Source organism: Ambystoma mexicanum, chromosome 7p (genome assembly GCF_040938575.1).
Source record: "Ambystoma mexicanum isolate Mex_15411 chromosome 7p, UKY_AmexF1_1, whole genome shotgun sequence".
Classification (NCBI taxonomy): domain Eukaryota; kingdom Metazoa; phylum Chordata; class Amphibia; order Caudata; family Ambystomatidae; genus Ambystoma; species Ambystoma mexicanum.
In genome coordinates, this window is record NC_090939.1 from 624,662,320 (window position 1) to 624,806,498 (window position 144,179).

Below are 144,179 nucleotides of genomic sequence, written 5' to 3' on the forward strand. Positions count from 1 at the left end.
ATGGGAGATACATCATGGTTCGGGGAGAGTACATGGGTTCGCACCTCACAATAGCGTCGGTGTATAGCCCAAATGTGGGGCAAGACCAGTTTCTGCGTGGGATGGTGGGAACTCTACAAGACTTTGCAAGAGGACAGATAATATTGATGGGGGACTTGAATCTGGCATGGGATGGAAGGAGGGATCGTTCGCAGCTAAGGGGAGGGGGAGGGGGTGTTGTTGCCTCGCCTAAATTGAAGGAACGGTGGGAGGAAGCGGGATTGCGAGATGTGTGGAGAGTGTTAAGGGGGGAGGAGGAGGGGTTTATGTTTCTCTCGGAAGTTCACAGGTCCCAGTCCAGAATCGACTATATCTGGGTGTCTGCAAGCTTGATTGGGGGGGTTGACTCCATAGAGGTAGGCCCTGTGGGGATAGCGGACCATAAGGTAGTTCAAATGCGGCTACAGTTGGGGGGTAGAAGGCCAGGGCTGTGGAGGTGGAAGTTCCGGAGGCGCTACTGAGAGACGAGACCAGGTGTCGAGTGGGGAGATAGAGGGGAAGATCCGAGAATATTTTGACCAGAACAGTGATCTGGACCCGAGTCTGGAGGTGACATGGGACGCTTTTAAGGCCCCGTTGAGGGGAGATTTAATCGCCCTGCAGGCGGAGAGACACAGGCAGATGCGGAGGCTAGAGGAGCAGTTGGAAAAAGAGGTGGAGGCCGCTAGGGTGCGGGTGGGGGAAAACCCTTCTAAACAATTGTATAAGGAGTATAGGGTGGTCGAGGGTCAACTGGGGATCCTCAGGAATAAAAAGACAGAGGCGGCCATGCTAAGGGTTAGGCAGAAGTATTATGCAAAAGCTAACAGGGCCGACTCGCTCCTGGCGCGCTTACTGAGGGGTGAGAGGGAACATAATGTAATCGGGGCGTTGAGGAGCAGGGAAGGGGTGAGACTCACCAAGACAGAGGAGATTAAAGGGAGGCTAGCAGAATTTTACGAGGATCTATACTCCTCACAGAACCCGTCAGGTGACGCTCAGAGGAAGTTTTTGGAGGGCCTTGCGCTCCCACGGCTCTCTGACGAAGAGGGGGTAGAATTAAGCCGAGCTATATCAGAGGATGAGGTGCGGGCAATCATATCAGCCCACCCCCGAGGTAAGGCCCCTGGCCCGGATGGATACCCAGCAGCCTTTTATAAGCACTTCTCTTACCTCCTCCTTCCACATTTGACACAACTATTCAACTCCTTCAGAGCTAGGGGATGTATCACCCCATCGATGGAGGAGGCTAAGATAACGCTTATACACAAGGCGGGTAAAGACCCCGAGGAGTGTACGTCTTATCGCCCCATTGCCCTCATAAACACTGAGGCAAAAATATATACCAAAATTCTGACGAAGAGGCTGGAGAGGTACCTTTCAATGTTGATTCACCAGGACCAGTCAGGCTTTGTGGTAGGGAGGCAGACGGCTGATAATATTCGGAGGGTGGCCCACATTGTTGAGAAGGCACGGAAGACGACCACTCCAGCGATTCTTTTAGCGCTGGACGCGGAAAAAGCGTTCGATCGGGTGGAGTGGTCGTTCTTATTCCAGGTGATGGAGCGGGTGGGGCTAGGGCCAGGTTTCATTAGCATGGTCGAGGCGAATTACGGGAACCCCAAGTCCTGGATCCTGGTCAATGGGGAAACCTCTAACCCAATTGGGCTTAGAAGAGGTACGAAACAGGGCTGTCCCGCTTGCTCTATGCGATTTACATGGAACCCCTATTATTGGCCATAAGAGAACCCAATCATATCCGGGGCGTACCGTTTGAGGGTGGCCAACATAAAGTGGCAGCTTTTGCAGATGATATGCTGCTCATTTTGACGTGGCCGGAGGAGTCTATTAAGGCATGTGTTGAACTGCTGACCGAATTTGGGGAGGCATCGGGATTGCGCATAAATCTGCAAAAATCCTAATTGATGAATCTATCTTTAGAAGAGAGGGAGGCACAGATACTTAGGGAGGTCTCCCCATTTCGGTGGAGCCCAGGTGGGATTAGGTATTTGGGGATTTGGATTACCCCCTAATTGGCTGGGTAGTATGACGCAAACTATCCCCCTTTGCTTAAAGATATCAAGAGAGATTTACGGCGCTGGGGTGCCCTTAGGATCTCCTGGCTAGGGAGGAGAGAAGCGGTTAAGATGGTGATTCTGCCTCGTATTTTGTATCTTTTTCAAGCGATCCCTTTGGTGATCCCGCCGCGCTTTTTTAGGGAACTTGACCAGGTGGTTAGGGACTTCATATGGGAGGGTAAGAAACTGCGCCTGTCTTGGCGTCTCCTCACGGCGTCCAGGGATCGAGGGGGCCTTGGGCTACCGGATTTCCGGTGGTATCATGATGCTGCACTCCTCCGGGTAATTAGGGAATGGTTCGGAGACACTTATGAAAAGCATTGGGTACAAATGGATAGGGCAGTCGAGCGGCATCACTTGGGGGAAGTTCTATGGCTTCCGCGGAAATTGCGGCCGTCGCACATTTATATGAGTGACATAACAAAGGGAGTGGTGGCCGCTTGGGACAGGGTGGTGGAGAGCCGAGGGGTTTTGTCTTTTCCATCCCCTTTTACCCCCGTTTTTGATAATGGAGACTTCACGCCAGGATTGGAGAGAGGGGCATTTTGAGCGTGGGATGATGGGGGCTGTAAGACCTTGAGGGACATGTTTAGCAATAGCACGGTTAAAACATTCAGGGAATGCAAGCAGGTGTTTGGAGTTGGTGAGGGGGAGAGACATAGATATTTTCAACTAAGACATTGGGTAATGTCGACTGAGATGAGGAAAGGGGCCACGAGGGAGCTCACACATTTTGAATGATTCCTCTTGACCCATGATGGTACCAGGGGCTTGATATCAGATCTGTATAAACTTCTGGAGGGCGTGGGTCCGACGGTCAGGTGGCCGTATATGAAGGTTTGGGAGCAGCAGAGGGGGGTAGGGATGGAGAGAAGAGATTGGGAGAGACTATGGAGGTTAGTCCCTAAATTGATCAGAGCACCCCGATTACAGGAAGCCTGGTATAAGTACATTTTTGATTGGCACTACACTCCAGCCAAACTGCACGCGATGTACCCCACAAACACAAGTGATTGCTGGAGGGGCTGCGGGGAGGTGGGCACGGCGACGCATATCTGGTGGGATTGCCCACTTATTAGACCCTTTTGGCATGAAATTGCAGGTGCTCTAACTACGACTCAAGAGTTAGGGGAGCCTTGGAGCCCCAGAGAGATGCTATTGGGAATGAGTGGGGTAGAGGAGGGGGGAGGAGGGGCGAGAACCCCCAAGGCGCACATTGGTTATGTTTTGGCAGCAATGGTGTTAATCGCGCAGAACTGGAAGAGCCCGAGGATCCCTACGGAGAGTGATTGGCTCAGGAAGATGTGGGACATTGTTTCCTTGGAGTGGGCCACTTATGCGGTTGAGGGGAAGCTGGAGAACTTTGCAGCGGAATGGGGTGAGACTTTGGACTATTTGAAAGACGATTTCAGGGAGCAATGGTGCCCGCAAAGACTAAAACTGTTAGACATCTACAGCTGCTAGGCCAGATTGGCTGATTTGAGTTTGAAGGTTGTTCTTATCTGGGTGCTGCAACCGGGAAAAGGCGGAGGGGCTTGGGGGGGTGTTTAGGTTGTTGATATTTTCTTGTTTTAGTGATCTGCTGGATTGGTGAAAATTAATAAACAGAAATAAAAAAAAAATGAACTGTAGGCAATATTGGCCTTCATCAGTGTATCCCTTGTCATTTTGGAACTGTAGCCTTGGTAGGGGTATGGCTCACCAACAGAGGGTGGGACAATTGTATGTGTGTCAGGATTGTATAGGCTTATTGCAGAAGTGGTGGTAGTGTGGTAGGAGTGTGATGGAGTGGTTTGTGTGGAGGTGTGTTCTGATGAGTCTTCTGGCATGTGTGATGTGTAGAAGTTGTACTTTCCTGGATGCATGTGGATGAACATACATGATATTCCCAGTCTGTTCCTAAGTATGGGGTTGGTTCCTTTTTAAGGGGTGAGGCATATGGAGCAAATAACTGCTTTGGCTGCTTTTAAATCTTTAGTGATATGGCACATCCAAATATTTCCACTTTCTAGGTGCAGGTTGTCATAGGTACATCGCAGGTGACAATTATAGCGACCACATATGTAGGCATCTGCAATGTGAGGTTTGTGGTTCTGGTAATTGTATATGCATCAGTTACTTGAGTATGTGTTTCAAAGCTGCATTTGGGAATGGAGATTTTGACACTGTGTTAATGTGATTTTGTTTGTGCGCACATTAATGCTTGTAGTGTCTATAGTTATGGTGATGATTGTTGGGGGTTGGGTGCTATGTTTGTGTGCTGGGCTTGGTGTGAATTCAGTTTACATCATGGATAGAGATGTGTCTAGGATGTGTTGAGAAAGGTTCCCTTGCCCAAAGTCATCTCCAGGTGGACCTCGCAAATATGAACTAGAAGAAACAGTGTTAATGTTATCCGTTTGTGTTCTTTGTTGTGTGCTTGGTGTTTGGTTTATTAATGTATTAAACGTACAGCTACTGAGTATATCAGGGATAAAACTTCCACTGCAGTACGCTGATTCATAGCAAACTCAATACTAATAGTTGTTTAGTTCTTACTAGCCCTACTTAATTTAGCAATAGTGTTGCTTTTTGCTTACTATAGTTGTTGATTTAATAACCCCTATTTTATTTTAGGGATTTCAGTTTTTTAAGAGCCAGAATTCTATTATTTGTAATGTGTCCTTTGCAGATATTTTTGTATTTCTGTAGTGGGAGGCATTTCATCCGTAGTGGATCATTTATGATGAACATGTGAAGCTATTTCTGTGCATAGATCTATTGACATGCTTAATTGTTAGAGTTATTGAGGTAAATTGCTTGTAGTGGCACACGTTTACTGACATAGGCAATGGGCCTCATTACGAGTAGGGCGGTAAGGGATACATGTGCCGGTAATCCCTTACCGCCCTACTACGAGTTCCCTTAGCGTGTCCCTCCTTTAATGCCTGGTCTGACCAGGCGTTATGGACCGGACCCGCTAAGTGAAATCAGAGCCAATAACGGTACCGCAAATTGCGCTACCATTATTAGCTACTTCCCCATTCCCATTGAGACCTATGGGGGCTCAAATGGGATTGCGGAATGGTTTTTTCAATGGGGACTTACCGGTCCCGCAAAAGTCGGACTACACCGGTAAGTCCCCATTGAACGAGACCGGTGCCGGTACCGATATTGGAGGCAGTCATGGCGCAAATAGCGCCATGACTACCTCCAATCTCGGAATGTGTTTTACTAACATAGTTAAGGTATCCTACTAACACTGGTAAAGTGGCCTGCTGCCCATGTACCTTTACATGTTTAGACTTTCACATTTTCTGGTGCCGGGGAAGTTTGGTAAGCAAGTAAATGGTTTCCTCACTAGAATGATGTCCGTGATATCCTTTGACTTGTGCCTATGGTATTTATGAGGTTTCCTGTTTTCCCGGACTTGTGTTTTTGCTGTGGCCTTTTTGTTTAATTTTTATAATCAATGTCAAAAGTATTATTAGTTGACCACTTTTCGGTGCTCTTTTATTTTCTTCGTGCAATCTCAATTGATGTTCGCATTCTCAGTGACTTCACTTACCACATATTGCAACTTCCATGCCTGTAAAAGTGTTCCTCATAGTTCTGGTGGTTTGGGTCTCTTCTCTTTGGTGTTTGAAACATTTTCTTGGATACTAATGTTCTTGTTTCGCAGTTGTCCGCTTGAGGTGGCATGCTGTGATATTTCATGGCTTATCTCATGCTCCTGGGGTAGCCAGCCTTTCTCTGCAGGAACTATGATGAATTGACACTGTTACTACTTGAATAGTGATGTTATTGTTTGTAATGTTGTATTCGTTGTCCAATATACTCATCACAATATGTGTTTTGTTTCCTAGCAATGTACAGTTATAATGCTGGTAAATTTAGTTCATGTTAGTGATTGAGAAGTTGTTACACTTTTCATTTTATTAGCACTGTTCACTAATTGTGCATATTGTGCTGATTAACCACCATGGGATTTATTTGTAGTAAAGTCTTGAAGTGATTTTCCAACCTTTCCTGAATAAGGACATTGATATTTTGCATGCGACTTTGAGCCTTCTTGTGATGTTTCTCCTTTTCCAGTACCCAGTCTGTCCTTTTCTCTTTTAACATTTAGTTTTTTTACAGTTTCATTAAATGTTGATTCTTATGATGTTATATTTGCAATTGGTAGACAGATCCTATTGCAGTGCAATGTATGGGGGATAAGGGCTTTCACTGTTGGAACAGTGGACTGGGCTGGCCAGTGATTTATTTTCCTGGTCCAACCAGTGGTTTTCATTAGCTGAAGCACTGAAGATGGTGTATCTGTAAATGCATATATTTTAGTTAATACCTGTGTTATAGAGTAGCTGTTTTTCCACTAGCTGGCGCTTATCTATAAGAATTAGCAGTACTGTGATGCTTGTGATGTTGTTTGGTAGTGTGAAGCTGCGATGTATTTTGTGGAACCTTTATAGAAATCCCATAACTTTGTAAAGTGGTGCAAATAAATGTCTAATTTGCATGCTGTTTTTTTAACAGGTGCATGTATGGTATTATGCACGAGTGGTGTGTTGTTTCAGATACTTTGTTGGTGTTGTGTGAACCTAAGATGTGTATCTGTTTTGATGTTTTTTCATTATGTTTTGGAGATTCCCACTGGCTAATGCCCGTGGGAATTGCAAATCAAATTTTACTAAGCAGTGTTGTTTTATGTGGCGTGTGAGTGAGTGCTGAAGAGTGTGATGTTTGTATGTTTCAGGGTCTTTTGTGTTATGTTTAAGCGATGTCCACTGACAAATTGTAAACATTTCAAATCATGTTGGATTAAATAGTGTTGTGTTTGGGTGAGTGGTTATGGGACAGTGGCTATGAGAATTCCATGTAGGTAGGTAACAAGTCGTTTGCTGTTTAGGTTTGAGTTGTGATGCACATAAAAACTGTCAAAACTGTGTGTTTGGAGAGCTGTGTGTGAATTGTAGGGGATTCCTTTGCAGTTATTGAATAATGCTATTTTGTTTTTAATTTGTGCAACTAGGAGTTTCGTGGGGTTTAAGTGAGTGACGTGGAGGCTACCATGATTTCCTGTCATCAGGTAACAAGTCTTGTAATGTTTCAGTGTGATTTTGATGTGCGGTGAAAATGTGACATGTATGTGTGACATTGTGCATGAGGTGAAACATTGTACAGATTGTTTCAGGTCTGTGTACGATGAGAGTTGTTTTTCAGGGGCAATTCGTTAGTGATGGGGATGTATAATGTTGTAGGCCTTATATTAGGGTCAGTGTGCATGCTTCAGTATGGCGGTGAGGCCTTTTGCACAATTGCTTTTTTACATGAGATTCGTTTGTGATGAGTTACGTGCATGTTTTGGAAATCGAATTGTACGGTTTTATATATGTTACAATGTCCATGCATGCTTGGTCTGGTGGTATTCAAAGTGGTATTCGAGAAGTGGCTCGGAAGTGGCTGTTGTGCTGGGGAGTACGCTCCGTGACTTCCAGACTCCTATTTGCAGTTGCTGTGTTCGTGCTGATTTGGCCACGCCCCTTTTCTCCACGAGTCTTTAAAATTCGCCACTCGTGCGCTCTGGCGCGCGCGCTCTGAGAAGTGGCTCGGAAGTGGCTGTTGTGCTGGGGAGAATGCTCTGTGACTTCCAGACTCCTATTTGCAGTTGCTGTGTTCGTGCTGATTTGGCCACGCCCCTTTTCTCCACGAGTCTTTAAAATTCGCCACTCGTGCGCTCCTGCGTGCGCGCTCAGAGAAGTGGCTCGGAAGTGGCTGTTGTGCTGGGGAGAACGCTCCGTGACTTCCAGACTCCTATTTGCAGTTGCTGTGTTCGTGCTGATTTGGCCACGCCCCTTTTCTCCACGAGTCTTTAAAATTCGCCACTCGTGCGCTCCTGCGTGCGCGCTCCGAGAAGTGGCTCGGAAGTGGCTGTTGTGCTGGGGAGAACGCTCCGTGACTTCCAGACTCCTATTTGCAGTTGCTGTGTTCGTGCTGGTATGCACTCTAACATCCACCAAACTTCTTCTGTGGACATATACGCACTATCTAATATAATTATCAGTGCTTACACTGAATTATTGTAGCTAAATATCACTTTTAATTCCACTTTTTTTATTTTTAGATTTGGCCACGCCCCTTTTCTCCACGAGTCTTCAAAATTCGCCACTCGCGTGCTCCTGCACGCGCGCTCCGAGAAGTGGCTCGGAAATGGCTGTTGTGCTGTTTGGCTGCTTTGCAAGCGTGCAAGCGCCACAGCGCTTGCCCTAAGGCTCTGTTATCTCTCCCCCCGTGTTGTTACGGCTATGATTGAACCTCGTTTTATGTTCGTAGCAGCTTTGGGTGAGTCGATTGTGGCTGGAAATCTAATGTTAACAGAATACATTTCATATGTCCTATTGTTTGCATCACTGCCTGTTTTAGTCGTCGTGGTAATCATGAAAGCCTGCTATTTTAGTTTTTTTTTTTTATTACTGTGTCTTGCTGAAGGGACTCAATTTTAATGTACTTTAAGCATTTTGGTCTTTTTGAATACTGTGATTTGTGATTTGATTTGATCTTTGGGCTCTGTGCCCTGAGCTCAGTGTGCTCTGTGTAGTCAGTGTGTCCTGAGATAGGTGTGGTTTTAGCCAGTGACACATATTAACGCTCTGTTTAAGTCGTTTAACCTTGCATCTGCATTGTTTCTCTCTCTCTTTTTCTTGTCCTGTAATTAGATTGATATAGGATTGCATTTGTTCCTGCTAGCTATTGTTGTGCGCCTTACCGATACATAGGAATGGATGATTATGATAATGAAATTGCTATGCACAAAAATGTGCGCAATAGGCGCGTATGTGTTTCGAAAATTATCACACGCCCTAAAAAAGGTGTTGTTCAGGGTAACCCTATTACTGATTATTTTGCAAAAACTCCAACCACTATCCCTACCATAAAGACACAGCATGTGCGCAGTGATAAGGAACTTCGAAATATGGCATCTGTTGATTTAGTGTCTGACCTGACAAGTGACCTTGGATGTGTGAGTGCCAAGCTCCTTTGCGATGTTTTTGGTGCCCACCCGAATACCAATTGTGTGGATCTATCTGAGGCTAAGGGTTGTAACAATAATGCCAATCCTAGTGTCATCCTTAGTCATCTTGACCCTAATGCTGATGATTTTGTGCCTGATATCACCAGCTCTAGCACCATTAACCCTACTATCGCAACGCTTGGGGCCACAAGTATTAGTGGCTTACCTGCCAATGGTAGTACTAACGCTATCGTTCATAGGAAGCATATTAATAATGGTACGAGCACTATTGATATATCCATCTCCGAGCTTGAGGAACTAGATATTGAGTACATGAGCATTGATCCTGAAATTTCTTTAGCTGAGGTCGCTCCTACCCCAATGTTCTATACTCCGCCAACTAAGATGGCATTATCATTGGGACCTGATAATCCTATTGCTCCCAATGGCAATCCCGTATCGAAGAATGATGGCGGCTTTGACGTTGAGATCCCATCTATATTTTGTTTTAACACTATGTCATCACCTAAGGAAAAACACTGCTCTTCTCACAATGTTATTACTATAGTGAAGGTTCACGTGTAAATGATGATGTGAATTCAAGTATGAATTCAGATGAAATGTTTAATGCCCTTGAAAATTTGCTCACGATGTTACTTGAAAAATGTGCACACTTAGAAACTAAAATCGATGTCCAATCCCTACTAATTCACTCCTCATTGAAAGAGCATTGTTGTGAAGTGTGTGCAAGTAAGCGTAGTACTTCTCCCACAAAAACCCTGCCTGAAGTACAAGTTAAGAGAAACTTTAAAGGTCAATGTGCGACTGTAGTGAAAAAGACTACCCTGGTCAAAAGGAAACCTAGTACCGTCCACCAGGCCATTATGTACAGTAAGCGTATTGTTAAAAAGCACAAACACCAAGCCATTGGATTAGCTGATGGATTACCAAATGCCATCCCTGTGATTGGGTCAGAAGTTCCCATTGTAGAAGAAGCAGTGAATATCGGTGACCAAGTAATTGATATCACTCGGGTCAATGAGTTGCCCTCAAATAATATCCAGATTGTTCCAAAATCTAATTGTGTGCTGGTAGAATCCTTGCAGTCTTCTGTAATGGCAATTGAGCCATTAACAAGGCCGTCAAAGGCAACAGGACCTACCAATATGTCCGTGATATCTAATCAATCCACATTACCCGATGCCTGCGTTTTAAAAAACACTGTAGATGCCTCTTTATCCAATGCAAACATTGGCAGTGGTGGGGATGGTACTGGAAGGCTATCAGCTCTTCAAATTACGTTAGTTCATATGGAAAAGTGCCCTTCCCCTCTGAACCGTGCTGCGGTACTGAGCTTATTCAAAACCATTGTTCCATTAAGGGTAATCACCTCCAGTGATATCCGTCTGGTTGATCAACTTGAACTTCCGAATCAATACATTACAAATGTGTGTTTTGAAACTGAAGCTACGCTGAACTATATCATGGGTTTTGAAGTTGAGCTATTGAGTCTTGGCTATGCTATCCATAAAGTATTTATACCTACTGTAAAAACGCGTAATCGCACTGTAGATCAGAGGCCTAACATTACTATCCCATTTGTTCCTATTGCCAACTCACAAGCAAGTGCGGTATATGAGAAACGTCTGCCTATTCAAGGCACTAATACTGTAACAAACAATACTGATGCCATCCCTGAAGGTTATTGGCAATGGTTGCCTCTGAGTTTCAAGCCCCACTTTGCTGAATCTCGCAAATGACCAGATTCATTGCAGTTGCTCTACTCCTGGAATACCGTGGGCACACGCATTTGTTCCAGGACGAGGGCTTGATCGAATGTATGGTACTCTTCAACATCATCGCACTTCAGGAAACATGGTTGACTGTGGAAATACAGATAGATGATAGGAACACCGTTCATCAACTTGCCTCTAAGGGCCCCCTTGGCCGTCCGAAAGGTGGGTTGTTGATATCTGTGCAATCACCAAGGATGATAACGAAACTCACACTATCAACCGAGCATGTATTAGTAGCTAAAATAAGTTGGCTGCCGGTCGCTCTAATTGTCATCAACATATATGATCCTCCTAATATGGCTAATACGGCAAAGAACATTATGACGGTTGATACTGTGTTGAAACTATACAACCATCGCTACCCTTTATGGCTTCTGGGTGATTTGAATGCTAAAATTGGAGATTACTGCCAATCGGACGAGCTGATGAGCGTCTCGTCTAAATCAAAAATTCACCCGGTGTCCAATAGACAAGGCAAAAAATGGTTAAATGTAATGCAGACTCATAATCTTGTGAAACTTAATGGCCTAACTCCCAGTGATGTGCCTATGAACTACACTAGGGTGGAGGGTAGATCTGCAGCCACACTTGATTATATTTTTACCAATCAGTATGGTTTTCACTTCGTTATTGATATGGGTGTTGTTGAGAGAGATGAGAGCGACCACCTACCCCTGTGTTTATTATTTGCTACTCCAGGAAAAGAAGTAGAGAGCCATGACTATGATGAAAATGGGATGCTTAGCATCAATGAAGGTAATAATAGAATTGTCTGGCACAGTCGTAATATTGAGCATGCATCCCAACTTGTATCTACTTTACTACCAGAGTTTATTAAAGAGGGGGTGTCTGGCATGAATGCTGGTAATTTAATCTTGCAAAACTTTACTGAGTTTATGCATAACATACAGAAACAAGTGGGTGACCGTAGAAAATACAAATCATCTGGTGAACGCTCTAATATGGTTATTCCGCGTAGGCCTGGGAATGACAAAAAGATTAATGAAGCAAAAAAGAACCTACGTAAGGAAATTCGCGATGTAGTAAGAAACAATGATTCTCTGTTGACAGAGTTCGCGGTTGCATGCCATATTAAAATTTTATAAAAGAACTATAAAGATTGGCTTAAAATACACAAACGCGAATGTGAAACCAACTTGTGGAAAAAAATTCCATTGGTCGCCCTGTCTAACAACAAACAAGGTATCTGGCACCTGTTCAGGAAACACAAAAAACGTGATTTGACAATCAATTGCATTACTGAAGAAGTATGGGCCCATTATATAAATGGTACACTGGGTAAAGTCGACTTAGATGCTAATATTTCTCTACCACCTGAAGTTATATGGGATTGTCAATCTTCCGAACTCGACATAGTCAAGATTATTGAAAATCTTAAGAATTCCCGGGCAGCTGGACCTGATGGGGTCTGTAATTTAGTTCTGAAAAAGCAGCCTGAGTTGTGGGGTGCTGCACTTATGCTATTATTCAAACAAATAGGGAAGCTTGGTGCAATACCTCCATCATGGAAGACAAGCCACATTCTAACAGTGCACAGAAAAGGGTCATGGGACAACCCAGCAAACTTTAGAATGTTGGTTATGTTAGATGTTTCTTCTAATATCTTTACTAAGGTATTGCTCCAGGAACTTAATGTATGGATTAGTGAACACAATATTCTTCCCTCCAACCAAATTGGCTTCCGTGACAAATCAAGCACCACATACAATCTGCTACTACTCACATTGTCGATTGAGCATGCCTGGAGTACACGCAATCTTAATGTCTATTGCGCATACATCGACTTCTCTGCGGCATTTGATACTATTCTTAGAAATAGACTTAAAACTCAGCTCATGGGGGATCCCACAAGGTCTCCTAAAGATGCTTATGTTACTACATTCAGAGACCTCTGTACGCATAAGACTTAACGCGGCTGGTAAACTTTCTAAACCCATGGCCACTAGTTGTGGTGTGAAGCAAGGCTGTATGATCGCTGCCATCCTGTTCAACCTTTATCTGTCAGATATGATGAAAGCATTTCTTATCCCAGAGGCTAATCCCGTGAGAGTTAACGGTGTGACTATTGGTTGGCTTGCCTATGCTGACGACCTGCTGTTACTGGATTATACTCCGGCGGGTCTTCAACGTATGCTCGACTCCCTGGTCACTTATTCCTCTGAAAATGGATTGACCATTAATATTGACAAGAGTAAGATAATGGTCTTTTCAAATAAACGTAGAACTAAGAAACACTCGTGGAACCTAGCCCTCAAAAAAGTTGAACAGGTAAAATCCTACAAATATTTGGGTGTTATCATTGATGAAAGGTTGAATTGGGATGAACAGTGGTCTACAATCAAAAGCCGTTGCACCGTGGGCGCAAATGCTTTGAGTGTATTCATTGGTAGAAATTGTTGTTTTTCAGCCATTGCAGTTCTTAATATCTACTTGTCAAAAATCAGATCAATGCTCCTCTATGTTGAAATATGGGGTCACAAGTTTGTCAAACGTGGCGTGGTTTTTGAATCCAAACTTTTAAGAAAACTCTTGCGTCTACCCCGAAATGTGAGTGTTGAATACCTATACTTGGAATTTAACATCAGAAGTTATTTGTATGCATATATTTGTCAATGCGTTTTGTCGTATGAGAAAGCTGCAACACTTTCCACTGATACAATTTTTGTTCCATATGTTAAAGCCTACCTTAGTCTTGAAGGTAATGTGCTGATTGGTACAACTGGTACTATCCAAAGGCTCCATCGCATATGGTCTAATGGGTCTGTCCCAGGAACTATGTCTCTACTATCCTTCAAAATGAGACTTAAGAAAAAAGTCCATGATTACTGCCATGAACTTAATACGGTAAATTTAGCATCTAAAAGGTTCAGTGGCTGGTTTTTAGATGAGTATTTGAGTAGAGTTCCGTCTCCTCGATACATTATAGCCTATCCCAACACAGGTACTTTTCGCACTTACCTTATGATGAAATTCAACTCGACTGTTGCACTAGAGGCAAATTGTGTCAAAATGGGGTCTCCACTCACGTCAAAGTATTGTCGTCTATGTGGAGTAAATGTTGTTGAGTCCCTTCACCATCTTATTATGTGTTGTGAAAGCTTAAATGAACTACGAACCACGTGTTTTAAATCCTATAATATAGGCATTGTGTTGACTGATATATCCGATCAATGGATGCTTTTTATGAGAGGAAATGATATTAATCTGATATATTTTATTGTTGTTTTTTATCTGAAGATTGTGGCAATTTTAAAATGTATTGTATAGGATTTATTGGAAATGCAATATGTTTTTAGATTTTGTGTATATATGTTGTCTATTTATGTGTTATACAAAGCCTATTGGCTAGATGTATATCTAATTAATAAATACATTTTATTCAAATATGTTTTTGTGCTTTTAGGTACATGCGTATGGCTTACCAGCCTCATTGTCCGAGTAAGGGAAAAAGGCTTGGAGTGGTAGACATTTTTCTAAATTAACTGTGCTATTGAAGTAAGCCCTTGTTTTTTGTACACTGTGTTATGAACCAGGAATTAGACACAGACACAGAGGACTAGTGATTGCTAAAGACTTTTATTGAAATAATAAAAGGGCTAGCAAATACCTGACTCTCTCTGCTCTAGCAGGTATTTCCCTACCTCAACTAAAACTCAGGGTCTGTGCAGTGTCAAAATGTCCAAAATGAAATTTCCTGTGTCCGAAATCCTATCCCAGTCCTCACACCTCAAAAGTAAATATAAGGTGCTAAGGGTATGGTCTCTGGCCTTGTAAGTGCACACTTGTTTAAGTTTAAAAGACATGGCAATCTCCAACAAAATGTTCCAAATTAACAAGGTTCACAGTTCTAGGGTATAACTCCATTCCCTGGGTTTCTTTCCTAATCGCAAACGGTTTACTTCCTGAGAATGACTCATTTCCCCAGGTTTCTTTCCACAACACAAACAGTTAATTTCCTGGGTATGATTCCCTTTTCCAGGGTTCTTTCCACAACACTAAACAGTTAAAACAAGTCGGAATCTAAGGGTATGCATCTTCCTTATGATTCCCTTTTCCAAAAGAAATGATGCAACTCATATGGCGAGTCCCAGACCCGCAGGATGCCTGGTATGCTCCCCTACCACACTTCTTTCATCCTCAATATTTACTGCACGGTCGCAAGGCCATGGGCCTTCCTTGGTGCTTTCTTTGTGTTCTTCACTTTCACTTGAATGAAGTTATCTTTGGTTGGTATACTCTCCTGCAACAGACTTTTCTTGTATGTGAAATTTGGGTGGGCTGTTATCGAGTTGAGCGAACTACCAATTACTTTCTAGAGTAACACAATGTATAAATTCACTTTGAGGGTACATGCACGGATACTCGCTATAGACTTCAGCCCAAGGTCAACCAAAAAAACACACTAAACTAATTAGTAGTGATCGATGCAAACCTTGGCTCCCACTTGTCATATCATGTATGAATAATTTAATACCAGGTGATTCCAACCACAGTACTCTGCATAAATGCAAATCACATTAATAAAGTAGAATGGAAATAACATTTTAATATCAGATTGATAAACATAGTCAGCCAACATCTAAAAGGTCCTCATCAGGGCTGTAAAAGTCTTGGAACACAAATAGTTTTTTTGTCATGTAAAGGAAAATCAGTTCCTCTCTGCAGTCTATGCGGATTGATTCCCACACAATTGTTCAACATTGGGTCTGTGTTCACACTACTATAGACATCTCCACAAGCACCTTGGCTTGTATTCTCTCCTAAACAGGTCTTGGTAAGTCTTATCCAAAACTAGACTTCTAACTTTCTTCGCTTGTTAGCAGCAATTAAATGATATGAAGGTAGTAGAATATCTCTAGAAAGATGTGATCATTCCTCCTGTTGGATAACCACTTCAGATTTCATTTGAAAGTGTGTTTGTTAAGCACACTCGTTCTGTGATCGGGATCACAAATTCTCCCACAGTGTGTCATTTCTGGAAACATCGTGTGTGCTTGTGGAGATGTACATAGTAGAGCGATCACAGACCCAATGTTGAACAATTGTTTCGGGATCAACCCGCATAGACATCAGAGAGGAACCTGATTTTCCTTTACATGACAAAAATACTATTTGTGTTGCAAGACCTTTGCAGCTCTGATGAGGATCTTTTAGAGGTAGTAAGACATGTTGGCTGGCAAGGCTAGCTTTGTTTATTAATCTGATATTAACATGTTATTTCCATTCTAATGTATCAATGTGATTTGCATTCATGCAGAGCCTTGTGGTTGGGACCACCTGGTATTAAATTCATACATGATATGACAAGTGGGAGCCAAGGTTTGCATGGATCACAGTTAATTAGTTTAGTGTGCTTTTCCTTGTATACTTCACTCTCACACTTGGGAGCATGTATTTGTCTGGCATATTTCCTTGCCAGGCCTGGTTTATAGTTCCCCAAGATTTTGACTTACAGTCTCTTTCAAATACTTGACTTTGCCTACTATACTCTCCTGCCACGACTTATATGCAGCTTTCTTTCTTCTTGCACGCAGAGTAATATTTGCCCAATATTGGTTTGACAACTCTTGTTTAACACAGTTCACTTTGTTTTCTGTACTTCGAATTACTTGGTTTCCTTTTCTTACATAGGGGACCAGTGACCTGTTTGTGGTCTGTTTCAAAGCCCCTTTAAACTATTTATGGGCTTCACTTAATGCTTCTTTTCTTAATATTGTGAAGCGCCATTCACCCTCAGGCAAACTGTTAACCAGTTCCCCTTCCCTGGGCTTGACAGATGTTTTAGTGGTCTCTCACGGTTCTATTTTCTCTAATAGTGCGGTCCATCAGCTGTAGTTCCTTCACCGTGCCTCGCTCTGCGGTACACAGCTCTCGCTGTCTCTCGCTTTCTGGTGGCCTGCCAATTGTCATTGGCTTTTCCCTTACAATGGCAGGGGTTTCTCCAGTCTCACTCTCCATGGCATGCTGGACCACAATGTGCTGACTGTAAAGACTGGAGGGGGGTGTCTGTACTCCTGCTCTTTATATGGCAGAGGAGAGGCACAGAGGACCCCAGCCAGGATTCTCTATTTGGTAAACGTGGGCGAGCAATCAACGACTAGCTCTCAGGAGGTGATGCAGGCTGGTTCTTAAGTACAGTGTAGTCCCCAAACACCCACAAAGGAATGTCCACACACTCTATTAGTGAAAACGCAGTCTTTATATAATTAAGGTTCAAGGTTATATACACAATCACAATAACTCACTTTGTGCTCAGTTTATCTACAATGGCAAATATATATGCAGTTCTAAGTGGTACCACAATTACTATCAGAGTTCATTAAAGTGCACTAATTGTACTTTGATCAAAGTTCACACAAATCAATTAATAAAGGAAATCAACAATAGACATAGGAGGAAAGCCGTTGGCTAGAACAGTTGTTAGAATACTGAGCCCCTACCACTAGGCACAGTTATGTATGAGGATCACCCCCACCTGGGCAACCTGTAAATAAAGATATGATACAAGCCCAGTCCATATATTGTTCAATGAGTCTTATTTCCTTCTAAATAGTTCTACCACCACAATGTACCTGAAATAGAGAGTTCTTCGATGAGGCGTCGAGGGATCCTTCTTGGGTGACCCCCTTTAAGGCAGGAGTCAGAGATCGTCGATAGTCCTCGAAGAAGGTGAACCTTGGCGTCGAGAGTCGTCGATGAAAAAGGTTTGATGGCGTTGAGGCCGGAGCTTCAGTCCTGGCGGTGCTAATCGATGATCGTTTGTGGGTTTCCTGCGAAGACGAGACATGTGGTGCACCTCGACAACAATGGTTCGTAACCGCAAAGAGTCTATGAAGAACTTTGGCCCACCAAGGGCGTCGAGTCATCTGCGTCTCTGTGGTCTTCGGGTAACAGGAAACCCACCAGCGGATTCTCCTCTGCGCTTCGGCAGGCTCAAATTTCTCCAGCAGGGTAAAGCGGTCAGCTCTGCTGGCGAGAGAGTCCTTGGATTTGAATGTCTTAATCAATGAAGGGTTGTGGCTCCGGTCGTCAGTGGCATGGCGTCAATCGGTCCCCACTTCTGGGCAACATGGCTCCGACTGCCCTCCAGCGGTTATAGCAAACCTCTGAGCCCAGGTCGACAACGGTGGACGGAATGTCCACTACTTGTCTTTGTTCTCCTCGGCGGTCCCCGTCTCCGTTCGACAGCCTGTCAAGGGTCTGACTTCCAGGTAGCTTTGGCAGAGGTTAGCAGTGCTTGATGGTCCCTCGTAGTTCGGGAAGAAGTCTCCTAACCAGGTCTTCTCTCATATCAGTCTTTGACAACTCGACAGCTTTTGGATCAGATCAAAGCAAATGCAGCAGCAAGTCTTCTTCTTCTAGCTGGGCTTCAAGGATGAGCATCAAGTATCAACTTCAGCTTCTGACTGATTTCTAGCCATGAGAGTCCCCCAGATATACTGTTTGGACTCTCATTCATTCTGCTGGGTCACACTCAGGCAACCAATCACTCAGAAGGGCATTCAGCAGGCAGGCAGCCAATCAGGCTCACCGGACATTCAGGCCATTCTCCTCTCTCTCAGACACTCACAACAAGGAAAGTGTATTGGAACAAGTATCCAGCCAGTCAGCACTCCACACTGCAGTCATACCAGTTTCAGGCAGGGCTGTCTCAGTCTTTGCATCACATACCGGAAACTAGACACCAATAACAAGAAGTGCATATTGGTCACACACTCCATTCACCCAGGTCCCACCTCAAGGGTGTACCCACAGCATACAGTCACTGGGAAGGCTCCAGTCAGTCTGGCCTGGACTTCCCCACAATACCATATATGGAACTTCCACCCAACAGCCAGTCAGGGGGAAGGTTCCAAGGACTTTGGGAAAAACAAGGTACCAGGCAAAAGAAAGCAACAGGCCACAGGGGCCATCTTGTCTTCTGTCAGGAATCAACTGATTCCAATGGCAGGGCCTGGCTATCCCAAAATGGAGGATACTCAGAGCACCTGTCAAATTCAGCATGGAGCTGCCACCAGCCCATACCCTGCTCTGTGGGCCACAGAGAGGTGCCCAAAAACATACACTACGGATACAGGGTTGTACCCCCACCCGTAGCTGTCATAGGGGTATCCCAAGGGTCTGTACACCAAAACAAAAATAGGAAGAGCTGCACTGCCAGGAGTTACACATGGACTCCTATGCAGAAAATAACACAAAATATACACGAAAAAGGATTACAGAACAGGGACACGGAAGCCCTGTCCCGCCAATATGTTTTCCAGCATCACACTGACCGTCGTCTCTCTATCTTGCATCATCACCCGGCTCTGGCACTTTTCCTTCCCGTTACTGCTCTCCTTCTCCTTCTTATTTGCCTCTGTCAGCTAGGGTGTATTTAAACTTCCTGGCAAGGCGGAGTGCCTTCCAGAGACTAGACTGCTGCATTGGGTTCTTGATCTTAGTCATCCTCATTGTTCCAGTCCTCTTCCTCGTCCCAGTACTCCCATATGTGTGGGATTGAAAATCCGTTCTGTGTATACTACTTTGACAGGTATTATCAGCAAAGTTTATGAGTGAAGGTTGGGAGCTAGCACAATAAGCCATAAAGGCATGAGACATGGAGGGGACCTCCCTAAAAGGTAAAGGAGTGTATGTGTTTTCATCTGACGATGCCATGCTATCCCACTGAGGATCGCCTCCCCCATGTGATTCTCCCTCATATAGTCGCCCCCAGGGTCAGGATCAGGTAGCGGCTGCCGTCCCCTGGACACATAGGGAAAGACCGCCCCAGAAAAGAATTGATGACATCATCAGATTCATCACAACTGTGTGCTTCTTATTGAATGCCATCATTTCTTTAGCATGTTTGGTGTGGACCTTCATGACAATATAGCTTGTTTCATCATGTTTCTAATTGTCCTTTCTTGGTGCTGGCACACTTTGGAGGTGTAAGCCACTATATGTGGCAATTAAAATTGCAACAGACATTGAGAGAGAGAAAAGAGATTTTATAAAACAAAAGGACTAGTTGGCATTGCAACTAACAATGCTAGACATTGTAAGTGGTTTCAACCCAGCACTCCACCTAAGTCAATGCCTAGTATGGGATGCACAATTGAAACCCTTATTTATATATTTTTATGTCAAAAGTTCTTTTATTTCTGGATGACGTACCCTTATATCACGCCCCTCTCTTTGAATCCGCCCGGTATCACTGAACCAAGAAGTAGGTTTGTTTTGCGAATTTAAAAGATTTATTTGATGAATCAAACAATATATATATCACACTTTCATGAATATGAACAATATCTAAATATCACACTATTATGAATATGAGCAATGATCAGCAATGGGTGGTATCACAATAATCAACAATCTCTTTAATCAATTAGGAGTAGGAATAGGAAGAATGATGTAGCAGAGAATAAAACTTTGTGTGGTTCAATGAAATGCAAGGATATGAACTTAATGCAATACAGAAATAAAACTTTATATGAATTCAATCAAAGACAAGGTAATCACTCTTTCCCCCTGTTACTCAATTCCCCCTAATATGCAGTATGAAGAGAGGGAATGAGGGCACACAGGTTTCTGGAATAACAATCAACAATTGCAGTTTCAATTCCGTTTCCCCCCAGCTAGCTTAGAGAGAACAGGAATGATTTTAAACAGGTCAAATGCTTTTGAATGTAATATGAAATGAATGGGAAAAATGCTAATAATTGATTTGAATTTGCTACATAGGATTCAGAACTAGTGGAAGCCACTTTGGATAGGTTCAGGTAAACACTAGCAATGATTGTTGAATGATTGGCAGATAGGAAATTAAATTCAGAGGTTGAATGCAAGAAATAGCTGTTCTTGCATGTGGTGAAATTGAGCCAAATGCGAAATTGCGGAAAACTATTCAGTGCATGAAATAAAATGCGATTACAGAATGCGATTCTTAGTTTGTTTGAAAGCTGAGGATGTTAGCTTTAAAAGGACATTTAAATTTCACTCTTAGCATGTACGGTTCAAATGTTACAGAGGTTTTAGTAAAGGTCGATTTTTCTCAAAAATAGTCAAGATTTTACAAATGGGAGATTGCGCCTTTGAATTACAAACAGGTTCTTTACACTAAGAGTCTATGAAGCCGACAGCTACACGACAGCGCACCCACCAGACCAGTGGCGCCACCAGTCGGTTGGATCTGTCGAGGCGCTTGCCTTTCTTCAAAAATATATGCGCAAAGATGATTTATCATTACAATTATCACAGAAGTATATGGATTAGAGAAGGATTCAGGATAGACAAAAGAGATTCTATAATGCAGTCTGGATTGGTTGCAATGGGTTGGATTGGATTACTTAATACAAAGAGATTTGCTATGGACAGTTCTATGCCAAATACTCACTACTATGGCTTTGGAATGGAATGGGCCCGTCAAAGATCTGGTCAAAGGTTTGGCGGGAATTCGCTCACCACCGTACAGGTCTCAGGTGCTTAGTTCTGCTTTCAGCAAGGCACTCTGGTCTGCACGGCCTCTTGGACTGGATCTGACGGGTGGTTCTGGCTAGAGCTCTGCTGGACTGATCTGGATCTTGGGGTTCTAGCAAGGGTTCTTAGCGAGAAGCAGCCAAAACAGCACAGCCAGGCTGTTGAATGGGTTAGGCCCAGTGGAAGTTTGGGGTTAAATCAAGTTGCAAGATTTTACAGGCCGGCTGAGAAGGGTTCCGCTTTTTGGGTTGGTCCTCTGCTTCAGGGTTCTGGAGTCTGGATCTAGGTTCTGGAGTCTAGATATGGGTTCTTCCTGCAGAGCGCTTCGCCGGTATATCAATGATGGGTGAATGTGTGTGTCTGTCCTCAGCAGTCCCTATTTATGTATTTTCCAAGGGGGTGGGGAGGAAGATTATACTATGCCCAAGAGATTGCCAAAGCTCTGCAGGACCTACAAGGGGAGTTGGCTGCATCCAAACAGGACTATGCCACCTTGTTTGCACAAGTGCGCAGTTTAGCAGCCCAAACGTCACCATTACCAGGTCAACCATCCACCCCAGTACAGGTACATGTGAGTCCGGAATCTTGCATTGTCCCTCTTGCAGGCCAGAGCGGTATGCAGGAGACCCACAAAAGTTTTCTACGTTTGTAACCTAGTGCTGCCTTCACTTTCTAACAAAAGCTGCGGCCTTTCGGTCTGTTCAGTCACGAACAGTCTTCGTCATATCATATATCACGGGGGACGCGGCTGCATGGGCAAACCCCTTAGTCCAAAAGGCTCATGCCATCCTATATGATTGGGATGAGTTTTTGGGAAAATTCAAAACAATATTTAATCGGCGAGCGGCCACCCTTTGCAAGGATCGAGAATTGTTAAGCCTAAAACAAGCAACAATGAATTGGTAACGTATGTCACCCAATTAAATCGGCTGGTAGCCGAGGCCGATTGGCCCCAAGAAAAGAGAATGTCTCTATTCTACCATGGGTTGAGAGACGAGATCAAGGATCTCATTACCAAGGTCGACCCACAGCCATGTGAGTGTTCGGCTATGATTGATCTGGCCTTATGTCTGGACTACCGCATGGCCAAAAGACGGGGCAATAGGTGGAAAGGGGACTCACAAGTTGTACCCCGATTAGATCAATATGAGGGATCCCGGGGCGGGGGTGGCAGACAAATCTGAGGGGGACAAACCGATGCAAATAGGTTCAATCCGAGGTCCCCTAACCAAGGAACAAAAGGAACAAAGGAGGAAGGACGGCGTCTGTATGTATTGTGGTAAAGCTGGCCATTTTGTCCGTGAATGCCCGACAAAGCCGAAAACCCAGGGAAATGCCTCAGCTTGTTGGCAGTGGGGGTCACCAGGTCAAGCCTATCCAGTAGCAGAGCCCCAATTGCAGGCCATTCCAATTTTGCCATGCACGTCACCTTAGACGGTTGTTTAGAATTTTTAACACACCGAAAACAGGTTACTATGTTAGTGGACTCGGGGGCAACGGGAAACTTCATAGATGCCCAGTATGTGGTTACATTAGGCATTCGTATGCAGCAAAAATCAAAGTCAGAACCAGTACGTGCAGTGGACGGTACTCCCCTCTGCTCTGGTACTATAACAAATAGCACCTGTTTGGTGACCTTACAGTGCGAAACTTGGCACAGGGAGGACATTGCCTTTGACATTATTGCGGCTCTGCAATTTGGGCTAATCCCAGGATTACCGTGGTTAAAGAAACATGACCCTCAAATTCAATGGACCACAGGGTTGGTTAGTCTAAACTCACCACAATTTCAAGATCATTGTCGGCAAGGAATTTCACCCTCTTCATGCGCTATTAACGGCGTTCATAACCAACTGGAAGTACATCCTGAAGATCTACCCCAAGAGTATGTCGACTTTGTGGATGTTTTTAACAAAGAAGCTGCAGAATCTTTACCTCCACATCGGCCCTTTGATTGCCGAATAGATCTGGAGCCAGGGGCAACCCTACCATGTAGTCCCATTTATGCCTTGACGGAAGCTGAAAATAATCACCTCCAAGACTATATTACATCTAACTTGCGGAGTGGCTCATTCGGCACTCCAACTCACCAGTGTCGTCACCTTTGTTCTTCGTACCAAAGAAGTCTGGGGAGCTCCGGACTTGCATAGATTACCGCGGGGTGAACCGGATAACTATTGAAAACTGTTATCCACTTCCCCTAATCCCAGTCCTACTTGATCAGGTCAGGGATGCGGCTATCTATACTAAGTTGGATCTTCGAGGCGCATACCATCTAGTACGGGTGCGTGAGGGAGACGAATGGAAAACCACCTTCTGAGCTAAATTTGGATTGTACAAATACCAGGTTATGCCATTCGGTCTTTGTAACGCCCCTGCTGCCCTCCAAAACTTCCTGGATGAGGTTCTTAGAGAATATCTTGACGTATGTGCAGTTGTTTACAAAGACAACATCCTCATTTATTCCCATAACCTCCAGGAACACGTCCAGCATGTACGCCCAGTTTTGCAAAAGCTACGAGAAAATCATCTTTATGCAAAAACCGGAAAAGTGCGAGTTCCACCGTACCACTGTGGAATTTTTAGGCTACTACTTAACCGCAGCTGGCATGCAAATGAATAGCAAAAAGGTGCAGCCAATTCTGTATTGGGCCTCTCCCACCAAAGTGAAAGAGATACAGGGCCTCATTACACGGATGGCGGTGAACCATGGCGCTATTAGCGCCATGGTTCATGCCGGTAAAATACCGGCACCGCCTTGGTGGAAAGGGGAATTACCACCCTATTCCAAGGTTGGCGGGGCGGTAATTCCCCCTTTCACCATTGCCCTTCCCCATTCCCATTTTTGCCCCATAGGGCTCTATGGGAATGGAGAAGGCACTAATTACGGTACCGCAAATTGCAGTACCGTAATTAGCTCCTTGGTCCCTTTACGGGTTGGTTTTTAACGCCTGCAAAAAGCAGGTGTTAAATTCCCCAACCCGCAAAGGGATCTCGTAGTAAGGCGGTAAGGATTTACCGGTACCGGTAAAATACTGGTACCGGTAAACCCTTACCGCCATCCGTGTAAAGAGGCCCACGGTCTTTTCTGGGGTTCACAAACTTCTACAGATGCTTTGTGAAGAATTTCTCAGCATTGGTTACCCCAATCACAAAGCTTCTTCGCAAGGGCTGCCCATTTATGTGTGATACATCGACCAAACAGGGATTCCAACAGCTCAAGAAGGCCTTCACTGGTGCGCCGATACTAAAACATCCAGATTTGTCCAGACCATGTGTGGTACAAACAGATGCGTCAAACTACGCTCTGGGTGCCATCCTGTCCCAACGAGACCCCCAAACAGGCCTGTTACACCCAGTGGCCTACTATTCAAGGAAACTACTCCCTGCTGAAATTAACTACATAATTGCTGATCAGAAATTATTGGCGATAAAGGCAGCCCTCAATGAATGGTGGCATTACTTGATGGGGCACATCATACCATAGCGGTAATAATGGACCACCATAACCTTCAGTTCATAAAAACCGCCAAAACGCTAAGTCTGTGCCAGTTACAATGAGCCCAATATTTCGCGGAATTTGATTTTATAATTACTTATAGACCCGTAGCCAATAACCGAAAGGCTGACATATTGTCACGATATCCTGAGCCAGCAGTACGGGAGGCTGGAGTTACACCCCAACCTATAATTCCCTCAGCCCGTATCATAGGTGCCATCTCTGATTTCTTTGAGACCGTTCAGAAAGGTTTCACTATGCAGGAAATGCATCAATGGTGTAAACAAGACCCTCAGAATATGTTCATTGAAGGACTCCCCTACCATGGACTAGCTTTATACTTACCCATAAGACAACTATGGGAAAATGCTATGGTATGGTGCCATGACTCATCTTTAGCGGGACAACCGGGAAAGTCAAAAACCCTGGAATTGGTAGCCAGATATTTTTGGTGGCCAAAGTGGTGACAAGATGTCCAGCAGTATGTCTTGAAATGTGAGGTCTGTGCGTGGAATAAGGCCAGTCACCAAAAACCTGCTGGGCTCCTCCGGTCTTTACCAACCCCCATGGTACCATGGCATACCATCACCATGGACCTTATTGTAGATCTCCCCGAGGTACAAGATTACACCTCCATACTAGTGGTAGTAGATACCTTCTCAAAAATGGCCCACTTCATCCCCTGCAAGGGAGTCACGACTACCAGCGCAATTGCCGAATTGATTCTACAGAATGTAATCCGCCTTCATGGCTTCCCCTCTCGCGTTGTCACAGATAGAGGCCCACAATTTACCTCACGATTTTGGCAAGAATTCTGTAAAATCTTGGGGATGGAAGTTTGCTTGTCATCCGGCTACCATCCCAAAACTGACGGCCAGACTGAACGCGTAAACAAAGCCTTGAGCAATACTTACTCTGCTTTGCCACAAATAGGGACACAACCTGGGGGTTCAACATACTTGGTTAGCTGAGTTGGCATACAATAATGCCATACACGCATTCCATCAGGAAGTTGCCCTTTTATTGTCTTCATGGGCGACACCCACAAATTCTTCCCATGTCTATCCCATCCTCTGAACCAGAATTGCCTACATTAGTTGGGCAAAGAATTGGTATAGAGCAAGTTTGGAAGGAGGTGCAAGGCAATCTCATGAGGGCAAAAAATACATATAAGCACTATGCTGACAAACGTCATCGAGCTAGTCCACCCTACTGTGTGGGTGACAAGGTATGGCTATCCACTCAAAATATTCGCCTTATTTGGGCCCATTTCCGTTAGCAAAGATCATTAACCCTGTTGCCGTCCAATTGACCTTACCTTCCCAAATGAAAATTCACCCCACCTTCCACGCGTCCCTTCTAAAACCTGCACCACAAGGAGTGGCCACCAAAAAACCACCTCCTGTGTTAGTTCATGGGGAACCTAAGAACGAGGTTCAAGCAATTTCGAATTCCAAACAGAATAAAAATTGCCAGGTCGATTATCTAGTGGATTGGGTGGGGTATGGCCCTGAAGAGCGCTCATGGGAGCCCTCACATCACATTCATGCTCCAAGATTGTTGCACGCTTTTCACAAGAATTACCCCAAAAAACCTGGGACACCTGCCTTCCGTGGGAGGGGGAATTCTGTCAGGGGTATGAGTAGGCAAGGACAAAGACAGGACACACATAAGAGTGTTGTGGGGGCTGTTGTGTCTGGATCTGCTATACAAGTATTTTTTATGAAACTGCAGCCGTATAAAACACTGCTTTGTCCTATGAGCAGGAAAGCAGCACTAAAGAACTACATTGCCCAGCAGCAGGCGTCGTGTAACTACAACTTCCAGCATGCTTTGGGCCAATCCGGCCAATCAGGATCCAGGACGACATGCCGACACGCATGCCCAGAGCCCAAGGCACTGGGCTTGCACTTAAGACTCCACCGTGAGAGGACGTGCGCACCAGAGCTCCTGCAAAGTCACACACGAGGGGCCCAGCCCACCCGAGCAGCAGCCCGGTCCCTCGCTTTTGCAAGATAAGGACCTGCTGTGATGCTGGAAATGCATCAGAAGGACAGGGCCTCGTATCCTTGTCCTTTATCGCTTTTTATCATGTGTTCTGTCGTGTTTTCCGCACAGGAGATCATGTGGGACTCCTGATGGTGCAGCCCTCTACTTTGGTTTTGGTAAACAGACCCATGGGATACCCTTATGGCACCCATGGGTGGGGGTACAACCCTGTGCCCCTAGTGTATGTTTTTGGGCACCTGTGTGTGGCCCACAGAGCAGGGTATGGGCTGGTGGCAGCTCCGTGCTGAATTGTCTGGTGCCCTGAGCGTCCTCCATTTTGGGATGCCCAGGCCCTGTCATTGGAATCGGTAGATTCCTGATGTAGATAAAATGGCCCCCATGGCCCCTTGCCTTCCATCGCCTGTTACCTTGATCTTTCCGAAGTCCTGGGAAGCCCTGACTCTGTCCCTTCCCCCTGACTGGCTGTTGGATTGAAGTTCCATATATGGTAGTGTGGGGAAGTGCTGACCATACTGGCTGGAGCCTTCCCAAAGACCGTATGTTGTGGGTGCGCCTGTGGGTTGGACCTGGGTGAATGGAATGCGTGACGAATAAGCATTCTATGTTGTATATAACCTTGAATATTAATTATATAAAGACTGTGTTTTAACTGATACAGTGTGCAGACATTCCTTTGTGGGTGTTTGGGGACTACACTGTACTTAAGAATCAGCCCGCATCACCTTCCTGAGAAGCTAGGACTTCATTGCTCAATTACGTTACCAATAATAGAGAATCTTGGCTGGGGTCCTCTGTGCCTCTCCTCTACCATATAGAGAGCAGAAGTACAGACACCCACCTCCGGTCCTTTACACCTGCCTATACCAGAACCTAAGGGGACCACAGGGAACGTGAAGGGGGCCATCGCTAGCCCATCCATAGCCCCTGCACCTTTGAGTTAAGATAAGTGGGCGTATCTTTGGCGCCGTAGTGCGCGGCTAGCATTTTAACCTGTTCATCACTCCGTATTACCTTTGGTGTGTGTCCGCCCCCTGAAAGCACAGAAAAAGGCTAATGAGGCGAAAACACCAATGGCAGCATACTTCTAATGCACGTGTGCTTGCGAGGGTCTGCGGACAGACCGCTTGTGCGCAACTAGTGGCCAAAAATGGTCACGCCGACAAGGGGTCAGAAGAAAAGATCGCTTGTGGCTAACTGTGGATCCTAGTGCACTTTGACTTATTTCTGGGGCAATCATCCACGTGCGGTGCCGCACCTTGATGGAAGAACACTGTGTGTAGTGTGATTGTATGCATATGAGTGTGGCATGAGTATGAATGCTTACAAACTCTGAAGGCATACGCTAATATTTGTCCCTTCTTTTAGCTTGGACCATTGGTGTGAACTCCACAGACGTGCCAAAGGACTCGACTACCCTACCACAGACAGGACACTAAAGACCAAGTCTGCATGCCAAGTTGCATTGCTATAATCTGTGTACTGGTATTATGACATAGGGCTAGTCACTGAGGGGCAAACTTATGTGCAATATGGTGCTTATGTAATAGAACAGCTAAGTGGTGCCGAGGACACCTGAGTAAAAGTGTGCAACAATCAACCTTTCCCTAAGTCCCCCGTCCTAACCATAACCTCTACATCACCCTCAATCTGTTTTACCTAACCTCCCTCTACCCATCCAACCTTCGAGACCCTAACCCTCCTTCCCTGCTCTGGTCAAGGAAGTCTGTGTAAGCTTAGACTTGTGGGCTCCGCGACCACGGTGGGGGTGGTTGGCACTGCGTCGCTCCTGCGCCTTGGATCTGGATATCGTGACAATGTTACTGTAGTGATGTGTATGAGTGTGTGTGGGAGTCTGTGCATATCTGGAGTCTGTGTGTGCATTCACTGGCTGTTTAAAACCAACTCTGCTAGTAGAGGGAGGGCAAAGTTGGCTAACCTCTGAGATGGGCTCAGGTGCACCAATGAAGCATTTCTTTTCATTTTACTGCTTGCCATGGCATATTCTTTTGGTTCTGCCACTGGGAAGGACTTTTGCGTGAAGAATTGTGGTGCTGCAGGGAAGTGATTTCCTCTTGCCCTTCTCTTTGGCCCCTAACGACTTCCCAGGCGAGCTTCCAAGATCAGGCGTGCTGTTTACCGCTTGTTCCCCTGTCTTACTCTCAGGCCTTCAGCCGCTGTTTTTCCTCTTGCCCTTGAGATTTATCACTTCTGTAGCACTCGTCATAGCCAGAGAACAGCTGAAGGATGCTCCATGTCTGCAGTGCTTGAGTTTCCAGCAGCTGACTGTTCATCTCCAACATAATCACGAGAGGTTCCATGGTTCGGTGTGTGTACGGGACCCCCCTTCCCAAAGCTAAGGTTTTGTTAGGTATTTGAGTGGCAAATTTGTAGGTCAGATGAGCTCAGCGGGTAGACATTGCTGGCAGGGAAAATGTTCACTTAATGAGCTTTCGCTTTGGTCATATCCATTCTGGTGTAATATTTCTTCTGAATGAGAGGCTTTTTTTTGAGAACTGAGTTAATGCAAAGTTTGATTCCTAGTTCTAATCCCAGAGCGAATCCGGGCTGAACAGGTTAGCAGTGGGATCATTGTGCAAGACAAGTTGTGCAGGTTTGAATGGCCCTCTTCTTTTTAATTCTACGCTGGAAATGGGTGTTTGTGTTTTAGTGCCAGAAGAGGCGGGTGCACAGTATATGGTGGTTTCCCCCTAACTGGTTGTGCATTGTGAGGTGTGTAGCTCAAATTGTGCTGCACTAGCAGGCAACAATGAGTACATACTCTGCCTGGATGGTCGACTCACTGTTCTTTTAAACGGATAAATGCAAGCAATCCCAAAAATACATTATGAAGGATTGCATTCCGGCATTTTATAAGCACACTTCAGTATGCATATTGTGGAGTATTGCGCCCACAATTGCATTAGGGGAATGTCAACCCCCTCCTTGCTCTCTTAGAGTGCATACTCTTGTCTGAAGGGGCACTCTTGCATTGACTGCAAAGGTTTCTTAGTAGGATTTGATATTATTGCACTACGTACCACAGTTTGCCAAAGTCACCAAGCTAAAAGCGCAATATCGTTCCGAATTTCAGGAGGTTGAGAAAATCCAAACATCGGTTCCCAGGGTATGGTTTTCTGCAAGGAGCTTGCAAGCTTTTGTTTACTCACGATGTACCAGGGCTGTTCACGCTATGCATCTCTAATTAATGCTTTTCTGTCCAGCTTAATTTTAATGTCATCCTAACAAGCCCAAATCAATTAGTTTTCTCTATGATGTTAATGTTTTAGTGAGAGAGAAATTGTTTATTTTGGATATAAATTATATCCATAAAACAAACAAACATATAGCGTAAAGACAAATAAAAATAGTACATCACCATAAAATCACATCCTTGCCAATAAAAGCACAAAACATCACCACAAAGCACTTCATAATAATCATATAATAATCAATCAGTATCATAGAACAATCCATCGAGCACAGCTCTTCTTTTCAAGACAGAATGTACAAAAATGTAAAAGCACTAGTGACATATTTGGCTGATAACAGCAGTAAAAAAGCAGGACACCATTGCCTGTAGCACAAGCCCTTCAGAAAATCATAAAGAAAATATTTGTGCAAATCATTGTACAAAGGGCAAAAAATCACTATGTAGGGCAGTGCTTCGACAGCTCTGCAGAAACAGACAGGTAGAAGACATGGCAGCCCATATCCTAGTTACTGCTTTAACATGCACAGCATTAAACCTGGCATGGGTCAATGGTGACCTGTGATGTGGATTCATAACAAAATCAAGGTAACGGGCCATCCTGTCGGGGGGAGAAAGCGGGAGATAAAGTTGTAACGTAGACCCATGAAGACTGTGATCTTGTCTACTATTGGCGCAATGCACCAGGAGCAGTGATTTTAGTGCTGAAATACGAACTGTGTTGATGCTCGGGGCATTATTAAAATTAGAGTTTAAGCCCATGGAGTCTAAGCCCATGGATTTAAGATTCGATATAATATATGCCAGCCACTCGATTCGATATTTGCCAAGAGTGAAAATATGCTTCAGCAGAGTTATTGTTAGTCAATCAGAATCCACACACCTCAGAGAGTACCATAATAAGAATGGTTTTAACCACAGTGAGTCTGCAATAAATGGCTGTCCTGTCTCCAGATGTGTGATATTGGGCACAGTTGTTCTGGGCACCTTCAGAAGACAGGAAAGGAAAGAGTGTTCCTCTGTCTGAAGCCCTGTAAGGTTCCCCATGCAAGGTTACCCATGCCCCACAGTTCACTGCCATGATTGCCCACCCCCAGCCCCTACCCATTATGGGCTTCGAGCAACTGTGACACTAATGAATCATGTAACATTTCCACAAATCTAAAAAGGCATTCTAAACCCTGTTTCATGTTTAATCTCTTTGCATGCATATTATCATTCCATGTGAGCCCACTATTAGAAATTCTCCCCAGATATTCAAAGTCTTTATAGAAAAACAATTTGTGATCCAGCAGATGAACCCTCGGATCATGTTACCCACCATATGAGAAGAGCATAACATAGCATTTTTCTTTGTTCACTTTAAGTCCCAAATGAGTCATACAATTCATGATGCAGCCATCTATTAAAAATCTGCAAAGACTTTAGTGTTCTGTCTATAAGAGCGGCATCGTCCGGATAATTCAGGGCTCGGCACGTTTCTCCCTTCACACTGTGGAACATCAGCGCCCGATTGCTCCAAGCACATTGGAAAATGGTTCACACACAGATTAAAAAGCAGAGGGGCCAATACACATCCCTGAAGGATCCCTTCTTCACTGCTATGCTGTCACCAACCTCACCATCATTCTGGTAGTGTTAAGGATTTCAATCGGGCACACACCCGGGTCTCGCCTAGTATAAACCAGACGTCCACATCGGGTCCCGCGAGGGAACCTCGTAATAATGCGGAATGCGTTTAACGGCGCCGGCACCATTACTGGTGCCGATAAACGCATTCCGGAATTGTCATAATGAGGCCCAATGCCTTGAGTTTGAATGCAATCTTCCCTCCCCAAACAAGAGAGAAAACCGTTTTTGGAAATTGACACTTTTAAAATGACAGGTAAAAATGGCTTTGTGACACAATGCAAAAAGGTGCAAGAATGCTTACATTGAAAATAATTCTTATGAAAGCAACACTAAACAGGTCCTAACACACCTGAGCTATAAGATAAACAGCAGTACACACTTTGGATCAGAATGTGAGTGAAGAAACACTTGGGATGATAAAAAGACACGTGTAGAACTTTTGAAAATGTAAATTTGCGGCAAAATTTCACTATGTGATTTTTGATGAAAATGGGTCAAATACACAATGTGGTTTTTGTTTGTGGGTGTAGCTAAGGGTCTTAGGTCTTAGGCATTTTTTAAAAATAGGTGAAAAAATTAAAACATAAATTTGGTTTTAAAAATGACAGATTGATTTTATTACTCTATATTAATGACTATGAAAAAGAGACTGGCACGCATGAATCTCCACAGTTACTCATGGCTGCTCGTAACTCTTCAAATGTGATACTCTAGTTTCCGTTTTGTATGGGAATTACTTTACTTAATCAAAATCACTAATGGGTTATGGTTTAAAAACACAGATGAGAGAAAAATCAGCGCAAGAATGGTTCTTACAATATTAGGGTTCTGAAGTTAAAGATGGGATGGGTTGAGATTGGGATAAGATAATGCAAATATACTATGGGTCACTGTCCTTCCTATTAATACTTACAGTCCCTTGTAATAAAAATTGGACTGTCAGAGTTCTGGTCATCGGATTGGGTCAGGTCTACCAGCAGCAGGGCACTTCTGGAGGGATCGGTCAGCTGGGCGGTTCTGGTCAATTTGGACGGCACCTCAACTGGATTTGGAATTGATTGGCCTTTCTGGTCACTGGACATGGCAGATAAGCAGGATGCAAGTTTCAGCAGGCAAGCCTTAATGGTAGCAAGCCAGACTGGATCAGAATTAATTCTCTTAAGTTTGGGATGGTTGAATTTGGGCCTAGCAGAAAAGATTTCAGCAAATTCTAAGGCCTGGATTCTTCAAAGAAGTCTGGAGTCAGCTGCACGGTGACGAGTTCTGGAGCAAAGCACTGTGCGGAAATCTGGATGTGTTCAGGAAGCAGTGTCTATGTGTGGTGAAGTTTCTATGTTCATCCTACCAAATGACATCACAAAGTTTATGGTGTGGGCAGAATTTGAAAACATGCCCCCACGGCTGTGAGTGGCCACAGGCCCTTGCCTTGTTCGGGTTGGTAGTCAGAACAGAGCTGTCATCTTTATGAAGCGATTTAGGAACTCCCAAATTGATTTTGACCAAAACTTAACTTTTGCACAAATGTACATTTCTAAAACGATGTCCCCTAATATAATCGGATATATCCATTGCATCTTTGATGAGTTACTTTCACATTCAATCCCCATCTCTGTGAGAGCTGTCTTTGTCATTCTATGGAATTTTATCAATTTGAATTATAACACTCTGGACTAATAATTTCTAATTCAGTACATATCTAGGCGATTATCACTGGAGCATGAATATACAATCTTAGACTTGCAGCATTAATAGTTTGGCTACAATTATAGTTTTCCTGTAACTTTGGTTCCTTAGGTGGTACAGGGTTCATTAATGTCTTCAAGGCAAGGGCCTAAAATTAGGTTAACATCTACCAATTTTTAGATTTATCCTCCTTCAGGTTGCACAGTTAACAGAGTTTCAAATTTAATCACAACTAAGCTTTTAAACTCCAAATAATTCTGGGCAGTTTTTTTTTCTCTTTGTAACTTCCTTTCAACAGACAACAGCTGTCATATTCCCTTTGATCGGGGAGGTGTGTCACCTTCCTTGAGAGGGAAGCTCCCCTGTAGAGATCAATAGGCAGCCTGCCATTGTCCTTGGCTGGCCAGAACCAAATGTCTGTGGCTCACTTTGTTGTCAATATGCGGGAAGGGAGTGTCAATTGAAGTGTAAATTTCCCAGGCTGCGCACTGTCAAGTCAGAATTAACCAGTTGCTCCAAACTGAATTACTTTAAAATTCACTTTAAGGTCCTTCATTTGAAACATATAAAAATAAACACAGTTTATAGGGGATTTGAACCTTTAAAAGAATTAAGCCCTTCACAAACATGCCTTAAATAGGCGAATTCTGCAATTTCTGCAGGAAAAAGAAACACATTTAAACTGGGTTTTTTGCATCTTATTTTCTTGTGTAGCACCCCCGTTCAACTCAGCATTATCCTGTCTTTGAGTGCTGGGAGTTATTTGCAATCTGGCAGTAAATATTCAGCTTATGCTTGGAATTTTCCCTGCACAGCTGAAATTGATATGTTGCCACTTTTATCCACATTTTTCCTGTGTAACTATAAACAAACAGTTGTTGGACTGGTGTTTCATAAAAGACATTTCTCAGCTGCTATCAGCCAGTGAGGCCCGGTTTCTTCTGACTGCACTGGATGATCTGTGGTTTCAGCACACTTTTCCTTTCAATAGTTCACTTGGAAAATGACTGAAATTGGCGCCAAAAGAGCACTTTGAAGTTTGTAATTGATTGGGAAAACTGCATTTTAAAGGCATTTTCGGATTTTAGTCCACTTCTGTGGCCTTGCTTCATGTGACAGGTAACAGCACCCACTGGCATTCTCCTGCAGGGAGTTCTGTTTTCACATCAACTTTGACTGTGTGTGGCAGGGGGTGCAGCCTTTTTGTGATTTATGAACCATGCACAATTTTGCAGATTTGCTGCGCGCAGGGGTTAACGCATCCATTTTTGGCTGTTTTCTTTCCCCCATTGGCAAAGGGGTGCAGTGGGGCGCATTGGCATGGGTAAAAATATCCCACTGTAGCGAATTCAAACTGTGGTGTCAACATGTTTTAGTAAAGTGGTGCCACTCCTGTAAGTTGCACAGAATTCCATGCTTGTGGCCATATAACCCCTTCATCGGGGATCTTTGGCCACAGCAGAATTGTTTGCAGCAGAATTGACTGTAATCAATTTCGCTACAAAACCAATTTTGTCATGGCCAAACTCCACAAATGTATGCCCCCTGGCCCCCAATACATATCCCTCCACTTACCTTTTTCTCATACGCTTCCTTCTGACCCCCCTGCAGCGTCAGTTCCATCCCTCTTACGCAGGTTGGATCTGACGCTGTAGGGTTCCCTTTTTCTCTTTTTCTTTTCTTCCCCCATCTTCAATCCTCAGGAAGCGTGGGACACACCTACTACCCTCCAGGGCCATCAATACCGAACATGGGGATTGGGGGGCAACACCTGCTCCCCCAGTTCAGTAGTGATTACCCAATTTGATCAGTTTTAATCGATCAAATGGTACTGGCCAAATTCGGCCAGATGTACCATTTGATCAATTAAAATCAATCAAATTGGGTAATACCCTTTTCAGATGTCTACATCTGCCATACATCTTAAAGCTAGAACAAAAGGCCAAAGTCATCAACACCGCCCCCCCCCCCCCCCTATGGCAAAACAAAGCCTCCCCTCCCTGTGGGCAAATGTATGCACCACAAAGACTATATTTATTATGATTGTTTTTCACTTATAAATAATGTTGTTGCTTTTTCTATAGGAAATACACTTCATCTGCCCCATGTAGCAAAGATTAATCTGGCCCCTTGCCGTAGTACAAGGGTACCAATACCCCATGGGCACGTACATCCTAAATGATCTTTGTGCAGTTTCAATCAATGGTGCTGAAAGACATCTATACTATTGGCGTTAAAGTCATATACACGAACTGCAGGTAATGCTGTGATTTTAAGCAGTATGAGGGATACTGGGAGGACCCAATTCCTGTGAATATTGAGTAACCAGTGCAAACCAGGAAACTGCAAAGGTAGTGTGGTATGGTTGCTGAGATTTGTGGATGCTTGTTCCATTGGTGTGATGACTTGGCAATCTGGAAATATGGGCACACTATGCTCGCTGTTCTGGTTAAGGCTTTTGCATAAGTACAGTCCCATTTGGCTAAGTGCTGCCGGGTTTTAATTGATCAGGACTTCGGCGTGTGTACATTTATTTGTCTTTTACTTATAGCTTAGAGTAGTTCAGCAGGTGCATTATATTGGCAGCAACAATGTGTGCTTTTCTTAGCCATCAATCTGGGGTGGTTTGACTCTATTTCACTTGCACAGAGCTAGATATTGTTCATGCATATGAGGCATGTTCCTGTTCAGATGCAACCACTGTATTTAAAACTATCAGTCATTGTTGTATTGATTAAAAGCACATTCCTGATAGTTTTATCATTTGTATAGTGCATTCAGTGTTATTGGTTTTTACACACATTGTGTGACCTCCTTTCGTGGTGTCATTGTTTCCTTCTCTTTCTCTGCTTTCTCTGATTGTCCCACATGCTGTCACTTCTCACCTTCCACACCGTCACTCCTCATAAATTACCCCCAATTGTAATATGCAATGAACAGTTACAAATCGCCGGAACTATTGGCTTTGGCAATGCTTGCTATACAGAGGGATCACTGTGAGTATTTGTGTGTGTGTTTGATGGATTTTGTAGATAATTGTGTGCATAGCACGGTATAATCCTTATTTTGTTTTATCGTCAAACTCTATTGCACATACCTTACTGTAGCGGGAGCTGGTTACGGATGTGTGTGTGTTGGGTAGTATATACATCATTGTGTTTGCTGTTCACACCTTCTGCTCTACTACAGATATACCGGAATGTTGATTTGATTAGAATGGGAACATCTCACGATTAGTTGATCCATGTATCATATTTTTGTGCTGTGCACAGCTTCAGCATAAGCCCTAGATGTGTGTCAAACATCTCAAAAATTGAAGCAGACAATTTAGGAACACGGGTGTTGAAAGTATGATTTTCAGCCTCTATCGAATAAAAATGTCAGCAATCCTTTCGGAATGTTGTTAACACTTTGGCAAATTTGATTTGGGTGTTTGGATTGTGCCCGATAAATCACATGCCAAGTCTGGTAAACTTTCGTGGGTGAGAACAACATTTACAGAAGCAAATATTGTTTTCTTTTCCTTTTTAAAGAGTTGTGTAACTTTAAACTGAAACATGGATTCACGTTGCTGATGACATTTACAATAGTTGTCAAATTGCAGGATTGTGAGTGGTTCAACACAATCAAAAGTATGTATTATTATTCATACTTGCTTTAATCTGGAAACAATCAGCCTAATAAGTTTGGGGGTGCAGGAAAAAAGTGTAGGTAATTCTGTTACCTCCATTTTTTCTGAACCACCAAACTACACATTTGGCGGAATTACCACCAGCGGAATTACTGAGTCATAATTCCGCAGATTTTTGGAGGTAAAGTGGAGGATCTGCCTCCACTTTACCTCCAAAAATCAGAGGAATTTCCACACATAATTCCACCAGTGGTAATGCTGCCAAATTTGTAGTTTGGCGGTGGCAGAAAAAGTGAGGTAATGTAAATTCCACCAAAAATCCACAATGGAGTCCATAAAAGGGGATTTACACTCCTCAACACGACTTGTAATCCTGTGGCAAACCCACGGGGCAAACTGGCGGTAATGGTAATTCCATTTGGCGGTATTCTGCAGATTCCGAAAACCGCCAAACTCGCAATGAGGCCCAATATGTTGTGATTTTAGGCCATTCTTGATAGTTGGGTGAAAGAAATGTTTTAAGAAAAATAAAAGTGTAGAGCACTGGCAGAGAGCTTCAAACCAGTTTGCTCCCCTTTCAAAGTTGAGTGTCCAAACCTCTACTTTAATAATGCCCTGGTGAAAAACAGAGCACAACTATGCATGGACTTACAAGCAGAGCACAATGCATCACTATATGCCGGATGCCTTGATGGGCATGGCTCTCCGTGACTAGGATATTAGGCAATCTGACACGCGGGGGGATAGCTGAACAGTTGCATACGGACAGTGTGATTTGTGTCTTGTGCCACACCATAGAGAGAATTATAGTTTGCATTTAGTTTTGTTTTAGGCACATCTACAATAGGAAAACATATGAATGTGCAGCAGGTGACTCACCGGGCTGCAGGGTATTGTATCACAGCAAAGGGAGCATAACATGTCACCCAAGATCGCAAAAGACCATGACAAGTACTGTACGTTGATTCTGTAGGGAGAAATGCCACCGCGAGACACTCAACACCGACCATTTCACAAACATCATTGGCAGATCGCCCACAAGGGTTTCTCAAGATGGTGTTAGTAATGACAGTGGACACCTGGTGCCAACACAACATTGGACTTGCTCCACAGCTAAGTCTACACGTCCAGGATCAAATGTGGAGAAACATTGTGGATATTGTGTAAGTTTTCTCCACAGTATGACCCATCTAAATACAGAAGCTGAGAAATGCTATTTGCAAAGCAGTGGGCATCTGGATGTGGGCTACATGGGCGTGCTGTTACTTGCACAAAACAGCGATGCAGCTGCTAATAAATACCCTTGCCCCCACAGACCTTTCGGCAGGATATGCTCACTCCTAGCTCTGGGCGTTAGAGAAGGCATCTTCTGTTGCCAAAGGGATGTGTAAAAAGTATTTAGTGATTTACATTGGCCAGCTGACTACTTTCTGATTATGAGAGACTCCAAAAGTGAGAGGCCGAAACGAATTTAAGACCTAACTGGGTTAAGTAACACAAGCAAACCTATGCATTCCTCGGACCTGTAAAAACCAATCCAGCTGAACTCAGCTTCCAGTAGTGACCAATATGCCAAGCAATCAATGCATAGTTATAAAAGTCACTAAAATCGCAGCCAAACTACTGACTGTAAAGAAAGGACGTGAAACCTGACCTGTTCATATAACCCCTTCCCCCCTCACATCTGATAGTGGGACCAGGCTGCTAACCCTTTTTCCCGATCCTGTAAAAGGGACCAAGCAGTGACCCTCCAATGCAACCCCTGCTTCAACCTGACTTGCTGCTTGCGCGCCAAGCACCCATCCTACCAAGGGCTTACCAATGGAATACCAAAGGAAACCACCTGGAACAAAACCAGAAGATGGCCTTGCACGGATGTCCATCACACATGGTCCAACCAGTTACTACCAACACGTGTCTACCATCCGAAAGCACCTTGCAGAGGCCATGAAGCAGGCTGTTAAGTGCTCTTTTAGATGCCAGACAAATACAAAATGTCCATCGAGGGAGCAGATTTTGAAATTGACTGGACATTCCACTGCCTCTCCAGTCTTTGGTTGCTGAAATTACACGTTTAGGCCCGAGCAGTGAAATCTATTTAATGGCCACATAGTTGCTTTTCTTAGAAAATATATTTGTTCACGGTTGTTTTTTGCTCTGCAGCTTTATTGGCTTGTTATTAATGGAAGCGTCTGCATGAAAAGAAAAGAAAATAAACAATATGACAAATCTTTTAGGCTCGTGTGTGGTTAATTGCCAGCCTCGGATATATTTTATTCTGCTGCAAGGTGAATTGCTAATAATAATGATCTAAAAACAAATAAGGTAAACACTTGGAAATAACAAATGCTCCCGGGCTGCATTTGAGTTTCCAAAATGCTGTAAATTATTAAGGTACAAAGATTCAATTATGCTGAAAAAATAGAGCAGTGTGAAATAAATGTATTTTTGTAAGTCTAAAACAAATACCTTATAAGCACTTTAAAGCACCGTGTTAGGAGAGATGCCCAGAAGATGCCATTAAAAATTCATATATTTATGGCCGTATTTATTGATAGCCCTGAACACACGGTGCCGGAAGAAAATCGTTGCTCTCGCGTAATTAAATATGGCCTGTTGATAAAGTAAAATCTTAACTTACTTAGCAGACAACTGCACATATTCGAGCTCCATTCGACACTAGTGTCTGTCAGGCCTGGGGATGCTCGCATCATTTTACAGCACACTGCTTAAGAGCCTGGATGGGGGGTTCTTTTTCTCTAGGTTGCCTCTTTTGTGTTCATGAGCTTGGCCTGCCTGCAGGATGCCCAGGGTCAGTCTAGGGCTAGGGTGGCCTGAAGAACCCGTAGCAGGGGAGTTGCTAGGTCTGGAAAAGACCCGGGGCTACGCTGATGTCGGAACTGTTGGGACTGGGGGCTAGCTAGTCTTTTGGCTGTAGCTCCTGAGATTCTATCCGGGGCTACAACCAAAAGATCAGGGGCTTTAGCCCCCTTACCCCCCCTAGCAACGCCCCTGCCCCGTGGAGTGTCCCTGACATTGATGGGAACGTGTCATCTAATGGCTTGGATGGGGATACGATATGCATGCAGTGTAATGCTGCACGTCGGGCGATGCAGGGTGTGCAAGCTCAAGACTATCGCCAGGGTGTTCCAAAACGTATGCCATTCCCACTGTTTATTATTTATTTTATTTATTATTTATTGATTTACAGGAGGAACAATGCTCTTTTGATGACAAAAGAACATGCAGTAGATGAGAAATCAGATTTTGCTGGAAACAGTGAGCTTCTTACGGTGGGGTGAGTTTGAGGGACATTCTGACCAGGTTGTTGAGGGGAGTACATGGAACAGTAACTGTGGACAACACATAAGTGGACATACATAGATCAAGGACGAACAACATTGGACATTTTAAGTGCAGGTAGGAGGTACGGAGCTGTGCGTAGGGTGTGTCCATGATGGGTCACTAAGACTGTCTCCTTCCTGTGTATGTGTGTGACAATCCTGATCTGGTAACATTTAGTGTTCGGTGGCTGGCCACCATATTGACAGTAGAAAACCCTGCATGCAGTGGGTTTCCAAAATGAATTTCAGGCTGCAAGAAGAACAGCCGAGTATTTCACACTGAGCATTTTGATTGTAAGGTCTATGTTGAGGCCTGCCTTACCAGACAATTTAGGCAAAGGAGAGGTGACCTACCTGTGCTTCACCCCAATATATGTGACCACATAACACCATGGGTGGTGCACTGGCTAGAGTATCCCTGAACGTGCAGTGGTGAAAGGGGTCTCTCTCCCTCTCTCTCTCTCTCTCTCTCTTTCTCTTTCTCTCTCTCTCTCTCTCCCTCTCTCTCCCCATTCTCGCTCATTTTACATGTTTTAAGAAGAACGAGCGTGTTCTCATTGCACTGCTTTTTTTGTGTGCCCTGTCATTTCAGATGGGCATCCATCCTTTCACCCCAACCAAAAACCTACAAAGTGGACAGTATTGATGCTACAGGAGAAAGATATGAGCATGGAGGGAAGTGAAAAGGTGCAGTGTAGGCACATGGAAGGGGTTGTGGCATTGCCCGAAAGCAGAACCAAAATTGTCTACTAAAACAAGTCCACCTTTCCCCCTTTCTGATCACATTCCTTACTGTGTATCGGTGTTTTAAAACAATCTGGGTGCAGAGGAGGTAGAACAACCTTGACACGAGGTTGGATATGAAAGGCAACAATAGGGTGTCCAAGAGTATCGGACACTCCCGTCCCCTGCACACCTTGATGTTGAATAAATCAGCCAAAATTAGGTAAACAATTTAGAACTTTCAAAATAAATGAATATCTTTGAACAATATTATACTATAATAGTAATGATACAATTCGAGCTAAATTCAGTGTTCAAATCTTTCTTTATATGCAAGGTCATCAGCACAAAGTGTTTCAGGATATAGACTCCCTTCATCAGGTGCATTTCATTAATCTACATTGTAAATCAGAGACTATCAGTACAGTAAGAGACTGTATTCTGCATGTATATAGTAAGTGCTAAATTTCAACAGTGCGGTAATATATAATTTATAATCATAGGTGCATACACTCGATAGAGAGTACCAACTGCCCAAAAGCCAGGGTCATGTTTTATCTGTATCTTTTATTTGAACTCTCGGGTGATATAGTACCAAGGTAGAGTGAGTGTGTATAAAGATTGTTCCCAACTGGCTAAACTAATTCAGATAGTATCAACATGCAGGACTGGTATCCAAGGACAGAAACACCGTAACCATGATAGAGCCCTGTGTAGTCTATATGGATCGGGATTGAAAGCCTGTGACGGAAATGTTCGAGGGAGAAAAGACTGAAGATTATTCTTCCGAAATAACCTTTGGTCTTTTCTCCCCTGAACATTTCTGACTTGGCCCCCACCCACAGCCACACCCCCAGACCCCTACTTACCTTGCAGCGGCACACTTTGCTGTGTGCCGCCGACTCGCTGTGTCCCTGCGACATCTGTTCCATTACACTTCCGTGATCGGGAACTGGCGTTGCAGGGTCCTTTGGTTTTTTTTGTTTTGGTTTTTTTTGTTGCTTTTTGGGATTGGCTCCGGGGGACACCCCCGCAAGCCCCACTCATAATATAGTAAACAAGGGTGCACAGAACACCCCCACAGCCCCCGCACCTTTAGCACCGAATGGGGGATTTGTTCGAACTTTTCGGCCGTACAGAATTTTCCTACAGCCGAAATTCAGCCAAATCTCCCATTCAGGTTTTTTTTCGCTGCTATTTGAGTGATTCCGTCTATAGAAAGCAAGAGAAGTGAACCCAGCACCTCATAAGTTTGAGACTATTCATGAGTATAGAGCACTACCTAAGAACATCCAAGAAGTATCCCCTCGTAGGTAGAGCCAGTCGTAGGCCTCTAGTTGTGTCAATATGGCTCTAGGATAAGAAGAAAATAGACATAAATGTCACCACGTATGGGAAAAACATAGGCATCGAAAGATGAATGAAAAAATTAGGGCAGAAGTACCTCAATGCTCACACTAATTCAGAAATCTATGAGATGAATGTCAGCCTGCACAAGAAGAAACTTAGATTTATGATTTTGGAAGTGATACACATTGCCTCTACAGGGGAGGATACATATAAGAGACTTATGCAGACACAAATGCACTGTATCCATGTTTTGGATACAGTGCATCAAAAAGGAATAAATGAAGAGTGCAACATACATTGTTTTCTATGAGTTGGTATAGAGTGATTTCATTTTATGAATATATTTTATATTATGCACCAGCTAGCTTACATTTGTGTATCTGAATTTTCGCCTTACTTAGCATTTGTAGACTTTTGTGCTGCATTTGACTCCATTTCCAGGGAATTATTAATGGAGAAATTACACACGGCACACTGTCCAACAACTATAAGTGCTCTCATTGAGTCATTGCATACAAATACTTGGATACAGATAAGATTGACACTAGAGGGTGTCCTTTCTGCGACTATTCCCACATTTCAAGGGCTGAAGCCGGGGTGTATCTTTGCTTCAGCCCTCTTTAATTTTTTCATATCTGATTTTCGAGAATCATTTGAAAAAATCACAACAGACACTCCAAAGAGGGGAGCGAAGCAAATACCAGCATTATTATACGAAGACGATCTTGTTTTGCTATCTAAAACTCCCAGGGGGCTCCAGAGGTTACTTGACGCCCTGGCAGTCTACGTGGAGAAGAAACATCTTTCCGTCAATTTGGACAAAACCAAGGTCATGCACTTCCAAAATCATACTTGCCAAATATGGCAAATCCTCAGGGATACCAACAATAACTTATTATAATCAGAAGGTGATACCTACAATTCTGTATGAAGCCGAGACAAAGAGCTCTATTGGGAAAAGATGGAAGGGACATTTTGGAAGCGTGTTTTAAATCTTCCACAATGCCTTCCAGTGGCCTGCCTCAGATATGAGCTTGGTCTAATCTCCCTGCATCGTACATATCTATGGCACCTATGTGCCCTATACAGCAAGTGCATTTTGGCGCCTCAGTCAGCCATGCTACTTAGTACATCATCAACCTATGTTTTCCTCAGAACACACTTTCATTACTAAGTGGAAGACAACTGTTATAAAAACACTGGTGAATGCAGACATATCCCTAGACCTTTTGTTGAAAAACCTGACCCCCGCCAAGTTGAAATTGTTCCAAACTGACTGGATTGTGACACATGACCAATGCCAAGCCTATAGAGATTTCAGGAACAATCCCTTTGTTGACAAAAAATTTTGCACAATGGGGTTGTACCTGATGAAACATCCATCACCTGCGCATACTTCTGCTGTTCTACATATGAGATTCAATTTGTGGCCCACTAACGACGTCCTAGCGAGACGGAAAATTATCAGTAAAAGGGATAATATTTGTTGATATTGCAAAAATTCCAAACAAACTGAGACCCTTTGGCATTTAATCTTAGAGCGACCCATGTTAAATCAGAAACGTTTTCCTACTTGAATAAGCACTTCCAGCACCTTAGAATTGTCATGCCGGATATTCAGTGGTGGCTCATTTTCTGTACTCTTTATACCTCTTTAAGGATTGCTGTAGTCTGCTTTCTACAAGCCTTACAACTGAACTAAGAGTTGAGGGAACTCACTCAACATGGATTCAGAGATATACATACATGTTGTTCCGAACCATAAATGCAAGAGTTATCTCTGTTAATCACATTTCAGGGACTAAGGCCACTAAATAGATTCATGTTTTGGTGCTTTCAAATCTGTACACCTGTAAGAGTAGTAAGCTGTAGCAGTAGTAAACTGTGATTTAATCCTTGTCAAAACCCAGAAAATGACCCCATGATCATGAAGGGGCATGCTCCCAACAGTAAAACAAAGGCACAATTTAGGCGTGATCCAATGAATAATTGTTTGAGAGATACGCTTATTACAGTGATTCTTGTAGTAGCAACTGCAATTAAAACTGTTATTTTAGTAGGTAACCCGGATTTAAAATTACAAACTCGCTTTTACATTTTGTTTTTATATTCATCATCATGTATTATAATTGGCAAATAATTGTTTTAAAATTCAAATGTAACCTGTACTAGGTAATGTTACTTTTTTTAATGATGTTAGCTTCTATTCCATTGTTTTGTAAATTGCTTGAGAAATGAATTGAAAAGTTGTTTGTATTCAGCTATATCAATAAGAAAAAAAATATGTATATTATTTGCTTGATTGACATTTATTTCTGTTAAGATCTTGGCATCAACGATAGCAAGGTTACATACTGGACTCACAAGTCGGTTTTCTGTATTTTAATAAGTGGAAAACTATTACATACTGATCTCTTCATGTTGTGTGGTCCCAAGACAAAGATACATACTTCACGCACCCTCTGGGTGTCCAGAATACCATATGGCTTCTGTACAGTCTATTTGTCATATTAGTTTCCATTTAATTAATTCATCTGTTTGCATTTTCTATTTTTCACCATCACAGTGAAGGTACCTATATATCCTCCTGCGGGATGTAATGCAAACGCTATGCACAATTCTGATCTTTTTACAAGAAGCGCCACATTTGATTTACATAACAGACTACAATCCCCATCATTTCTGTAGTTCCATTCATGACCTCCTGACGGTGGCCTTTTTCTAACCTCTCCTTCCTAACATCATTCCATTTTTATTTTTGTTTCTCCAGAGTATGCTTGTTACTATTAGTATATTTTTTTTTTATTTTTTTTTATTTATTGTATTTGGTTTATTTAAACCTTTACAAAACAGAACATCAATAAAATCTTAAAACAAACAGAATAAAATAAAACATCAAATTAGCATTTCTAATTCTGACCTTGCACAATTCCAGTAAAACAATACTTAGCATAACATTTGAAGCAAAAACTGCATTAGTATATTTATCATGTGTATCATAGCCATTTGAGTGAATCCGACCTTGTGATTCACGATTGCTCTCCTTAGCTTCTTTAATATCACTACGGACTTGTTTGTGTATTTCTTGATGTCTCTATTTTATTTTATTTTCAAATTTCTTTATTGGAATTTGTGTAATAAAACAGTGCCTCGCTGGATCATACAGTCGCAGTAGTAATAGTCAGGACTACACAAAATAGGCCATTTGTGAATTAACGATTAAACAGAAATAACGAAACAATAACAATGTTAACAACATGAACAAGTCTCCGTGTGGTCGATGATCCAAGCAACAAGGGGGGGTCAAGCAGCAGAAGAGCACAGGTTAGGTACCGTGCTAGTGATCCGTTTCAGGTATCGTGTGTCAACAGGGGTCAGTAGCTCAAGGGGGTTTATCGTCATTGGAGGGGTTGAGTAAGGCCCAAGTAAGAGTTTTCCAGGCAGCGAGTCCCAAGCTCGTGTTTTCAGGGGATGTGGTGAGGCCGTTCTCCCAAGCTGTGGTTTCTGCCCCTATCCATCGCTCCAGTTCGTTGTGCCATACCTGATATTGTGGGCCTCCGGGTCGCTTCCAAGCCATAGCAATGGTCCTTTTGACCAGAATGCATGCCAGGTCCATGAGCTTGACTGAGTGTTTAAACTTGGCCAGTCTGGGGTAAGTTCCAAGAAGGCACTCCTTCGGGGTCCATTCATATCTGGTTATGCCTGCCTCTCTGCATAGGAGTTCCACTCTCGCCCATAGTCGCCGGACCTGGACACATCCCCAGAACATGTGTAAGAGATTTGCTTCATCTCTGCCACACCATGGGCAGTTATGGTGGGGTAGCTTATATATTTTGGCTATTCTGAGTGGTGTCAAGTAAGATCGGTATAACATGTTGAGTTGTATCAGTTTAAATCTAGAATTTCTGGATACCGCATTAGGGAACGCTAGTGCTCTACCCCATTCGGTTTCAGGCAGTTCGTGACCCAGGTCCCTCTCCCATTTGGTTTTGAGGTCCTGACTGCGGGGGTTGGGCCTGTCTATTAGGTGACTATATATGCGGGACACAGGCCTCCATCCATCCGCCAAGCTGTATAGGTGTGTTATGAAGGAGTCGGTTTCGGGCTCCTCGGGCCATGTGTCCCATTTAGTCCTAGCCAATTTGCGGATCCTTATGTACCAAAGGAATTGACCAGCCGGGACGCCAACATCTGATTGCAAGGAGGGGAAATCCCGGAAGGTGCCCTCATTGTATAGATCCCCCCAAGTGTATACTCCCAGCCTTTCCCAGTGTCGGATGGAGGCGAGGTCCACCGAGTTCTGGCATAGGTCGGCTAAGAGCGGTATGTCCGGGTTGTAACTATGTTTCAGGTGGAGAAGGCTCATAACCCTTTGCCATACCTGACGACCCAGGGTAGCTAAGAAAGGAATCCCGTCCATAAGACGTTGAGGGGCCCAAATGAGTTCATTTAACCGGATTGGAGCAATCGGGTGCTGTAAAAGCAGGGTTTCGGGGGTAACATCATCGGCTAGCCATTTAGCCACAAAGCTTAGTTGGGCAGCCAGGTAGTAACGTTCCAGGTCAGGGAGCCGAATGCCTCCTTGTTCGTAGGGGAGGGTCAGCGTGGATAATGCAAATTTGTGCCTACTAGTTCCCCACAGGAAGTCTTTAAGTATCCTCCCTAAGAGACGGAAGAAGGGAGTTCTAATGTAGTAGAAAATATTTTGAAACCCATAGAGAAATCTGGGGAGAACAATCATCTTAATGATGGAAGCCCTACCCATCATGGATAGGGGGAGGCGAGCCCAAAACCCAATTGACTTGCGCAAGGGAGGCAGCGCCGCTAGCGTGTTGTTGGCATGTATGAGTTCAGGCGTATGATAAATATTGATGCCCAGATAGCGGAACGTGGTGGGGCACCAACCTATGCCTAGTGAGGGGAGGTCATCTATGTGTGTATTCCGGAGGGCGCCCAACGGAAACAGACAAGACTTGTGTCTGCTAAAGTGTATGCCTGATACCTTGGCAAAGTTGCCGAGGACCTCCAACATGGTTGGGACATTCTTGATGTCTCTATAGCAACCATCTTTGCTTATGTTAGTCTTTCGTTTGTGTTTCCTACCGTTGCTACTGTTACATAGAAAACTTCAAGCACGCTTCGGGTCCTCTGTTTGTATCAGCCGACCTGTTTCTGTAGAATGTTCCCTCTACTTGCAGGTAGGATTCTTTCAATAGCACGATTACAGCATAGCGATCTATTCACCTAACTATCATGCTCATTTCAATAAGCAGCTTCAGAGACAAAAAGCAAACTACACAGAAGGGTATTCTATCTAGAAGTATTAGAAGCAGCCCTACAGAAATCCAGGGCCTTCAGGAAGATCTCAAGAGGAACGCTACTTAAAAAAACTAAACAAAGAAAACATTGGTCTGACACAGCAAGTAAGCAACGGGGCAAGAAAGTGCGAGTGAAACTCAAGTTTCTTGGATTTGGACTGTTCGATTTGGATCACCTTATAGAGCTTTTCTCAGGCTCGAGCTATAAGGTTTGCCCATGTGCAAATATAAAGGCAGGTGAGTAGGAACTGGGAGCAGTGGTTGGTTTGAAGAGGAATTTTCCTATCCCTACAAAATTCTGATGGGCCTCTACCTGATTTGGCTTTCTCCCTGTATAAAAAATGCATGTGTCGCTAACACTTCCATGGGTACTCCTCTACCTACAAAATATACATGTGGTTCTCCCTGATTTGGAGATCTCCCTCTTTCAACAAGATGCCCATGTTCCAACACTGCCTTGTCCTCCATCTACAAGTTTCATGTGTGGTCCTCTCTGCTTTGGCATTATGCCCACCTACAAACTGCAGAGGTACCTAACACTGCTTTAGCCATCTTCTTACAAAACAACATGCCTAACAATACCTCAGAACTCTAATTAGGAAAGGGAATTTGTGCAATAAGGAGGAAGTTAGAATTAGTTATCCTGTAGGTGAATGTAAACTTGGCAAGGCCTCGAGAAGCAGATAAGGGATTGACAGTGATGTGATGAAATTATTTTTTGGTAGAAGATGAAGAATGTTGTAATTGTGTTAAGCCGGGTTTAAAATAGCCTACTTGTCTATGTGTCAGAAAGCAAGTGTTAATGCCAAGTATCCTAATGTGGTCTTGGGGTGCACTAGTAAAGTCATCCTATCACAGACAAGTGAGTTTTATTCCTCTGGCTAAGAGAATCTATCAGAAGCCTCATTTGACACAGAAGTCATTTGCATGAAGGTGTTACATCATCCAGATAAGCATATATAAGCAGGTTGACTGCAAAATGTTGATGTGTGCTTTTCCAGAAGTGTCTTGTAACTTCTAATAAATACTGCTGTGAGAATCACTCGGGCGCCTGTTCTTTTGTCCCTGACCATGCCTCAAAATGAATTCCCACATGCCAGAAAACTTGATGGGAAGAGATTCCCCTATTCAGATATATGCATAAAGCATTGAGTTATAGGATTATAGAACACTCTGGGTCTATCCAAAATAACTACCAACAACAATGTGCTTGTTGGAGTGTCATGACAGGACAAAGGTGGAATGAGTTTCTTGAAATAGAACATGTCATGAGACAGTGAAGAGGAGAAAAAGAGCTGTTCATTTGAGACGAGACGAAATTTGGAAACATTGTCTCCTGGTCAACGCAAGGCCTCAAACACAAAAAACATAGCTCTTTCAGCAATACCTGCAAGACAAATAAAAAACCCTCCCTCCACCACCAGTACTGAGCTACTGTATAAAATGCCAAGCCCAATTCTGGCACAATCCTGTTGTAAAGTGCCATGCTGCTCTTCAGCTAGGTTCGCGCTAACAGCAATGCATTAAAAATAAAAAGAACATTGAAATAACAATCATTTGTACCTACATTTTTTAACTATATGGGTAGGTACCAATTCTGCTACATAGCTATGAGATTGTGTTGGTTTACCTCAATTGATTGCCGTATCCTCTGAGTCTTACCAAACCAAAGTGTGTACCTGACAGATATCATAGAAAAATAAGCACTCTCCATTTTATTTGCAAAATTCGGCCTTGTCATCTGGACAGAATGCCTAGTGCTGTCACCATGTTCTTTAACAGAATGGTGGCCCCGCCATGTAACACAATACTATCACTGTACATAAATCCTTTTATATACCATGCCCAATAGGGGAAAAGACTGCCTGAAGCAGAGAAGCAGGTGATAAGTCTCTGTTAGCTATGTGTATTGGTTTTGTGCCCTCTGCACTCATAAATGTTATATTCCACAAGTAACATGTGATATCACTTACCTTGCTTTGTACATGTATTTCTTGTAGCTCTGGTTATAACCCATACAGTTCTGAAGAAGCACAATTCATGCTGCTTGAAACATGTTGATGGTTTGGACATTTGGCTGACATTTTGTAATAACAATTGATGCACGGCCTTGCACCCTACTAAAAAGCAGGGAAGAAGTGGGCTTGAATGTGAGAAACAAGCAAACATACATTCATGTATTGTTTTCGTGCTCTATCTAGATAGGAAATGCATCCTTCTCATATAAAGCATAATGAGCCTCATCTAGTGTGGGGTTTGTTGAAAATCCACAGGGCTTCCACCCATGGAACTGTCACAGCCTTGGCTTTACTCCAAAGAATTCACTGTGGGCAAAAATGGTGGAAAATATGCTTCTTCCCATGTATGCCAATGGGGACTGGTGGATTTTCCGACAGATTTCTGCCAGTGGTTTCGGACTAAACCAAGACTGTGCAAATGTTACGTTTCTACCAGTACAAAACCTGTGGAAAACTGGTGGATTTTCAATCTGCTACAGTCTAAGTGCGGCCCCAAAGCAATTACTGTGTTTTGTACATGCATTCATTTTTCAGCTATATTCATGAAGCATGCAATATTGAATATGGAGAATTCATATTTCTTGAGGAACATGTTATTGATTGGATTGTTTGGAAGACAGTGGTGTGGAAGATTGCCCAGAGCACTGCCAAGCAATAAGGTAATTTCAAAACTGTTCACGCGTCACAGGGCAGGACGGTAGGAGTGAGCTGGCCGGGGTTGCCAGGATGTCGCCGGCCTTTGCAGTGGGGGTTTGGTGGGGGGAGGTTGGCAGCAGGAATCAGCGGGCTGCTGGTGTGTCCCTGCATGAGAGATGGGCTAGGGGGTAGAGCGGGCACAGATATGTGTTTTCCCCGCTGCTCCGAATCTGGAGCCGGTGATCTGGTTTTCGGGAAATGTGGCCTGCAGGGAAAACAAATGGATCCACTTGAACAATTGCATTCACTGCAATATACTTCGCAATTCAACGTGTTTTAGTTTAAGAGAAATATGCATACATGGAACTGTGTGGCACTTTGGGATTCGTTGCATGAGTTAATTAGGCCGAAATTGCAACCAGTTACACAAATCATCATCAATTCATATGGGGTTGGGGCGGGCCTCTATGCTTGAAAGGGATTTTAGCTATGAACAATGTGTTTTGATATCCCATAACCTACCACAGTCCTTTTTCATGATAAATATGTGCAACTGTTTTTCAAATCCTACATAGGTGGCAACACAAACGAACAGTTGCCAAAAATAAAATGTTGCCAGCAAGCTGAGAAAGGACATTCTTTCCTCCACTTGCAAAGGGGATGCTGGATTGTGTAACTATATTGCACACAGCGGTGGATAAGAGGAGGTGCCAGAAGTCTTGTTTCCTCTTTCTCATGAAGTGATTTAATTGACTCACGCCAGCACGTCCTCCTCCTGGGCTCGCACATTCATTCCCTCCTTTAGTAAAACCCTGCATGGTGGCAGCCTGTTCACTTTGGGACTCACACTGGAGGAACCGTGAAAGTCCATCTACGAGGGTAGAAGGCAGCTGGCACACAATCTTCTCTGGATGGAGTAGTGAACTTGTTACTTGGAGATAAACTGATTGGATTCCATTCACGTCGTACTTAACCAGGTTTATAACAAATGGGAGTGGTTTATACAAGGATTAAAGACAGATTAATTGTTGCAGGTGATATCCTCCATCTTCCCATCGCTTACACTTTGGCCTCGTCACAAGGCGGCTGATGTATATTTCATTCCTTGTTATAACTTTATTTTGCATTCTCCTCTGCATCTGGATTGTACAGTATGTCATTTCACCTTTACGAAAAGTGCATTGTTTCTTTTAATTCTGACACTTTTATGCCATGCAAAGGCCTGACTACCTCTTAACTCCTGGTGAATGCACACAAAGTGGCGGCTGGAAATCTTATCACCACAGTTGCACATAATGAAGAGGGGTTTAGTATTATCGGTCCTATTTGGGGTAGTGGATGCAATCCTACAGTTAGAAAACATGGGAAAACTGTCTGCACCAATGTGGGCCAGTCTTGCAACGTAATAACACTTACAATTTTTGCTTTACCGTTGATGACCAGTAAAAAGGCCATACTACAGTAAAAAAAAAATATGGCCAAACAGGCTGCACCAATTTGGGCAAGTCTAGACATGTAATAACACTTATCATGTTTGCTTTACCCTTGATGCACAATACACAAATGCCATGCCACAGCTAGAAAACATGGCCAGACTGGCAGTACCCAATTTAGCCAGTCTACCTATATAATACTACTCATGTTGGTTGATTTACCCTTCATACCAGTACAAGAATGTGATGTTGCCTATCAACCCCACAAAAATTAGAAGCCCACTCTCCCCTTCACCCATAAAGGCACACCCACTCACTCATATGGCGCAAACAACTCAAACATACAACATACACTCTCTCATTCACCCATGGATTCCTAGAGCATAAATGCTTTCATTCACCTGTACATTCATGTAGCATTTAGACAACTCCTCCCATGCACGCTGTAAGGGTGCAGAAGGAGGAGACTGACACACATTGCTCAGGCCCTGGCCAGGCCGGACTGAGTCTACCCCGCCCATTGTATCCTCCCTTTCTGACACTGTATCTTGTTGCTCCCCAACTCAACCACATTCTGCACTTATCTCTGTTGCTGTATTCTGTCAATGCAGGGTCGGATTGGCGCCTCGGCCTTTCAGCCCATGGCCAGGCCCAAATCGTCCCTTTGGGAGTGGGGGCCAGTTTCTGGCCATGCCTGGGCCAGTTTTGAAGAAAAAAAAATGTTTTCTCAAAAAGCCTTTAATACTTCTTAGGTCGATAAGTGAGTACCAACACAGGTTGGGTGATATGTTATGCATATTTGTTCTATAAAAAAGAGCTTAAGCTTAAGTGCTATAAAATAACATATTATCATTTGGCCTTGGGCGTCTGCTTGGATTCACAGTAATTTAGTGTACTTAGGAACAATGCTATTTGATGCCACTTCCTGTTTTGTTAAGGGGTGAAAGATCGTGTTTCATCGCTTCCCGGGATGTCACTTTGGGGTGGGGTTAAATGACATCACGTCCGGTGATGTCATCAGAGGTCAAGGGTCGTGATGCGAGAGGTGGGCCACTTTTTTTAGGCGAGGTGTGGGCCTCTTTTTTTTGGGTGACCGGGCCTATTTCTTGTCCCAATCCGACCCTGTGTTTATGTATATGTCTGTGTCCAAAGTTACCTGTATTTCCTGTAAAATTACCTGTATTAACTGTTGATCTTTGTGTTCTAAATTCTGTAACCTCTGTATAAATTTTAAGCGCCCAGTTACCTGTGCGCGGTACAAATAAAGAAACTAAAATAAATGAAACACAGGTGGCATGATTGTTGGCATAAACTTTTTCTCAATCAAATTAAAGATGAAACCTATCTCTCCCTAACTCTAAAAGGGGTCCCCTGCCTCAACTAAGGACCTAAAGATTCTGTCAGAATGTCCAAGTAAATGAAAAGAGTTCACTGTTGTGGGTCAAAATGCCTACTTCTGTCCCTCACACTTGCAACTAAACTAAAGAAGAAGTGGATCTTCTTGGTCCAGAAGGATGGCTCACTTCATCTGGAAAACAGATTATAATTGCAATTATCAGGTGGGAAACTTGCCTGAGAGAATGACTCCCTTCCCCAGATCTCAGTTCCTTTCCAAGATACAAAACACATTTCTGGCTGTTGATGCTGTGAGGTTCTCAGTTCAAACTCAAAACTGAAGGTTTCAACTCAAAAATCATTCCTTATTGCCCATAGTTTGCTTCACTATTGAGTAGGTAAATTGGGGATTACAGTCAATGTAAGCCAGAGTTCTTTTCCAAGGATGGCAACGGGTATTTGTCTCTGTGGGTATCTTTTAACATGGCCATGGACACAGCCAATTCTTTCTTCTCCTATCTTCCTCCACCCCCATGAAAGTAGCTCTGATTTTATTGCAGACTGCTTGCTTCCACTATCTAATTGGGCTCGGATTTTCTTCCTCTGAAGGGTGGCATGGATCAGGTATGTAGTATTATTCCCTGCATATAGAAAAGATTTGGTATTTTTCTTTTTCGTCTGCTTCCCCTTAGTGATATTCGTCCAAGGATTTATGATTATCTTGCTAGACTGAGCACAGAGGATGTTGGCATAGGACATTTCAATTGGGAATTCCCTAATCTCCTTTAGGATTGGTTTCATTGTTATGGTGGAAGAAATTCTCAAATTAAGTGGACAATTTCTGGTTGGGTGACTACCTTCACCACTTTAATAACATAGTTTTCCCTGCAAGATTGGAGGTCCTGCTTGTGCAAATGTGATTAGGGTATCAGATAGTTGGAGAGGAGCCTATGGTCTGTCGGTTTCTTGATGATGGTCCGATCAGAATGGGAAGGGATAGTTGTTGCCTACCCCCTCTTTGGGTTCCCCCAGGAGTGTTACTGATGGTGAGGAAGGGATGTGATTGCCCTCGCTTTCTCCGGTAGTGGTGATACTAAGGGATTCACTACTTTGGGGACATGGGCAGGACCGTTCTTTCAGTCGGTTGGGTGTTCATGAGGGCATTGGTCTTTTCTGCTTCTCCAGGTTCTACAGGGTAGTCGTCTTGGGGAAATTATTTTGAAGCTGGGATTTATAACAAAAATTCTCTTGGTTCCTTCTCCCACTAAGTTGGATCTCTCTGATGGGAATCAATGATGGCTGGGTCGTGTTCTCGCAGTTTTCTCGACCGTTATGAACACTGTAGTTGGGTGGAGAGATCAGAGTTAGGGAACAGTTCCCTTTGTGCTGATCCCATTTCTTTTCGGAATAATCTACAAGTCCTTCAATGGATGTAAACAAGGAAGACACTGAATCACAATCATCATCGCTTTCCCCGATGGGAGTCATACCACTTTTTTCACTATCTTGGGGAGCTGGCTGGGATTTTTCTTCCAGTAGTTCATGGGTTTCAAGTTTTTAAATGTAATTGGAATTGTATTTGCTCATTTATAATGTGCTTAATACCCAGAGGTTTCTAAGCGCGGACCCGGGGATCAATCCTGTGTTGCTTCGCTTTGTCTTGGTTCCAAGGCGAGCGCGTTACCCCTGAGCTATCCTCTCGAGACTTTCATGGGTGAGGCTATATCCTGGCATATTAGGGAACTGGGCAAATCCGTACTCTCCAATGAGAGGTTAGACTCTTTTTCATCATGACCAGAGTTAGAGTTTGATTGACTCTCCCAGTTAGGGCAATTGGAAAGATTTTCTGGGTTTATTTCCCCATTAGGTGGTTCCCCAGGGTTATTTTCACCTCATAGATTTTGGTACCACACCAACTTGCCCCTTTAAATCTAAACAGGACTAGGTAAAAATTCAAGATGATGAATTTGATCTCCTGTCCAGAAGATAGAAGAGGTTTTATATTTACATGCTTTTTATAGAATGACTTCCCAAGAGGTGTCAGATAAATGATAGAATCAATAAAGAAATTTAGATGGAGAGCTACGAAGACTATGATCTTGTCCCTGCCCTGAACCATATATTATCTGGGGGGAAAAGTTGATAACTATTCCCCTCCATGGCTTCTCTCACCAAAAGAATGGCCTGGGTGGTTAATGAATATTTTTCCCATTCTAGGTCTCTGGGTTTGATGGACTAGGCTGGTTCCTGTCATGATATCAATATTCTGGCTACTGGGAATGTCAAACCCTTTTGACTCACTGAAAGTTACAAAGGGTTTGAAGGTTTAGTCACTTAATCTTCTGTACTTTAGGGTCCCCCTGTTTGTGTCAACTAAGTCAGATCCCTTTACTGACAACAAATGTAAAGGTGCAGAAGGGGGGAGACTGATACACAGGTGGCATGATTGTTGCCATAAACCTTGATTTAATCAAAATAAAGAGGAAACATATCTCTCCCTAACTCTAATAGGGTTTCCCTGCCTCAACTAAGGAACTAAATATTCTGTCAGAATGTGCAAGTGAATGAAAAGAGTCTGCCACCTTGTGTCAAAATGCCTACTTTTGTCCTTCACACTTGTAACTAAACTAAAGAAGTAGTGGATCTTCTTGGTCCACAAGAATAGCTCCCTTCTTCTGGACAATTGATCATAGTTCCAGTTGGAAGGTGGGAACTACACCTGAGAGAATGACTCCCATCCCCAGGTCTCAGTTCCTTTCCAAGATACAAAACAAAGTTCTGGCTTGTGATGCTGTAAAGTTCTCAGTTCAAACTCCAAAGGTAAAGTTGCAACTCAAACATCATTCCTTATTGCCCATAGTTTTCTTCACTATTGGGTTCCTGGACAATGCCTCCCTTCTCCAGGTATCTTGATCTCAGTACCTTCACAGTGCCAGGGGACTGACTCCCTTCCCCGGGTCTTCTTTGCATTTGCTTTACGGTGCACAACACCAGGGGCTATGGCTTTCTTCAATCAGAGAATTAGGTGGTGCACTCCTAAATTACAAACATTTATGTTTTTCAATTAAAGATAGAGACATAGCCTTAGTAATGTTTAGGTGCAGGGGAGGGAAAGTGACCCTGGCACAGAGCCAACACAATACAATAGCACGAAGAAAAGAGGAACCTTAAGTGGAACCCTCACGTCCCCTGCACACCTTACAATCCCGTCAAAAGGCAGTTAAATCATTATTCACTGAGAACTGTGGTGATACAAGTTTGTTGAGTCTGTACATTTAGAAAAAGAGAGCTATACATATGACTGTGATATAAAGAAGTATTTAATGGTGTAGTAAGCAAAACAAATAGGCCAAAAAATATATGCAGTTCAATTTAAAAATAGCTGACGCATTTCTAGAAAGACATTCTCTTCTTCCAGAGCCAGATGATAGTTCTGAACTGCAATTTAGAAGTAAAGGAGAGAGACAATAAGGCAATAGCCAATGTAAGTTCAAACAGATGACTATTATCACATGAGTTCAAACACATAACTTATTGTACATTCTTCATATGTTGCTATAAAAAGATCTTTAACACTCAAGGTCTTTATCCGAAGTCATTGATCTCCACGTGTTGACAGTATCCCTACTTAGGGTGCTGTGTGATTCAATTGAGGATTTAACCCAAATTCCAACTCACAAAGTAATGATTTTTGCAAATATCTGGTCTCACACCCATAGTGGTTCTGCATTATAGAGTCTAGATAGAGGCAGTGAATAAAGTGGGAATGGAGCCGGGCACTCACCAATCTAAGATGCAAAAAGTGGACTGAAGCGTATGTCTACTTAAAGTTCCATGAGTCGGTGACTATAATTCTTGGGCAATGCAGCAAAAAGTTGATCCTGAAAAAAATTATGAACTCAGATAAGAAAAACACGGAATGTCTGTGGGGTAGCTGAGATTAATGAAATCACAAAAATGACTCACCAGAGTACAGAATCTAAAGGTACATCTAGGCAGATCTGTAATGTAAATGTGGCACCGTGCGGCGTCATGCGTTTGAATCTCTCGCATGCAGGGTCCTGTTTCTTAGCAGGGTGCTGAAAAAGGCATGCAACCACATTTGAGAATTAGAATGAGTGATAGTAGGGGAAGGAGCAGTATACATCTACCACTAGAATGGCTTACCAAGCCGAATCAGGTCACTGAAGCCAGTGAGTAGTGTAGCAACCGAGCGGATGATGGTCCCAGGAGGATGTATCCCGAGCGGTGGGCTACATGAGAAGTAGCTATTGGCAACTGTTGCCAGAGAGCAGACCTAAGTAACAGGCAGCACGTCCTTTGTATAGAAAGTGAAGAAAGATTACATTGGTGTAGACAGTGAAGACGGACACGTAAGTAATGTCGGTTCCACTTGGAAAGCATACTACAGTGGCAGCCATGTTGGAATGGTGTTGATAGATTTTGAATTGAACCTCAAACCATCAATGAGTGTATCCATCTTAGGTTTGTGTGTCACGGATTCCATGAGACAAATGACTATGTTGCAGCTAGAAAAATGCCAGAGAGAAGAGAATTGCGGGGGCCAACATTTATTGTTGATATATATAAAAAGGGACACATATTAATTTAAACGTGTAAGTCAGTGAGTTTGGATCTACATGAAAGTCATTAATCAAGAACCAGTGTCATTAATCAAGAACCAGTGTGATACCGGAAAGTAAAAATAATGAATTGAGGACATTCCTTGATTGCCTTTAAAGGTATATTTCCCCGGATTGTCACTTTGAGTCCGACCATTGACCGTCCTGAGTCTCCATTCACACAACCAAATATAAAATGTTAGCCCATTGGCACACATCTGTGGGTAACCTATAAACAAGCTAAAGTCTCTCGGAGCCCATCCACCATACCATCATTGATCTCAGGAGGAGGGCCATTACCAATTTTTAGATTACAATCCCCACCTAAACTGACAATGTGTTTGTTTTTCAAGTTATAGTTGCAGGAGTAAGCTATCTAGAAGTGATTTGATCTTTGTTAAGCAACTCGTTACATTTGATTTATGTCAACTATTATAGAAATTAAAGTTCACCAGTTCAACCAGGTGATTTGTTCTAATTTTCACAACTTGCACAAAAGTCAATGGGGCATCTAGTGTCACAATGGCAAATTCAAACCGTGACTTGATAAATATTACTAAGCCACTAAAGTGTGTGCCCCTAGCAGGTTTATGGCCTTTAATTAGATTTATAACATATCCATCCAAGAGCAAATCCTCTGTTGCCAAAGTCTCATGCAAAGGTATCATACCGAACTGTCGGGGTTACCTCAATTAGTCTGTGACTCTGCTATATTCCCAGACTGCATAGAGCTGCCATCTTAATTTGGGCAAGTGTACTTATGTCCTCGTGTGTCTTAAATGGGCAAAAACGTGCTCCAAATTTTAACATTCAGCTTCTTACATTTACCAAATTAGAATACTAATGATGTAGTAATTGGATCGTACGAGATAAACATTACATTTGTTCTATTATGCCACAGTGCTTAATGATAACCAGGTATTTGTCCATTTGTTGCCACTAATTTGTCTTATAGCATAAACAATATTAGAATTGTGTTTAGATACAGAATTATTCGAGTGTAAACTAACTTTTTTAAGTAATAAAAGAAGAAAATTAAGAAGTGCAAGTTATTGATTGGATGCATGAGGCAGATTCAGATTGAATAGACACGTATCACATTAACTTAAAACATATTTGATAAAGAATACAATACGTTAGTCACTCATCTCCGTGTCAAAATTAAGGACTGATTGGCAAGTATCTAATATATTTATCCAAAATGCTTCTTTGCATCTGAGGAGCTTTTCCCTGTTGCTTCCCTTCGGAGGCATGTAGATGCTTTTCAGTCCAAAATATTTGATATTGTCAATTGAGTTCATGCTGTGTTCACTCTGAAATTGGTAGGCCAAGGGATAGTTTAAATCCATGTTCTTTATGGACCTAAAGTGTTCAGAAATTCTTGTATTGTGTGAGCTGATGGTGCTTCCTATATAAATCTTGGAACAGATACACTGTATTCCGTAAATGACGAATTTAGTGTTGCAATTAATGAATTGAGAAATTTGACGAGATGTCCCGTTAGGGAGTTGGATTAGCTTTTTCCCATTGTCTGAATGTTGACACAAATTGCATTACCCGCATTTGTGATGCCGTGGAGAGTTGGTTGATTTCACATTTGTTGGACTTTTGTTTCTGTGGCATAAAATGTGATGGACTTATGAGATTATTTAAGTTCTTTGGCTTTTGAAATGTTAAGCACAGTGTATTGTCAAGGAAAGGTAAACGATCTTGATCAATTTGAGGCTAGACCAGTGTTGTGACATAATTTTTCTTATTTGATTTGTTTCAGAGCAATATGTGGTAATAAGCAAACATGATTTTGGTTTGGTTGCAAGAAGATCTGTTCTTGTTTAAGATGAAGTTTTGTGGAGTGCTTTCCAGAGATGTTGCCTATCATAACCTCGTTCCTCAAATTTACAGATCATTGTTTTTGCATGTTTTTCAAATTTGTTGTTTTGCATACAATTGCATTTGATCCTCAAAAGTTCTCCATATGGGATATTCATAGTGACATGATTAGGATGATTGCTTTTTGCGTGTAATATACTGTTGCCTGATGTTAGTTTACAAATATAATGATTTGAATGGTTTCACTTTCAATATATAGTTCCAAGTCCAGAAAACCTAATCTTGTGGTACTATCTTGTATTGTGAATTTAAGATTGCAGTTGTTATTGTGCAGATAATTGTAATATTGAATAAGAGATTCTTGATTGCCTTTCCATATGATGAGAATGTCCTCGATGAACTACCCCCAGTAAGCTATTTGGTTTGTAATTGTAAATGATGGATATTTCCATACAAATTCTGATTAAAATGCCCCATATAGAGATTAGCATAAGTAGGGTGAATTTTGCGCCCATCGCTGTGCTCTGTTTTTGTCAGTAGATTTGGTTGCCAAAGATGAAAATATTATTGTTCAAAGTGAAATGTAACATTTCTGTTAACATCATGTTTTGTGAATGATATGATATTGACCTGGATTTTAAGAAATAACGAATCGTTTTGATGCCCTTGTCATGAAGGATATGGGTGTAAAGGGAAGTGACATCCAATGTAACTAATCTATACTAATTGGATTCCCAAGTGATGAATCCAAGTTGTTGTATGACATGTTTGGTGTCTTGTATGTAAGATATCAGACCTGAAGCTAATGGTTGCAAATGATGGTCGATATATTGAGAGATGGGTTCAGTCAGAGAGCGTATACCATTGATAATGGGTCTGCAGGTTGGAAATGATTGAAATTGCTTGTGGATTTACGAGAAGAAGTACATAGTAGCCATTATCGAAAATTGGTTGTACATAAAGTTGTGTTCATCCTCTGTTAAGATTCCCAGATTGGTCCAATGGGTACTCATAATGTACCATTCTTCTACTAGTGTTTTCAAGGGATTAGTTTTGAGTTTCTCATAACAATCAGTGTTGTTAAGGTGTTTTAATGCTGATGTGACATAATCCCCTATTTTCATCATTACAATTTTCCCTCCTGTATCCTCCATTTTTGTGATGATTGAAGTGTTTTTGCTTAATACTTGTAATGCTTGACGTTCCTTAAAGGACTATTTGATTTTGGGTGAACTTGGACTTAGGTTTGAGAGGTGATGAACCACCGGATTTAGGTGGGGAAACATGTGTTGAGGGATTACCAATGCATATGAGAAGCAAACAAAAGGAATTATAATAATTTTTGAAGAATTCAAATTAAACACCAAAATTGGCACAAATTACAGGTTCCTCTCTTCTTTTTTATCGTAAGTCCAAAAGTGACCTTTTTTCACCCTGGAATTAAGTGTTGTTACCAGTCAAATTCAGGTCATTCTCATCCCAAGATGCCTGCAATTTGCCAGTGTTACTGTGTGACCCATCAAGGTTTCAGCTATTGTGTGGTGGTCGAAGGTCACTTTGTTGATACATCTGGTAGGGGGAAAGTTTGATCAGATAAAAGAAGCATAATGGAACTATTCAAGGTCGCCCAGAGGCTGGCTGTTTACTCAAGTTAGACTTTATGATATAATTAGATAATCTTGGGTTTGAAAAACTAGCCACTATGCAGTTACATTTTGTAATCATATATATTCCAAGAGCACAAAATAGGAGAGCAGATGCAGTGTCATGCTCTTAATCCATTGCAGCCAGACCAGAAGAATCCATTCAATGATTCCTACTGCCACAACACTTTTTATTTGGCCTCTCACCATTTTCGACCCAAAAACTGAAGGCCTCCTTCCAGGATTCTACCGTACTAAGTGTTTTATGACGTGCTGATGTTGTTCTCATGGATGATCTACTCTTTGTCCATGATAATATATAAGGACTCCCATCTATCCTTCAGTTAACCATCCTATTCGTTTTCACAACTCACGCATTGCAGGTCACAGTCAAATATGTATCTTTTCATCTTGTTGGTTTGTCAATTTCTGGATGACAGTATGCTGGGCAGACACTTGGTGATGGATACAATTTGAATATAGGCATGAATAAAAAAGAAAAAATATATTAAATGATGGCAAGCATACTCTCCTCATGTGTTTTTTCTTCCCAAAGAATTAACCTTGCATAGATGATATTCATTTTAGGGAGAAACACGACTCCATGCCATATCTGACCATGAACAAGAAAAATTGCAGTCAAGAAATCTTCTCCCCTGGGCATGTCTAAAATACACTGCGTATAGTTTAAAATAAATCAGTCACTATGTAACACCTTTGTAGAATCTTCCCTTGCTGTGTACAAGTTTCAAAGGCACTGCCTTATGCGCAATTCCGCATAACATTAACAAAAACATACAACAAAAAACCAGCAGGAATACATAAATGGTCCCTCGCAGTGATATCAGTCTACACTGGTACATGAAACCAAAACAAAAGCATTCTCCACTCCTCACAGGGGAGGCAAGTGAAATGAAGAAAGGAAAGAAAAAATACTTTGTATTCATTTTATTTGTTAGTGTCTGACCAGCTTGTAATAACATTTTACACAAGCCATACAAAAGTAGCACTGTTAATTACATTACATATATATGTTCCAATTTCAATACATTAAATCCCAAAGAAAAAGCAATGAATAAAAAAAGAAAGTTAATTGCCTTCAGAGGAAATGCGAGCACACAGGCATTAACTATGCGTTACCTTTCCAACCACCAAAATGGCTGGTCTGCAATAACATGCTATTCAAGAATTAATCCATAGCAACGTTTGGTGGCGTGGCTTAGCAACACATGTCAAAAAATCTGTGGCATCCTGCCTTACTTGTGCCCAGGTAAAGGTTGAGTGACAAAAAACAGTCAGCTTGTTACAACCAATGGAATCACCAACACGACCCTGACATAGCATTGCCACTGATTTCATCACAGACTTCCCTGCATTAAATTGGGTCACGTTATCCCAACTGTCTATAACATAGCAAAGGTAGTTTTCAGGAGATATATCACCTAAATGGGTTACCAGAGAAATTAATATCAGATTGTGTACTGCAAATCGATCCATTTCTGAACTGTATTCTGCACCATAAGTTCTCATTTCTGAATACCTTTCATAGGATAATGGGAAAATGGAACTGACTAAACAAACACTGGAGCAATACCTATGTTGCTCTTCCAATGGTCTGTAATCTAACTGGTTTGAGCCCTCATCACAACAGAGGTGGCCGATAACAACACTGTGCATTTTGCCACTGATATAAGTCATATTCTACTGTTCCTTTGGGCAACACCCTAATTGTTTGCCAAAGGAACTCAAACATGAAAGCACACCACCCCTCGTGGGTGAATGGGTACAACAGATGCAGAATGCCCATTCCTTATCCAATACAGTTCTGTCCAAAGTCAAGGACAAAAGAAAATGTTGATAAAAAGAAACAATAGAACAGCAGTATCATGGAGTAGACAAAATGTGTCTCCCCTCAAAGAAATGTAAAAAGCCTACAAAAGTTCACACTGCTTGCCTGGTCCAACACCTCTTTCTCTGGGACCTCTGAAAACAAAGCTGTGTCTACCCAAGTTAGTGCCAGGGTATCCCACTACTGTGGTGCCTCAGTATCCGGAGGTACTTAGCAATGCCGGTCCCAATCTCGCTGCAGATGGGCATCCTTGTATTGACTGGACTAACACAGCTGCCTGGGTCCATTAGTTTCCTTTCATACATGCACAGTATGATGTGCCCTGCAGTTGCAAGGCTTACACTTACTTCAACTCCAATTGGAGCATTGAGGGGAAAACAGAGCTGGGAACAGTGTGTCAAACTCTCATTGATTCCTTGAGTCTGACACACTTGAGTCTGCTTCTATCCCATGTGTTGCCACTTGCTTGCCTGTTCCTCCACTGCTTCCCACTTGCTTCTCTGCTCCATCCTGCTAGGATCTGCAAACCGGGGTCTTGTTCTGCTCTTTCTAGTCTGCTCCTTCCTTGACTTCTGACATCTTGCCGACCAATGGCCAATGCCCTGAAGCTTGGTACCCATATCAATTTACAGAGTGATGCCTGCATTACCCTCCCACTCACCAGCTGCCTGCAATATCCTCCTGTTCACCAGCTGGCTGGATTATCCTCTTGCTTGCCAGTCAACAGTGATTACCACTGAGCTTGTCAGCTATCAGTGGTATTTGCACTTTCTCCACATCACGATAATTGTGGATGCCAGTTCCTTTTTGTAGTGGGTAGTCCTCACCATTCCTGGCCCTGGTGTCCTAATTGCCTGATCGGTAGAGTTAGACATCACATGTCCAATTTCATATTATATGGAAATACGCACAGGAATCAAACTGGACCTGCACGAGTGAAGGAGGACCAAGCAATGAGATGCCAAGTGCAGCAGCATAGACACCTAGCTCGTTGTCAAGAGGAGGTTGAAGAAACACCATTTTCTGTAATATAATTTATGCACACATTTGCAATTGTAAAGACTATGGGCCTCATTACGAGTTGGTGGTACAGAAGAAATGGCAGTAAAGGAGTTGCCGCCTCTGTACTGACAGTTTCCAGCACAGAACACATCTGGAAGTAATCCCTCCACGTTACCTCCAACGATTTGAGATTTACCACAGTGGAATTAATGTTGCTGATAAATTTGGGGAAATCCCCCTACAGTCCAATGGACTGCAAAAATAGGGATTAGTACTGTTTGACATCACTCATAATTCTGCGGTAAATCTGCGAGACCGAGCGGCAGTGATGCTAGATCGATTTGCTGGTAATTCCATTGGAATGACCGCCAAACTTTTAATGAGGCCCATTGTGCCAATACCGCTGGTAGTATCACGTTTTTTCACAGTGCTTCATGTTAGATTCTTCTATGCACTGTAACAAACCTTAGAGCATCAGTAATTATGTATGGCTTTCTGGATCTAGACCCATCCACACCCAGGACGAGAAGCGGTGTCTTCAGATTGGAACTCATCATGTCCAATGAGACCGCAGCTATCCTTTTATTCTTGCAATAGACTTTAAGCGCCCAGGCGAGTTTCAGAGGCTGCATCGGCGCTGTCTCGTGGAGCACCTGTGTGTTTTGATATGAGCAATCAGCGAGGCAGAGTTCCCAAACGACCATGGCAGCTGTCCTTAAGTGGCCTCACATTTGAACAGGAAGTGATTACTAATCAAAAGACAGAACGCTATCTGAGACAGATGGAAGAGAGTGGCATTTAAGCGTCCCCAACGTCAAAGCTACGCGCCGCATTGCATGAAATTGTCCTGAAATGTCAGTCTCCCTTCAGGGAAATAATCAGGTTACGGGGAGAGTGCGCTCACGTAATTAGGCGGTCCAGCCAGAAGCGGCGGGAAAAGGAGAGCTCTCTGATTCTCAAGCAGCACTGTTAACATATTAGCCCCCCTTTCTTATACCACTCAGTGCTGGGTGCAAATAAGACAGGTATTTGAGAGACTGTAAGAAGGGTTTAGAATTATAGAAGAATGAGCGCCGTCATACTCCTGCTGAGGGCCTCCACGTGATCTGAGCATTCTTTATTAAATTACATTGGAAAATGTGCATGTGCAAAGCCCAAAGGATCTAGTGGGGAACTCCCCTGGGCAGCTTCCCATTCCATCAGCTTTTAGCCCACATGAACGGTTACAGTCCAAGCACACACACATCATGCTTGAATAAGCCCCCCTCGGGGGCTCTCAAGCCCAAACTGTAAGGCCACTCAGCACTGGAACCCCAGACATCTTTCACCCAGACTGGGACTCTTCAGAGAGGTGCAGCTCCAGTCCCTCCCCACAGCACGGAAGGCACCTATAGCATAGCCCCTGCCACTTAGGGAGACCAACACGAAGTGCAAAGGATGGAAAATGTTTCATTAACCAGAACCACTGGCAATTACTGTGCGCAGCTTTCCACGCCAGGGTTTTTTTTAATTCCTCTGTGAAATTGCAAAATCAGACAAACATCCAAAATATTGTGTAAAGAATACTGGCAGTACCAGGCATACAATACAGCAATTTCTCTCTCTCTCTCTCTCTCTCTCTCTCTCTCTCTGTGTTTCTCTCTCTCAATGGGCGTGATGCTCATTTAAATGTTATTTTCACAACACTCACAACATTTCATGTCTATAATATTGAAGCATAAGTACTGCTTCAGACAGCCTTAGGATTTCAATGTGAGGATAATATGACATCTGTCACTTCATTTGGGGCTATTGAGCAGTCTTGCTTCTTGTTTCTGGAAAATTTTAGATGAGAATTATTAATATTATTACTATTATGTGGGTATTTATTGAGCACAGGCCTAACTTCAGGAAGCAACATTGTGCTTCTCAAGGCAAAGGGGTTAGGACATGGTGAGGTAAGCAGAGATATAAGGCAGGGTGGAGCTAACATTGTGGGAGGGGAAGGGCGGGCAATCTGACAGAAAGGGACCGTCAAGCAGCCAACGGAGGAAGCAGGGGGAGCAGATCAACCAGTCTCAAGTTAGGTGGGAAGTGGAGGATGTGTGGACTCAGATGGTACAGAGGAGCCATTCCTCAAAGAGGATGGTCTTGAGCTCCATCCTCCATCCTGAAATGTAGAAGCAAGGGGGTGAGCCTGATGGTGATGGAGTAGGTTGCAAAGTCAGGGGGCGTAGACAGAGAAGGTCTGTTTTCTTCTTTTTTCCTTCCTGCACTGTTTGAGTAAAAGTCTCCACATGCCCTTGCTCCTGTTGGATCACAGGCCTCCCAAGATGCTGAGTTTCTTAGGGAGGCAGCTTGGGGACTTCAAGGTGACACCCTTGTAGTTGATGTAGCATGATTTGAAGATGATACATGCTTGCAGCAGTAGCCAGTGCAGTTTGATGAGGGTCAGGTGATGTGTTTGAATTTGCAGAGTCCTTTGATGAGTCGTACCGCAGCAAGATACACTCATATCTGGGGTGCCAGAGTAGTCGCTGGAAGGCCTTCCAGACTGGCATTGCCTACATCCAGGTGTGAGAGGTCCAAGTCTTGGACATCAGATATGAATGTGATTTCTGAGCTAAAGGGCTTGATTTTCCCCTGTGAGAAAGTTGGTACCAAGCCATTTGTCTTTTTCTTACTATGTGCTGCTTGAAGGAAAGGTGTCTGTTGATGTCAATCCCACAGGAGTTGGTGTAGGTTGCCCGCTGGCATGTGAAGATCTTGAGGTAGTGTCTTTGGGGTAATTTTCCAAATGCACATAATGCCAAAACAGGTGTTTTGATGATGCTGTTACGTATTATTGCACTCTGGCAGATTCCAACAGTTTTTGAAGGCGGAGTGCAGGCCTGGAATGGAATGACTGTTTCTTCCGGACTTACCCTCTCCATCAGCAAAACAGCGTGGTTTTACAACAGCAAGACATTTTCATGCTGGGCTACAACCTGCAGATTCCTGTGGAATCCATTTTTTTTTGGACCTGGTAAAAACAGTCATATTCCACAGGAATCCATTTAAATGCAGTCAGACATGCATAACTGGCATGTAGCATTTACACTTTTTGCAAAACAGAATGTAACACAAGCTGTGAAGGTGACTGTGGTGCTTTTACAGTACGTCGTGTAAATGTGGCCAGTTGCACGAGAAGCCTCAAGTGTAGAAAAGTGCAAACATTGGCGGTCCCCTCCATACAACTATCACGTTTCGCTCAGTGTGTGGAACAACTGGGGGTCATTATGTGATTAGCAAGATAGACTTACTGCTCATACTATAAACCAATGGTAGCTTGGGTGGTTGCATCATCCATATGAACCATACCGGCAGCACCGTGGTGAGGGTCCTGTAGCTCTAGGTGGCAGGGCAGTGGCATCATGCTGTGGATGAATGAACCAGGATGTGGCATGTATGCATAAGCCAGTCTAGACAGAGAAATGAGTCCTTGCCTATGCAGGCACACCCAGGGAGGCTCCCAGGCATGCTGCAGTGAGCCCTATGATCTAAAATCTCAGGTAGGGTGTGGAGCTGCTCAAACCCAGAGAAAAGTACCCACTTTGAGTGACCCATGTGACCCTGTCTCTGCAAATCAGTGAAAATAAACACCTCCTGCCCTCTCAAAGTGAATCTTAATCTGAAGACAGGACTAATGAGCATAACTCTTAAGTGAGTCAGTGGTTTTCCACTACTGGGTTTCCATTATACCACACTACTGTGCACTATTATACTTTATTTCATAGTTTTCCTGTACATTGATTAAAATCTTCGGGCCTGAGCTGACCCCCATTTTAAACAATCTTTCTGCTGCTGCATATACTGTCAAAGAAATCCAGATTTAACACTTACAAATTCTACAGGGACACCATTTGGGGGTTGACAGGGGTTGCACCTGCGACCCTTAAGGGTCTACCTTGCTACCCCTGTGATCTCCATTGCAACCCCTAAAACGTTTAGTTTTCTTTTAAATGGAAGCTCCTGGGCTGTTGCCAGCGCCATGCGGCTCATTTTTCTGGAGTGGCTGGCTTTCTTGTTCAGGCATCTTAAAAAAAAGTACAGGGTGCTTCACAAGTGCAACACTTTGAGCAGTGACCCTAAATAAGAATGAATAGTAATAACAAATAATGTGTCTTTCTGGAATTCTACACAATAATTGCTAGACTCATTAAAGTTTTATTTCAGGCACGCTTCAGGGAGTGGGTCACTAATTTAGTCTGTTCTTAAACACCTCTAATTCACAATGCAGACAGAAACGTCCAAAAAGCATTTAAAGTCGAATAAGCATCCATTTTGGACGATGTATTTTACCTTTCACAAGTTGCAGTTATATCATGTTTTTTTCTGCCGTTGTCTCTGTTACGATCATCACAAGACATCCTCGGTCACTTGACAAAATCCTTGTGCCTAAAAGCTTGTTTACAGTGTAGAAATGTTTTACCATTGCACATAAAGTGGACCTTGATATCATTTTGCCACAATTAATGCTTTGTTGTGATGTATCTATCTTTCATATCTCCATGGCATGCTGTTCAGGATGTTTGTTTGCATGTATGAGGTAACGAGTGACTAGAATACAGGATAACGTGTGAGTGAGCTGCTTTCCCTGCGCTACTTAATACACAGTTATGAACTTTCCCAATGGTATGTATTTTGCCAACCTCTGAAGCAGGCTTGACATGTGGCCAGCTTTGCACCAGACCTACAGATGAACTGGCCTTCTGTTTAGTTACCAGTTTAATGGTATCCACTTAAGAGTGTAATTTGCTTTCTGACTTTGAGAACATTGAGACATGTAATTGCTCATTTCACTATAGCCGGTAATAAAGCTATAGCCAGTAAGATAGCTCAATGGGTTGCACGCTCGCTGCTGCGAAGTATGTGTGTGTGATCTGAAGGTTGCAGGTTCGAATTGTGGCAAGGCCAACTCAGCCTTTCATACTTCAGAGGTAGATAAATGAGTACCAACACAGGTTGGGTGATACTGTATGTGTATTTGTTCTCTATAAAGTGCTATGCGTAAGTGCTATTTAATAACACATCATTATCATTTGGCCTTGGACGTCTGCTTGCATTCACAGTGATTTGGTAATATGGGCCTATACACACTGATACTCACGATACATATGGTGATTCATTCTTGTATAAAATGTATATCAGTGATATCGTAACCATATTTTTCATAGTTACTTAAGAAAAATGCAATGTGATGCCACTTCCTGTTTTGTCCAGGGGTGAAAGGTCATGCGCGGTTGTTTCTTGTGATGTCACTTCGGGTTGGGGTCAAATGACATCACTTCCTATGATGTCACCAGAGGTCAAGGGTCATGTGATGTCACTTCCTCTGCCTCAGGTATTTTGGTGCAATGATGTTCCTGAACTTCTCTCATGCGGAGTGCTGCTGATTACTGCCCTGGAGAATTTTCACCCAAAGAAATGAACCATGAAGCAGCAAAAAAAACAAGATGTTCACGGGGATTGGGCAAAACGTATATGAAAAATGGCATGTTTGTCTTGGTTTTGGATATTAATTTTAGCTATACTTTTAGATGTCTGTGTGAGATTAATAAATCTTCTGTTGAAGACAATCAACAAATAGTGTCACAGATGCAATTTCTTCGGTCATCACGGCACAGGACTTAGTGGCCAAGGCAGTTACGTATCGTGTTCGGCGAGCTCTTGCTTGGAAGGATCATGCTGTGTTGTATAGTGGGATTTACTGTAATTTGGTTCAAAAAGAATAAAAACATAAAGAGGGATACATTACTTCTCTTTTATTTTATTCTTAGAGCGCCAGCATGCCCAGGAAGTGTTTGAGGCAGAAACAAATGCACAGAATGGGAGGGAGGTAACAAGGGTGTGACAAAACGACATGTTATATGAATGTGTGCTGGTAGTATACAGCTATTGTATGTTTTTGGATGTCTTTTGCCAGGAGCTCTGATGTGAATGATATCGTGCGTGATGCATACGAAGCAGTGAATCGAGACAGAGGGGTACTTCATGGCAATGAAGTTCACTATTTAAACATCCATCCCGCTTTCCGTAGGATAGTATTTTTGAAGAAAATAACTAATTGAAAAAAGGTAGGGTGAAACATCCAGTGAAAATCGACATGTGAGAGGACATATCCAAGCACAGCCCAGAGTTAACAGCCATCATTGAAAGACAAATGGACATGTGTCTTCTGTAAGCAGAACATTGTCTGTTGGGCACTGCTGTCACGTGATATGTTTTGTTCATGGGACACAAGTCACCTAAGAACAATGATGGACCTTGACCCAAAACATTCATCCTCTGCTATTTCCATAGCCAATTACTGAATTGGGTGGTTATTCTGCCAGAGCTCTGGGTATCTTGAGAAGGTCATTCATTTAATGTATTTATTTTGACTTCTTATGAAGAGTGAACCAGGCATAAACAGTTAAAGTGCAGTTACATAGAATTAAACAACAAAAAGGAAAAAAAAGAGTAAAAGCAACAATCCTATTAAACATCTGAATATACTCCGCATCCTAGTTATATTACACCAAAAACGACTTCCACAACCTAGCTTTGCATTATTTACTAAACATTAGTACCCGGGCCGCGCGGCTGAACAGGAATACTGTGTGGTGATTGGCTCATTTGCGAGCCATACCACACGGTATTCCCGCCCACGCCGTGCGTGCCAGCTACTCTGTAACTACAGCCCCGGGGGCATTACCTGGGGCGGTATTGGCCCGCAGTCTCGTGGCTTACTGCCACAGTAGGTAGATTTGAATGGTTAACTAGGAGGGAGGCATATTAGTATATGGGCCTCATTACGACTGGGGCAGTATTCCAGCGGTAAATCTGCCGGAATACCGCCCAATGGAATTACCATCACCACCACTCTGTCTGGCGGATTTAAGTGGTGGTGGCGGTCTTAGTCCCGAATAATTTGGAGTCCATAGGACTCCATTGGGGATTTTGGCAGAATTATCGCTAGTGGAATTCCACCGATTTTGCTGATTCTTCAGCGGAAAGTTAGAGGATTTATGTCCAGTATTATCCCGGAGGTATATGCCCCACCACCATATTAGTAACGAGGCAAGCCAGGGAAAAAAACAAGACTTTAGGTAAGGGACACTGAACTCTTGGCAGCCTGCAGACATAGTAGCTCATGGCCGCAAAGCCCAAGGCCACTCCAAAGTCTAAAGATTTTCACTAATGAAGGCTGGCTGCCCCTCATGTTCTGCCTTATAAGTCAAACATGCATGTTTGAAATGCTTACGCTGCTATAGGGTAAGCCAGTGAAGATCATTTAGCGGCTGGGTCACCTGTTTTAAATTCTTAGCACCAATCACCAGTCTGGCATCCCCATACAGAATAATCTGATGGGGGGCAAGCCTCAGCAAAGCAGGCATGCCAAACAGGACAGAATTCTCCCTTTCCACCCATGAGATTACCCGAACCCGAACCAAAGTCGGAATGTCTCTTGCCAGAAGGTAGCGCATTATAGCCCTGAGCGAATATCGACATGCATTATAAACCTTTGCAAACTACTAAATATGAGAGTAACACCTCACAGACAAGTCAAGCAGAAAGCCAAAAGACTTCAGGAGGAAGGAGGACAGAGATGGAACTACCCATCCACAGCCAGTGTGTACATCCACATCTGCAAAGGCGACTGGCAACTGGCTCAGAGATGAATAGATTTTCTGTCTGGGTGGCATACCGATGTTCTTGGCACAGCTCACAGGGTATTTGAATGGTGTTCACAAATTTAAGAGGAAACCAAAGATGTTGGATACATTAAAATTTTGGGGGAGTGATCCTTACTACAGACCATTGCTTTAGAATAATTGATCATTTCAAAAATGATTGTTTCAGTTGTTGAGAGAGATTATGCTGCAGTCAACTTGTGACCTGTACACTCAAGTTCCATGCTTCCCTATTTTTCTCACTATCAGTGCCGCCCAGAGTTGATCCTAAGACCTGGACCCTCAGAACCGTCATGTCTCTCTCAGTGCAGCCAAATTACCTTGCTGTCTCCCACACCTAGACAGGGTATACGTGTATTGCAACAACTCCAAACATGTTATTTACAGGTACTGTTTTCGAATAAATAGTATATTATGAATAAATAAAATGCATTTAATACAATAGGTTAAATCCAGAAAGTGTTCTGTCAATGGCCATAAAGCTGAAAAGGTTGTTGGCAGAAGTGCTTGTATGTTCCACCAACTTGTTCCAAAAATGGCGACATACTGACTATAAAGCAGAACAAATGTCCGTAGTGGAATTTTTGCATTATTAAAAAACGGATTAAAAATAGCACTGAACATAGAACAAATGCCAGATCCACGCAACATAAGTCTGTTGTTGATTTTTATTATGTCAATAAAAACAAATTCAAAACAAAATGGCGGCAAACATGTAACAAACGCGGGAATCACGCGATTATCATGCCGCAGGGAAATTATTGCTGTCTTACATTGGAGCTAAAATAGGTCTATGTATGTTGTCTAACGCTTAAAGTAGTAAAATGAAAGCAGGAATAGTCAAAAGATAAAATAATTAACTGACAAGGAACTTTACATTATTTGTTTTGTTTGGAAAAATACACATTCATTTGTGGCGATCATGGATATCCGGAAGAGAGTTGTGCAGCCACAACTGAAATTCGAGTAATTGTGTACAATGTTTAAGCAATTAATGGAATAAGGTAGCTCCCATCACAATTCAAGTAATAGACCCACAATAAATATAGCACAATAAAAGTAGCGGGTCATAATAAAAATGATTATGTTGTTCTACAGAATATATTGATAAATGTAATGAGAAATCAGACATTTAACAATGACGACCTGTGCAATTAAATAGTTGTGTCAATTATACAGCCTAGGTGATATAACATGAGTTTGAATCTCTATGGATTTTAAGAAAGGGACCAATGCTCACAATAGGGTGGGGGAAATGATGGCTAACACACCTTTTCTTAATCAAACAATATAGAAATAGGAATAGAAACGAATTAACACACAAGTGGGACATTTCATTATGCCTGGGCACGGGGTTCACTAATTCATAACAAAATAGAGATGTGCAAAGGAACGTGCTTTGATAAAATAGAATTTCTTTAAAATCAACGCGCAATAATACGATTGACAAAGAATGTAGATTTAATTTTTTTCGCAATATCTTTTCTTTTTTTCTCCTTCTTTGTGCATGAACTATGTTGTAACAGGACAACAATCCAAATTTATGTTTTGGTTTTATATATAAAAGATTAAAAGAATAGCGAATATATTAGAAACCGATGATCACTAAATACATGTTGTGAAGAAGCTCACTACAGGTTACCAATATTACTGGTCAGGCCAAAACAGTGAATTGGATATATTAAGTCATATTGGATGGCAGTAAGTCATTTCTAGAGGCGATAAATTATATTTACAATATGTGATAGGTACTTTAGCTATGTTACAAGGAAGATACAACTATCCTTGGATAAGGAATGAAATGTGTGGTCACAAATCTGTATAATGGAATAGTTGATATTATAAGAAGAACACCTTTGATGAATGTAGTCAAGAATTTCTATTTACTACAATTGTAGCGCAGTTCGAAATGCATGCACAAGTGTTGACAAAAAGATGACTACGTCATTTATGGCAACTACGCCTCGCCCGCCTCAGTATCGTAAAGGAGAGAAATGCTATGCAATAGGTCGACCATACCAGCTTTATCTAAGACCGATACAGGAGGAAATTGACCCTATGTAACTAAAGATGGTGAGAATAAGCAAACTCACTGTAAACGGACGCACGCATGTACAATGGACACAAAGCAAATATTCAATCACCACGAAAGATGCAAATATTAGGTCAAACTTGCATTTAGACACAAAGAATATCACTTCCACCATTAAAGACAAAAAGAAAATAACATAAGCAATGTACAAGTCGAAACGCAACATGAAAGATATGAGCACATACTTTACTAATATACAAATGCAAACAGTAAAAGGCCACCATCTTTGTTGAAAGGAAAGTCGCAATATGTATTGAAATAATTAATAGAGGCTTCAAAGCCTCATGAAAACTAAAACTGCTAAATTCACTAAAATATAGATTCGGGCAGGGCGCAGGCAGTGGCTGCACGGCCCATCTCCAAGGTTACTAGACGATTAGGGAGGGTTTGGATGGTTCAGAAGAAGAACAGGAGATAACAATTCCCAAGGCACAAGGCATATTTATCTTAGATTAATTGAAGAACACCCCACCTTCGAATGCCAGGTTCAGACCAATTATAAGTTAAACCTCCACAAGAAACGGATCAACCAAGTCCCTAGTGGTTAGAAAGGTAATAACACTTATGTTCATATTAGCTAAAACTCAATAAAAGCAGGGTGGAATCATTCAGAATGTGATTCTCTTACATGTGATCCATAATTGAAGAACAGTGTCTATTCATTGCCCCACATGCACCTTTCCAGACACAGGGCACCATACAAGCTCAACTACAAAGTGAATCACTCTGGCTAATGGCCTAGAAGAGTAGGGATGGTATTCTCCTTGAAATAAACAAGTGGCTTGTGGACCTTCCTCCCCTACTACCATTTTGGCTCATTGGTTGATGACCTGTCATTTGCTCAAGGTTGGAAAGTAAGATGCCAACCAATAAAAACCTCCAATATAATGCTGCTCTGTATATATTGGACTAACCAATAAGCTACCATAAAGAGGACATGTATTCTCTATCATCAATTTAGAGGTGGTATAAGGTGGAGCATCACAATAACCAATTAGACAGATAATCCATATGCAATGTATGTATAGTCTATTCCTTTAACCAGTCCCTCAACCCCGTAGGTTTTTGTAACCAAGATTGTGATGTGAAGTCAATGATGACATATTTTCTGCTTTTAAAGTATTTTCATGCTCTAGAAGAACTGAGAGCTCACAACCATTTTTCACGTATGCAGAGATAGTCAAGGTAAATGGCAAAACCCTCTCTATTAACAATCCACATACAGCAGGGGTGCTGTATGTGGATTGTTAATAAAGCAGGGTTTTGCCATTTTCCTTGACTATTTCTGTGTTTTAGTCTGGGATTTCCTGGCCTACCAGTTGTGCTTAAACTGGGGTTTCCCAGACCATTATTACATATGGTAGTGGCTCGGATGGTTGGCAAATGCACCCGGACTGTAAAAGTTCCCTGTCGTAGCATGAAGAACTGTGAGGTGGCCTGTGGAGACAAGTATTACGCGTGAACTAAGAAAGGTCCACAAGAGCCCCCTTGGGCAAATCCCTGTCCAATCCCCATGGGGCACCCAGGGTCGGACTGGCCCCTTGGCCTTTCGGCCCGTGGCTGGGCCGAAATCGCCCATGGGGAGTGGGGGCCGGTTTCTGGACATGCCTGGGCCGGTTTAGAAGAAAACAAATGGAAAAAAATATTAGTTTTTTTCCCCCAAATTTTTCTTTTCTTCCCAAAAAGCCTTTCATCCTTCTTAGGCCGATAAATGAATACCATCACATGTTGGGTTATATTGTGTGCATATTTGTTCTATAAAAAAGAGTTTAAGCGTTAAGTGGTATACAATAACATATTATCAATTGGCCTTGGACGTCTGCTTGGATTCCCAGTAATTTAGTCTACTTAGGAACAATGCTATTTGATGCCACTTCCTGTTTTGTCAAGGGGTGAAAGGTCATGTTTCATCACTTCCCGGGATGTCACCTTGGGGTGGGGTCAAATGACATTACTTCTGGTGATGTCATCAGAGGTCAAAGGCCGTGAGGCGAGGGGTGGGCCACTTTTTTGAGGCGAGGGTTGGGCCACTTTCTTTTGGGTGATCGGCCTATTTGTTGTCCCAGTCTGACCCTGGGGGCACCCCACAGGGTGAAGGCGACTGGCTGATTGAGAGAGGTTCGATAACGGACGTCCACAGTTGCAGAAGGCATCGCACTACACCTTGCACAAAGTATTATTGAGTGGTGGGATATCCAGAGACAAGGTCATGGAAGATACCTCAGTAAGATGGGAAGACAGCCGTATTATGTTATGGTATTCATGTGTTTAGTGATTTCTGGGCAGCAGCGGTAGGGTGTAAAGTGGTTTGGTTTTGTGAAAAGATGTTATGTTAAAGGTACTTATATAGCGCACCATCACCAACGGAATTGGTCCCAAAGCGCTCTGGCGGATCTGAAAACGAGAAGGTGGGATGGGTTAGTAAGGTGAAGAGGGAGTAGGATAGTAAGAGGAGTGGTGTACTGTTTGCAGCTTCAACTCGGTAGACACTGGGTGCTGAGCTTTGGTGCAACTATCGGAGTCAGTCCGCGTGTGCTGTAGGTGCGGTGTATGTGTTGTTGCAATGTGGTGAAGTGCATGCGGCTTGTTGTGAGAGAGATGGTTGTGTGAGTTTTTTGAGAGAGATACGTATGCAGAAAGTTTGAGCTTCTGTTGATTAGTGGGTTATCTGACACAAAAGTGAAGTTTTATGTCTATTGATGTAGATAGCAGAGCATGTGAAGTTTTGGTTTGAGCTAAAAGGGCCTGGTCTCAAGCATGGGAAGCATTTGTGGTGCCTGCCCAAGTAGTAGTTGTAATGAAGAAGGTGTTAGGAGGTTGACGTAGAAGCGGTGGAAATAAAGGGATATATTTGTGGAGGGAGAGTGTGAAGGAGGAGTGAATATGTATTGAGCGGAACTAGAACAGAGGTTTGGTAAGTATTGTCAGTCTGAAATTTGATGTGCCATCACGGGAGACACTCCCCTTATGCATTTATGTAAAGCGTTTCCCCGGTATGAGGACAAAATAATTAAATATCATGCCAAGTGGGTTAGGGACACTGCAGGAAAGATGTTCATTCCTTGGCCACAGGAAGGGATCCTTTTGAGATTGGTGCTGCAACACATGACAACATATTTGTATGCCGCACACAAAGGGAAGTAGTTACAAAAAGCGATTAGCCATTCTTGAGCTATGGAAGATGTATGGGAATGAGACGGAAGAGCCACCTGTGAGAGAGTGGATGCTTAATCAGCATGAAGGGGAGGGCATAGTGCCCTTGGCTACTCCTCTGCCGCAAAGCATCAATCTGTCTTCCAAAATACAGGGATTATATCCATTGAAATAATGAAATGGGTAACACCCAATTTTATCAAATAAAACTGTTCGTATGGATGTTTTGCTCAATTTGGCTGCTACCATTTTGGTCGTGGCTGAAAATACCGAACGTGAGGTGTAGGGGTCACAGGGGTGTCCCTCGCTCCCCATGTTTGGTATTTTAGAGGTTCGGGAGTGCAGGGTTGTCCCACGCATCCTTAACATTGGTTGCAGGGTCAAAAATTGATTTGGTCCCCATTTTGAATGAACAGTCAAAACGGAGGCCAGAACAGTAACACTGCGAGCAGTCCACCCGCGAACAAAACATATGCAGGTAGACAACCCAGATCCCTTAAAAGCAGTGACAGGATACACTAACCCCACATATGCGCCTTCGCTTATAGTAGCAAAGATGTTTTAAATGGAGCAAAAATAAAGAGGAGAGCAGGAGAAACAAGAAAGAGAATGAGAACGAAGATACAGGAAGAGAACGAGAAGGAAAGGAAATCGGAGGTAGACAGAGAGAAGCAGAGAAAACGAAAAAAAACAGAGTAAGAAACAAGAGGAGAAGAGGATTAATAACTCTTCTCTTGAAGACAATCAACAAATAGTGTTGCAGCAGAAATCTCTTCAGTCATCACGGCACAGGACTTAGTGGCCGTTACGTATCATGTTCAGAGAGCTCTAGCTTGATAGGATCATTCTGTGTTGTATACTGAGATTTACTGTAATTTGGTTCAAAAAGAATACAAACATAAATAAAGAGTGATAGCATACTGCTCTTTTATTTTATTTGTAGAGCGCCAGCATGCCCAGTAAGTGTTTGAGGCAGAAACAAGTGCACAGAATAGGGGGGAGGTAACAAGGGTGTGACAAAAAGACATGTTATATGTATTTGTTCTGGTGGTATACAGCTATTGTATGTTTTTGGATGTCTTATGCCAGGAGAAATGAGAGAATAAATGAAGAAGAAAATGAACAGGCAAGAAAGCAAAGAGAAAATAGGGAAAGGGAGAAGAGACAGGAAGAAGAAGAAGAGAGGCAACGAGAGTTGGCGAGAGAGAGAGAGAGAGAGGAACATGGAAGAAGAAAGAGATTGAGAAATAGAAAAAGAGATGCAAAAGAGCAGAGAGAGGCAATGAAAAGAAATCAATGAGATTGTTAAGGGGTGCATGCTCCAACAGAAGGTGAGAGACAACGAGCGAAAGCAGAGAGAAAGGGAAAGGAGTTTAGAAAGACTCCAGAAGGAACTGGACTAAATACCCAAAAGGTCTAATTGGTCAGTTGAAGGTGAGGAAGAAGCCATGCAAAGAAGGTTTGGTAATTTGCACAGAAGAAGAAGGGAAAAAGGTGTCTGTGCTGTAGTGTGAATCAGAACAGAAGACAATCTCCACATAGGGGGAAAGGGAGTGCATTGGAAGTTTGTTTGTTTGTTTGTTTGTTTGTTTGTTTATTTGTTAATTTGCGCCAAACCCGTGGGTAGCCGGGCGCAACAGTTTACATGAAGACTTAAGCTTGTTACAATGTTTGGCATGAGTATGTACAATACAATGGCAAAAGAGAGCAAATATATGTGAGACTGTATACAATCATATGCATATAAAACACAGCGGCAAAAGCAGATATATACAAGAATATAGACAAGCATGTACCCAGAAGCAAGGCATGTCTTGGGGTGTCTAGGCGAAGGGTAGGTCGTGGCTAGGTAGGAGGCTGGGTAAAAGTTATGTGTCATTGGCATGCAGCCAATTGATTATCTTGTGCCTGAACTTCGAGTATGGTTGTTCCGTTCTGAGTTCAAGTGGTAGTTTGTTCGAGCAGTGAGCAGCTTTGACAGGAAAGCTGGATCCTCCTGCGGTGGAGCGTTTAAACCTTGGAATCTCTAGTTCGGAGGTGTTAGCCGATCTCGAGGGTCGCGAGGAAATGTTCCTGTTAATTTTTTCCATAAGATACAGGGGGCTAGGTTGTTTAGACATTTAGATGTGAGGGATGCTGTTTTAAGTAGAATTCTGTCCGTTATTTTTAACCAGTTGACCTCTTTCCTGGAGTTAGTGATGTGCTCTCTGTACGGGATATTTAATGCTGCTGTTAAGGCATTTTTCTGTAGTCTTTGAAGTTTATCAGTGATATATTTGTTGGTTCTAGAGTACAGGGCATTACAGTAATCTAACCTAGACATGATAAGGGCATTGGCTAAAGTAATGCAGCTGGCACTAGAGAGGTAAGGTCTAGCTGCACGGATGAGTTTGCAGGTGTAGGTAGTGGAGGAGGCGAGGGAGTTGACCTGCTTCTTGAGAGTAAGGGAGGAGTCCAGATAGAATACAAGGGTTTTTTTTTGCCACCGACATCACCTTGATAGGGTTGTTATCAATGCTGAAGGATGTGTAGTTTGGGCATAGTTTTTGGATGTTGACTTCAGAGCCTAAGATTAGTAGTTCTGTATTATCGTCATTCAGGCAGAGGCCGAGTGCGGCCATCCATGCCTGAATGATGGTGTATATCTTGTTCACCAAGGCTGAGTCTGTCTTGTAGTCGCCCGAAAGGGGTATAAGGATCCGGGTGTCATCTGCGTAGTTCGTGCAGATGACACCCAAACCGTCTAACTTGTCAAACAAAGGCTTGGGGAAGATATTATACATGGTGGGGGAGACACAGGATCCTTGTGGGACACCACAGGTTATTTTGATGGGGTCAGCTGCCTTGGTAGTGGAGAAGACTCGCATGGTGCGATTTGCTAAGTGGACTGTATCGGACGATTCCCCTGAAGAGACTAGAGTTTGAAGATCGGGAAGATGAGGGAAGTGATGGAAGTGGTGATACAATATTTATGGTTGAGGAAAGAGAGGAAGATGGAGAAAAGGAAGAGGGAGAGACTGCACAAGCCCCTTCTACAGGCATAAGGACAGGGGAAGAGAGAACATGGTTAGGTTTGGAAGGATCAGAGAGAATGCCAGAGCCTGTTAATCGTGCCCATCTTCCAAAGGTGCAATCAAGACGTTTAGAAGACAGAACACCTTATGTGAATAGGGTGAGAAATGTACCAGGATGGAAGAACAATAATTTGGCAGGTGTGACACTAAAGACATTGGGTCTGACTTTAGTTGAATAGAATATAAAATGGATGCAATTCTCATTGCTGGAAAAAGGGGAGGACAAACGCATTGTGTTCTGTGGGCACAAATGGACAAGAATAATTTAATCTGTAGACTCCCAATGTTGACATCAGGAGCATGCAAATAGATTTATGAATTAGAAAGAATGACAGCGTTAATGAAATTAGCAGTGGGTGACATAAAAAGCTTGCTTGCTGCCATAATCAGAGATAGAGAAGACGACATTTGGAAATTAGCTGGTTATTCTGTAGTGACGTCACAAAACACCAGTCATGATGGAGCACCCTTTAACAATTGTAAGACCAATTTATGGAAGGCACTCATGTTACAATATCCTGATTTGTCAGACATGATCGCGATTATGACATGCAAATGCATGACGCCAAAGACCCGGTTGCCTATATTCAGGATATTCAAGAAAAATGGGAGCTCGAAACTAGATAAGGGTGCATGCTGCAACAGAAGGTGAGAGACAACGAGCGAAAGCAGAGAGAAAGGGAAAGGAGTTTAGAAAGACTCCAGAAGGAACTGGACTAAATACCCAAAGGTCTAATTGGTCAGGTGAAGGTGAGGAAGAAGCCATGCAAAGAAGGAATGGTAATTTGCACAGAAGTAGAAGGGAAAAAGGTGTCTGTGCTGTAGTGTGAATCAGAACAGAAGACAATCTCCACATAGGGGGAAAGGGAGTGCATTGGAAGTTTGTTTGTTTGTTTGTTTGTTTGTTTATTTGTTAATTCGCGCCAAACCCGTGGGTAGCCGGGCGCAACAGTTTACATGAAGACTTAAGCTTGTTACAATGTTTGGCATGAGTATGTACAATACAATGGCAAAAGAGAGCAAATATATGTGAGACTGTATACAATCATATGCATATAAAACACAGCGGCAAAAGCAGATATATACAAGAATATAGACAAGCATGTACCCAGAAGCAAGGCATGTCTTGGGGTGTCTAGGCGAAGGGTAGGTCGTGGCTAGGTAGGAGGCTGGGTAAAAGTTATGTGTCATTGGCATGCAGCCAATTGATTATCTTGTGCCTGAACTTCGAGTATGGTTGTTCCGTTCTGAGTTCAAGTGGTAGTTTGTTCGAGCAGTGAGCAGCTTTGACAGGAAAGCTGGATCCTCCCGCGGTGGAGCGTTTAAACCTTGGAATCTCTAGTTTGGAGGTGTTAGCCGATCTCGAGGGTCACGAGGAAATTTTCCTGTTCATTTTTTCCATAAGATACAGGGGGCTAGGTTGTTTAGACATTTAGATGTGAGGGATGCTGTTTTAAGTAGAATTCTGTCCGTTATTTTTAACCAGTTGACCTCTTTCCTGGAGTTAGTGATGTGCTCTCTGTACGGGATATTTAATGCTGCTGTTAAGGCATTTTTCTGTAGTCTTTGAAGTTTATCGGTGATATATTTGTTGGTTCTAGAGTACAGGGCATTACAGTAATCTAACCTAGACATGATAAGGGCATTGGCTAAAGTAATGCAGCTGGCACTAGAGAGGTAAGGTCTAGCTGCACGGATGAGTTTGCAGGTGTAGGTAGTGGAGGAGGCGAGGGAGTTGACCTGCTTCTTGAGAGCAAGGGAGGAGTCCAGATAGAATACAAGGGTTTTTGCCACCGACATCACCTTGATAGGGTTGTTATCAATGCTGAAGGATGTGTAGTTTGGGCATAGTTTTTGGATGTTGACTTCAGAGCCTAAGATTAGTAGTTCTGTTTTATCGTCATTCAGGCAGAGGCCGAGTGCGGTCATCCATGCCTGAATGATGGTGTATATCTTGTTCACCAAGGCTGAGTCTGTCTTGTAGTCGCCCGAAAGGGGTATAAGGATCCGGGTGTCATCTGCGTAGTTCGTCCAGATGACACCCAAACCGTCCAACTTGTCAAACAAAGGCTTGGGGAAGATATTATACATGGTGGGGGAGACACAGGATCCTTGTGGGACACCACAGGTTATTTTGATGGGGTCAGCTGCGTTGGCAGTGGACAAGACTTGCATGGTGCGATTTGCTAAGTGGACTGTATAGGACGATTCCCCTGAAGAGACTAGAGTTTGAAGATAGGGAAGATGAGGGAAGTGATGGAAGTGGTGATACAATGTTTATGGTTGAGGAAAGAGAGGAAGATGGAAAAAAGGAAGAGGGAGAGACTGCACAAGCCCCTTCTACAGGCATAAGGACAGGGGAAGAGAGAACATGGTTAGGTTTGGAAGGATCAGAGAGAATGCCAGAGCCTGTTAATCGTGCCCATCTTCCAAAGGTGCAATCAAGACGTTTAGAAGACAGAACACCTTATGTGAATAGGGTGAGAAATGTACCAGGATGGAAGAACAATAATTTGGCAGGTGTGACACCAAAGACATTGGGTCTGACTTTAGTTGAATAGAATATAAAATGGATGCAATTCTCATTGCTGGAAAAAGGGGAGGACAAACGCATTGTGTTCTGTGGGCACAAATGGACAAGAATAATTTAATCTGTAGACTCCCAATGTTGACATCAGGAGCATGCAAATGGATTTATGAATTAGAAAGAATGACAGCGTTAATGAAATTAGCAGTGGGTGACATAAAAAGCTTGCTTGCTGCCATAATCAGAGATAGAGAAGACGACATTTGGAAATTAGCTGGTTATTCTGTAGTGACGTCACAAAACACCAGTCATGATGGAGCACCCTTTAACAATTGTAGGACCAATTTATGGAAGGCACTCAGGTTACAATATCCTGATTTGTCAGATATGATCGCGATTATGACATGCAAATGCATGACGCCAAAGACCCGGTTGCCTATATTCAGGATATTCAAGAAAAATGGGAGCTCGAAACTAGATAAGGGTGCATGCTCCAACAGAAGGTGAGAGACAACGAGCGAAAGCAGAGAGAAAGGGAAAGGAGTTTAGAAAGACTCCAGAAGGAACTGGACTAAATACCCAAAGGTCTAATTGGTCAGGTGAAGGTGAGGAAGAAGCCATGCAAAGAAGGATTGGTAATTTGCACAGAAGTAGAAGGGAAAAAGGTGTCTGTGCTGTAGTGTGAATCAGAACAGAAGACAATCTCCACATAGGGGGGAAGGGAGTGCATTGGAAGTTTGTTTGTTTGTTTGGTTGTTTGTTTGTTTGTTTATTTGTTAATTCGCGCCAAACCCGTGGGTAGCCGGGCGCAACAGTTTACATGAAGACTTAAGCTTGTTACAATGTTTGGCATGAGTATGTACAATACAATGGCAAAAGAGAGCAAATATATGTGAGACTGTATACAATCATATGCATATAAAACACAGCAGCAAAAGCAGATATATACAAGAATATAGACAAGCATGTACCCAGAAGCAAGGCATGTCTTGGGGTGTCTAGGCAAAGGGTAGGTCGTGGTTAGGTAGGAGGCTGGGTAAAAGTTATGTGTCATTGGCATGCAGCCAATTGATTATCTTGTGCCTGAACTTCGAGTATGGTTGTTCCGTTCTGAGTTCAAGTTGTAGTTTGTTCGAGCAGTGAGCAGCTTTGACAGGAAAGCTGGATCCTCCCGCGGTGGAGCGTTTAAACCTGGGAATCTCTAGTTTGGAGGTGTTAGCCGATCTCGAGGGTCGCGAGGAAATGTTCCTGTTAATTTTTTCCATAAGATACAGGGGGCTAGGTTGTTTAGACATTTAGATGTGAGGGATGCTGTTTTAAGTAGAATTCTGTCCGTTATTTTTAACCAGTTGACCTCTTTCCTGGAGTTAGTGATGTGCTCTCTGTACGGGATATTTAATGCTGCTGTTAAGGCATTTTTCTGTAGTCTTTGAAGTTTATCGGTGATATATTTGTTGGTTCTAGAGTACAGGGCATTACAGTAATCTAACCTAGACATGATAAGGGCATTGGCTAAAGTAATGCAGCTGGCACTAGAGAGGTAAGGTCTAGCTGCACGGATGAGTTTGCAGGTGTAGGTAGTGGAGGAGGCGAGGGAGTTGACCTGCTTCTTGAGAGTAAGGGAGGAGTCCAGATAGAATACAAGGGTTTTTGCCACCGACATCACCTTGATAGGGTTGTTATCAATGCTGAAGGATGTGTAGTTTGGGCATAGTTTTTGGATGTTGACTTCAGAGCCTAAGATTAGTAGTTCTGTTTTATTGTCATTCAGGCAGAGGCCGGGTGCGGCCATCCATGCCTGAATGATGGTGTATATCTTGTTCACCAAGGCTGAGTCTGTCTTGTAGTCGCCCGAAAGGGGTATAAGGATCCGGGTGTCATCTGCGTAGTTCGTGCAGATGACACCCAAACCGTCCAACTTGTCAAACAAAGGCTTGGCGAAGATATTATACATGGTGGGGGAGACACAGGATCCTTGTGGGACACCACAGGTTATTTTGATGGGGTCAGCTGCGTTGGTAGTGGAGGAGACTCGCATGGTGCGATTTGCTAAGTGGACTGTATAGGACGATTCCCCTGAAGAGACTAGAGTTTGAAGATAGGGAAGTGATGGAAGTGGTGATACAATGTTTATGGTTGAGGAAAGAGAGGAAGATGGAGAAAAGGAAGAGGGAGAGACTGCACAAGCCCCTTCTACAGGCATAAGGACAGGGGAAGAGAGAACATGGTTAGGTTTGGAAGGATCAGAGAGAATGCCAGAGCCTGTTAAACGTGCCCATCTTCCAAAGGTGCAATCAAGACGTTTAGAAGACAGAACACCTTATGTGAATAGGGTGAGAAATGTACCAGGATGGAAGAACAATAATTTGGCAGGTGTGACACCAAAGACATTGGGTCTGATTTTAGTTGAATAGAATATAAAATGGATGCAATTCTCATTGCTGGAAAAAGGGGAGGACAAACGCATTGTGTTCTGTGGGCACAAATGGACAAGAATAATTTAATCTGTAGACTCCCAATGTTGACATCAGGAGCATGCAAATGGATTTATGAATTAGAAAGAATGACAGCGTTAATGAAATTAGCAGTGGGTGACATAAAAAGCTTGCTTGCTGCCATAATCAGAGATAGAGAAGACGACATTTGGAAATTAGCTGGTTATTCTGTAGTGACGTCACAAAACACCAGTCATGATGGAGCACCCTTTAACAATTGTAGGACCAATTTATGGAAGGCACTCAGGGTACAATGTCCTGATTTGTCAGACATGATCGCGATTATGACATGCAAATGCATGACGCCAAAGACCCGGTTGCCTATATTCAGGATATTCAAGAAAAATGGGAGCTTGAAACTAGATAACTTAGGGGTAAAACCATATCTATTTTTTATGACATATAATGTCAGGGACTGCCTGTAAGGTTTGTGCTCACCTGAGGTTTCCGGTGCGTTGAAGATGAAGGCGAGGTAGTCCTTTGGTGGAACTTGATGGTTTTGATTTCTCGTAGATAAGGGCAAGCTTCTCCTGAAGGCAGTCTGGCAACTGACGTTTAAGTAAAACTGGCAGAAAAACCCCCAGAGCAGTTGCCTGAATAAGGCCGGAAAATCCCTTATTGAAGGGAAAAAACTGCAGGTTTTTCAGTGTGTAGAGCATAGTTCAAAAACAAATAGAACACATGAGGAGTAGATGGAAAACTTCCAGGGTCTTAGTACCAAACAGGATTCCAATTCCAAGTAACCAGTGAATAAAATAAGAATAACAAAGTAGCTTGGCAACAGGAATGTAATCCTAAGGCAAGTAGGTAAGGTTGCAAGCGGCAGTAGAAAGCACTACCGCGAGATAGGAAAAAGCTGCAGAAATCAAATCTGGGGATCCAAGAGAAGTAGGAGAGAGTAAGCCAGTAGAAGACATAAATTATTACTTGAATTAGGGGAGCGCTGATCTAGGTATCACGTACCTAGTCTTGAGACGTGAAGTCTCCATGGTCAGTCCCGATAGAAATATGGCAATACTGGAAGTGAGAGGAGATTCAAAATGGCCATCGAGAAAGACTAGAGCGGCAACAGACATTTGGATATGTCGCAGCAGAGACCATGTTGGGGGATGCAAGGCACTGCAGAAGGCATTGGGACATGCGCCAGGAAGACCACAGGGACCAATGTCTCCAAGAGCCAGAGGGTTCAGATTCCAGCATCCACAAGGAGGAGTATTCAATGGGGTACACCCAGGTTTGGAGGGCATCCTCAGCAGTAATGGAGGTGTGGCAAAATGGGGCACATTTCCCCAGTGTGTCAAAGCAGGGGATGGATGCAGTAGAATTGGCAATTTCAAAGAGGGGGGACAGCATACTCTCCACTGTATAGTTTAGAACCACCTGAATATTATGCCCAAGATCACACGCAGTGTCAGACACAAGCGCCACAAATGCAATCTGCACAACAGGAAAGGCCAATATAAATACATAAAGCACCAATACAAACACAGCAATCCCCCATTCAGACACAGCAAATACTGATACAACCACAAGTACCCATACAACAGAACATAATGACATCAAGGAACGCAAACGTAGGGCCCCAGATGCCTAAACCCAGAATAGGGAGTGTGACCGTGGTGGGAGGAATCATTTCACCGGCACAGGAATTAACTTTTACCCACAACAGGACAGCCCACAGAAAGACTTGATGTGCTCCATCCTATCAGGTACGCCAGAATCTCAAGAGGAACTGAGAGTCGGGGTAACCATAGGTGACAACACATTTTCCATGTCCTTTGTTAGGGAGGGAACATACCCAATGTCAGGTATTGCCATGAATGCACAAGGTTTTTCTGGGGCAACAAGTATGTTTCCTTTCACTGATGACGTACCTATTACCATAGGAAAACATGACCTCTCTATGCCATTATTGTACTCTCACAAGACCCCAGTCAAAATAGTATGGACCGATTTGATGAGCAAACTGAAAATTACAATATCCTTCACTGACCAATGTATAATATGTTCCACTCCAGGGATTAATTATACAAATGCACAAGCATTTGTATCAGCATTTTATAGCCAGAAAGCACAAAGGGGCATGCCATTGGACCCTGAAGTGTTCCTTTATGGAGTATACATATTGTTAGCATGGCTTCCCAGAATAAGGGGCAAAATGTTGCAGCTATCCACAGAGTTTATGTTCACACTAGATGTACCCATTGATGAGGAAGAAGGGCAAGTGATTCCAATGGAGCTAAAAGCAGCAATAGTGAACAAACTTTAGACCCATCCATACCTACTAACTACTGTCCCATTACCACAGTGCCATTTTTACTTCATATTTTTAGATAAAATAGCATATCTCCAAATCCAACATTATCTGGAACAAAACCACCTTTTAGGAGTACGTCAGTCATGCTTCAGACCCCAATACGGAACTGAGACTGCGCTCATAGACCTTAAGGCACAAATAGATGCTCTAAGAGATGAGAGTAAGACTGCATTATTGTTGCTCCTCAATCTCTCAGCAGCATTCAATTTGGTGGACCATAAGATTCTCTGTAACCACTTGGACTCCGCGGCCCATTTCTCGCAAGAGGCAGTAGTCTGGATCCACTCCTTCCTCGACAACAGAACAATGCGTGCCTTCTCCTCTCTAGCAGCCGCTGACCCCATGCCCATTTCTTGTGGCGTGCCCCAGGGCTCCTGTGTATCTCCACTCTGTACAACATTTTTACAAAGCCCCTTTTTGATGATCTAGACGGCCTGGGTATCACCCACACTAATTATGCTGATGATACACAGATCCTCATCCCATTGACGGGAGATTATAGCAAGGATTTGGCCTTTGTGAATGGAGTGTACCTCATCATCCAGGCATGGATGGCATCTCACTGTCTATGCCTGAATGATGACAAAACGGAACTCCTCCTTCTTGGCACCACCTATAACCTTAACAAATTAGGCCAGAACTATTCCATCTTCAAAATTGACAATAATAACATTACTGTGGCTAAGGAGGTCAAAACCCTTGGTTTCTATCTAGACTCCACATTAACCTTCGCAAAACAAGTAAATGCTATGGCTTCCGCTACCTCCTACACTTGCAAATTAATCAGAGCAGCCACGCCCTTCCTCTCATCCAACAACTGTATTACACTAGCGAGAGCCTTGGTCCTGTCAAAGCTGGACTGTTGTAATGCCCTATACGTATTTGCAACAAATACATTACGGACAAGATTCAGATCCTACAAAATAACTCCCTAAGAGCAGCCCTAAATCTTCCAAAGAAAGCCAAAATTTCTGACCACAGAAGATCTGTCAATTGGCTATCTACGAAAGATAACATTTTCCTCAAAGCAGCCTCCTTGACTCATAAATGTCTTCACCAGTCCACCCCACATTACCTTACAGCTAGATTTACAAGACAAACATCCATCTGTCCTTTGAGAAAGGTGAATGCCAACCTCCTACTAGCGCCTAGATTTAAACGCACTAATTCTGGTGGAAGCAGCTTTCCAATCAAAGCAGCACAATACTGGAACTCCCTCCCTCCTACCTTAAGGGAAGATCTACCATACCTACAATTCAGATCCACCCTATCCATTGGATTAAGCAACATGACATCTGACATCATACTACACGCTAACCACTAGACCTTTCCCTATATACATACCGTTCTTACTGCGCCATAACATGACATTTTGTATTTAGTGTGCTTTATAGCGCCTTTGGCTCCATAATGCATAATTTACCCCTCTACTGCTTGCTCTTTGTATATAGTGTTCACCCACTTTTTGTATATTTCTATGGCTATTTTGTTTAATGATGATGATGTGCACAGCACTGTAAATGAAGCTGTACTACAACTTTGCGCTGTAATGTAACTTAAGCTTTACAACCCTCTTGATTCCTTTGCGCCCTGATACCTTTGGGTCTGGTGCACACTAGAAATAATAAAAACAAACAAACAAACAAACAAGACAGGGTGATTCTTCATGGGATTGATGATGAGGGAAAAAGTTGAAGGACACTGATAGCTCTTGACAAGGGACAGAGGCTGACCAATTTGACAGATGAAGACTTGTTTACAGATGATGACTCAGATGATGAGGTAGTGGCTAACATAAGCCTCACCTATCAACTAAACATGGAGAACAGAGAAGTGTCACAGAGAATGTCATTGGTAAAAAAGATAACGTCCTTTCTCCAGCAAGACTTTCACAGGTACCAAGCATATTGTGGACCAATAGTCCATATAACGTTGGCCTATTCAAAGGAGTAGAAGCAGTCAAAATGTAACTGAAACTGTGAGCTATTTTGCCAATAGTGAGACAGTACCCAATGTTAAGAGAAGCAGATGGAGGTATTTATGATACCACTTCTACTCTAGTGCAACAAGGGATACTAGTGCCATCAGAGTGGTGGACCCATAGAATAAATCGACAAGGTGGGTCGTGGAGATTTATTCAGGATGTATGCCCCTAAACAATATTGTTGAACCAGAGTTCTCATTGTTCCCAAAAGCAGCCACAATGTTGTGCAACATCCCATCCAGAGCTCAATATTTCAGTGGCAGTGTAATTGATTTAAAAAATGCATTCTTTTCAATCCCCCTTCATGAGGAGTCTCAAGACTTGACTTTGTTTTCCTATCGCTGGAGCAAGTGGAAACAAACAAGGGTTCCTGAGGGGTACGGTGAGTCCCTCTCAATCTTCAACCGAGTGTTCTAGATGGAAACGTGCACTTTGACAGCATAGTGATACAATACGTATACAACATTTTGGTGTGCAGTGAGACAGAACAGTGCAGAAAAGACTCAATACAGCTGATGGCAGTCTTGGCAGAGAAGGGGTACAAAGTAGACAAGGAGGAATCACAATACTGGCAGAAAGAGGTCTTGTACATAGGAATGTTAAATTCTCAAGAGGAAAGGAAAGTGACCCCTGAGAGAGCCAAAGTGATCATGAAAATAGCCAGACCAAAAACAGCGAAGGAGATGCAACATTTTCTGGGCCTTTGCAATTTCTGCAGGGCATGGGATTTCAATTAAAGTACATATATCAGACCCCTCTTAAAAGGACTCAAGGAAGCTCAGAAGGATGACAGTGACATAGCCTGGACAGGTGAATTGACAGAATCCTTTGAGTTAAAAGTGGCAAGATGTGCAGCATCCGTGTTAGGGATCCCTCATTACAGTGCAGAATTCTTTTTGGTTTCCCATTCAAATGGAGTAGTAATAACAGCAGTCCTCACGCAAAAAAACTACACTCGACACAAATCACTAGCATTTTATTGCAGGATCTTAAATCCAGTTAAGAGCGTCTATTATCCTTGTACAAAAACATCTTTAGCAGGAGCAGGCTTTGCAATCGAGTAGTCTGACAACATTACAATGGGCTGTACAATAATGTTATATGTAGAGTATGCCCTGTTTGCTATCCTTGAAAAACCGAAAAAGCACATGAACCACACAAAGAGCCTCTAGTTATAAGGTAATTATATCAAATCCGACAATGTGAATCCAGCAACATTCACAGTAGATGAAGTAGACTACATTCATGATTGCACTTAATATACTGAGTATCATGATGGGATATCACATGTTAAATAAAATGCCCTAGGAGGGGGGGAGTCCTCTTCATTGACAGTTCCCCGTCTATTGATCAAAACTCGGGAGAAAGGCACACGGGAACCGCAGTGGTAAAAAAAACTGAATGGCAACTTTGAAACAGTGGCAAGTGCGAGATTGCCTTTGCATTTCTCAACACAAGCAGCAAAGTTGGTAGCGCTCATTTTGGCACTTGGGCCGCACAAAGTGGCGCTCACAGTATTTTCTGAATCCACCTACGTGACGTCAACAGTAACCCTCAGGGCTGTGCCATTTGAAAAGGCGTGGCTTCTTACACGCAGACGGACATCAGTTCTAGTGATGTGCTAGAAGTTTTTTCCATCAAAACTAGGAAAAGGGGAAGATTTACATTTAACAAGGAGCAGCGTTTTACAATAATTTGTGTTCCTTTGTGTAACCTCTAGTAGACGACTGTTCAGAGTGATGAACTCATATTTGCATGGTTGCAATTTAATAGTTTCAAATGGCGGTTGTGCTACAACGCTTATGCCTTAGGACAAACTTTACGTTTTTAGGAAGCTTCATGTATTTAGATTGTGATTGTTTTTAACAACAGACAATATTCATTGCACAATTATGCATATTTGTACACATTTTTCTGCCTGCTTTTTGCACATCTGACTCTTGCAATTTTGCACAATAATTGATGGATTTTATAAAATACCTCTGTATCAATGGTGTATTATAGTGAATTGTCTTTGCATTTTTAATATGTGATTTTTGTAATATGTTAATAAATGAATTGTCAGTCAACATACTTTTATTCAACCTAACAAATCTTCATGTCAATATATAAAACACATTGCCATAAGAACAATAAAATAATCAAGTAAAAATAATAATTTTTTCCAGGAGTATTTTGGACAGTACAATTTTGACAGCAATACAAATCTAAAAAGAGCCTTAAAATACATCCTATAGAGGAGAGCGTGGCTCGCAGCCTCTGCATGTTTTCGGTGGGTTCAATTGTCTCTCATTCCAGCTTCTCTCAGCACAGGCTTCAAATATGCTTATCTCAGATATTTTGTTTTCTCACGTTCCATTTGGCCGTAAAACTTACCACTTGAAGGGTCCCCAATCTCACTTGCATATAAAGAGATTTCTGAAATGGCGGTGAGATATAATCTTAGTAAAATTTCCTGCCTGTAGACAAAATCTTGAGGTATGCCGGTCCCAATTTTGACTCCCTTGCGCTATCCACCAGTCGAACCCTTGCTTTTCCAGCCGTGCGTAACCTTTAGGCCTTTTTAATAGGAGGCTAATTTTGAGGATTCTTCCATAGATTAGCACCATCTAGTTCCAGAATAATAATTATGCATTTGTCTGAACTTATGCATGATTACTTCTGTAGCCCCAATTAAAAATGTAATGTGAAATTGTTTCTAATTGTTTCCTGTGAGGCACCACCTCTGCATTTTGATATAATTGGTCCCCAGGTGCCTGGAACGTTGTGGGGAATACCCACCTATTCGTTCTACTTTCTTAAACGCAGATGGCATGCCAGTGCAGCATGACCACTATTGGACAGGCTCATAAACGGACTACAGCTCCCATTGCCCATCGCCTTGGTGAACTAGTAAGTTTTCTCCTTTTCAAATATGCATGTACTGGATCTGATTGAGACTGCGAGGGATAAACTACAATTTAGTAATATGCATAGTGGTACCCACATGTCTGTTTCTGCACGAAGAACCGCAATTGTGGAAAGGTACCTTATGGGGCCATAGTCCTCAGCGGCTTCAGATCATTTAACGTGGTTTGCAGACACAATAGATGGCTGTTAAGCATTGCCAGTTATGGTACAGAGCTCATCTGACCAGTCTGCAGCGCTTTTAGGTTCAGATGGGGAAACCATGTGAAAGTCTGAAATTGCCATTAGCAGGGATAAGCAGGTTGCTAATGCCTTGCTGGTTCTTCAGAAATCTGCGATTGTGTATGAAACTGGAGATGATAAGTGGTTGTGCGCCACAGGGCTGCAACGTAACACTGTATCAGTTAGCAGGGACCCTTGTACTAAGATAAGTCACAACTCTAGTCTTAAACACTCAGATCATTGATGAAGCATGCTCTAGATGTAGCTACATATATTGTGAATCAGGATGTAGATATTTGTGCACAAACTGAGACATGGTGTTACGGTGCAGCAGGACCTACTGTGTCCTTAGCCATTCCCCCTGCTTATGATATGTTACGCCAGGATAGACAAGAGAGAAGAGGCGGTGGGGTCGCTTTTATTTTTAAACCCAAACTGGATGTCTGGGAGGTCGAGGCACCAGGTATTGAGGGTAGTGAATTGAAACAGCAAAATATTAGGACAGATCCAGAAACCACAATTAACATGGTTTTGGTTTATACACCCCTTCCCCCTTCCCTATACCAGAGTTTTCAACGTGACTATACTATTTTGCTAACCACCCTCAAACCTAATACTAAGGCAATGGTTTTGGGAGATTTTAATTTGTGGCTGGCCAATAGTAATGTTCCTTTAGCCACTATCCTAGAAGATTCCTTAAGGAATCTGGGTTTTGGGCAACTTATCAAGACACTGAACATATGAAAGGGAATACCCTAGGTTGCTATACATAACATTAAAACAATTGAGCTGTCAGTTTCTCCTTGTCCCTGGTGTGAGAAACCAGAAGGTGTCTCACCCGCTAGTCCCCAGGGATCTGTCATCCATGTGGCCAGGACATGGCCATCGCTTTTGGATCCAGTTCCTGGGGGTGGACCAGTGCGGGAGGATCACCTGGATGAGGGGTCTTCGGGGAATGGGAGTGGGACACCAACGTGAGACACAGTATCCTCTTTCCTCTAAAACCTTTTCCCAATCCTACCAGGTAGGATACTTTGGAACTCATCCCCGCCCCCTTTCCTGACACAAACACTTTCCCACGGACAGCTCACTGTGAGAGAAAATGGACTAACACCCAAACCGTATACCTGTCATGTCCCAACACAAGGGTCAGGCAGAGTCAGGTAATTACTGATAATTACACACACCTGACTTCCATCACACTTCCCCACATGGATAAAAGGTGGACCATGAAAAGCACACTCTGAGCAAGGCAAAACACAGTTCTGAGATGGCAGTTTAATATGAGGAGAAAGACGACAAGGCCAGAGAGGGTTGCAAGGAGGGAAGTGCCCTTGACTTTTTTGGAGAAGAACCGTGACTTTCAAGAGACCTCGAAAATAAGGAACATAAGACCGGTAATTAAAGCTGAAGAAAGGTGCAGTGTGTGTCAAAGGTACATAGGGTCCTCCCACATTGATAGCCCGGGCAGGGAGAAGTGATTGCTGCTGTGGTACTGTCCTTGGCTCCAACAACAAAGAAGCGCCAGTAAAGGCAGCACAGTCGGTGAGTCGAGGAGACTGATAGCAGACCGGTCTGTGTTAGAACCAAGATTGCGAGCAGCAACATTGCATGAAGAAATCTGCAAAGAAGATCATGAGGCATATGTGATTAATGACGTGAACATCATTGAATATCCAAGGAACGACTGAACTTTTGAAACCAAGACAGGTACCATATACAGAGTGGTCGGAACCATGTGGGTGCTCATTCAAAGGTCTCTGTTAGGTATCCAACTAAGAGTGTAAAATTGTTGAACTGTGAAATCGAAGTGGTCCTGCCAAAGGTCAAGCTAAACCCTGTGCACATTCGAAAGTCTTCGATAGCTAATATGAACTGTAATTGGTTCGAGCCCAGCTGAGGGAGACTAATTGTGTAAAAGGGATCTGAGCCCGACTGAGGGGGGTCCGGGGGGTGAACCGCGAGTCACCAAGAAAAGATATTCTGTAAGCATTTGAGAAGAGATTTGAGCCCGGCTGAGGGGGATCCAGGGTGAAGAGTGACTCACCTCAATTGAGTCTTTAAAAAGGAGCTTTATGTTTGTTTTGGTACATCAGGCCCTCTAAATCAAGAAACTTTGATAACGTAAGAGACTTGGGCACAAAAGCCCTGATGATTGGCAATGGAACTGTGTCCCCGTGCCAAAGAAGCCTGAGAGTGTTCTATGCCCGAGTGAACTGCCTTGTCCTGTGCTGAAAACGTGGGCATGGAAGGCCAACGGCCTGAACATCCTGAATTATCATTTTGTGAACACTTCTTTATTTTTCAAGAACATTGTCCCACACTATTAGTAATTAGCAGGAAGGACTGGGAATAGTTTTTTTTTTAGTATAGGTCCCCTTATGTTTACAAGACTCCACTAGGACTGTCTTCTTTATTATTTGATGGTCATAGCTTGCTCCCATCTTTGTGAGAGTTCAATAAAGACCCTTGAACTGTGGTCACTTGTGTCTGTCTTACCTTGATACCATGCCTTCATTACAGTTGTCCGACCACTTTTTTGTTCATTTTACAGTAGTCTGTGAAAAGAATATAAAGGCCAAGGACATACAAAAAAAACATGATAACCCCCAGGAATCTGAAAAAGCTTACCCCAGAAGTCTTGGAGGTGTGGATCCTGCCCCTGCTATAGGTAGTTAATGAACTAGTGTTGGTTAATGACATTGTTAGTGCTTATCAGCAGACATTCCAGGAAGCTTCTAATACTCTAGAACTAAGTATGTTGCTGAGAAAAAAAGTAATGCTTGGTTTTTACCAGATTTACAAAAAGTGAAAACTAATAAAAACAACTGCTCTTATGTATGGAGATCCTCCCAGGATGCTCATGATAAGGAGGTTAATAAGGTGGCGGCAGGGGAGTTTAAAGTAGCTGTTATAGCAGCCAAAAAGGAAAAAAACAAGTTTGATGCCAGGATTGCCGAAGCACAATTTGAGTCCAAATAACTTTTTAAGATTCTGAGGGAATTGGAAGATCCATGTACAAATAAATTAGACACACTTGTTAAAGATGTTGCTTGGTGCACGTCTATTCAAGAAGCTATTCTATGGAAGCTTGACTGGATAAAAAAGAACATTGAGTTCAGCTAGAAGACCCTTGGACTGTTAGCAAGCATCCAGGATGGGGTGGAACACACTCAAAAGGTGCAAGAACATCAGTTTAATTTTAAATCCATATCAGAATCCTAACTGGCAGTGGTCATTACAAACTTTAAACCAACTAGTTGTAAAGGGGATTTATGTCCTGCAATGACAATAAAGGCATGTGCACCCGTCTTGATAGGCATTCTCTGTGAATTTGTTAACACTTCTTTTTGAGAAAATCATGTTCCAGACGGGCTTAAGAATGCCTAGATTGCCCCTTTACTAAAAAAGCCAGGTTTAACACCAGCCAATTTTCGGCCCATTACTAAAACCCGGTTTATTTATTTTTTAAAATGATTGTGTTGCATACATTAAAATCTCGGCATATCTTAATAAACACATGATTTTAAACAAATGGCAGTCAGGTTTTAGGCAAGAGCATGGCACGGAAACGGCATTGCTTGACATGAAATCTAGATTACTACAAATCATGGATAAGGGACAAACTGCAATGCTTATATTGCTGGATCTGTCCGTCATTTTTGATCTGGTTGATGTGAGAAACCTGAAGGTTTCTCAGTTGCTAGTCCCTGGGGATCTGTCATCCAGGTAGCCAGGACACAGCCATCACTATTGACTCCAGTTCCTGCGGGTGGACCCGTGTGGGAGGATCACCTGAATGAGGAGTCTTCGAGGAGTGGAAGTGGGACACTGAAGGGTGAGATGCGGTATCCCCTTCCTTATGACACCTTTTCCCCATCCTACCCTGTAGGATATGTAGAAGCTCTACCCCCCTCCTTTTCCAACACAAACACTTTCTCACACCTTGAAAGACAATGGACTAACACCAGAGCAGTTTACCTGACATGTCCCAACATAAGGGTCAGGCAGAGTCAAGCAATAGCTGATAACTACACACACCTGACTGCCCTTTCCCTTCCCCACAGGGGTAAAAGGCAAAGCACAAGAGCACACTTTGAGCTAGGCCAAATACACGAGGAAGCAGCCATTCTGGGACGGCTGTACAAACAGAAAAGAAAGGCGGGGACATCTGAAAGGACGACCAGGAGGGAATTGCGCTTGCCCTTTTCACCCCCGACCTGCAAAGCCTCCGTGGAAGCAAATGTAAGACCAGTAATAGCAGCTGGTGAGTGGTGCGTCAGATGTCACCGGTATGTGGAACCTTCCTGCACTGATTGCCAGGGCAGGGCGAAGCGGTTGCCATTGTGCTACTGTCCTTGACTCCATCGGCAAAGGAAATGCCAACGAGTTCAACACAGCTGGTGAGTCGGAAGAAAATGAAAGTGTACCGGACTGTGTTAAGCTCAAGGTTGCAGTGGCAACATTGTATGTGAAGAACGATAATAGACATTGGTCTTTTGTTCGTGAAATTGGTACCAGCAATAGAGTGGTCCGGCGCCATGTGGGTGCTCATTCAAAGGACTCTATCTGGTACCCCTCTGCTGAAAGAAAGTGAAGGTATTGAACTAAGAACTTTTTGGTTAGCTAATCTACAAAGACCAAGAGGCCTAGGGGAGGCCAAAGTGAAGTGTCAAGGTGGTCATACAAAGGTCAAGCCAAACTTCTTGTACAGTCGAATGTCTTTGACACGTTGGGAAAGGGTGCACACAACTAAAGGAACTGTGAAGGTGGTGTTTGCACCTGGAAGAGGGGAGTGCCATGTGATTTTGTGAAACCAGCACCTGCAATAGAATAAGCGAGTGATCCAGCGAGATGTCAATTGACAAGTACTTTGGTAAAAACTGTAAAGTGGAAAGAATAAGCTAAAAAATTGTTTAAAAAGACATGAATATTACAAGGTGATGATATTTAGTCTAAATGGCAGTGTGAACCCGATGGGGGGAAGCCAGGAGAAAGCTAAGGGAAGTGAATCGCACATTGTGTTAAAGCCAAAGTGAACTGTTGTTTGAGGTAAATGTGAACCCCACTGAGGGATGCCTACAGATTGGGGTGGACAGTGATATACCTGCGAACATTGTGTTGACAAGAATGAACCCGATTGAGGGATCTCCACAGTGAATTGTTGGTCTGAGCCTGATTAAGGGAGGCTATTGCTGAGAGAAGGTCATGAAATGCACATTCTTTCTGGCAGCACCTAAGCCCTGGAATGCCATCCCACAAGACCTAAGAGAACATAGATTGATGGCTTTGTTTAGAAAGAAGCTTAAGACTCTCTTTTTCATATAATGCTCTCAGGAACTGTAGATTGCGGAGTTGGCTGTTTTGTATCTCCTTTGGCCCTGTTGATCTTCCTGTGTGTGTTGCATGTTGTGCTTGTCTTAGTTCTGTTTAATGTGTCTGTTTGCAACCCTTAAGCCTCAGGGTCACCAGGTGTCCATTACAAATATATTAAAGTAAAGTAAAGTGTGCAGCCCACACTAAAGGTACAGATTTGGTTTCCGGCTGCAATTAGACCACTGTCTTATAAACAAAGAGAGCAGCATATTTTCCTGAAATATCCGAGTTTGCCACTGCACCAAATAAACACACACAAACACGAAACATGGTAATGAAAGGTTTTAATGTATTACCCATTGCCCAAATGATCTATTTGCAGAAACAAGACCCACCAGAAGAACAATAATTCTGGAAGAGATGAGGGTGCTCACTGTCCCCCACAGATGCAATGTGATGGCAGGAAGGCACTGAAAAACCAGTTATGCCCCTGGGATTACTTATAGTAGCATTAGGTCAACTACACTACCCAGCACACACACACACAAAAGTGTCTTGCAGCCTAGATCTTGGAAGAATGGTTAATTCCCAATTTGGCGGAGCATGTTGCTGCCTTTGCTGTAAGTTGCCTAATGTGTCAACAATACACAGCAGGGCGCACGCTGTGAGCAGTGAGAGGAGCAATACTGTGTCCTACTGGACCCTTGCAGCATTCACAAATCAACAATGTAGATATGCTCCAAGTTCATAATGGCTCCAGGTATGTGCTAGTAGTCATGTGTCTTTTTTCTGGATGGATTGAGGCTGGTTCATGCACACATCCTGATGCCATGTGTGCTGCAAAATTCCTCATACGTGAGGTCCTCCCGAGGTGGGGAATGTGCAAAGTGCTCCGGTCTGACAATGGACCGCATTTTGTAAATTAAGTTTTCAAGCACATCACAATTCCGTTGGGTATTAAGGCACAAATGTTCTTTCGCTTATCTCCTGCAAGCAAACGGTATATGTGAGTGCGTCAATGGTCTCCTTAAAGAACGCATTGCCAAACTAACGGCTACCTTGAAAAAGGGATGGCTGCATTGCCTACCCTTAGGCCTATTTGCATTACACAATCAAACCGGCTCAGACCAACACATGACTCCTCACAAGCTGGTGACGGGACGCTGCATGCTCCTCCCACTCAAATGCAAACTGATGCTCATAGTGCATCAAATTTACTTGGAAATTAAATTATTGATTATGTGGCTGCTATAATGGCGAGTGTCACTTTTATGTCTCAACAGCTTCATGCATGGCAGGGAGGTTGAAGAAGATTGTTGAAGACAACAAACAAATTGTTTCTGGAACTGCTCTAAAACCCCCATTGTTGTATGTGGGGGATAAAGGACTCATTAAGAACTTCATGATGCACTGGCACAAGCTGTGTTTTGAGGGCACATTGGTTGTGGAGGAGGTGACTCCAACGGCACTGAAAGTACAAGGAAGAGGTGCCTAGTTACACATCAGTGACATCAAACCCTAAAAAGAAGAGACTCCTCTGCTGCAACTCCCTGAACCTGAAAGTGAAGAAGAGATAGAACGCATTCAGATGAGGTCCACCACAAAAACCAAGCAACCACTAGAATAATGAAAAGGACAACGTTAGTATGCTTCAAAAAACAACAGAAGGAATTTAGTGAACATTTTTTCTAATACAAAAAATCATATGTGCACAAGAAAAATATTAGCACTTTTACGAGAAGAAAAGTCTATGTTTCCTCTGCAGACTATATTGCTTATGATCTTTTCTTATCTAGTAAACATGTATCCTGCATTAAGAGTAAGAAATATAACTCTTGTTGCTATTTTGGGGATCCTAAAACATGTTTTATTTTTTAAATAGCTTTTCGAGATATATTGGCTCCGTTTTTCCTGTGAACACTGTGATTTTGAAGAAACAAAAAGAGACTTTTGCAAAAAGAAAATTGAGCTTTTCAATTCAGTTAGATAATTGTTTCTATCCTTCACAGGAAATAATATTCCCTGATATTTACAAAGAATAGACACCTTGGTTATTATGTGTATATTTTACATTTTGTGGTCTTTATTTTACTATTTTTCTGGTTACAAGAGAATTGATACATCATAATGTCACTGGAACAGCATATCAAAATACAAATATGGTTACAATGAAAAGTGATGTGATGATAGAAGTGAATCCTGTGATGAATGCTCAGATAAAATGAAACAAAATATGTTGGATAACTCCATCGAAGTAAACATTTATATGCCCCATGATGATCATGTAACTAATAATTAATGGTAGAAACACATGAGTAGGGAAAGGAGCTTCTGGTGAGAGCTTCTACATGTGTTCCCTCATACCGTAAACCATGAGCGTGTCCAGAACATTTGTAGCCACAGAATTATCTGCACACACATCACATTGCCTGGCGCACCTTGCCACATGTATGACCAGAGGGCGGTTTCAGGGCAGAAGCGTCTTAATGCTCTAGGTAACAAAAGATGATTCTCCGCGAGTGGATACATTCATAAAAGCAGTATCCACAATGAGCAATGTTAATGAAGAACACAAGGTGATACAATATATACTATCAAGCCCGAAAAGGGGGGAAATGATAACTGAGGATCATCAATTTTTAAACTGCAATGACAAAAAGGAAAAGAAATTCCTGTGTGTTGGGAAAGAGATCAGTAACAAATTGAAGGAAGGACAAATATTTACCCAAGAAGGATGGGTCGACGAACTGATGGGCTGTAAGGTAGAGGTGCTTACAGTGCAACCATGAGTGGTTATCCACAGAGTGAACAGCAAATGTCATAAGGACTGGGATAGATATGTTAGAATGCTGAAATGGGTCGAAGATGAAGCCGGCTCATTTCACATACTCCCAGTGAAAAACACATCCTTATTTATAAGAGATACAGGAGCATTAAAAGTAGGAAAAAACAAAGGGTGCAAGAAGGCTTATGACTTGGCCAGAATGAAGGTAGGAACAGCTGTATTAATTAATTAATTAATTAATTAATTAATTAATCATATTTGTGTTTGTGGTTCATGAACTTATATGAAACTTCCTCTGAATTAGGGAGGTACTTTCTCCTTAGTCACAATAGGCATGCCAGCTCTTGCAGTTCCCCAGAGTGATATATAAATTGCTGACTTTCCTAAAATTGATGCACATTCAAGGAAGAGAAGGTCCCTCACTCTCATACGTAATAAAAGAGAACATTATTTCTCTGAATAATCAGTAGAGACCTACGATGACATACCAGACGAACATACATTGTTAAGTAGAACAGCAGTGATTACCTCTGCTATTTTCCTCCCGGAGTGCAGGTCACTGTAAACATAAAATTGTCCCATCGTGCTGCACATATAAACCTCCCCACGATGCAGAAAATGGGACCCTCACAGAGGCCATAACTCTTTTAACAGACTTACACACCAAAATGAAAGAGCGGGTGGAGGATATTCTAAATGATGACTGGCTTTCTTATCTATTCTCCTGGATCCCCTCCTGGTTGGCTAATGCATTAAAAATACTGATAGCCATACTGGTACTATTACTACTGGGATTCTGCACCTTAAGAATAGCCATAAATCAATACAAGAAGACTACCAAAAAAGCAGTGAGAATGAAAATAGTGGTAAACGTGGTTGCTCAAGTACGTGAATATACAGAAACAGATAACCTCCATCATATCCACGTAAGAGAAAGCACTATCATCCCTCTAGGTTCAAAATGTACTCATCCCCAGGACTCTCACAATCACATTGGGCGATTAGGTATTGTGAAAACCAGTTGGGGAGTGCTGCTATCTGATCTGGAGTGTAGACAAACACATAAGACGTTTAGGTGACCTGAGGGGGGTGATCAAGATATGGACACCCAAGGTGCCTTACGCATAGGAGGGCAAGGATGATCGTGTGGTCAAAGACTCGACCAGAGGGAGGAATGTCGAGAGACGGATTAATACGTAATTCATGGCAACTGCCCCTCCCCCAACTCAATATCGTAAAGGAGAGAAACGCTATGCACTAAAGCAACCATACAGTCCTTATCCCAGACCGATACAGGAGGAAATGGACATGATGTAACTGAAGATGGCGAGAATAAGCCAACTCACAGTTAACTGACACACGTGCGTACAATAGCCACAAAGCAAATATGCACTCACCATGAAGCACAAACATTAAGTCAAACTTGCGTTTAGACACAAAGAATATCGCTTGCACCATAAAGATACAAAGAACATAACATACGCAATGTAGAAGCTGAAACGCAACACGAACGATATGCGCATATAGTTTACTAATGTAGAAACGCAACAGTAAAAGGCTGCCTTCTTAGTTAAAAATGTCGCAATGCACACTGAAATTAATAGAGGCTTTGAAGCCTCATGAAAACTAAAACTGCTGAATTCACTAAAATATAGATTCGGGCAGGGCGCAGGCAGTGGCTGCATGGCCCATCTCCAAGGTTACTAGACGATTAGGGAGAGTTAGGATTGTTCAGAAGAAGAACAGGAGATAACAATTATCAAGGCACAAGGCATATTTATCTTAGATTAATTGAAGAACCACCTGCCTTTGAATGCCAGGTGCAGACCAATTATAAGGTAAACCTCCTCAAGAAACAGATCAACCGAGTCCACAGTGGTTAAAAAGGTAATAACACTTGTGTTCATATTAGCTAAAACTCAATAAGCCAGGATGAAATAATTCAGAACATGGTCCTCTCACACGTGATCCAGAAATCAAGAGCAAGGACTATTCATTAGTACAGACACAAATTAGACACCTGCCTTGCCCCACACGCAGATTTCCAGACAAGGGGAGCCATACGTGGTCAACTACAAAGTCAGTCACTCTGGCGCATGGCCTAGAAGATGAGGGATGGTATTCTTCTTGAAATAAACAAGTGGCTTGTGGACCTCCCTCCCCCTACTCTCATTTTGGCTCATTTATTTTTGACCTGTCACTTGCTCAAAGTTGGAAAGAAAGAGGCCAACCAATAGAAACTTCCAATGTAATGCAAGTCAGTATATGTTGCACTAACCAATAAGCTACTTTAAAGATGACATGTATGGTCTATTATCAATTTAGAGGTGGTTTTGGGTGGAGCCATCAGATATACAATAAACATTAGACGACTAACCCATATACAATGTTTATAACCAATCCCTAAACCATGTAGGTTCTTGTAACCAAGATTGTGATGCAATGTCAATGATGATGTGTTTTCTGTTTTGAAACTATTATCATACTCGAGAAGAGCTGAGAGCTCACAGCCCTTTTGTTTATATGCTGTCCCTGCTCTATGTGGGTTGTTAATAAAGCAGGGCTTTGCAATTTACCTGGACTATTTCTGTTTTTGAGTCTGGGATTTCCTACGCTACCAGTTCCACTTAAACTGGGGTTTCCCAGACCATTGTTACAGATGAGTGGGTTAGTAGTGGCTGAGATGGGAAACATGCACAGGCACAAAAAGGTATTGTGCATTAATCAAACCACCTGCTGTTTGTGCATCAGAAAAAATAAAAATGTATTTATATTTTAAAATAAGTATTGAATGTTGTGTTATAGGCACAACACACATTCTAAACGATAACTGTAATTATTACGGTAGTTGTTCCAAAATTACACAACTTGTGTTGAAATACTATATCATAATCTATTAAAAAGCCTATGAGTTGGGATGATATAATAGAGGGGTCCAAGGACATTATTCAGAAAAGGAGGTAGACATGTGTTAAGCTAATGAAGACAGCTCTTATAATGTAGCTAGGGCACCTATTAAAACCCCCTGCAAGGGAACACATATTCATACAGTTCCTGTTATTTGCTTTTACCTTCACACACCATAGCCAATTGCAGGAAATCAAGCCTTCAACCCCATACATGCAATAGATGAAAAAATGAAACCCCAGACTTGAGCATACAATCGTGATTATCCACGCCCTCAAACCACCATGTTATTGTTTAGAGTATGGGGCTGGGACAGGTGAGTGGCGGCTAGCCATGGCAAATGGCAGGTGGGGCGATGGTTTGGGAAGAATAAAGTAGGAACATCCACGAATAAGAGTATTATGGCCTTGTTGTTATTCTCTCCTCGTCTCTATATCTCCTCCCAGGTCCTTCTTACCCCCCACCTGCTCGGTGGTTGTTGTCCTCTACTCCTCTCCATAGTTTCCCCCACACTCCTTTTCATTCTCACCACACTCTCAAACTCCACTACCTCCTATTTCTTTGCCTCCACCTCTGTACTGCCTCTAGCCTTCTCACCACAATGCCATGCACCTCCTGCTCACACTATGCTTCATTCACGTTACTCTGACACTTTCTCAAAACACCTAGATCTTTTATCTCCCCAATGAGTCCACCTGCTGGCGTGATAATTGCTCAGTTGCTGGCAGTTGAAATTGCGTGGTAGGCAAGATCTGTACATGGGAGACCCTGTGACGGCCTATCAAATGCCCAGCTGCTTTTATTCTTTGTATGTTGTGTGGTGTGGCCTTGTGAAGTCCAAGGTCTCATGTTGTGGGGCCACCATCTTTGTTCTGCTCATTGGCTGTTCACTGTACATGCCTCTTCATTGCTTCTTACATTCAAGTCTCCAAGTTCTAAGCAAGTGCCCATGCACACAATCATGGACCAGCAAGTGGTCGAGCACGTGCAATTCTGACCTTCTCCTGTCAAACCAAGTCTTCGCTATTAAAGAGGCTCTGTGAGGTTCTGTGGGTGCTTGCAGGCAGGAAGGATCTTTTTTCCCAGAAATACTTTCCTTCTTGTCACAGTTCCTTCAAGAGAATGTGTCAGGCAGAACATCTTTACATGGTTCACCAGCACTTCCCTTTTCGTTAAAAGCTATTTTCTGTTAACTGCTAAGTGTCCAGCCGAAAGTCTACCCTGTGCACACAAACAACCCCGCCATCCTTCGCCAGTCATTGTCTCTCTGAAGTAACTTTAACAAGTATTTTCCTATATTTTCCCAAAATATTCAAACTCATGAGCATGTGTTATGTTCCCCCTGCAATATGTTCCCCGTGCGTTTTTATCCCCAAACAGTATATGCATTATGCCATTTTTTCCAAATGTTGTATAGGTTCTATGTCATTATTTCGATTTTTCTAGGTCGCCCAACCAAAAGACTACAATGTCCTCCCACCCCCCACCCGCTCTTACTGTTTTAAGTCAAAATGTGGGGGTTTCACCCCCTCGAAGTCCCCTCCCTCAGCCACTGTCGCATCCCTACCCTCTCAAGAGCTCCCCAAAATGCACACAGACACATACACTTGCACCCCACACATACACAAACACACACACCCACAAACTCATCTGATCTCCCTCATGGCTGCTTCCAGGCCCGGGCTTGCCTGTCAGCCCCTGCGTGCACTCCTGTGCATCGCAGGGGCTGACAGTTCGATTTAGAAAGACCGCTCTGTGCGGTCACAGAGCGGTCTTTCTAATTCGTTTTATTTTATTTTTTTATTTGAAAAGGTCTATTGCCATATTGCCGTTGTATATAATGTTAATGTGGTTATGCAGGCAAAATATGCAGTGCCTTATTTGCAGCACGTCTTTCCAAATACTGCCATTCTTTCAATGTAGCCCGACATGTATGTGCTAAATCCACACTGCCCTCGTAGAAAGACACATTCTGTTCAGAAGTCTACATTTATCCATTGGAATGCCAGTCTCTGCTCTTAGGTGCATGATACCTGTAATACTGCAACGTAATTTCCAGCAAAACAGGTGAATGTTCTTTTCTAAATGTTAATGTCATGTTCAATGCTTCCAGGCAAACATTGTAGATATGGGAACTCTTAGGCACATAAAGCAACACTAAGGGGTTCATGATGCAAAAAGTGGTAATTGGTTGGATATTCCCACTAACATTTGCATTTGCATATACGTGTGCCCCCTCAATTTAATTCTCCACGTTTGCAAGATGTAGTGTAAAAAGCAATGCTAAAAGAGGTTAAATCACTGTAGCACAGTCTTTGACACTTTGCTTTGTAAAAAGTGTAAATGCCGTCTGACATTTACGCATGTCAGACAACATTTACAATGGGGTCCATATGAATCCACTGGTTTTACCCCAACATAAAAATATCACGCTGTCATAAAACACAGCAGTTAAGAGGACGGTGTTGAAAAGGTGCTCCCCCACTCCAGCTACAGAATCATTGATAATCTTCTACGCCTTCTTATTGGGTGCCTCCTGCGACTGGTAGTCGGCGATTTGCATCTTTTAAGACGATTTACGCCTGAACCTCTTATTTTGAGGATGTATTGTAAACCTCTAAATCTCATTCCATGTCCTTGTCTCTTTAACCTACTGGAGGATAATCCTCCACGGCTTGCCCTCTGCCACCTTATTTATTGTTAGTGTGTCCCCCATACTTCTTATGTAGATCCCAATTCTACTTATTCTACCTTTCAATAACCCTCTCTGCTCTGTAAACCTCTCTCATAACAGCAGGTAACGTTGACTGTTTCTGGCCTTCCACACTCTTCACTGTCCTTTGATGCAGATTCACCCATCTTAAATTTCCAACCCCACAGCCCTGCCTGCCCTATGCTTCAACTATTCACAATGGTCTCCTCTCTTGCAGGGTACAAAACAGATAAAAACCTGGCAGAAATCTTTTACACCAGGGGCCCGATTTATGGAATTATCTGCACAGAAAATAGGGTAGTTGTCGCACAAATGCGCTTGAATCCGCCTTCGTCGATTCATGGAATCGAATGTACAGTTCTTTTCCCTTACTTGCGTGGAGTTTGCCCTGGCTCGGCTCGGCACATCTGTGTGAGCCTTCAATGGAATTGAGCAAGAATCCAAGCAGAGTGTGGGCGTGGCTTGCGTAAAGGGCTGGGAAGGGGGCGGAAGAACAAAAATGGGGAAGAACTTGCCAAAATGTGGACGTCCCTCGCACACACACAATTTCGCAGCACAAGACGTATTCATGGATTCGATCACGCAATGTCTCGGCTGGGAAATGACCACGCAAGTCCTTCATACAATCCGCCACCCGAAGGCAGGCATAAGTACACTTGCACATTGGATTTGCAGTGCACAGGTGGGGTTTCATGTCGTATTTCAGGGTGCGTTTACTCAATTGGGGTTCCGATGTAACATAGGGGTGCGTGTAAGCAGTGAAGCGGGGTGTAGGAACGTTTTAAATGGGTTTGAATGCAGATTTCTTGAGTTATTGCAGAGTTACGATTTTGTATACGCATGTTTTTGGGGTGCCGAATACAGACATGGGGGACCCTGCACAGGGTCCCTGAGTTGCGGACCTACATACAGGGGACCCTTCGTACTGTTTGAAGGGTGCATGTGTTCGCACCCGGGGGAGCCCGCAAAGGTAGTTAGCGGTAGGAAAAGCTCTGTGCTTGCTGGTACCTTTTATAGTGCATGAGAACCAGAGCGCCTTCATTATGGGAGACTGTGAGGAGCAGCATCTGGCTGGGGGCTGAAGGTAACTGTGTATATTTTATGTATGAATATGAATGTTATGTGTGTAAATATGTGAATGAGCAAGTGCATGATGTATGGGTGGTTGGGGCCGCAAATGAATGAGTCACTGGGTGTACGGGTAAATGCGCGGGTGATTGACGAGTAAATGAGCAAGTGAATGTGTGCTTGAATGAGAGTAAATGTGCAAATTAATGTGCGTGTGCTTGTATTTGGTTTGTTCCGGCCTGGAGTGCTGATTTGGGTGGAGGTGATTTATTTTATAGAGGTCATCTATGATAAAAGAAGCTAGACTGACATTTTGGTGTAGCCAGTCTAGCCATTTCTTACTGTGGGATGACATTTTCTACTGGGCATCTATTATAAAACAAGCATGATAAGTGTAATTATGTGGCTAGACTGGAATTTTGGTGCAGCCAGACTATAACATTTTTTAATGGACCTCTATGATCAAGCAAGCATGTTAACTGTTATAACATGGATATACTGGCATTTTGGTGCTGCCATACTAGCCGTTTCTAACCATAGCATGATTTTTTAACAGGCAGTGTTGATAAAACAAGCATGATAAGTGTTAGTACGTGGCTGGACTGGCATTTGGGTAGCCATTTATCACGTGGCTTCACATTTATTACTGGCCATCTATGATATAGCAAGCCTGATAACCGTCATGATGTGGCTAGAATGGCATTTTTGAACAGTCAGTGTAGCCATGTCTTACTGTGGTATGACATTTTGTACTGAGCATCTACAATAAAGCAAGCATGATAAGTGTTATCAGGCACCTAGACTGGCATTTTGGTTCAGCCATTCTAGCCATGCCTTTCTGTGGCAAGACATTTTTTATTGGGCATGTTTAGCAAGTATGCTAAGTTTTAGTACGTGGATAAACTGGCATTTTGGTGAAACCAGTCCAGCCAAATCTACATATTTACGCCCCCTAAAAATTAAAAAAATCACCAGCTGCCCATGGTTAACATACTTGGAGATTAAGGAAGTTCAAGGTGTGGCTCACGTTATGGACCTCACCCATTTGAATTTCCATTTTCATTAGTCTAAGCACTACCAACTGCATCAGACAGGTTTTGGAAAATTAAGTGAACAGTTTTCAACTCCACATTTAAATATATTGAAAACACTATATTTAAAATAGGGACTGAAAAGAAAAAGCAAAAGACAAATATGCAGCGGTAGATCTACTAGAATCAGCTCAATGTTTTCTTTTAGACAATGTACCAAATGGCAAAGTCGACTGCAGTACTTAAGACAGTGCCCAATCATTGGGGCTAATTCTCAGTTTGTCCTGTGTTGTCATCATTTATTATTTAGAACCAGCGAATGTGGGATTGTTGGGACTTGTCAGCAGGTCAACGCAAGGATGTCTCAATATTGCCTTGTAACTGTATTATGTGTGTATGTATTGCATGTATTGATTTGGAGCTTAGTAGTATATGCAATTACACATTAAGATTGGCATCTGCCTTCCCGTATATCCAACTAACAACCATCACTCCTCTCTTTTCTTGTGGGGCAGCAGGCTACTAAAGCAACAGAAAGGTAGAAATGGGCTGTGCGCAAGGTCAATTTACTGCATATTACACACAAAATGTCTAGTAAGACTAGGATGCCAGAGCTGCAAAGTCGTACTCTTCTGGTCCTCTGGGCACTTGGTCTTCACCAGCATGCCACCTTGCCTCAGTCCCAAAACAAAGGAGAATATTTCACTCTTCCTGGGCAAAGGTTAGGGAACAGAGATTCATTTTCTCATTCCAATCGTTAGTGCTGAAGGCAGTCTTGGCAAGCGAAGCGGTCGCACTCATCACACTCTGCACCTGTCCAATAAGCAGCACAGTACAGTCCACTCCCCTCAACGGTCCATGCACGCAGAGAGCAACTAACCTGTTACCACGCAACCAAGCAGAATATCAACACACGGGGCCGCCATCTGCAACAGACATCCCGCGTGGCCTAGCCCGACGCACTTAGAAGTCTATTGCGCACAGAGAACAGGTGTTTCTGATCTGCCTTCATCGGCACCTTGGGTTTTCGTCCTGCCCGGCCCTCTTACTTTGGCTGTTGCATACCAAGGAGTTCCTTGTACAAATTCAAATTCGTGATTGCATTTGTACAATGAATTGTCTTTCATAAGAAATTGGGCATTTCTAAAACCAAACCGCTCATGTGTTTTAATGATACAGCTGATTCAGAAAAAAAAATCAAATTAAGTGAAATCAATACATCATAATGGCCAGTATTCTGAGGAGGCGTATAACACATACATAGATGTATGCACACAATGAAAACGTTGAGGACAGCATTAATGCATTAAAAAAAACGTACTTTGGTGGTCACTTTGGATAGTATAATTATAATAGCCTAATAACATAGCATAACATTATATATAATGGAAAACACATTTTGAGACAATTCAAATACAAAGTGTATTTTAAAGTGCATTGTAAACACATAACTTGAGGCTTTAGGGTATATATATGTATATCCTTTTCAAAATAAGAGAAATCATTATCCACTCATAGAACCTGAAAACTGTTAACATAACTTACAATAATGATTTTATAATTTTATATTCAAACATGCTTGGCGGGAGAGATAGTATGCAACTAAACAAAAGCTGGATATGTGCATTTCTTGCTGTACGTACCTTGTATGAAGCATCAAAAAGCAAAGGCGTTGTGGAAATGACCTGCACATGGATAGGCCCACCACACAATGAAATCCATCAATGGAAGTTGCTTACAATGGCTTGTTGGCTGGAAATGACCCAATCAGAGACAGATGTGCGTGGAGGGAGGGGATGGTAATTTGACACAAGCGTTGAAACCTTCTTTTGCTTTTAAATGATCTCAAAAATAAAGTGAGAGGAACGCACAGGAAGGGGTGCCAGATAACCCAATGTTTAAATCTGTACTGCCAAAATGAACCAAGTTAAACTATTCAAGGTACAGATGAGAGGTAAGCAGATGTTGAAACAAAACATATGGGAGCTCATTTTGTATAAATCCGTAAATTGCATGAAGGGGACCCGTTTCGTTTACACTAATGTGCAACAAGGTGCCCTCCACGCAGAGTTAATCATTTGCACCGGGAAGTGCAAAGCAAACATGTAAATGCAGGCGTAATCGCCTGTTCGACTTCATTTTTGCGCTTTGCGGGGCAAATAAAATAAGCACTGCCTATCATTGATACATGGCAGGCAGTGATTACAATGGATTCCTATTGAATATGCCAGTTTTGTGTCATGCTGGAGTAAAACCAATAGGTTTTTGGAGGCCTAGACGAAAAGGGAGGAAGAGGAAAAGGGAGGAATACACTTAACTTCTGTTCCATGGATCTCCTCTGACTTCAGAAACAACAAAAATGCCCAAAGCATAAATAAATGTGTTGTGACAAGGGAATTCATTTTTTAAAACCTCACACATGATGCAGAGACCAATTACATTAGCACTTTATTGCAAACAGATCACCTTGATTTAATTTAGGAGTTCAAACGTCATTACGCCTCCCTTTTGCACTCCGCCGATGCAGCCTGCCATTTACACTTAGCAGGCAGCATTTACAATTGATTCCAATTGAATTCGCCTGCTTTTTTGCTGGTGTCAAAAGCAGGTGGATTTAGTGGGAATCCACAGCATTTACGCCAGCATTGTCATGCTTTCTTAAATGCTGGAGTATTCATATGGGCAGAGATAAAGGGGGAGGGCGGAACCGCATATTACGATCTGTGCCCCCTCTCTGCCATACAAAGGAATTCAAATATCCGGGGTGTGATATTCAGGTGCAAAATGTGAATGCACGAGGATTTGCAAAATTCGGCCCCTGATTTTTTCCCTCACCAGTGCCTTGTCTTCTTAATAATGAAATAAGGCTGTCAGGCTTTTGTTGCCAATCCATAATTTGGAAAAGCAAGATCTAGTTTATTTTTTGGGATACTGTGGAACATGGAAGGTGTGGGGCTATTAATAGCTGGGCAAACTTAGGTGAAAGGTTGTAATTGGTTATTTATAATGCGCTTAATACCCAGAGGTTCAAGCGCAGACCCGGGGATTGAACCTGTGTTGCTCCGTGTAGTCTTGCTTCCAAGATGAGCACATAGCCCCTAAGGTATCCTCCAGAGAGAGTTGAATATTGTTGAGGGGGTAGGCAGGAATACTTTATTTATTTCTGCATTTCTAAAGCGCACCAAACCCATGGGCATCAGGTGCTAGTTCTAAAATTGAGTGGCAAGAGTTACACAGATTAAGAACCTCGGTTACCATGGTTGGGTACATAGAGTCAGATGACACAGATCAGATCAGAAAGTGACCCTGTGAGAATAGCAGTGTCTTGAGGTGATCTCAGAGCTAGGGGTAGCGAGTTCCAGTTCTTGGTGGCAATGACCGGGAAGCTCTTCCTGCCGGCTCCTGTTAGTCTAAATATTGGGGTGATAAATACTGTGAGAGTAGGAGTGAGTCGCTTGCGGATTGAGATTTATTGATCCTTTGGGAAAGGTTTTTGGATGCAGAGTTGGATAGGCATATGTGGGTGATTGCCAAGGTTTTTAATGTGATACGTTCTTAGAAGCCAGTGAGCATTTTTTCTGGCCTCTGAGATATGATATCGTCTGGGAATGTTCAAAGCGGCTTGCAGTGCATTTTTCTGTACAATTTGAAGTTTGTTGATGTTGCGTGTGGAGGTGCCTGCAAATAAGGCATTGCAGAAGTCAAGTCTGGAGCCAATAAGGGCACGGGCAATGGAAAGGCATCTGTCGGTGGAAAGGAACGGTCTGTTGGTGTTAATTAGTTTAGAAGTGTGAGCTGCTGAAGAGGTAATAGCACTGACCTGGTGTATTAGTGGCAAGGTGGCATCTAGGTTTTCACAATGCTAGAGACTAGTATGGAGATGCTGTCTATGGTGAAAGCACTGTAGGCCTAGTGTAGTTTGTTGAGAACAACTTGGGAGCCGATGAGTAGAATTCCAGTTTTGCCGACATTCAGGTAGAGGAGATGAGAGGCCATCCAAGCTTGGATGGTTTGGCAAACTGAGTACCCTGTGTGAAAGCCAGTGGGTTAGTGTCCAGTTAGAGGTAGGAGGATCTAGATATCATCTGCGTAATTGATGTAGGAAATACCCAGGTCATCTAGGAGGTCAAATAGGTGTTTAGTGAAGATATTATAGAGGGTGGGGGATATGCAAGATCCTTGAGGAATGCCACAGGTGATTGGAGAAGGGTGGGATGAGGTGTTTTCTTCGAAGACTCTCATGGTTCTTTCAGCCAAGAACAAAGACACTGAGGCGATGGCTTCAGGTGAGAAGCTAGCTGTCGAGGCAAGATGCTGACACAAGATTTGGTGGTCCATGAGATTGAAGACTGCAGATAAATTCAGTTGAAGTAGGAGTGCTGATTTGTCTGTGGCTTTGATCTCGTCGAGTTGTTTTTTAAAATCCAGCAGAGCTGATTCGTGCCATTGGCAGAGCGGAAACCCAATTGATGCACACCTAAGATGCTATTGGCTTCAAGCTAAAGCTGGATCTGGAGGTACGCTTCACGGTCAAGGATTTTTAACAGGAATGGAACGGTGGTGGTCAGGCGGTAGTTGGTGGGGAATGATATGTTTAAAGTGGGCTTTTTCAGGAGTGGGCGTACCCAGGCTTCATTCAGATTGAAAGGCACTAGGCATGAGGTGAAAGAGGCGTTGATTAAGGTGGTGATGAAAGGAGTGAGGGCGTCAACACAGTCCTTGATGACAGATGCTGGGCAAACATCCCCTTGCAACAAGATGGTTTAAGGCCTTTCATGAGCTGGGTGACTTCCACTTCTGAGACTGGATTGAAATAAAATTAGGGGGGGTGTTGAGGGGCGTGCGTGAAGGAAGTGTTGGCTGGAGCCTGCGTGCTGTTGCTGAGAGCGTTTGTTTTTGTTGGATCATTTTTTTGGAGAGTGCTGATTATATCCAGAAGTGCGTTTTGCATGTTATTACACCAGGTCACATCCTTGGTGATGTTGGAGGGTGCTGGAGTAGGGGATTCAATCTCACATAGAATCGCGAAGAGCTTTTGGGTGCTAGAATTGGCATTGGCTATTCCAGTGTTGTATGTAGAGCATTTGGTATGTAGAATGGCGTGTTTATATTCTTTTTCTACGGTGAAGAAGCATACTTTGTTGAACTCAGAAGGGGTTTTCCTCCATTTGAATTCAGCCTCATGTTTTTTGTGTGGAGGGCACGGATGTCAGCAGTGAACCACGCGTTAACGTGCAGGCACATTTGGCTTTGTGTAGGGTAAAGGGTTTAATGGTATGAACTGTCTGTGTGATAGCTTGGTTGAATTCCTCTCAGTCTTTCCAGAGGAGGGTGTCTCCAGGTGAGGTGGCAATGGATAGTGCTGGCTCAGACGCAGCATGGAGCCAAGTTTCGGGGATGGCCAGGATGCCGAAATTGTTGATCGTGATGAATTCTTAGATGTTCAGAGGATGGGCAGAGATGGACCTAGCGTTCACTAGTACTCTGTTTAGTGGCACGATGGTAGGGGCATTAGGTTGGAAGTTAGTGTTGATAGGCTGCGAGAAGAAAATGCCGTTCCCAAGGCTGTTCATACTATGGGGATTACATGTTGTAATATGGCTAGTGGGGGTGCTCCTCTGGTGTGCTGCAGAGACTGTGGAGCTCAGACCAATGCAAGGGGTGAATGTTTGGTTGAGGCCAGGTGGATTATGTTGGTCCGATGTGACTGGGCTGGGCATGGTGTGGCTACGCGTGTGGTCTGGTTTACATGGTGCTGGTGCCAGTGTCTAATGCAAGAGGAGTCGTGGTGTTGCCTGCAGGGTTCAGCGTAGGCAATGCTGTGGTGGCTGTTGAGTTAGCCCTGGCTGTATTGGTGAATTAGGGTTTAGACTGAGCAGCGGGGTATCATGGTGCGGCAGTCAAATGCTGTACGCAATTAGTGCCACTTTTGGGGGGGCTATATGTGCTAGTGCATGAGCGTAAACAAAGATTCCTGTAGAGAGCAGATAAAGGTCTGAGATTAGGGGTGTAGGCCAGGGTCATGCCTGTCCTGAGGGGAGCCAGTCTGCAAAGGCCAAGGCATGGTGCCGAGTTGTACAGCATGGCCTCAGTCTTGTGGCTTTCTTTAGTAAGGCTGGTGGCTTTATGGAGGGTTTCTATGGTAGAACTAGGGGTGTAAAGGAAAGAACAAGGTGGGAGGAATTGTGTGGGTGGGATCGAAGACCATCATGGGTAAAGGCATGGCAAGAAGCTTGTTGTGATATACCCCTCTAGTTGGAGTGTAGAAGGAAGTGGGAATGGCACAGTGGTGTTGTGCGCTACATGTAAAGCTGCTGGGATACAAAGAGTGCTCGAGCGAAACGCTAGGTGCTGACGGGATTGGGTGAGGAGGCGCAGTGCTATGCACATAATGGTTGCAGTGAACTGTTGGCATGGCAGCAGTGTGGTTTGAGACAAGGCTATGCGCTGTGTGTGCCATGTCAGAGTACCTTGGCGACTGAGGGGGGTCAGAAGGCAGTGCAGAAGGCGGGAAGGTAGTGCGTGGCTAAGTGAGTTTAAGAGTGGTTCCCAGTGAGCCTATGGTGCATGGCGGTATGAAGAGGTTCAGGGGCAGCAAGGGAATGTTGTCAAAGGATGAACAGCATGGTTCCTACTGGATGGACAAGGCTCTGCTTACCTTGTAGTTTTACCCAGGCCATTCTTCGGGGGGGGGGGGGGCGCTTTGGACGCAGAGTTGTCTGAAAGTGCAGCATGCTGAACTGGATTTCGGTCCGTTTCCCAATGGGTCTGTGCAATGGGAGCCCTGTCAGAGCCCGAAAAGGCAGAGACCGGGTTATTGGGACTTGTAAGGGGGCCGGTGTTACTTGCCAGCTTGCTGTGAATGGATCATCATATTTCAGCATCAGCCAATCCGCAGCAGGCGGAGGCGAGCTGGGTGCTGGGAGAAGTACAAGCAGGGCCATTTTTAAATGGAGCAGAGGCTCTGGTTCGTGTAGTGGAGTGGCAGCAGTGCTCACCATGGGCATGGCCTTCTCCCCCTTGATAAGATTGCCGGTGGTGTGGTAGGTTAGGCACCCAGCTGGTGCTTTCTCAGCTGCAACGCGCCAGGTCTGATGATTACCTCAGACAGGGTAGTTGGGCCTTAGATGTGGGCCTTGTAAGGAGGCCGGCATTGCCTGCCGGCTTCCTGTGAATGGTTCATCATATTTCAGCATCAGCCTATCCACAGCAGGCGGAGGCAGGCCAGGTGCTGGGAGAAGCCCAAGCACGACATCAGAGAAAGCGGGTGCCAATTTTAAATCGAACGGATGCTGCAGTACGTGTAGTGGAGAGGCAGCAATGATCCCCTCTGGCATGGCCTTCTCCCCCTGATAAAATCGCCGGTGGTGTGGTAGGTTAGGCACCCAGCTGGGTCTTTCTCTGCTGCAACGTCCCGGGTCTAACAACAGACATAGATTTATGGCAACTTGAGGGTTGTGGAATGTTAATGGGGTTTGAGTTATGGACTTGCTGCTTTTGACAACATATTCCTGGACTGAAGAATGTGTTTGTTTCCTATAAGCATGCCTTAAGGTGAATTATGTACGGTGAAATTGCGCGGAGATAATGAGGACATGGCAGCTATGTTTCAAATATATGTACTTGTAAAAGAAAGGGCAGTATGGGACTATCCCTGTGGTGGTATATTCAAACTCTTCTGTGTTTGTAGCATATGCATCAGTGTGTCTGTGTGTGGTGATTTCTGCAGTACATGGATAACCACTGCCACAAAGCTGGGGGTGTGCAGTATGTTATTCCAGCAGAGACTAGATGTTGCTAGATGGATGATGAAACCGTATGTTTTCATCCCCCTGCTGTGGGAGCAGCTCTGACTGGGTCCAAATGTATTCAAGAGATATCCCCCTTCAAAAGGGCGAAATGTGTGTGCAGTGTGTGTGTTCAGAGGGTTGCAGGAGGTGTATTCATGGTTTGTGGCCTGACTCGAGACCTGACTGAATGATGTAAACAATACGGAAGGTAGAAGTAACTGCAGTGTTTTTCATCAACAGCACAGAGATGAAAGAAGAAGGGAAGAAAATCTGGAGACTTCTTTCAGGTACACAGCTCTGATCCTAGGTGGGAGTAGGGTGTGGTACGAGAGTTACCTGTACTCCAAGCCCTGGTCAAAAGACACAACGTCTAGACCTAGAATCGAGGGGCATGTCCTTATACCCAGGGAATAACAGAGTTTCAGAAAACATGCATTGCTAAGGTAATGCATAGCCATGCTACACCCATCAATCCAACCTCCCCCCCCCCACCACCACACCAAGCAGGAGGCAGGGCTTCCGAGGGGCACAGAGGCTCTGGTGGTGTATTCTGGACAGTGGAAGCAAGGTGTTGTAGGGTATGAGCAAAGACAACAAAAGGGCTCTAGACCTACTCATTGCTTAGAGCTTTGCATTGGCTTGAAAATGGGTGCTATAGTTCTTTGGGAGATTTAAATCCGGGCGTCACATAATCTAGACCTAGTTTGAGATGCTCATTGGGGTTCTGGATTGGTTCAAATCCTGTACTCAGGAGTATGCAGGGGTGTGGGCATCGGGGTAACCCAGATGTGTCCTGCAAACGGGTAATTGGAGGTATACACCTTAATCCAGGCTGTGGCATGCACATGCTCACACACATGTGCACACACATGTGCACACACACGTGCACTCGCATATTATGCATATTATAGACACTAGGTGATGAGAAGAAAGGTGGGACCGCGATTGGGATAATAGTGGCTACATATTTCCCAGGTTTCAGGAAAACCCATCTTGAAACACAGATGTCAATAAACTGATACAGCTATAATTACCAGAAGCTCACCCAGAAAGTTCAACTGGAAACAGGTTTGCATTTAAGCAGGAAGTGTTTAACCTCCAAAGAGGATTGTACATCAGTGTATTGAGTTCAATGTGTATTGTTGTAACAACATGACTGGAATATGCCATGTGTTTCCAGCTTAACAAGTCAGGTGTGCGTAGGGAACTGATCCTGAAACTAAAAGTTTGGATTATGTGTTAGCAGGGTTGGGAAAGAATGGAATGCTCACATTGTTCCATGAGATCCAAGATCTTGGGTTTGAGACCCGAATTCCCCAGTCTCCAGATATTCCTAACCAAGGTAGAGTGGCCATTAGGTAATTCAGCTTTTTACTACCACCACCTCTGCCAGGCCACTTACAGCCATGGTTCCTCGGAAGGGTTAAAGGTCACTGAGATGGTTGTAAGTGGCTGTTGTGCCAGGACACAGGTCTGTGCCCAGTACTGTGCAGCGTTCTGCAAAGGGGTGGAAAGTGAAACGGTGGCAGACCCTGCAGAATTTGGCAGCCCCCATTTATAGTTCTGATTGCTCTGCACCTAAATAACGGCTTGAGATATTTTTTCCTAATGAAATGGTAGGAAGGGCAGAATAGAAGAGCGTGCATCGTGCATTAAGAGGTACAGGAAGAGGACTGCTGGCGACAAAATCTCTCCAGTTGGAAACCACCTGTATCTCCTTTGCTTGCTTTGTGTACATACCTGATAGCTGAGAAGTATGCTGGAGACCAGTCTCAATGGAAACCTTACCTGGATGTCTTGCCATCATCCTATACCTGCCCTGTTTGCTGGGATCACTCCACAGTGACACTTCTTCCTGAGCCTGTCAGAGGAAAAGCCCAGGAGCAAAGAACTTGCCTTCAAGAGCTGTGCACTTCATCATTGCCTTTCTTTCCTTCACTGCAGCCACTGTTTCCAGAAAGTGTGGAAAGGATTTTAAATTATAAAGCCCTTCTTTGGGCTTGGTGCACTGTCAATACAAGGACTGTGTATATGAAGCATCCTCACAGAGAGCGTCGCTTTCCAAAGAGGTAGACCTGTACGCGTTGGCTCCATACCTGGACCTGCTAAACCACAGCCCAACGGTTCAGGTCAATGCTGCTTTCAATCAAAGAAGTAGTTGTTATGAAATTACAGCAGGCTCAAGCTGTAGGAAGTTTGAGCAAGTCTTCATTTGTTATGGACCTCATGATAACCAGCGATTTCTCCTTGAATATGGATTTGTTGTCAGTCAGAATCCACACAGTGTAGTTTATGTCCTTACAGAAAGAGGATTGGATGTTGAGCCCCACCAACTGGCAGCTGCATCATACGGTTGTCCTTTGAATCACGCAATTGTTGTTCCTCGCGCTGAAGCACGTCTCCTGCATTCCAGAAGTTGTTGCTAATGCAGGCTGCATCTCGTGGCTGGGTCTGGTGACAAGCGTTCATATTCATTCAAGTCTGCACCTTCCTCAGGAGGCAAATCAGATGTCCTCCTTCAGAATATTTCAAAAACGGACAAGCAGCTAAATAAAAAGCTTTCCCTTCTAAAGAAACATGCTTTTTAGAAAACCTTACTTTTGGAATTGACGGTCCATCCTGGAAGCTCAGAGTGGCTCTCAAGTTGCTGTGCCTCGAAGCTGAAGAATTGTATGTTTCATGTTATTTTTTGGAAACTTGGTTTATCTTGTAATGCCTTGGATTAATGTAAAGCTGTTATAGGGTTTTTTCAGTTAAACACTTGGTGAGGCACAACGTGTCAGCTTGGTTGATTTGTCAAATCTGTTATGTCATTGGATTGTCATAAAGACAAGTGGGGTCCACAAACAGCTAGATCAGTGGTCTTCAAACTGGGCGGCTGGTTCCCCCAAGGGGGACCCAAAAGACCACTCGCACATGTCACCCCGAGGATCAGGGACCCCTCCCACCACTGCAGGAGCAGTGTTCGACCTGGGAGTGAAGTTGGAGCTTCCTCCTGTTTGAAGGTAGGCCACCTAGCTCGCCGTTCACAACGTTTGAAAATAGCGTTTCTAGCTTGATTATTTGCGGATGCCTGCATTCTACATGAAGACTCTTGTGGTAACCCCTTTGTGACCTGAAGCTGCTGTGATGCAGATCGAAACCATCTTTAACCACATTGTTTTCGGCAGAGGCCGCCATTCAAAGATGGCTGCCCGCTTCATCTAGCTTCTGCCTCCCCTTGGCAGAGTGCACCTGAGCTGCATCTGGCCCACTATTGGCTGCTCACTTCCATATCCCAGCCAACCGGCGACCGGCCCGCGCAAGCCGGCTTTAGCACGAAGGCGTGCACTAAGGCAGCTCTCCTGTCCATGCCTGTCATTGCCTGCTCACTTGCCATTTGCCAGGAACTCTGCCCGTGATCCACTCCACTGACACCCTAAGGAACTGTACTAACTCCTTCCTGATCGCTCGTAATGCTGACCCTCAATTCAATCTGGCTTGCACACTCTATATACCGCTGGATTCAATCGTGCGAAGCTCGGCGCATTCAGTCCCCATGCATGCGTTATCTTATTTCACTCGCTCAAATGCTTATTTCTTTCACACACGCATGGTGAACTAACTTGCCTCGCTCCACACCGCACCGATTGCTCCACTTAGCCAAGGCCATTTGCCTAAGCCACAGACGTGCACCTTCCGCCTGCTGTTGGGCTCTCTACTTCGCCTCGCCAGCAAGCGTTCTGCACCTCCCTGCACTACTCGACATCCTGTGCCTATTAGAGCCGGCTCCTTGCCCTTGCTTGATTTGTACTTGTTTATTAGCATACTTGCTCTGCCTATGCTTGAATTGGACCCGATTGTTAGTACACATGCTAGTAAGATCACTATGCCTGATACACTGCTTCACGACTTATGATAACTACTTTACTGGTCCCAGGGCAGCTGTGTCTGCCATTTTGCAATATGTATGTTTGACCTCAGCACCTAGTCCTGCCCCAACATAGTATGACCAACCTCTCTACCCACGCTTTAGGTCGTTGTTCTTACGTTGTATGAATGTTGATGCTTGGCAGGTACGCACCCTAAACTACAGTATCTATTAAACCTGCTGAGGCCTTTTGCCATCAACTATTTTTTCTGCCCCACTGTGCGCTGTGTTTGCTCGCTCTGACCACACCACATATTGTATCACCCCACTGTGCGCCTGTGAGCCTCTTCCACCCCTCAACAAGCCCAGTGTGTCCTACTGTGCACCTTAGGCCCTCTCCACCACCATGCACCTTAGGGTCTCACACTTCCACTATTACATCTTTTCCCTACTAACGACCACTTTAAGTCAGTTACTCTCTGTGACAACACTCATATCTCCCTTACAGGCACCACCTATTCAGCCACCTGTTAATATTACTCACTGTAGTCAGCACCGTCTGCCTTTGACCAGTTTGACCCTTACAATGGGCTGCCCTATGATCACCTCTACTGATCAACACCACACCATCAACCACACCAACCAATACCTCAATGACCCGGCTCTCTGGTTGCATCACTTTGCCAGGAAACCCACCCCTAATCAACCTTGCTCTCTGCTGCTCAGAAATAAGAGACTAGTTTCTAGATTCCGTACACTACACACCCGTAATAACAAAACCATGCAAACATCACACTCACCTCCTTGCTCTCCTTCTCCCACCACTACACTGACATCTACACCCACAGTTGCCAAGCTGCCCCAGATCAAAGGTGCCCTGATTAACGCAAGATCTCTCCCAGCGCACGCACTTGACATAGCAGACCTCATCACAACCTTAGACCTCGACTTCATCGCTATATCGGAAACGTGGCTACATGCCGCGTCCGGTCCCTCCCTGTCACTAGCCTTACCGCCAGACTACGACATTACGCGATGTGATCGCAGCAAGGCCCAATCTAGAGGTGGCGGAGTGGCCGTCATACACAAAAACCCGCTTGGTTTAAGAGTATCGTCTCATCCCAAACTTGAGTCAGCTGAACTGCTCTCAGTCAAACTACCACTAACGCCCAACCAAACGGCCACCATCCACCTCATCTAAAGCCCACCAGGCCCCACACCATCGTTTGTTGGGGAATTATCTACTCTCCTCCTCGACAACACCAAAACCAACTTGCAAATCATCATTCTAGGTGACGTTAACCTAGGACTTGGTGACCCGAATGACTCCACTGCAACCGACCTGGAGAACGTGCTAACTGACTTCGGCTTCTCTATGCACGTCCAATAACCCACCCACGCCAAAGGCAGGACCCTTGACTGGCTAGCCGGCTCCAACTGCAGTATTAACGTCCTCTCCAGCTCCATCTTACCTCAGCTTCATTTCCTGTTTATAAGCTTTGTTTTGCCCTAAGCAGGGCTAGAGGGATTCACATAATTCTTAGGGTGTTCCATAGCATCACCCTCAGTACTTTGTCAAAAGTAATTTTTAGGTCAACAAATGTGGCATATAGTCTCATTATTCTACGTATTACATATTTGTCACATAATAGATCCAACCATAGGCATTGGTCGATGGTACTGATATTTTCCAGAAGCCAGTCTGCAGATGGTGTAGGATGTTCTTTTCTTCCATCCAGGCCTCCAGATGGACCAGCAGTGTCTTGGCGAATACCTCCCCCCTGCATCAATCAGGGATATTGGGTGGTAGTTCCCAAGGTCCTCTCTACCGCACTTTTTGTACAACAGGATGATTTCAGCCAGGATCTTGGGAACGAGGTTTGCTGACTGAGCTGCATTGAAAAGCTTGATGAGGTAGGCAGCCCATATCAGGGGCTCTGATTTCTAAAAATCTGCCTGTACCTTATCTGGGCCATGTGCTTTTTCGGCTTTCTGAATGTTGAGAACAGTGATAACTTCTCCTAATGTTAGGCTAAGGGGGGCAAGGTCTTCTTCACTGCCAATTGTGGCAGGGGTGCTTATATCCATAAACACTCTAGATTCTGCATACAGCAATGAAAAGTGTAAATACCAGAATGCTACACTGCATTTTCTTTTAACCTTCAGTACTTCCCTTCCCTATGAGGCTCCAGAATCTTTTTGAGTATTTTTCTGCAATGGCATTTAGGAGGGCGTTCCAAGTGGTTCTACGGTGCTCCTCCTGGTTCTCTTTTAGCAGACTCTTGTAAATGAAACGGGCTATTGTTACTACCTCCTCTCCCCCTGCAGCACCATTTTTCACACTTTTGATCAAATTATCCTTTGCCCTCCTACGGTCATATTTTTAAGAGGTTTACTGACACCCGCTCGAGGGAACAGTTGGTGAACCATCCTCAAAATCAATGGCCGGGATCCCTCTCCACCCTTTTGAGCACTACAAACACGTTTTTCTGGGACCACAGGCCAAGTTCAAAGACAATTTGAATTGCAGACAACAGGAGTGATGATGGATGATGGGATAATTGGACAGGGAGGCATGGTCAAGTTGACCCAACAACACCTGGGGTACCAGCTTGCTTGCTGCTAGCGACTGCAATATTCCAGAAGGGTCCAAGCGTGCCAACCAATTGTAGAGGGCAATGTAGCTAAGAGCCCTATAGCTTGAAATCCAATGAAACATTGTATGTTTGATGACAATGAAGGTGACTTGCACTAGGGGGTGGGCATAATGTTCCTTCTGACTATATAGACCCAATCACAATCCTATCCCCCATAGAAAGTATACCTAGATTTTCCCCGTAGACCAACCACAACCCCAAGTAGGTTTTCTTAGTTTGCCACATAGTATGACGTCAATGATGACAAGTTTTACTATAAATATGTATTTTCTCATGTAAACCTTTAAGAGATATGCTGTGAGACGTCCGTTGATGTCTGTTGTACTCCCTGTTTTAGATAATGGCAAATAAAACAGCTAAGTTTTTCCAACTTCCTGGTCGGTCTTATTATTGGTGTAAGAGTCACTTCTGCATCCCCATCCATCCATTAAAAGTGCTACCTCACTTAAAGGGCCTATGCGTTCATTTTTTTCTACAGATATTAACTCTAGCATTGAGAAGATCTAACCACTTGAGTGCTTCATCTTGACCGGGTTTGTTGTACATTGATTAGTAATATTTCAGATGCATACCTTGTATTTAAGTGAAGCTCCAATAGCTCCTTACATACAATGTCAATCTGTTTGACTTCAGTGTCTAGAGAGGCTTCATTCCATATTAAAAGGCCCCCACTCAGTCTCCCCTGCCTTCCCTTAACTGCTGGGATCTCAAGAGTTCTGTAGCACTGGAGATAGATTGCCTCGGTTGGCAAGGTCTCTTGGAGGCAAATAATCTAACCACTGGCTATCAATCATATTCCTGTTCCGAAATGTTTGCAATTAAACAAAATGGGGGTGTTCTGAGAACGCTGTTCGTATTGTTCGTTGTCAGGTTGAAAGTGTTCTAAGAACTCTCCTTATGTCCGCTGATAGTACAATTTCCTATGGGCCTTACCCGACTTTTTGTCCACTAAAGAAACGATAAATCAGGCTGCTGTGCGCCGACATTATGTGATAATACTATCACTTGCACCATCGACCTGGCTGACCTGCTTTTGCGACACTAAATCATACGTCCCGCCCCTAAGCCTGACATTATCAAAGCATTCATATTCCCCGCCTCTCTCCGTGACGTTACAGGGTGCGTAGCCAAACGCGCTCAGTCGTCTCCAGTCCTACGCGACTTTACACAGAACCTCGGAAAACAACACACATCATCTCACAACACAGCGCGCCACACTTCGGAATATGAAACTGTGATTTAAAAGCAAACAGCAAGATTGTACAGTTCGTAAAGTACATTTATTTGACATCAAATGTTTAGAGAATATTCAGCGATTTGCATTTATTTGTCTTTGTTGTCGATCCGCAAAAGTTCAGCTTGAGCCACGTGCTGTTCCTTTGCGGTACAGAGGGTGTTAGATCAGCTTACAACACAGTGCGCCACAATTCGGAACATGAAACTGTGATTTAAAAGTAAACAGCAAGATTGTACATTTGGTAAAATACATTTATTTCACATCAAATGTTTAGAGAATATTCAGCGATTTGCATTTGTCTTTGCTGTCGATCAGCAAAAGTTCATCTTGAGCCACGCGCTGTTCCTTTGCGGTACACAGGCTGTTGGTTTATGATAAAAGAAGCAAATGGTCGCACTGATAATCGGAAGGCTGCTCCAACAACGAGGCATTAGGGTACACAGGCTGTTGGTTTAAGATAAAAGAGGCAAATGGTCACACTGATAATCGGAAGGCTGCTCCAACAACGAGGCATTTCCATTGTCTAAGCGTAGTGCAGTCCCAAAATATGACTCCGCCTCCGTCACTGATGACATCACATGTGCATTTACTTTTCATGAAAACTCTGTACAAGGGATTCTTATAATGCTGACCAAAAACTGTCAAGGATCATTGGGATAAATATCATGAGCTAATTAGTGCATTAAGCAATGCATTGATATAAATAGCATTCTATTATGAAGTTCTATCCATTGTACTAAGCTACTCATGCGGAAACATAGGCAGTGTGTGCAGCATACATGATGAAGGTGCCATATTCATAATCTTGCCATGTTGAATAGTGAAATGATAACCGCTTTCTTATTAGAGTTTTGCATACTGTGAAAGATGTAATAAGTAGATAATAAAACCCACTTAATACATAATTATTACAGACAAAACACAAAGAGACAACAACACATACAAATATGAGTATATACAGGGACAGTGAAGTAAACAAAAAAGCAGAAGTAGTAGCAGAAAGAGTTCATAACCTAACTGATTGTCTTTATGCAGAGAAACTATTGCTCTGTTTCAAAGCTGCTACTTACCATATGTATGTGTATCACATGATGTGACTGCACCCAAAGGAAAGGAGAGTGAGTACAATGTATACAAATATGAGTATATACAGGGCAGGTAGAGTAATAAAAATAAAACTATGAGAAAGTGCTGATAACCCTAATGATTATCTTCAAGCACAGAAAGGATTGCTCTCTTTCAAGCCTGTGTCTTCCGCTATATATATGTTTCATATGATGTGACTTGACCCTAAGTCTACAAATATAGTACCTTTTCAATTTTTACTTCATGACTGTTACTGAAGAAAATTATGTGGCCTAGATATGTCAGTAAAGGGAAAAAAGGGAGAGCCAGACATGTGATGTCATCAGTGATGTCATCAATGACATTTGTGATGTCATCTTTGATGTCCTGGGTGTTAGTGTTAGCAGTGCACGGTGGCACGAGTTATGGTTGCTTATCTTACCATAACTGCCGAATTTCAGGGGTTTTTCGATTTTACTTTGAACCATAGCGTCCCTTTAACAAAGTTTTTTAACTGAATTTCATAGGTTTTTAGTAGCGCAACTTAACCATAACGTCCCTTTAACAACGTTTTTTTACTGAATTTCATAGGTTTTTAGTAGCGAAACTTAACCATAACGTCCCTTTAACAAAGATTTTTTACTGAATTTATATATATATATGAACAAATAGGGGTCGGACATTTGGGCTTAGGACTTTTTGCCCTTGATCATTTTGTTCTATTCCGTCTACTCTATTTAACTCCATCTTGTGCCAAGTTAATGCTGTGCTCTGCCTCTTGACCTCCATCAGTTGGATTCACTTGAATATTGGCCGATGAATGCATTCTTAGGTACTTCTCATGGAGATCTCCCACCTCTTTATTCAGCTCGCTAACACCGGCCTGTAGCTGATATACTCATTTACTAAGGTTTCTTAATTTGCTTAAAAAGTCAGCGCTGTTAGGTGCTTCGGCACAGTTGCCTCTCCTACTTATTCTAGCCCTTTTTGAATTTAGTTGCCCCATTTTACCGGGCATGCCCTTTCTCCTATTGTTATAAACTGCTTAAATTGTGCAAGGTTCTAGACCCAGCCCAGATGTTGACTCTTCTGCCCTGCCCGCTTCGGTCATTCAGACCTGAATCCAGATCCTCTAATAATGAGAATCTGTTTAGGATTGGTATAAGTGGTGAGATTACTAATTGATCACCCGTAGACATTTAAAAATCAATCAGGAGGTTGCTAGTTAAGGGCACCTCCAAGGAAGCACTGCTGCTTGCTGCTTTCGCACAATGCTCAATAACGCATGGCATACTGCTGGTCTCCATAAAGTAATAGCGGCCGTTTCCCTTAACTGTGTTTCTTTCAGTGTTGATAGTACAGTTGTAAAACACAGTGTAAGGGGGTCGAGTGGAGAAAAGGCATGAGCCAGACATAGGGTTTGTATGTCAGGCTAGAGTGTGGGTTGAAAGTGGGGATTGGCGGAGGAGGGGACGGGTTGGTTGGGAACATAGTTCCACTACTTTTTTGTATCTTTGAGCCCCCCCCTTATTAAACTGTTCTAGGTATCCACGAATGTGACCCAATGTTTAACTGTGAATGTTGCCAGCCCCCATTCACTTCTCTCCGCCATGCCACCGCCTTCTTCTTCCCACCTTTTACCTGCCTTCCTCTCTTGAGTTATTGGTCCTCTGAAGTGGCTATGTATACATGGACTGCTTGGCAGAAAGGTCTGCTTAACAAATGAACACATAAATAAATGGCACGAGTACACCAGGTCTGAACCACTGAGTGCTCCCCTCTTGGATGGTCATGAATGATGCAGCTTGTTTTTGGCATTAACCAGATCCACCATCACCATAGATGAAAAGACTCTTTAGATGCTTTACTCTCTGGTTACCCAATGTCCAAATCTGCGTACATCTGCTCTTGCTTCTCAGGCACAACGTTTCCTCTTCCTTCATTGTCATTGAATAATCCCCTCTCTAGCATGAGTACCCTTCAGCACTCAGCTTTGTGCGTGCGTGACTGTGCCCGTGGCAACTACCCCAGCTCCCTCTCCCTTTTGACCCAATGCACACAAGTAGCAGGGACTTTGTAGGTGTGTGTTATACATATGTAACGATGCCACCACAGTTCCATTCAACTGTAGCAGGTCTTGGTTTATGAAGGGCGGCGTCACTACAAAAACTTCCGGCAGACTGCTGGTCATAGTGAAATGAATTATATGTAATGCCCAGTAGTTTAAAAACATGCCTGTGGTGGTCAACTCTTTGGAGCTCGGTTTGTCCCTGGCTGACGGGCAGGTTCCAACACTATTGAACGTTTTTGATCAAAGCCAATGAACATGATTCCAAAACACTGACCGACCCTGTTTGAGTGATGTTTTGTTATTGTGAGTTATACTGCGCACAGCTGGCATTTTCACGGTCTCCAGTAGCTAGATTGTGCCTGGCTGTAATAGGACCAGTTGCACATTTCACTTATTTGTGTATGGAGAAGAAGGTAGTGGGTGCTGGGCATTATTTTGAATTAGCATCACTGCATCACTGCATAGATAACATGTTTGTTCAAATGTGTATTCAAACATGGTTGGACCAGTGCTGGATGCATGATCCGACCTGACACTGAAAGTAACATGTGTGAACACTAGCTACCTTGGAGACTGTCATATTTAGAGGTCTGCTGTGAAAGACAGACTTTTTTGCCATTGCGGCTCAAGCAACTTCATTTTTCGATTGCTGTCCCCTCATGGAATAAGGTTTTTAAATAAATGTTTCTGTAGCCTTGTGTTGTCCAGGGAATGAGACCCCCATACCTCGCCACTACACTCAGGGCACCCCTTGCAATCAAGATGTTGTGCATTTGGCACTTTCGGATGGAATATGTATAGAGCCAGCTTAGCATTGCCTAATTTTTGGCTGTGGCTCTTTTCAGCAGCACTTGAAGAAGCCAGAGCCATTACTAAGAGGGAATAGAGGCCATGACATGCATCAGACAATGAGCACATTGTTATTTTTTTTTTCCATCAGAAACAGGCTGCATCCATATCCGTTAACAGCACAAAACCTCGACTGCTATTGAGACTGGTAGTCTCAGCTTTCAAAAAGTGATAATTGCATAAAGAGGACCACCAAAGTTAGCAGTCATGCGCTTTAGGGACCCCTGCATGTGATTGTGTTTTCATGAGCAAAATGCATTGCATTGCCAAAGTCTTGCTTTTTTATTCGATGTTTCTAAAAATGTCAATACCGCTTTCCAATTGTTCTTTGCAGGGAGGATTTACAATGCATTCCTTTTTAGCAGATACTAAATGGGGAATGATTCCATAGGAATACTTTAATCCTGCAAAAATCACATGCAGGTTTAAAACGAAGTGCACTTTGAAGATGGAGGCGGAAAGAACAGCATAAACATTAATTCCGCTTAATGGCCCTACTCCACCTACAAAGTAAAATTAAATGTGTCAAAGCGCTAAAGCAAGGCGCAAACACTCTATGCCTTTGTTTTTCACCTTGGTTTACCATTCCAGATCTTGGAAAATGAGGCCATTGTGAAAGACCAAAGATATATCGAGGATTAGTACCACAAATGAAATACACCAATCACAGGCTGAAAAGATACAAGTATCTTTGATTTCTGTACAGTCAAAGCAAAACAGATAGCTATCTGGCTCCCAACACCTCGCAGTGTGTACCAGCAGACACAGTGAGGGGTGAGAGTGCTGGACATCTAAACACGGACATATTTATACCATTTTTTAAACATTGTCCAGCCTCTCTGCAAGCTAAAAAATTCACATGCTAGAGTTTGCGCCCAGTTCACATGTCAAATATTACAATATTGTAGAAGGAGTTAAACAAGTTTGCATGTTCATGAACTTACAATGATGCTTGTTGGTTCTCTAGTCCATGGTAAGCCTTGTTCCAAGAATTGCCACAATGCAGTTCAGCCAGACCACACGATCTGAGTTTACTTTCCATTGTCTCATTGTTTATATAAGGATGAGGCTGGTGAGCACAGACAACACTTGGATTGCAGTTCATATGAGTCACAAGGTTTCTTTGCATTGGTCAGTCTGCTCTCGGTCAGCTTAAACATTAACAGAGCTCAAAGGTCGTTCAGCTTGGCTGCAAGTTGTAAACACAGTCCACCATTTTAGAACACAGAAACAAGAGTTGAAATCAAAATGGTGGATGATTCTTAAAATGGCGGCGACATCAATCGAAAAGCGGAACATTATGAACACGGTTTTCTGTGTAATGCGAATGGGCTTAGGTCAAAATTCATAACAAGGTGGTGTTATATGATTATGTTTTAACAAACCCTCCTTTTGGCCTAAGTCAAGAGCATTACTCAAACATTCGCTTTACTCAAAACCCCACACCTCAATGTCCGTACATCCTGAATCACATTCTTCAGAAATATTGATAGCCATGAGTTCCTTGACAGTGATATCCTTCATTACAAAAACATGAGTCATTTTCTCAGCTGCATGTATTTTTGGTCCCCACAGTTTGCGCACAACATCCCCCTAACATGGAACATATGGCAGGAAGACATTGTATGCAACAACAACAGAACAATAGAATACCAAGGATTACCACTAAGACTGAGAAGAGCTTCCATCCCGTAAAAAGTCCCACAACCAAGAACTAAGATCCCAATTTCCCTCGGGAACATGTACTTCTGTACTTAGGACGTTCAGATTTTGTATTGCCTTGAATATGGTAAGGGAGGAGTCAGGCACAAAAACGCAACAAGCAGATCCCACCAATTTACATACCCCACCATGTTCAGCTAGGATGACGTCTAACACCATCCTATTCTGTAGAGCCACTAATCTAATTGCTTTCTGTTCCAACATCATGTTGTATAGTAAATCAGTGGTTCTGTTGATGGTTCTCTCTAGTACTCTTGCCAGTCTCCTAATATCCTCGGAGTTCATGATCTGTCCCCAAAATGGCACAAAGGATTTCGCTACATCACTCATGACCTGCGAAGGAATATCACCGTTTTCCTCCCACCGTGGACAAGCTCTAGAGACCTCAGAGGTGCTGGCTACAAATACCCCTGGTAGCAAGATACCCAAATAACAAGTACCTTGCCAATCTCTAGGTAAACAAGGATAAGTTCCATCACCACAGACAAAATAAACAGGATCACCTACATACAGAGGTCTGTTCTCACTAGTCAGATTTGCAATGTTGGTACAACCCTCAAAAGTACCCATTGACTGAGAAACATCCCTTTGTATGCAGAAGAAAACAGAGTTGGGGCTATGATTGATAGTATAAGAAGGAGGCATGGCATCCCGGTTGCCTACGGGAGCCATCTTGAAAGAAATCAATGATTGGAAAGGTCTAGAAAGTCTATCGGAAGGCCTAATAGAAGCAACATTGAGTTTACTCCTAGTTGCAAAAAGGGAACATCCCAGAGGCATCAGGACTTGTCTTTCAAATTCGTTCAAATTAGGCCCATCGTAGTTCCCAGAGATGTTATCATTCCAACGACCAAAGAATAGTGCCCTTAGAGAGGCGTAGCATGCAGTAGTCAAAGGAAGAGGATGAATATACCCGCCCAGCCTTTTTTCCCTGTGCTGTGGCAAATGCGAATATATCCAGCAATTGGTTTGGTTTAGAATTGCATGGGTCGCATTCATAATAATAGAAGAGTATTATTGTGGTAACTCTGTCTGTGTTGGGAATCCCTAGAAGGTAGAGTGTGTAGATGCACGAAAGGTGAAGGCATAGTGGGAAGACTTTCTCTAAGTAAGTCTCAAGTGGATGCACCCCCTCAATATGCCAAAACCCAAGCGCAAGTACAACTGTTAGACCATTTAACATTATCACAAGAAAACAGTGAGTCCTCAAGGACCATGATTTTTGATGCTCAATGTCTTTGTCAGCCACAAGACAGATAGCTTGCTTTGTACGAGTGGAGTTAGCGAAGGGCATTATTCCTCAAAATCTGTTTCAAAAAGTCTCTCTGACAGACTCCTTAAGTTTGTTCATTGGTGATCGCCTGACCACATGGTTTATCTAGCTTGAAGGTAACTTTGCCGGCCCCAGCCACTTACTTATGTTTCAGTGAGAGAGTGGCAAGGGACTAGCTCAACAGTGGTTTGTTATGGGCGCAGCCGTGCTGTGCTGTAAATCTAGTGCCGTGGACGCAGATAGTACCTCAAGACTCCAGGTACGGTGTGATCTGCGAACAGAGTGTTGTTGCTTCCTGATGGAAGTGGTGAAACAGAAGCAAGAATGCTCAAGGGTGCAGAAAGATCCGAATAAGAATTCAAAGACAAAGCAGCAGTCTCCCTACGCCCCACAGGCTCAGGAAGAATCTCTGAGGCACCCTTGGTGTTGTTCAAAACAGGCTTATCATGCGAAGCAGAACAAACAGTTTCCTTCTCTTCTTCTTTGTCGAGTGGCAGAGGAAACTGTATTTTCTTGATGTGAGTCGCGTGTATCCAGTGTCGCTTCCCTGCTACTCGTACAGTGGTCTGTGTGGCCAACAGGACCTGAAATGGTCCTCTCCAACGCAGTGCAAGACAGGATGCTCTTTTGAAAACTTTTGTAAGGACCTAGTCCCCAGGTCGAAGTCGATGACCTGTCCCCTCGTATTTAACTGGGAGGGCTTCTCACACCTGTTGATAAATCAAATACAAGTTTTGAGTTAACTGGTCACAGTATTCAGAAAGGAGCAAATGTCCACGTCTTTCAGTCTTTTGGGTTTAGGCAGATTCCAAATATCAGCTAGCCTCCCCATCACAATCTCGTAGGGGGAGAGTCCAGTTCTGGTTTGTGGCGTCGTCCGCATGGACAATAAAACTACCGGTAAGGCATCTGACCATTTCAAGTTACTGCTAGCATAGACTTTAGCAGCTTGTTCTTTAGGATATCATTATGGCATTCTACAAGTCCGGCACTCGGAGTGTGTTTGGCCGAATGGAACCCTTTATCGATCTGCAATCCCGCGCATACTTGCAGGATAACAGCAGCGATAAAATGTGAACCATTGTCCGACCAGATGACTCTCGGCAAACCAAACCTAGGAAAATATTCCTTAAGCATGGTTTTTGCCGTTGTCATTGCTGTGGCATCTTTCACAGGGAAGGCTTCAACCCACTTGCTAAAGGCAGAAATGACTACCAGAACGTACTTATAGTTGTAGCAGCGTTCCATTTCGGTGAAGTCAAAATGTATTACCTCGAAGGGCACAGAGAGGAGACCAAGCTACCCCTCCGTGTCGCTGTACCCTTGCCCACATTATGCTGTAAGCATACCATACAGTTGTGGACCAAACGCTCAGCAGTCTTTGAGATATTCACATTTACCCAAACATGTTCTAGTAATTTACACATTTTCCTAGCACATATATGAATAGGACCATGAGCCATTGTATCCATGGCGGTGACATAAGCATTGGGTAGCATCCATCTTTTTCTTTCGTTGTACACCCAACAACCTTCCTCATCCAGACTTGCTAAACCCTCAGCCCAGTGTTTGAGTTCTTTTGGAGTGGAATCAGCTTGAATATTTTTTATCAAATCAATTCCTTCATCTGTTTTACAGGTATTCTTAACTTCTTTGGTTATATACATTTCTGAACACAAATCAGTAGCAGTCTGTTTAGCTATCCTGTCAACAAAAGTGTTTCCTCTCCCTACATCATCTGTTACTTTCTGATGTGCGGCGCACTTCATGATTGCTAGTTGAGTAGGAAGTGCAAGTGCTGAGAGTAGCTGAACTATCAAGGTACCATGTTGGATTTTAGTTCCGTGTGAGGTCAAGAAACCTCGTTCTGCCCATAGTCTACCGAAGGTGTGAACCACCTCAAAGGCATACTGGCTCTGTAAATATATTTACTCTAAGCCCTTCGGAAAGTTCACAAGCTCGAGTCAATGCGATAATCTCTGCGGCCTGCGCAGAGTTATGCGAGATTCTCTTGGTTTCCACAATCGTGCTAATGTAGTGATGGCATAAGCAGCAGTGGATGTACCATCCGGAAGTTTGAAGCAGGAGCCATCGCAAAACAGCTCCCCTTGTAGATCTTTCAATGGTGTGTCACTTAAATCGATCCTGCCTTTTGTTTCTTGCTCTGTAGTATAGAGGCAGTCATGTGACATTTTGGCACTACATTACAGAAGAGGCAATAATTCAGCTGGATTTAATACGCAACACCTCTTAATTTGGATATGTGTTGCAAATATGATCAGTTCATATCTTGTTAATCGTGCGGAAGTATGGTGTTGTGTTTGTGTTGTGTTTAATAGACTGTCTACGGATGGGGTACCATAACGGTTAAAGAGTGACCTAAAACCATACCATCACATTGTTTTACGGACGCAGCAGAGACAGCTCTCAAACATCTCGGCAAAGTGCATGCAACAGGATCAAGTGTGGAGGAAAAATAACCGCACTGTCTATTCTTCCCCCCAAGTTCCTGCGTTTACACAGCCAAAGCACATCCATCACATTCATGCACATACAACACAAAGGCCTTGTCATAATTTGATGTGCCCAAAACTGGTGCTGAACACAATGCAGCCTTGAGCAAATCAAAAGCTTTCTGGTGTTCCAAGTTCCACAGTAATGGCAAAGAAATGCCCTTCTTTGTCAATGCCAACATTGATTTTATCACTAGTGAAAAATTAGGGATCCACTATCTAAAGTATGAAGCCATTCCTATCAAGGCTCTGACCTCTTTCTGTGTATTTGGGACATACATGCCAGAGATGCTTTTTATCCATTCAGGTGTCAGTCTTCTTCCCTCCTTTGACAGGAGATAGCCTAGATAGGCGACCTGCTGTCGACAATACTGAAACTTTTTCAATGAAGCCTAATGCCCATGCTCTGCTAGATGAATAAGCAACAACACAGTGCCCTCTTTGCAAGCAACTTCTGAGTCTGCAGCTAAAGGAAGATCGTCAACGTACTGCAACAATGTACAAGTGGAAGGCAACTCAAGTGTATCGAGCTGCTCTTTCAAAGCTCTACTGTAAATGCTCAGACTCTCCGTGTACCCTTGTGGCACACGAGTGAATGTAATCGAGCATCCCCCTAAGGTGAACGCGAACAAATATCTACTATCCACGTGTACGGGAATACTAAAGAAGTCATTCTTAAGATCCACCACACTGAAATGAGTAGGAGAAGCTGGAATCATCGTTAATATTGTGGTTACATCAGGCACAATTGGAAATTGTGGAGCAACAATCTCATTGATAGCATGCAAATCAATTATAAAACGGAATGGAATCGCATTATCCCCTTTCTTATACACCGGTAAAATCGGGCTTTTGCACAAACTTCCTCCAATTTCCTTGATCACTCCACGATGGACATAATCAGAAACTATGCTCTTCAGAGCTTGCTCACCATCAACTGAAATCTTAAATTGTGGAATACGTGGCAACTTAGCTCCTGGCTTCAAATCAATTTTAACAGGTTCAATTTGCAAAATGCTGACATCATTGTCGTCAACCGCCCATAAACATGCCGGAACTTCACTAAATTCAGGCAGTAAAGGTCTAGTCAAAAATTGTGAGACAGAAGATTGCTGGGGTGAAATCGTCAAATGTACTCCATCCGAAGAACAATGAATTACTGCATTTAATTCCTTCAACAGATTCAACCCCAAGAAATTCTCACCACAATTCATTGTTATAAGAAATGGACAGTAATCTGTGAACGGCCCCAGTGAAATCGGTACCGGCTGAGAAACCGGACTAACCACTGGCATGCCTGAAAACCCTACAGAAATGTTATTCTGCCCTGACAATGGAATATCTGGAACCCGTGAACGATCAATGGAACACTTCTGTGCTCCTGTATCTATCAAAAATAGATGCTTCCTTTTTCCCACATTCATCTCAACGTAGGGCCCTTTCTGATTGATGGGAATAGGTACTGGTTCCAGACCCTGCTTCGGGCTGTCCTAACAAAACAATATATCTTCAAAGACAAGATCTTCAGAAAGATAGGCAGTTGAAGGTTTATCAAAAATATTTCTGATATCTGTACTAGGTTGCTGACTATCTTGCGAGATTGACTGTGAGTTTTGAGCGAACTGGCTTCTACCAGGACCCACTACCCCAGAGCGGCCTCTGGATCGTCTACCCATGATATCATATGTGTTATTCGATCTTTGCTGAAGGATCGGCAGGGGCTCGCCAATGACTCTCTTGTCTGCAATAGGCACATTGGTTCATGTTTACAGGACCCAACTGTGTATTACTTTGTGGAACAAACTGGCCTCTAAACTGTGTACTTCCACCTCTAGTTCCTCTAACTATCTGTTGCAACATAACTTTGGTTTTCAGGTCTCCCTTTCTCTTTTCAATCCTCTCTTTTTCATTATTGACTCTATTCTCGTTATAATGAGCCATATGCAATACTTTGGACTGTGATTTAGCTTGCCAAGCACTTTCATGAATCATGATTTGTGATTGGATATCAGGCAACAATCCACGCACAAATGTATCCACAAACAACCTTTTTCCTGACTCTGTGCTTAAATCCTGTCCGCTAAAATCTGAAAATACTTCTTCGAACCGATTAAAGAATTCTGTAGCACCTTCATATTTTCCTTGGGTACAAGCAGTGAGTTTGTCCCAAACAATCCTTCTCTCGGAAACCAAAGTCTTTAATTTTGTTACTATTCTGTCTGGCAAAGTCAGTATCACCTGCGGTGGTCTCTCACCAGCTTTCCTTTCTCCGTCTAATCGCACCAAGTTAACCCATGTGTCACCCAGTCCTGCTTGATCGTCTACAATCCTAATCTGTTTCCATAAATCAGCAGGTAGGATCACAGGGAACAAGTCTATATCACCTAAGGTGAAAACTGACGAATGCAAGACAGATTCTATTTCTTTATAAAACTCTGTTGGATTTTTCCTAATGTCTGGAATCAACTGCTTAATAGTGTTCACTTCCTTTCTGGAGAACGGGACATGAACAAATTGTGATACATAGTGAGCTTCAATAGTAGTGACTGCTGTGCCTGTTGCGACATTAGCTGGAATCTCAACTTTAGGAACAAATGTCGGAGGAACCTCTCTCATCAGCAACTGAGAAGTAAGCAACTCCGAACGTTTGTTAAGCAATAATGCTAGATTGAGCGCTAAAGTAGTCAAAGCAGTATTGGGCGCAAATGCTCTCTTATAAATAATCATCAATTCTGCAGGACAACAAATCTTTTTCTTCATACATTCATCCTGCAGGTATTCTACCATTACCTGTAACACTTCCTTCTGCATTTCTGGATTGTACTGACTAAACGTATCATATACTTCTATGGGAGATATCGACACATCCAAAATCCATCTAAGCGCATCCCTTGTGCAAATTTGCATCTCTTCATTCATTGATTTACAAGGAGGAAGGAACCGTGCCTGCACATACAAAGCGTCCAATCTAGCACCATCTACTTCATCATTCTGTAACCGTCCTTCTTAACTCAAAAACCCTCTCGACATGTTCATTTACTTTCTCAGCAGTATCCCTTGAATAAGCTAAGACATTCAAATCCCTCAACCCTTGTGGGACATCCATGTCCGTCAAATTATTCCACATTACAGCCAAATGTATTCCCATTCCCTCCCTAAAAGCATTCTGTTCGAGAATACTTTCTAGATCAAGAAGTGTAGCTAAGGTAACTCATCTTTCACCTTTCTCTATACATTTCTAAGCCCATGCATACAAATCTATCTTCTTATCTTTAGAAACTGTACTACGAGTCACTAATTTTGATTCAGCACTCGGCCCTTCATCTGCTACAAGCAGAGCAGAACCGCTTGGGAAAGAGAGAGTAGAAAAATCCTGTACAACAGGTAGTGTAGACGCTACCGCCAGCAATAAAGACGGAATCACAGGAACAGTAATAGTCGGTAAAGGTGGAGATACAGAAGGAGAAACAACAATAGGAAGAGGAGCAACAGCTGGCAGCGGAGGAACAGCGGGAAGAACAGGGATTGCTACTGGAGGAGGTGAAACAGCGGGAAGAGGTAAGACAACAGGAAGAGGTACATAAGGAGGTAGTGCAGTGGCACCAGGCCTATGTTCATTTAAAAGCTTATTAATTAGTTCATCTGAGAAATGAACATCTTTAGAGGGATATATTCTCTGTTCACCATGTTTCTAACAGACTCTGACTGTTTCTGTTGATCATACAATAATGCCTTTTCTGAATTAGACATATGACGACGTGCATGCTTCTCTTTACTCTTAAGTTGATGCATAGCTTCTTTTTTCCAATTCTGAATTACGCCACATGCTGCAGGTCTAGCTTTTTTCTTTAACAATATAGACTCTAAATACTCTATACGGGCAATCTCAAAACTACCATTGACTGGCCACTGAAATTCGGAAGCATGTCTGGTTTGTCTGTGCCAAATATCATTTAATACTATACTACCAACGCTGTACTTACAGTACATAGTACATGCTGGCGACCCCTCCTGTGGTGCCGGTCGGCCAAATTCCAAAGATTGTCTGTTTTTGCAGAATAAACCCCTGAAACAGGCAGACAATTTCCCAGGCATGTGAGATAACTGGTGTTACCTACCGTTGTTTGTGCTCATGAGGACAAAACTGTAACCAAATATCAGGATACTTAGGAATCAGGCATGACTCACCTGATTATAAAGGACTGAGGAGGTCCGATCGGATTACAAAAGACAAAGGAGCCTTGTGGTTGGTGATTTCGGCAAAACTGCTGCCTCGATGTGTGGACCCTCGCCAAGATGCCTTCACCGTCCAGGGATCGGATTGTGCAGTATTGTCGAGGTGTCGCCTCTCATTCAAAGGGGCCCCCTTCTTCTCACCATCCGATCACGGTCCGATAGCCGCGTCTTCTCTTCAACGAGGTGGCATCAATCTTGAGGATATGAGGATCCCTATTCGGGCGTCATCTGAAAGACTAAAGAATTATCGAGGCTTAGTACCTCAACTGAAATACACCAATCATGGGCTGAAAAGATACAAGTATCTTTTATTTCTGTACATTCAAAGCAAAACAGATAGCTATCTGGCTCCCAACACCTCGCAGTGTGTACAAGCAGACACGGTGAGGGGTTAGAGTGCTGGACATCTAAACACAGACATATTTATACCATTTTTGAAACATTGTCCAGCCTCTCTCCAAGCTAATAATTCACATGCTAGAGTTTGTGCCCAGTTCACATGTCAAATATTACAATATTGTAGAAGGAGTTAAACAGGTTTGCATGTCCATGAAGTTACAATGATGCTTGTTGTTTCTCTAATCCATGGTAAGCCTTGTTCCAAGAATCGCCACAATGCAGTTCAGCCAGACCACACGATCTGAGTTTACTTTTCATTGTCTCATTGTTTATATAAGGATGAGGCTTGTGAGCACAGACAACACTTGGATTGCAGTTCATATGAGTGACAAGGTGTCTTAGCATTGGTCAAACAGTCTGCTCTCGGTCAGCCTAAACATTAGCAGAGCTCAAAGGTCGTTCTGCTTGGCTGCAAGTTGAAAACACAGTCCACCATTTTAGAACACAGAAACGAGTTGAAATCAAAATGGCGGACGATTCTTAAAATGGCGGCGACATCAATCAAAAAGCGGAACATTATGAACGCGGTTTTCTCTGTAATGTGAATCTGTTTAGGTCAATATTCATAACAAGGCAGTAATATGTAATTATGTTTTAACAATTGGCTGTTGCATTGAAATGAGACAAACTTGTACTGTGTCCTCTCTTCAATGGTGTGCTGGAAAGAGAAGATGAGAGGAAGGACTACCTTGCAACTTGAGACACTTCCTGTTGTCTTCTCTTCTCATGAAATCCTTATAGGATGTTGGTAACAGGAGAAGGATGAGCTCCACCTGGCTCACTAATCGGGAACAGTGAGGCGGGAAATGCTGCGCTCTTCTCCCACAGCTAGTTCCCCTTCAGTGCATTGCGTGGGAGAAGAGTACTTCATCCACACATTTGTCTTAGGTGCCCAGGATTGAAGATGATCCAGCCTATGGAGCAGAGCAAAGCGACACTGACCTCTTCTCCCGTGATTGGCTCCTCTTCAGTTCTACCCCTATGAGAAGAAATCAGCTTCACTTCACTCTTCTCCCATGGACCTGCCATTTAAAAAAAGAGGAGATGGGCATGGATGGAGAGGAGACGCGGCAGAAATGGGGCAGCACATGGACAGTTGACAACATTCAATTTCAGTGGCACAGGTAGCTGGGAAACTGCAAACATTGGTGATGGTGAAAGTCTTTTCTCAATTTTTGGCAATCCGTGACTATGGGGAAAGCTTCCATGCATTTCTAGGCAATCATTGGCAATGTAACAAATACCTGGGCATTTTATTACAATATTTGTTGATATTTAGTATGTGTTTGGCCAGTTGTTGGCAATCCTTCACAATGGGTGTTGTACCTGCCTATTGGGCAACAATCAATGACAATAACGCAAGAAACTTGGTAGTTGTAGGTAATCCTTGGCTTTTGGGCAAGTTCCACAGCATTTGATGGACATTCCTGGCAAAGCATCTATCCTCTTTTGGGCACATTTGCTGCCTCCCAAATCCCTCAGCCAGGCACCTGTGTAATGGGGCAGATGAATATGCAGGTAATACCTATCACCCCTACTACCAACTCCCGCCCCTACTGCTCACCACTTCTGTATGGATGGGAAACAATACCAGCTGAGGCAGCCCTACACCCCATAAATCTAGGGGTAAGAGATGAGGCAAACTAAGGCAGGTTCTAAGGAGCAGTACTGTAAATAGCCAATGTACAAGCCTCTGCCATGAAGAATTAGTTAGGTTGCACAACACTGGTAGGGATTACAGTTAAATAGTAGTAAGCACAAGTAGTGTGCTGTTTATAACACAGAAGGGAGGAGGTTTGCTGGATAGCAAGAGAGGGACTCACTACACCGATAGAACAGCTGAAAGTATAGACAGGGATAGATGCAGAATATACAGGCAGTGACACCAACATATGACAGATGCAAAAAATGAATGTAACATGAATAAACACGAATGTAGGTCGCCAACGTGGAGGCGAGAAGCACATGAGTTTAGCCATTTTTTTAGCGCAGAGGCTGCAGTAGATCTAGGAGTTAGCAAGGCCTCAGACAAGATGGTCAATCCACAAAAAAGCATTTATTTTAGACGCTTGAAGCTGCCCAAACAGGAGTTCATTGCAGACACCAAGGTCAAATCCACTGGAAGGAGTAATGTAGATACACAACACAGGGACAAGATAAGAGTTCCCAGAATGAGAAGCAGTAGACTCCCAAGCAAATTAAGTTACAATAAGAGCACAAACAGCTATTGATGGCCAGGTGCATGAGATCAGTGGGCCAAAAGGCTTAGTTGCAGATAGATGAAGAGTGTCTCCAGCTGTCACAAAGAGAACAACATGCAAGTTACGATTAGCTAAAACACCAGTAAATAAGAAGACATTCATTCTCCAGGATGGTCGCTTCACACGTGATCAAGACATGAAAACATTAGCTATTCATTATAAGCCAAGTACAGATAAGACACTTGCTGAAACTCCTAAGTGCACACACAGACACAAGACGATACACAAGGATAAATACAAAAGAAAAGATAGGCCACATGGCCTTGGAATTATGGGAAGTTCTTTTTAATTGGAATTAGTACAGACCCTGGACTTCCCTACTCTATGGTCCTCATTACACGGTAGGCGGTAAGGGTTTACCGGTACCGGTATATTACCGGTACCGGTAAACCCTTACCGCCTTACTACGAGGTCCCTTTGCGGGTTGGGGAATTTAACGCCTGCTTTTTGCAGGCATTAAAAACCAACCCGCAAAGGGACCAGGGAGCTAATTACGGTACCGCAATTTGCGGTGCCGTAATTAGCACCTTCCCCATTCCCATTATGCCCTATGGGGCAAAAATGGGAATGGGGAAGGGCAATGGGGGAAGGGGGAATTACCGCCCCACCAACCTTGGAATAGGGTGGTAATTCCCCTTTCCACCAAGGCGGAGCCGGTATTTTACCGGCATGGACCAAGGTGCTAATAGCACCTTGGTCCACCGCCATCCGTGTAATGAGGCCCAATGTGTCTCTCACATTTTGGCATCTCATCAAAGTGCCCAAGGTTGGTAAATAATGTGGCATCCAGTAAAAATCCCTCTTGCCACATTGCCTATGATGAATAATGCTAGCCACTCGATGGCTAACCTAATGATGTAGTGAGCATGTTATCTGTGTTGGTGTGAAAACAAAATCAAAATATCGAGGCTGAGTACCCGAAAAGGAAATACACTGAACACGGGTTACCAAGGAACATACAAAGTACTTTATTTTATACTGAATCCAGTTACTAAGAACAGAGCCAAAATCAGATAGCTATCAACCCTCAGTGCAACTCAACGAACTCCAGCGTGGTTCAGTGTGTTCAGTGAGAGACGCTGTACATTAGAATGCATTGGTTTTTATACTCTTTGTGAGCACGATGTCCAGCCCTACTTCGGGTTAATATTCCACTAATACATCACCGATCTAGGGTTTATGCCAAGTCTCTCACATCCGCATATAACTGGTTTGCTTTTAATACATATATCAACAAGCCTATACGGCAACTGTGTATTCTGGGATTTTCCATGTAGGTCTTCTCAAACATAAATACATTGTAGTTAAACAAGTGTTCTACGTTCAGTATTTGAATGCATTGTTTTTAAGATATGCTCGCGGATTAGTTTCTTTGCACGAGTAATCCTTGACACACAGGTCAATGAAGGACAAGGTCTCAGTTCACGACCTCAACAAGTGGCCTGGAGGCAAGTTACATATTAGCTACATACAGAGGTCAAGACGGCCATGTTGTATTTTGGAATAACATCGTCTGCCATTTTAACTCACAGGGTGACTTTACAAAGCGGACCTAAAATGGCGGATTGACCTAAAATGGCGGCTTACATTGATTCTAAGGTCAGGACCTTGCAACACGGATTTCTTCGCAAGCGATTTATAAGCAGCTTGGCGCAGGCCAATATACATATATTTATTGCGATAGGAGGCACTATATAATTTCTTATTTGACAAACCCTCCTCTTGGCCTATGCCAAGTGCTAAAACTACTTTGGATCTCCTTGCAAATAACTCCATGCATCATTGTCCACGCACCCTGAATCACTGTCGGAAATATCTATTGCCATTAGGTAATTCGCTATAATTTCTTTCAACACATATTCTTTGGAAGTTTTATCTGGGGCATACACTTTATGTCCTATCGGACCTATCGCTTGTGTGGAACATCCCCCTAGCATCGAACATATACTAGGTAGACACTGAATAAAGCAACAAAGAAACAACAGGATTCCTAAAATAATCAGCAAGACCGAAAGTACCTTCCAGCCCCAAGATCGCAAGAAGTCCCAGAACCAAGTGCTAAGATCCCAGTTTCCCTCTGGAACATGCACTTCTGAACTAAGGACGTGCAGATTCTGTATTGCCATGAAGATGGCTGGGGAAGAATCTGGTTGGAAAACACAGCAAGCGGACCCCACTAATTTACCCACTCCACCTCGTTCAGCCAGAATTACATCTAATGCCATCCGGTTCTGAAGTGCTACTAGTCTTATCGCCCTTTGTTCTAATGTCATATTATAGAGTATGTCCGAGGTCCGGTTGATGGTTCTCTCCAGTACTCTCGCTAGACTTCTGATATCTTCTGAATTCACTATCTGCCCCCAAAATGGCACAACTTATTTTGCTATATCTCACAAGATTTGTGCCGGAGGATCACCATTCTCGTCCCTTCGTGGACGAGCCTTTGAAACTTCTATTGTACTAGCTATAAACACCCCAGGTAACAGGATCCCTAAATAACAGGTTCCCTGCCAATCCCTGGGCAACCATGGGAATGCTACATTACCGCAGACAAAGTAGACAGGTTCGCCTACATACAAAGGTCTGTCTTCCCCAGTCAAATTTGCAACGTTGGCACAACCTAGAAAATTTCCCTTTGACTGCGTACCATTCCTCTGTATGCAAAAAGAAACTGAATCGGGGCTATGATTAACAGTGTAAGAAGGAGGCATGGCATCCTTATTGCCTATCGGAGCCATCTTAAAGGAAATCAAAGATTGGAAAGGACGAGACAGTCTATCAGAAGGCCTAATAGAAGCAACGTTAGGTTTACTCCTGTTTGCGAAAAGCGAGAATCCCAGGGGAGTCAAAACACGTTTATCAAAACTATTCGAATTGGTGCCATCAAAGTTCCCTGAGATGCTATCATTCCAAAGGCCAAAGAACAGTGCTCTGAGAGGAGCATAGCAAGCGGTTGTCAAAGGTAAAGGATGAATATACCAATCTAGCCCCTTATCCCCGTGTTGCAGCAAATGTGAGCAGACCCAACAGTTAAACTTATTAAAAATGGCATGCGTCGCATTCATGATAAATAGTAGAGTATTATTGTGGTCCTTTGTCTATGCTGAGAGTCCCTAGGGGACAGAGTATGCAAATGTACAAAGGGTGTAGGAACAGCAGGTACATTTTCAGTGGGCAACAAGGATTCTAAAGGATGCATTTCCTCAAGGTACCACAATCCTAGGACAGTGGGCCTCATTACACGGTAGGCGGTAAGGGTTTAGTGGTACCGGTATTTTACCGGTACCGGTAAATCCTTACCGCCTTACTACGAGGTCCCTTTGCGGGTTGGGGAATTTAACGCCTGCTTTTTGCAGGCGTTAAAAACCAACCCGCAAAGGGACCCAGGAAGCTAATTACGGTACCGCAATTTGCGGTACCGTAATTAGCGCCTTCCCCATTCCCATTATGCCCTATAGGGCAAAAATGGGAATGGGGTAGGGCAATGGTGGAAGGGGGAATTACCGCCCCGCCAACCTTGGAATGGGGCGGTAATTCCCCTTTCCACCAAGGCGGTGCCGGTATTTTACCGGCATGAACCATGTCGCTAATAGCGCCATGGTTCTCCGGCTACCGTGTAATGAGGCCCAGTGACTATTATAAACCCAAATATCATTATAAAAACACAGCAATACGTTTTCGGGGCCCAGGCATCTTGTCCATTGTCCCGGTTGGTCACCCCCTCATTTACAAGTCCCATATGAGAGGTAGCGGTAGCAGGCATTGTAGTCTTCAGACGGATACCCCAATGTTCATTGCTGGCAACCTCCCGGCCGCGCAACTTCTTAGTCCTTCCACAAC

The 144,179-nt window shown here is 43.2% G+C and overlaps 1 pseudogene; it reads left to right on the top strand.

Annotated features, from left to right (window-relative positions):
* Positions 1–12,839: 12,839 nt before the first annotated feature.
* LOC138525968 (SET domain-containing protein 4-like) lies at positions 12,840–118,632 on the top strand (annotated as a pseudogene).
* Positions 118,633–144,179: the final 25,547 nt, after the last annotated feature.